The sequence below is a fragment of the Erpetoichthys calabaricus genome, chromosome 15 (genome assembly GCF_900747795.2).
Source record: "Erpetoichthys calabaricus chromosome 15, fErpCal1.3, whole genome shotgun sequence".
In the NCBI taxonomy this organism is placed as follows: Eukaryota; Metazoa; Chordata; class Cladistia; order Polypteriformes; family Polypteridae; genus Erpetoichthys; species Erpetoichthys calabaricus.
This window is the reverse complement of record NC_041408.2, coordinates 57,421,174-57,565,352: the sequence shown is the minus strand read 5'-3', so window position 1 is coordinate 57,565,352 and position 144,179 is coordinate 57,421,174. Positions and strand designations below refer to the sequence as shown.

Sequence of the window (144,179 nt, the reverse complement as noted above, 5' to 3'; positions counted from 1 at the left end):
ATCTTCTTCTTCTTTTGGCTGCTCTCGTTAGGGGTCGCCACAGTGGATCATCTTTTTCCATATCTTTCTGTCCTCTGCATCTTGTTCTGTTACACCCATCACCTGCATGTCCTCTCTCACCACATCCATAAACCTTTGCTTAGGCCTTCCTCTTTTCCTCTTCACTGGCAGCTCTATCCTTAGCATCCTTCTCCCAATATACCCAGCATCTCTCCTCTGCACATGTCCAAACCAACGCAATCCTGCCTCTCTGACTTTGTCTCCCAACCGTCAAACTTGAGCTGACCCTCTAATGTACTCATTTCTAATCCTATCCTTCCTCGTCACACCCAGTGCAAATCTTAGCATCTTTAACTGTGCTACCTCCAGCACTGTCTCCTGCTTTCTGGTAAGTGCCACCGTCTCCAACCCATATAACATAGCTGGTCTCATTACCTCCCTGTAGACCTTCAGGTCTAGTCCACGGGGACTCCTGTCTAATCTCGTCTGTCAACCTGTCCATCACCATTGCAAATAAGAAAGGGCTCAGAGCTGATCCCTGATGTAATCCCATCTTCAACTTGAATACATCTGTCACTCCTACCACATACCTTACCACTGTCACACTTCCCTCGTACATATCCTGTACAACTCTTACGTACTTCTCTGCCACTCCCGACTTCCTCATACAATACCACAGCTCCTCTCGAAACACCTTGTCATATGCTTTCTCCAGGTCCATAAAGACACAATGCAACTCCTTCTGGACTCCTCTAAACTTCTCCATCAACATCCTCAGAGCAAACATTGCATCTGTGGTGCTCTTTCTTGGCATGAAACCAAATTGCTGCTCACTAATTATCACCTCACTTCTTAACCGAGCTTCCACTACTCTTTCCCATAACTTCATGCTGTGGCTCATCAATTTTATTCCCCTGTAGTTACTGCAGTCCTGCACATCCCCCTTATTCTTAAATATCGGCACCAGTACACTTCTTCTCCACTCGTCAGGCATCCTCTCACTTTCCAAGATTCCAGTAAACAAACTGGTTAAAAACTCCATTGCCATCTCTCCTAAACACCTCCATGCTTTCATAGGTATGTCATCTGGACCAATGGCCTTTCCATTTTTCATCCTCTTCATAGCTGTCCTTACTTCCTCGTTGCTAATCCGTTGCACTTCCTGATTCACTATCTCCACATCATCCAACCTCTTCTCTCTTTCGTTCTCTTCATTCAAAGTACCCTTTCCATCTGCTCAGCACACTCTCCTCGCTTGTGAGTACGTTTCCATCTTTATCCTTTATCACCCTAACTGCTGAACATCTTTCCCAGCTCGGTCCCTCTGTCTAGCCAATCAGTACAGGTCCTTTTCTCCCTCCTTACTGTCCAACCTCTCATACAACTCATCATACACCTTTTCTTCAGCCTTCGCCACCTCTCTCTTCACCTTGCGCCTTATCTCCTTGTACTTTTGTCTACTTTCTGCATCTCTTTGACTATTCCAGTTCTTCTTTGCCATCATCTTCCTCTGTATACTTTCCTGTATTTCCTCATTCCACCACCAGGTTTCCTTTTCCTCCTTCCTCTTTCCAGATGTCACGCCAAGCACCCTTCTTGCTGTCACCCTTACTACATCTGCTGTAGTTGTCCAGCTATCTGGTAACTCTTCACTGCCACCCAGTGCCTGTCTCACGTCCTCCCTAAACACAACCTTGCAGTCTTCCTTTTTCAACTTCCACCATTTGATCCTTGGCTCTGCCCTCACTCTCTTCCTCTTCTTGATTTCCAACATCATCCTACGGACCACCATCCTATGCTGCTTAACTACACTTTCCCCTGTCATCACTTTGCAGTCTTCAATCTCCTTCAGATCAACTCTTCTGCATAGGATGTAATCTACCTGTGTGCATCTTCCTCCACTCTTGTATATAACCCTATGTTCCTCCCTCTTCTTAAAATACGTATTCACCACAGCCATGTCCATCCTTTTGGCAAAATCCACCATCCTCTGACCTTCTTCATTCCTCTCCTTGACACCATACCTGCCCATCACCTCCTTGTCTCCTCTGTTCCCTTCACCAACATGCCCATTGAAATCCGCTCCAATCACCACTTTCTGTCCCTTGGGTATACTGTTCATCACTTCATCCAACTCACTCCAAAAATCTTCTTTCTCACCCATTGCACACCCAACTTGCGGTGCATATGCACTAACAACATTCATCATCACACCTCCAATTTCCAGCTTCATAATCATTGCTCTGTCTGACACTCTTTTCATCTCCAAAACACTCTTGACCTACTGTTCCTTCAGAATAACTCCTACCCCATTTCTCCTCCCATCCACACCATGATAGAATAATTTGAATCCACCTCCAATCCACCTGGCCTTACTCCCCTTCCATTTAGTCTCTTGTACGCACAATATATCAACCTTCCTTCTCTCCATCATATCTGCTAACTCTCTCCCCTTACCAGTCATACTGCCAACATTCAAAGTTCCTACCCTCAGTTCCACTCTCTTTACTTTCCTCATCTCCTCCTGCCTCCAGACACGTCTCCCCACTCTTCTTCACCTTCTTCTTCTTCTTCGGCCAACAGTAGCACAATTTCCGCCAGCACCCTGTGGACTAACAGTACTGGTGGCGGTCGTTGTTAACCTGGGGCTCGACCGATCCGGTATGGAAATTTGAATTGTTGTCTGCATATTTATTTGGCAAAATTTTACACCGGATGCCCTTCCTGTCGTAACCCTCCCCATTTATCTGGGCTTGGGACCGGCCCAAAGAAACACACTGGTTTGTGCATCCCCTGTGGCTGGGTTATAATACAATACCATACAATAGAATAACTAAATATTGCATTTAATGCACATGTGAATTGAATGCAATAACAGAATTAGATAAATAATAATATAACTGGCAAAAAATGTATATATGGTGAAAATGAATTACACACACTCACTGAGGAAATTATTAGGAACACTACACTAATACTGAGCAGAGCCTTCTTTTGCACTCAGCACACAATCTTTGAGGCATGGATTCCACAAGATGTTGGAAACATTCCTTTGAAATTATGGTTCATGCTGACTTAATTGCATCATCAGCTTCACATTCAATCAACAAGATTTGCTCTGCCACATTCCAAAGTTGTTCTATTGGATTCAGATCTAGTGACTAGGCCACCAAAGAACATCAAGCTCATTGTCACGTTCATGACACCAGTTTGAGATGACCTTTGCTTTGTGACATGCTGGAAGCAGCCATTAGAAGATGGGTAGATAGTGGCCATAACGAATATACACGATCGGCAATGATACTCAAATAGTCCATGGCATTCAAGCAATGATTGATCAGTATTAATGGGCCCAAAGTGTGCTGAGAAAACATTCCCCACATATTACACCAACACCACCACCAGCCTGGATGTTTGACATAAAGCAGGTTGGGCACATGGATAAATGTTGTGGCAACCACATTCTGACCATATAATCTGTGCGCTTCAGCAGAAATTGGGATTCATCAGACAAAGCTACATTTTTCCAGTCTTTGTCTGTCCAGTTTTGATAAGCCTAGGCCAACTACAGCCTCAGCTTTCTCTTCATGGCTGTCAGGAATGAGACCTGATGTGGTCTTCTGCTGTTGTAGCCCATCCACCTCAAGGATCAATGTGTTGTGTATTCCAAGATGCTTTACTGTTCAGCACAGTCATACAGAGTGGCTATATGAGTTATCGTAGCCTTTCTGTCTGCTCAAACCATTCTGGCCAATCTCCTCTGATCTCTCACATCAATAAGACATTTCTGTCCTCAGGACTGCCACTCACTGAATGTTTTCTTGTTATTTGGCACCATTCTAAGTAAACACCAGAGACTGCAAATGACAGGAGATCAGCAGTGGCAGAAATACTTAAACTAGTCCATCTGGCACCAATAATCATGCTATGGTTGAAATCATCGAGGTCACATTTTTTCCCCATTCTGGTGTTTGTTGTGAACATTAACTGAAGCTCCTGACCAGTATCTGCATGATTGTATGCATTGTGCTGCTGCCACGTGATTGGCTGATTAGAAAATTGCAAAGATAAGCAGGCGTATAGGTGTTCTTAATAATTTATGCAGTAAGTGTATACAGTACATTAGGCAAGTCCTTTTCTTTCAGAGTTAAAAGTATTCAAACTTTATTGGTTTTATCTTACACAATAACACAAGAAAATGAATGAACTAGAAAATAAGAACATAACACGGGTTTTTAAGAATACATGACATCTGGTCTCTATACAAGATCACAACACAGTGAAATTCTTAATTTTTATTTTTGACCAAGCAGCATATAATTCTTTAGAAACAAATTAAGTCAAATGTTAAAATCTCATAAAGTAATACAATTTTCAAATTGTTACCAGAAACTGAAAATACAACTGAACAAGCATCCATGGTGTCATAATAAAAATTCTTGAAATTGTAGACCCATGCTTAGGTATGATGTTTTTGGATTTTGTAAAACGCTAAATGAGGCAACTAGCAGTCATTCAAGTAAACCAGTATTGTCTCTATTATTTTTTCAAAAATCTGTGAATGCTTATTATAGAAGCCTGCACTAGTAAACATCGATCACTAAAGAGTTTTCCCCAAAATCTCAAAAACAGGGCAGAAGCAAAAAAAAAAAAGCAATATTTGACACTTCTTTCTGCCTTGTGGAAATGGCTACTTTTTGTATAAAAATGTGCTATATAAATAAATGTTGTTGTTGTTGTTATCAGCAGTAGAGCCACACAGCACTGATGACAAAAACAGACACTTAAAACACTATTTAGATGGGGCTTTGCAAAGTGGCATTAAAGAATTAATATTTCATCTTAGAAGTTAGTTTTCTTTGTTTTCTAAATATATTTTAGATTTCTTGATCTCCAATATTAGTACAGGTTTAGACCGTGATTCATCATAGGCTGTGAGGTGACAGGAGACAACCTTAGACTGGAGAGAGACAGACAATTTGGAAAACATCTGCTGAAAAACACCCTACTTACACAAAAGACAATACTGTACTGTCAAATATACTGTATATCCTCTTTAATAAAATCCCTGTGTGTGTCCATGTGTCTGTGTCTTCTGGTTAAGTGCGCATGTGCGGGGCACTCTTTAATAAAGGACATCATTGCTGGGGAGAGTGCTGATTGGGTACTCGCGGCCGCGCGCATAAAATCCGTTGCTGGGGAGACGCCACACATACAATAATCAGCTGCACGCCAGCACAGATTAAAATACTTGCTGGGGAACTGCACAGTATTTGCTGGAGAGACGCCACAGCCATGATTATCAGCTAAACGCCACACATTACATCAGTTCCTGGGGAGACTCTGCTGATTGCCCACTGTTGTGACAGAAAATTAAACGCATATTACAGCCAAGGCGGAAGTACAGGGAAGGGCGGTAAGACCTCTCTCTAGTCTACCTTTGTTAACCAAATTATTGAAAAAGTGGATTTTCAGTGTATCTTCAAAAATTAAATGATTACTTGAATAACAATTATTTTCTTGAAAAGTACCAGTCATGTTTTAGATCTAATGATAGTGCAAAAACGGCTCTTAAAGTAGTTAATGATTTACAGATCAACGCTAATGTGAATAACATATCGGTCCTTGCACTCTTAGATTTGAGTGCTGCATTAGGTACTATACATCATGGAATTCTCATTAACCACCTTATTGAGTCTGTTGGACTCAAAAATAGCTTCAATCACACATTACTGGCAGAAACTATTTTGTACTGTATGTATTGGTGGCTGTGCAAGGGAAACACATTGATTACTGGTGTGACTCAGGGATCAATTGTAGTCTTTTTATTATTTTCACTTCACATGCTCCTGTTATGATCAGGTCATTTCTAAACATAAGGCAAATCATTGTAGTTATCCAGACAAAAAACATACAACTATACCTAAATAGAGTGCCAGGTGATCTCTGTGCTCTCACTCTGATTGAATGTCTTACTGGAATTAGGGAATGATAAGTAGACATTTCCTAAAACTAAGCAGGAAAATCAGAAACTTTAGTTAGAATCTTAAGAGAAAAGTTTGACCGTCTAGCTTTGTAAACCAATGCTGATGTAAAGAGTTAAGGAGTTATGGTAAATTTCAAATGATACTCATATTATCCATCCATCCATCCATCCATCCTCTTCCGCTTATCCGAGGTCGGGTCGCGGGGGCAGCAGCTTGAGCAGAGATGCCCAGACTTCCCTCTCCCCGGCCACTTCTTCTAGCTCTTCCGGGAGAATCCCAAGCCGTTCCGAGGCCAACCGGGAGACATAGTCCCTCCAGCGTGTCCTGGGTCTTCCCCGGGGCCTCCTCCCGGTTGGACGTGCCCAGAACATCTCACCAGGGAGGCGTCCAGGAGGCATCCTGATTAGATGCCCGAGCCACCTCATCTGACTCCTCTCGATGCGGAGGAGCAGCAGCTCTACTCTGAGCCCCTCCTGGATGACTGAGCTTCTCACCCTATCTTTAAGGGAGAGCCCAGACACCCTGCGGAGGAAACTCATTTCAGCCGCTTGTAATCGCAATCTCATTCTTTCGGTCACTACCCATAGCTCATGACCATAGGTGAGGGTAGGAACATAGATCAACTGGTAAATTGAGAGCTTTGCCTTACGGCTTAGCTCCTTTTTCACCACGACAGACCGATGCAGAGCCCGCATCACTACGGATGCCGCACCGATCCACCTGTCGATCTCCCGCTCCATTCTTTCCTCACTCGTGAACAAGACCCCAAGATACTTGAACTCCTCCACTTGAGGCAGGATCTCGCTCCCAACCCTGAGAGGGCACTCCACCCTTTTCCGGCTGAGGACCATGGTCTTGGATTTGGAGGTGCTGATTCCCATCCCAGCCGCTTCACACTCAGCTGCGAACCAATCCAGAGAGAGCTGAAGATCACGGCCTGATGAAGCAAACAGAACAACATCATCTGCAAAAAGCAGTGACCCAATCCTGAGATCCACCAAACCGGACCCCCTCAACACCCTGGCTGCGCCTAGAAATTCTGTCCATAAAAGTTATGAACAGAATCGGTGACAAAGGGCAGCCCTGGCGGAGTCCAACTCTCACTGGAAACGGGTTTGACTTACTGCCGGCAATGTGGACCAAGCTCTGACACTGGTTGTACAGGGACCGAACAGCCCTTATCAGGGGGTCCGGTACCCCATACTCCCGGAGCACCCCCCACAGGATTCCCCGAGGGACACGGTCGAACGCCTTTTCCAAGTCCACAAAACACATGTAGACTGGTTGGGCGAACTCCCATGCACCCTCCAGGACCCTGCTAAGGGTGTAGAGCTGGTCCACTGTTCCGCGACCAGGACGAAAACCACACTGTTCCTCCTGAATCCGAGGTTCGACTATCCGATGGACCCTCCTCTCCAGAACCCCCGAATAGACTTTTCCAGGGAGGCTGAGGAGTTTGATCCCTCTGTAGTTGGAACACACCCTCCGGTCCCCTTTCTTAAAGAGGGGGACCACCACCCTGGTCTGCTAATCCAGAGGCACTGTCCCTGATGTCCATGCGATGTTGCAGAGACGTGTCAACCAAGACAGCCCTACAACATCCAGAGCCTTGAGGAACTATATATTATTAAGACTATTATTTCTCATTTTAAGAAAAGGCAAGAGTTTGATTTTTATATGGTATGATGTTATTGCAAGATGCTGAAAAGTTAACTCATACTTTTGTTTTTAGTCAGCTAGATCTCGGAAATGCATTTTTTTTCTCGTCTGCCAAAGATATAAATTGGCTGCAGCCTAAAATGTAAAAATGCAGCAGCAAGAATTTTAATCAAAAAGAATGAGTTTCTCCAGTATTAGCATCATTACATTGGCTACTTATGTCTTTTAGGATTGATTTTAAAATACTCCTTGTTGAACAATCTAGCACCTTCTTTCTTTTTTTTTTTTTGGAATGCTAGTCCCTATAAATCCCTAATCATAATCTAAGAGTTTCATACATTTGCTTATTGAATGTTTCAAGCGTGATGATGGTTTTTACTTTTAGGCACCTAAAATGTGGAATAATTCACAGATAGAATTACATCAGGCTACTAACTTTGAACATTTCAAAGCACTGCTAAGACATACTTGGTGTGAACAGGCTGAACGCACCCCCAAGGAGACGTGGTCGCTCCTCCGAAACCCCCTCTTAAACGGTAATCCAATGGGAAACAAATACAGTTTTTCACCTCCTCTTTGCAGATCACGCGGCACGGCAACAGCAACAAGCCTGCAGCTGATCTAGCAAAGAGGAGGTAAAAAACTGTATTTGCTTCCCATTGGGGGTTTCGGAGGAGCGACCACGTCTGCTTCAGGGTGCGTTCAGCCTGTTCACACTACGTAATGTGGTCTTCTCATAATTTACTTATAGCACATTGATATTGAAAGACTAACCATACATCATTGCATTTTTTTAAGCTTTCCTTTTATTGATTATGGATGGCAAGGCTGTTTCGCACAGAGTTTAACCACAGGACAGTTCTAATGATTGACATTTTTAATTTTCACAGTCACTGGATTAATTTTTGTTTTCCCTTTCTGGCATACTAGGGTGCTGCTCTATCCCCCTGCTTTGATGTTTAAAGGCACATGAAGTCAACGGCTATTGTTGAAACCTGCCACAACAAATCTTCTAAAATGGCACATCATAACCCTAGTGAATAACTTTTCCTCATGTAAGAATGCCCAGGTGAGGCTGACCAGTCTGTCAGGCTTGGAAGGCCTAATTGCTGCCGGTCAGATTTGGTCCTTGGATCTTTTTAAAGTAGCCATCTCCATCAGTATCCAAAACATGTTACTTAAGTCTGCAATGAGTGTTAGTTTTCTCAAAGACCCACCTTTTAATGTGTGTTTTAAATACTTTAAATATATAGATTGCATCTGTTTGTAATTAAGCTGGATTGCATTTACACCAGGTATTAAAATGTGCCTCTAGTGTCCACTCACATTATCCATGTACCACAATGTATTGCACCTGCAGTTAGGGTTGCTCAAAGGGCAAGAACAAAGAAAAAATTAAAAGAAGATAACATACCTTTCCTAGTGTTTAACTTGATGCTAAGGATGTGACAGTCTGATGAAGGAGACGGAAGTGTGATGTCGTACACCTCTGCTGCCACTCTGCACAATTTTTAAAGCTGTACAAATGTCAGGCCTGGCCGCCTTTATGCAGCAAACCTGACTGCTGCCAGTGCCCTATATGATTCTTTTTGTTTTCCATTGACTTGACTTTGGTATGTGGATAGAAAACGTATTTGCACTTCCATTCATGTTAAATGTGAATGCTATCCATTTCTGGTCTATTCTGAATGTTGTTTGTGTGACCCATCACCAGCACATTTACCCCTGTGTTTTTTAATGTGCCCAGGTGCCATCACATCATGACACTTGTTAATGCAGACTTAAATGGATGTCAGTCAGTCAGTCATTATCCAACCTGCTATATCATGGGGGTCTGCTGGAGCCAATCCCAGCCAACACAGGGCGCAATGCAGGAACAAATCCGGGGCAGGGCGCTAGCCCACCACAGGGCACACACACCAGGCACACACTAGGGACAAATTAGAATCGCCAATATACCTAACCTGCATGTCTTTGGACTGTGGGAGGAAACCCACGCAAACACGGGGAGAACATACAAACTCCACGCAGGGAGGACTCAGGAAGCGAACCCGGGTCTCCTAACTGCGAGGCAGCAGTGCTACCATTGCACCACCTTGCCGCCCCTTAAATGGATGTGCTTTGATATAAGTACAAATCATCACATGTGTCCCGACTGCATGCTGCTCTCACTTGACTTTATGTATTTATTTTTTTCACTCAATGCTGATTGTGGCTACTGGTAGCGTTTCAAACCCCTACAATGTCCAAGAAAAGTTCATAAAGATTGGTCAAAAAGATGTCAAATCTGAGTAGAAGTTAACATTAATTTAATTTACACTTAATTTATGTTTAGTTTTGCCAAGAACTCTACCATTTACCATCTACGGAATTGTAATTTTTCTTTTATATTATGTAAAGCACTTTGCGCTACGCATTTTGTATCGAAAATGTGCTGTATAACTAAATGTTGTTGAATAAATATTTAGCACAGTTATGACATAAGTGGAAAGAAAGGTGGCCAGTGTGCAAATACGGAATGGTAGATTGTACTTCATGATGAAGTGTCCGTCTGTGCACATTCTTGTTGAAACCATAAATGATTCTATTCAGCAATACATTTGAATCAATATTTTCAAAAGCTGAATGATGTCACATACAAAGATGATATTTAAAATTACAGTTACAGTAGCATATCATAAGGTCTGTGGTGGGTTGGCGCCCTGCCCGGGATTTGTTCCTGCCTTGCGCCCTGTGTTGGCTGGGATTGGCTCCAGCAGACCCCCATGACCCTGTAGTTAGGATATAGCGGGCTGGATAATAGATGGATGGATGGATGGATATTATAAGGTGCAAACTGTAGCTGAAATGTAATGTTGAAATGCAAGTACAAGTAGCATTGATTCTTCACAGTATAACAGTTCTCTTGGGCAAAATGAAAAGAAACAAAAATGTATTTTTCTTGGTTTTCTATAGAACTGCGTGTGTTATTTTTGGATTGGCTATTTTTCTAATGCAGTACATAGACCGTGTTCAAAAACAAAGCAGGACTAGTTACAGGAAAATTACATGTACTCAGCATAGTAAGCAACTGGAAGAGCTAGGGCTTAATGTCGAGGGAAGTCATTGTTAACAAACAAAACCATCATTATGGGCTTGCCCGATTCAGAACAAGTAAAAACTCACAAGGAAGCCCTGAAAAGACCAAATAGAGCAGCAGCAAGTGGAGAAGCAGACTGGCCGAGAGGCACAGGTGAGTTTATGCTTAGGTGGAATGGGAGAGCTGTACAGAGAAATAGAAATGGAGGAGGCACAAAATGCTCAAGAGATTACCAAGGCTAAAGGCAGACAAGAAAAAAATAAAAGACAGGTGCCACCAAGGAGGGGGACTGGCAGACTGAGCAGAAGCACAGGACATTTCATTTGTGGATGGCTGTGGGCTACAGACTGTGGAGACAAGATGAACAAGTAGGAGCACGTAATCTGTTTTGTTCATTACATCTTCAGACAAACAAAGAACAAACAGTAGACCAGAAGCTTGGCAGAATGAGAAAAACAAAAGCCTGTTACTGCCTTGCAGCCAGACCAAAATAAAGAACCCTCAGAAAGCCACTAGGTGAGATCACAGAAATGCTGTTCAATTAGCTGGACAAAACAAAAAAACAAACAAAAATAATAATAAGTCTGATCTTTCAGTGCTAACAATAATAAAAGAAAGGCTCTTTTAACACCCCCCCCCCCCAAAAAAAATAAAAAAGTGAGCATTTTCTTTTTATGTGATATGTAATAAAACATTAGAGAAGGCACTGTGCCTTTAGTCTGAATTTATAGGGTGCCAATTATGACATCTCATGCATTTCAGTGTGCATGTGGTATAGCGGGTCTGCGGCTTCAAAAAAAAGAGCCAGGTTTTAAATCCGTATCGCCGTGTTGTTCCCCGTGGGCGCGATTTCACGACCGCGGGGAGTTAATGAGGTAGTTGGAGCGAGTCGCACCTACACGTGTGGGTGCGATTGTTCTCAATTGCTTCATTGGCTTCCTGCGGCGTGTGATTAAGGCGCTGCGCCCACGGAGGTGCCGGTGGATGTATATACACGGGTTGGCACCAGGAAATGAGGGATAGATGGATTGAGGAAAAGAGGAAGATAAAGGAGGTTAAAGGACAGGAAAGAGCAGTCTTAGCAGGAGGATCTGGCCACCTGGAAGGAGGAGCAGAATGAGCTGGGGCCCCGTGAAGGAGCGTTTGCTTGTGGCACTCTAGGGGCTAATCCACCCCACTAAATTTTCGGGTGAGTGGGGTGAACAAGGCAGATGGCCTCCCGAGGGATTGGAGGAGCGACTGCGTGAGCGCGAAGGAAGAAGGGAGGAGAGCCGACCTCGGAGGGTCTGGCAGTGATGTCCGTAAGGAAGCCAAGACGGTGGTCGGCCGAAAAGAGCTCATGGCTGTTGGGTCTCCGCCGGCTGTGGGGGCAATGGGTGAGCTGGGGAGAATGAGAGACGGAAGTGGGCTGTGATCGTAATAAGAGAGACTGCATTTTAACTTCTGATTTTAACCTCAGATTTTAAAGGACTTATTTATTGTTTTTATCCCCACTTTGCACTTGTTTTATGGAATATTTATTGAAACTACGATGCACTGCACTTTTTGTTTGAACACTGTTTGTTGTTGTGAAATAAAAGCACTTTGGCACTTTTGGAAATTATCCCCTGGCTTCATTTGAGAATTGTCCTCATATGTCAGCTCATCTCGGTGACATTACCGATGGTGTTGGATTCAGGGCTCCCAGAAGGACGATGGGAGCGTGGAGCGGACCAGCATCGTCGCAGTGCACACTTGTGTAGCAATGGCATGGCACTGTGATGCATATACATTGCATACGCAGATGATGTTATCATCACATAATTCTATACATGCCAAACCACACTCACAATCAAAGAAACCATTCAAAATCCTTCAATAAAAAAAATAAACTAAAAAGAATAGAAACCGCACAAACCAGAGACCCAGAAAATTTGCCATAAAGCACTAGATTTTGAGTTTGAATTTTGCTTGGAGTGTTTTCTTTACGACTTTAGTGTGTTCTTTCCATGTTTGTAAAGACGTTTCTCTCTTAATATTTATCACCCTTAATATTTGTATTTAGTATACTTACATTTATTACAAATGATCATAGTATTGAATGATGATAATCCAAGTAAATGTGGTAAATCTTTGTTTTTGTTTATTAATCTGTAGTAAGCACCTTGAGATGCATGTAAATGTAAGATAAGGTGCTATATAAATAAAGTTATTGTTATAATAATAATAACAATAATTGTTATAAGTAATTGTGTGATGCATGTCTCCTTGGCAGGTAGCATGAATATGGAATTGATCCATGGCATAGGCGATTTATGTCACTGCTTCAGGCACATTTCTTTAGCGGGGGTACATGAACACATTATTTACCATTTTGATGATGAATTGTTGAAAAGACACCCTTGCAACTGTCGGCCACCACCCAGAAATGCACTGGCAAGTGATTGCTTGTGCTGTGTGTCTGATGTAAGTCAATTCTGAGGACAAGCACCCCATCTAAAACCCATCTTGAAGTGTTAAGCCTGCATCACAAAGCATTCCATCTGAAAGATGAACTATTGCAAGAGTTGTGCCAAAACATTCTTGTCTGGAAGTAATACTTGTGATGCAGTACGTCTGTGTGCATTACTATACCTTGTAAAGGACTTACAGTACCTGTCATTTGATTTTTTTGTTGGTGATATAAGCTCAGACTCTTCAGTACTATGACCAGGAGAAATCTAGTAAAGAACATGGATGGATATTGAGAAAAATAAACTAACAATGATTTTGGTGAAACTCATCTATTCTTGTCTGTAACCGGAGAGCAGGCAGACATCTCTAATGACCTAGACTTAAGTTCTCTCCACCTCCGGATTGCTGACTCACATTGGCAGGAAGAGCATCATGATACAAGGATCAGATCAAGAGGATTATCATTATCATGATTATATAAAATAGCTTGCTAGAGATATTGGTGTGTAGTGTCCAGAAATAATTAATTTCTTGCATAAACTTGACATAGAGAAGCCTGTCAAATATACTTTAAAATCTTAAAGAAACCTCAAAGCTTGACCTTATTTACTTGGTTAGCATAGTACTTTATTATTTTGTAAGATGTAGTACTGTATATTCCCTTGCTTTCAAACAGACACAGGTTATCAGTTTTATAAGTGACATCTTTCACAATTTTGAAAAGATGCTGCTCCTAGGTCTTTTATCATTTAGGCATACTGTACATAAATTTCGAAGACACTTAATTCAAGTCAGGGTTGCTTGGGGCTAGAACCTCATCTATCAGCATATGTTGCAAAACAAGAATCAACCCTGAATGAGGTGCTAGTCCACCACAGATCATGGAGGCATCCACTGTCACACAGGACCCAGTTTAGAGTCATCGGTTACTCTAACATGTACTGTATGTCTTTGAGCATATCAGAGGAAAGCCTGTGTAGACATCGGGGGAAAACTACCAATCATGGGATTTCTAACCACTATTCCACCACTCCTCCATATCCTTTACCAACCCCTTAAAACTTAGATTCAAATGATGGCCTCCTCATGTAAGAAAAAAATATATTTCATATAAATCAAATTAAATGGCTGGTATTTCCATAAAGAAATTTCATTTTCCATACACAGGCACCTTACCATTTTTAGCAGTAGGTATGATTAATTGTTGAGTATTAGTATGTTAATTTGTTTTTGTTTCAGGTCTTAACAAATAAAACGTAAAACATTTTTTAATGCTTGTTAGACAAGTTTAAAATGTTCATTTAGAGTTTTATAGTTGTTATGGTGTATAAAATCTACAAATTATTCCCTATATTTTTATTATTATATTTTGCTCAATCCCAACAAGATGAATTCAGATGTAAGAGGCATTATAATAAAAAGGCATATCCTCTTCCCTTACACCTCACTTTTATAACAGTTGTTCACAGCATAGTGCTAAAATGGTATTACAGCCTGGGAAAGGAAGACTGAGCCATACCTCAGGATATTGATTACTTTATGGATGGACATCTGGGACAACAATTTGGTTTACAGTCTGGGAAAAGACAGATTAAAAAGTTTGAGCAAAATTCATCCATCATATTGATGGCCAGCCAATCAGGTGCATGCAACAATCAGATGTTGTGAAACCACAGCATGAAACTTTATAATAAATATGCCTCATTTGAAAGCAACGTCAGAAGAAGAGAAACAGCGACGATAGAAGAGCAACATCAGTGAAGAAAACAAAGACACGTGTGACCAGTTTTCATCCGATTGTCAGTTAACGGATTGTTAAATCAAATGCTGCCCTGCGACATTCATCCTTGTCATCTTTACTTTTTTTATAAGCTTTTTCTAAAGACTATATACAGTAATCCCTCCTCCATCGCGGGGGTTGCGTTCCAGAGCCACCCGTGAAATAAGAAAATCCGCGAAGTAGAAACCATATGTTTATATGGTTATTTTTATATTGTCATGCTTGGGTCACAGATTTGCGCAGAAACACAGGAGGTTGTAGAGAGATAGGAACGTTATTAAAACACTGCAAACAAACATTTGTCTCTTTTTCAAAAGTTTAAACTGTGCTCCATGACAAGACAGAGATGACAGTTCCGTCTCACAGTTAAAAGAATGCAAACATATCTTCCTCTTCAAAGGAGTGCGCGTCAGGAGCAAAGACTGTCAGAAAGAAAGAGGACAGCAAACAAATCAATAGGGCTGTTTGGCTTTTAAGTATGCGAAGCACTGCGGCACAAAGCTGTTGAAGGCAGCAGCTCACACCCCCTCCGTCAGGAGCAGAGAAAGAGAGAGAGAGAGACAGAGAAAAACAAACAGTCAAAAATCAATACGTGCCCTTCGAGCTTTTAAGTATGCGAAGCACCCTGAAGCATGTCGCTTCAGGAAGCAGCTGCACAGAAGGGAGCAACGTGAAGATAATCTTTCAGCATTTTTAGACAAGCGTCCGTATCGTCTAGGTATGCGAACAGCCCCCCTGCTCAATCCCCCTACGTCAGGATCACAGAAAGTCAGTGCAAGAGAGAGAGAAAAGTAAGTTGGGTTTCTTCTCAGCCATCTGCCAATAGCGTCCCTTGTATGAAATCAACTGGGCAAACCAACTGAGGAAGCATGTACCAGAAATTAAAAGACCCATTGTCCGCAGAAATCCGCGAACCAGCAAAAAATCCGCGATATATATTTAAATATGCTTACATATAAAATCCGCGATAGAGTGAAGCCGCGAAAGGCGAAGCGCGATATAGCGAGGGATCACTGTATATATGTCCAGACTTTTCTATCAGTCCTATTTTCTATTATTCTTTGTTCCAGTGGTATTATTATTATTCCTGTAATAAATGACATGTTGCTTTTAACTTTCTATGCTTTGTCTTAATGTCTAGAGTGATTGAAGTAATAAGTTAAATTTCTTTGAGCACCTTGTGCAGCCGGAGGTTTGCCATTACCTCTATGCTGCGAGGTTTATTAAGGGCTGAGGGTGAGAGCTCCACCCAATAGTAGGGAACAGTACATAAAGTAAGGCATTCTTGGCTGATAAATGGCCTATAGTCAAGGATGTTGAGCCTTAATATGTTTAAATGTATTTTTGTAGACCAAAAGTAATATTTAGGTCTGAGATATCATTAAAACATTGTATGTTGTTCGTGCCAATAATAAGGAAGTCTCTTGAAGTGCTGAGAGAGTGGCAGGCTGTGTTATTCCTAAGGCAATTGTGTGGTTTAAAGTGCTAGAGGTTAACTAGCTGTGTGTGTGTGTCATTCATGGGGCACTGTTGTGATTAGGGTCTGTGTGTCTGCATATAGCTATGTATATGTGTGCTCATCTTAAAGTGCAACAGTAGACCAACCCGGTAATGAACTTGATGAGTACGCTTACCCTTGGAGAAAACAGGTAAAGGGTAAGCAGAGGGAAAGACTATGATAATACAATAGTTAATTAGAATTGTGACAGCACATATCATAATAAGAACTAAAAAGGACAACAATAACATTAACTTTCAGAAGGCATTTTGAGTTTCAAGATGCATTTGGTAAGGTTCCACACGAGAGGCTGGGCATCAAACTAAAAGAAGTGGGATTTTAGGGTGTTGTTTGTAGATATTTGCAGAATTGGCTAGAACACCAGAAGCAGAGGGTTATGGTGAGAAGAACCTTATCAGAATTAGTTAATGTTAAGAGTGGTGTCCCTCGTCTCGTGGGTCAATGCACCAGCTGCTGCTATTTTTAATATATATATTGTGGCAGGCGGCTGGGGTCCATGACTGGCCGGGACGCCCCTTCATTATATGTTCAGGGGGAGCATCCATGTTCTTTGCAATACCTCCCCCTGGACGCTAGATGGCAACCCCCCTTGGTTTCCCGCAGGTCTCCATGGGAAATGAGTTGGGTCCCGCAGACACCACCAGGGGGTGCTACAGCTGGGACTCCTTAGCCCTTATGGGCAGCTTTTTCACCACCCCCGGAAATGCAGCCGGAACTCGGCAATCAACCACCTGGAGCACTTCCGGTTGGACTATTAAAGGGGCCAGCAGCCACCACTCCGAGAGCCCGAGTTGGGAGGAGGAGGACTATGCTTGCTGAGAGGAGTGGTGGTGCAAAGAGGAAGAGTGTTTGTGTTTTGGTGGTCTGCTTTGGAACTGTGTTGTGCCTGTGGGATACGGGGAAGATGTGCCCCACAGGTGAAGAAATTGAAATAAAACATTTATTTGCTTTTATCACTGTGATTCCTGTGTCTGTCTGTGTCGGGTCAGGCGCCAATATAGCGCCTTTTGTTACTATATATGTATATATAAATTATTTTTATAGGAATATAAATGACAAACTGGTTAAGTTTTCAGATGATACCACGGCAGGTGGATTAGCAGATGATCAAAAATCTGTTGACTCATTACAGTGGGACTTGTAGAACATGAAGGCTTGACAAATTTATGGCAAATGATATTTAATGTAAGTAAATGTAAGGTATTACACAAAGAAAGTAAAATGTCAGGTTTGAATACACAATAGAAGATCTAAAAATTGAAAGTACACCATATTAGAAGGATAAGGGAGTCGCAGTTGACTCTACACTATCAACTGGCAGACAGTGTTCAGAAGCCATTAAGAAGGCTAACAGAATGTCAGGTTATATAGCACCTTAATGTGTGGAGTTACAAGTCCAAAGAGGTTCTGCTCAACCTTTATAACACACTGGTGAGGCCTCATCTTGAGTACTGTGTGCAGTTTTGGTCTCCAGGCTACAAAAGGACATAGCAGCGCTAGAAAAAGTCCAGAGAAGAGCAACTAGGCTGATTCCAGGGCTACAGGGGAGGAATTATGAGGAAAGAATAAATGGGATGAGCCTTTCAGTTTAAACAAAAGAAGATTAAAAGGAGACATGATTGAAATGTTTAAAATTATGAAGGGAATTAGTGCAGTGGATTGAGACTGTTATTTTAAAATGAGTTTATCAAGAACATGGGGACAGAGTTGGAAACTTGTTAAGGGTAAATTTCACACAAACATTAGGAAGTTTTTCTTTAAAAAGAGAACCATAAACATATGAAATAAGCTACCAGTGTGGTAGACAGTAGGACTTTCAAAACATGACTTGATGTTATTTTGGAAGAATCAAGACGAATGGCCTGTTCTCATCGAGATTGTTGTAATGTTCTAATTTGTTGACTTTTGGAGAAGTTTAGAACTGTTTTTAAAATCCTCCTTTTGCATTTAAGTAAATCCTTTAAGGGCCTACGGTAGTCGTTACAAGCACTCCCTTTAGCTATAGGGCTTCCACACTGTTGCATGATTTACCTGCCTGTGGTCTTTGTATTTGAAGATGGTGGAACACTTATTTTTTTAGCATGCATATGTAGGTCACAACTAGCATTAGGGCTGCTGGAATTGCTTCTCAGTAACTGTAGCAGGTGCTTCTGTTTGTCAGCTAAGGTGTCTCCTATTTTCTTTCTCTTTTCAGCATCTAGTAGTGGCACATGGTGCGTACCTTAGAGTGAATGCATCATCACTAGTGATGGACTCATTATCAGAATATCTTGCTATTCTGTAGTAATTTTCTCTTCCGCCAGAGCCATGATTCATTGCAAAGAGCAATTTTCCTAGGAGGGTGTAATCTCAGATATTGCAGTATACAACCTGGAGATACGTGAGCTTGTGCAGTGGTGTGAGGATCATAATTTGATTTTAAATGTTAATAAAACTAAAGAAATAATCTTTGATCCAAAGTTCATTGGTGATCATATTTCAGTTTTTATTGATGGAGAAAAATAGATGAGCATGTAACAAAATACCAGTATTTGGGTCTTCACTTCAGCTGCATTGGGTCCATCATGTGGAGTATGTTTGTTCTAGGGTTGGACATGCTTGCACTTCTTGTGAAGTCTTAGGATCAATGGAATGGACAAAAATATTATGTTTTTATTTTATAAAGTAGCTACTGAATCACTTATTTGTTAAGATATTATAATATGGTTTGGTAATTTGACTGTGAAACTTGGATCACAACTCCAAAATTTGATCAGAAGAGCAGGTAAAATAATCGGCATACTGTCCCCATCCTCTCTCCAAGAGAGTTTTGAGGAGACAGGGCCTTAAAATAATTGGTGACCCAACTCATATTCTTTATAAGGAATATGAGCTAATGCCTTCAGGGAGGAGATACAGGTTACCATCTTGTATGTTGAACAGGTACAAATTTTCATTAGTTCCTCTATATATTAAGTTATTGAATAATAAGAATTTTTTTTAAGGCAAGTGTAATATTTTTAGTATAGGGTAGTTGTGTAATATTCTGTGAAATGTATTTAGTATAAGTGACTGGGACGCATGTGTTCTGTTGAACGTCCAAGACAAAATTTCTCTTAATTGAAACAATAAATGGTAACCTAACCTAATCTAAAAAAACTTTCAGTACCAAGGCATCTTAATTAGTTTTAATTAAAATCTATATATCATTTTGTCCTATTTCTTTCACAAAGTGGGTGTGACAGGCGTTAAGTGAAATTGAACTTAGTAAGAAAAACTGAATGGAGACTATACATTGCCTTGCAATTCAGTCCTTTTAAAAATTTCAGAATAATAAACTTACTTGGATTTCTCTATCAGCACATGATAGATTGTTTATTATTAAGTCCTCAAAATAGAAGGGTGCAAATTAAAAGAATAGGTGTGCTTATTGGTTTAGAATAAATGTAGATGTAATTCTCATTGTACTACATTTTGCACTTTTTCAGGGTTCTGCAAATCATCTGTAGAAAACAAGGAAAGCGTGGCCTTCTTGTAACATTTGTTTATTTCCTTTTTTATATAAAAAGAATACACAGGTAAACTGAAAAACTCTGCATATTTGAAATGAATGAGTGGGAATAACTTGTTATTCATGATGAGCAATCATCAAAATGTTTTGAAAGATCAGAGTTTTGAGCCTTTAGTGCCAATAGGCAATTATTTTAAGGTAAATGTAGAATGGAAGAAAAATGCTGTTCCTACGTCTAGCCAATATGATGAAATGCTGGGGGAAAAAAGTTCAAGAAGTTAAAACAAGACTGTAATTTTTAAGTGCATGTGCTAAAGCAGAAGATAAAATTGTTCCAAAGTTCAATATGCAGTTTAGTATGAAACCACAAATGAGCTATTTTACCTTCTGCCAGCTTTGCAGTTCCTATTTTTAAATTCAGCATGTAAACACATTGTAAAACAATACCCTGGGAATTAACACCCATGGGAAAGTGTGGAATTCCCGCCAGCAGTGAGACATTCTCCTGTAATGGGAAGAAACACAATGTCACTGCATTTAACTGGCTCAGATGTGCACTGATCATAATGAAACTAATGGAATAACCCCCTTTACATATCGGCAAAAATTCACAAAGGAATTTAAACAACCAAATCTCGTAATTAGACCTCAGAAATTACCAGGTACTTTTTGTCATATTACACTTAAAAGACAAGACCACACTTTAGTGAAGTTTGTTTTTAAATTTAAGTTTATTGTGGATAACATTTTTGAAAGCACTGGAATCAAATACAAAATCTGTGTGACATATAAATTGAAATAGTAATGCTAATAATTACAAATTAAAAGGAGTTGCTTAGAGCAAGAACTAATAAGATGGATATTATTTACCATCGTGAGACGGAAATGAGTGGGCACAAAGCAGTTTCTGGTTTAATGCACTGTATCTAGGCATAGTTGGTACTGTGATTAACCCTGCTGCCTAACTGCTCAAAGAAGCCAGGTTTGGTTCACAGGCCATGTGGCATTCTCTGCATATCAGTTGGGTTTACATATCCAGAGATGTCGATATGTTTGGTTTTCTTTAAGTCATGCTTTGTGACCTTCACCTGGTTTAAGTTTGAACTTTGACTTGAGTTTTTGTAAATTCTGTTTTTTTTTTCTTTTCAGCTATCTTATATTTCCGCCATTTTTTTGCTGTAACACTACTTCAACAGCAGCTCATCGGGGTGTTACATAACTTAACCATAACCTCCCTTGTACTCCACACATCGTGCTAAACAACCTAAAGTTCTGTTAGCCTTCTTACTTCTGTACACTGCTTGGATGTAAATAATGAAGAGTCCATTACAACTTGTAAGAACTCACAGGGTATATGTTCATGTTTTAAACTTCCAGTTATGGATTTAAATACATTAATTTGTTTATCCTTTAGATTTACTTACATTAAAGTTCATCTTCCCCAAGTCTGCACAATCCTATACAGTATTTTGCCCAGGTCACTCCATAATGATTTGGCCGATTCCACATTCATTCACTACACCTCGTAGTTTGGTCTCACCTGCAGACTTAACCATGTTGTTTTTTATATTCTTATCAAGATCATTAGATAGATAGATAGATAGATAGATAGATAGATAGATAGATAGATAGATAGATAGATAGATAGATAGATAGATAGATAGATAGATAGATAGATAGATAGATAGATAGATAGATAGATAGATAGATAGATAGATAGATAGATAGATAGATACTTTATCAATATGCTGCTGCTGGAGTATGTGAATTTCCCCTTGGGATTAATAAAGAACAATATTAAATTAAAGACTGATAACAATGCAGGTAAAACAGACAATAACTTTGTATAATGTTAACGTTTACCGTCCCGGGTGGAATTGAAGAGTCGCATAGTTTGGGGGAGGAACGATCTCCTCAGTCCGTCAGTGGAGCAGGACAGTGACAGCAGTCTGTCGCTGAAGCTGCTCTTCTGTCTAGAGATGACACTGTTTAGTGGATGCAGTGGATTCTCCTTAATTGATAGGAGCCTGCTCAGCGCCCGTTGCTCTGCCACAGATGGCATGGAGCTGGACAGCTTGACAACAACAGAGCCTGCCTTCCTCACCAGTTTGTCCAGGCGTGAGGTGTCCTTCTTCTTTATGCTGCCTCCCCAGCACACCACTGCGTAGAAGAGGGCGCTCGCCACAACCGTCTGATAGAACATCTGCAGCATCTAATTGCAGATGTTGAAGGACATCAGCCGTCTAAGGAAGTATAGTCGGCTCTGTCCTCTCTTGCACAGAGCATCAGTATTGGCAGTCCAGTCCAATTTATCATCCAGCTGCACTCCCAGGTATTTATGGGTCTGCACCCTCTGCACACAGTCACCTCTGATGATCACGGCATCCATGAGGGGCCTGGGTCTCCTAAAATCCACCACCAGCTCTTTGGTTTTGCTGGTGTTCAGGTGTGAGTGGTTTGAGTCGCACCTTTTAACAAAGTCCTTGATTAGGTTCCTATACTTCTCCTTCTGCCCACTCCTGATGCAGCCCACAATAGCAGTGTCGTCAGCGAACTTTTGCATGTGGCAGGACTCCGAGTTGTATTGGAAGTCCGATGTATATAGGCTGAACAGGACTGGAGAAAGTACAGTCCCCTGCGGCGCTCCTGTGTTGCTGACCATAATGTCAGACCTGCAGTTCCCGAGACGCACATACTGAGGTCTGTTTGTAAGACAGTCCACGATCCATGCTACCAGGTATGAATCTACTCTCATCTCTGTCAGCTTGTCCCTAAGGAGCAGAGGTTGGATGGTGTTGAAGGCGCTAGAGAAGTCCAGAAACATAATTCTTACTGCACCACTGCCTCTGTCCAAGTGGGAGTGGGATCAGTGTAACATATAGATGATGGCATCCTCTGCTCTCATCTTCTCCTGGTATGCAAACTGCAGAGGGTCGAGGGCACGTGGCGGACCTGTGGCCTCAGGTGGTGAAGCAGCAGCTGCTCCATGGTCTTCATCACATATGACATCAGAGCGACAGGCCGGAAGTCATTCAGCTCACTAGGACGTCATACCTTTGGGACTGGGATGATGCAAGATGTTTTCCAAAGCCTTGGGACTCTCCCCTGTTCCAGGCTCAGGTTGAAGATGCGCTGTAGAGGACTCCCCAGCTCCAACGCACAGGCCTTCAGCAGTCGTGGCGATACTCCATCTGGACCCACTGCTTTGCTGGCACAAAGTCTCCTCAGTTCTCTGCTTTCCTGGGCTGCTGTAATTGTCAGTGGGGGGAACCTCTCTCCTATGCTAGTATCAGCAGAAGGATGGGTGGAGGGTGCAGTACTCTGAGGTGCGAGGGTTAGGGTTGTCAAACCTGTTAAAGAAGTTGTTCATCTGGTTTGCTCTCTCCAAGTCTCTCTTGATGGTGGCACCCAGCTTCGAGCTGCAGCCAGTGATGATCTTCATCCTATCCCACACTTCCTTCATGCTGTTATTCTGCTCCAGCTTTCTCCTGTACTGCTCCTTCATCGCCCTGAGCTGGACTCAGAGTTCCTTCTGCACGCGCTTGAGCTCAAGCTGATCACCGCCTTTAAAAGCCCTTTTCTTCTGGTTCAAAAGGCCCTTGATGTCACTTGTAATCCATGGCTTGTTGTTAGCATAGCAGCGTACTGTTCTTACTGGAACTACAATGTCCATACAGAAGTTGATGTAGTCAGTAGTGCAGTCAACAACCTCCTCAATGTTCTGACTATATGATCCCTGCAGGATATCCCAGACTGTACTTCCAAAGCATTCTCTCAGAGCCTGCTCTGCCTCAGGGGACCACTTCCTGAATGATCGTGTGGTTGTAGGTAGGACCCTCACTTTTGGTTTGTAGTGAGGCTGAAGCAGAACCAGGTTATGATCTGCTTTCCCAAGCGCAGGCAGAGGGGTGGCGCTGTATGCGTCTTTAACGTTTGCATACAGTAGGTCAATAGTCCCGTTTCCCCGGGTATTACAAACCATTAATTTATACTTAAAAGACAAGTAGCCCAGAAAATGGATAGATAAACAAAAGACAGAGATAGGCACTTTACATTTCTTAATAATGAAAGCTCTAGAACATTCATGACTATTTCAGTCAGTCAGTCATTATCCAACCCGCTATATCATAACACAGGGTCATGGGGGTCTGCTGGAGCCAATCCCAACCAGCACTGGGCGCAAGGCAGGAACAAACCCCAGGCAGGGCACCAGCCCACCGCAGGGCACACACACACCCACACACCAAGCACACACTAGGGACAATTTAGGATCGCCAATGCACCTAACCTGCATGTCTTTGGACTGTAGGAGGAAACCCATGCAGACACGGGGAGAACATGCAAAGTCCACACAGGGAGGACCCGGGAAGCGAACCCAGGTCTCCTTACTGTGAGCCAGCAGCGCTACCACTGCGCCACCGTGCCACCCTTGACTATTTCAATGGCTGGAAAATAATTTCCCTATATGATCAGTACTATTATTTGCGGTTTTAAATAAAATACATAATACAAACGGAAACCTAATAATTTTCAGTGTCTGTTAATATGATTTTTATAAACTGAACATTTTATATTGCATAGATTCAGTAGTGTTATTAATAAAGATTAAAACAATTTGATTTCAGTCCTAAAACTGACTCTGCACATTCAGACATTAAATTATTTTCTGCATGTTTTCTCATTTTATGTCTGCTGAATTAATGCTTGACTACTAAATATTAGTTTTTTTTTCCAGTTTATGTTTTCACATTATTTTTTAATTTAATGACAGGGAATGAAAAAAACTGTTCACTATGAAAGGAAATTAGAATAAGCTATAAAAATAGTGAATTATGGTAAAATGTGCACCACACATTTTTAACAATCTCTTATATATATATATATATATATATATATATATATATATATATATATATATATATATATATATATATAAATATATATATATATATATATATATATATATATATAAATATATATATTTCTCTTCTGGTTCGTCCTACTTCCACTTCAAAACCGGTTCCGCCAACATGCAGCCGACACGGCATTTCTCGATTCCTATTCGTCCTCCTGCAAACCCTTCCCCACATTCTTCCAGTTCGATTCCTACAACAAAACTTTTCAAACGCGAACCTCACTTGCTAAACACAAGAAAAGGCATTCTTCCCAACAACTATATGATTGCCAGAAATGCAATAAGAAGTTCACTACACAGGATTGTCTGACTAAACACAACATAACTCATTCACAACTCTTGCAATGTGACATCTCCAAAGCAATGCTTCCAACCCAACTCAGTCTCAGCAGACATACACATAATCCTCTTCCCGTTACCACAGGTACTTCTTCACCTAATTCCTGTCTTCCGAACCAAGAGTACAACATTAGGACTCCAGACCAGCGGTGCGAACACTGTCATGCACTATACTGGCCGGCTGAGCATAATACATCCAACAAGTACTCGAGGTACTGACACGACGGTAAAATAGCTTTACAGTAATCCCTCACTACTTCGCGGTTCACTTTTCGCGGATTCACGGCTTCGTGGGTTTTTAAATATAGTAGTAGTATTTCCTAGTCTAAGAACAACAAAACAAGTTCGGTGACTAAGTGCGTTGTAACACAGGCTGTGATTTGTTACATGCGAGGGAGACGACAAATCACAGCTTCCCGCTTTGTAATAGGGCCTGTGATTGGTGCTTTGACTGATGCCTAGAGCCTACAGTATCTCCCCTTGTCATTTCGCTTCAAGCTTTCTCGCCGAGCGGTTTACTTTACACTGTGCTGTGTGTGATTTTTTTGTGGATTCTTTGTGTTGAACTTCGCTTCAATTTTCACCCCCTGCAATGGCTCCCAAACGTGCTCCTTCTTCCAAGGCTGGTGCTGAGCGTAAACGACAACGAAGAATGATGACGATTGCTGAGAAGGTGAAACTTCTGGATATGTTGAAGGAAGGGAGAACGTTCGCGGCTGTGGCCCGCCAATATGGCGTGAACGAATCCACCGTTCGCTACATCAAGAAGGAAGAGGCGAACATTAGGAAGACGGCTACCATCACCTTTTTCATCATCACCTTCATCGTCATCATTTTTACTGCGCAGCATATTCATCATCATCATCGCGTCATATATAGCTACGTGTACTTCGCTATACAGTAAGTGTAAACTTATCTAACGATTTCATATTGCTTAGCAGTTGTCCCTGTTATTAATAGAGTAAAAGGTGGGTTGTAAACAATACAGGGAGGGTTTAAAAACGTCCAAATACATGTTAAATAATTAAATAAATATGGAGTCCCTACTTCGCGGAAATTCAGTTATCGCGGTCGGCCTTGGAACCTATCTCCCGCGATAAGTGAGGGATTACTGTATCACCTTTGCAGGAGCCACCTGTGTCTTTACAACAGCTTCTTACACAGCAAACATCAGAAGCTAAAAATTATCATGAACATATTTGAGAATACAACTCTTCCCTAGCGTTTGCTTCCATGGGTGCACAGATAACTCAACCTCCTGGCCACGGACCATACTGTTTTAAAATACACAGGCAAATTTATCACTAAATCTCTTCACTACATGCTAACACTTCTACCTCTCCAGGATATGGACAGTTGTATATTTTTGACACAGCGCAACCTACTGAAGTACGCTTACAAAATAAAGCAAACTCTGCATGCAGTGAAAATTTACTTCTCCAGCTAGATTCCATGCTCAGAACCATCAAACCCCTTCGCTAAATCATACAAACACATGCATGAAATCGCTCAGTCCAATCCAACAGCATCTGTACAAATGGTTTTCAAGGAAAACCCTAGGCAGGATTTAAGATGATACAATGCCCTGACAGGTCACACCGATGTTGCAGCGATTTTCGTCGGAGAAGATGGCGAACCGCCTGCCGAAAGGGACATTTGCATCTATCCCATAGGAAACTCCTGTAAACAGATTTCCATGCTCAATATGAATTGCGATCCTATGGTTTACCCACTTTTATTCCCTTACGGAGACATTGGCTAGCACAAACATTTACAACATGTTCCCGATAAAAGAACCGCCAAGCGAATAAGGCTTACTCAATGCCAATTTTACGTGTACAGATTAGCAATGAGGAATACATTTAGTATTTTGCACTCCAGCAGCAAACTATTCCAACAGTACGTTGTAGATGCGTATGTTAAAACAGAGGGCGCGCGTCTCAAATATCTCAGATTACATCAACAAGATCTGTGCGTGGAACAATACAAAGGACTATGAGATACACTGCAAGCAAATGCTGAAAATAACAATGTACGTGTAGGCAAAATGATCATATTACCGTCCACATTTCCAGGAAGTTCAAGATACATGCAACAAAACTATCAGGATGCCATGGCCATAGTACGTAAATTCGGAAAGCCTGCTTTATTTATCACTTTCACATGTAGAGAAAAGCCAAGCAAAATGACACCTTTTATTGGCTAACTAGAAAGATTATAATATGCAAGCTTTCGAGGCAACTCAGGCCCTTTCTTCAGGCAAGATGTAATTCTGCTTGGACAGAAATCCTACATGCACTGTCGGATACTCAAAGACCAGAGCACAGACATGATATTGTAGTACGAGTAGATCTTTCGACTCATTATCTGTCGTCTCCACCAAAACACCTATTCACAATTGTGTCTTTCAAGAAGTATTTATTTCTTCTTTATTTCTGAATTCCTTTCTCACCGTTTTCCATTCCTATTCTTACACCGCCGTATGCTAGGGCGGGCTTCGGCTAGTATATTTGAAAGCAAAAGAGTATAACAAAGGATCAGTGGGTTAAATTATATTAGATGAAGTGCACCTGCACGAACAGCTAAAACAAAAAAAACCAGGAACAGTTCAAAATGTTTTTATAACCTGGCAGGAATTTACTAGTGTTGTCCTCAGTTATTAAGCATGCTAAGCGAGATGTATGAATGATATTTGAGTACCTGCAGTGGTAACATCATATTAAATCTTTCAGGAGGTGTCAAATCTGAATAGGATGTGGTAGTGTATGTCTTATTGATTTGTTGCTTATTCATCCATCCATCCATTATCCAACCCACTATATCCTAACTACAGGGTCACGGGGGTCTGCTGGAGCCAATCCCAGCCATCAAAATTAAATCTTTAAACAAAATAATTAATAAAATACATATAGTCAGGAAAACACTGAATCTCTGTTACAATATATTATTTTTATTTTATTTTGATAAGTGCTAGGAGAAAAAGAATTTATTTTAATATTAAATCTGAATATCAATGCATTTAAAACAAATCATTAAGATATAAAAATACAAATTTCATTACATGTGCACATTACATATATACATAAATACATACATATGTGTATACAGAATATATATAGGGAGATTCCCAAATAACAATAAGCTTGTAACATCTGTGTACAAAATATAAATAATGGTTTCTTTTACTTTACGGCTGAACATTGTCAATTATTTGTCAATCAATGTGATTTAGTATCAAAGTTTTAGAAAGATTCATTAAAAGCAGAAACAAGCAACAAATAAAAGTAGGCATCACCTATTTTTAATGTAACTGATTTTAATACCGTGAAAGTTAAATAAAAAAAACCTGCTTACTTCTCCATCATAAATGCTTCTGTTTCTGCTTCAGAATTTGCTGGTGAGTGTACTGCCAGATTAGCAGAGCTCCAGTAACATGTACGTTGAGCGAACGAGTGACTCCGAGCTGTGGAACTTCAATGCATGTGTCCAAATGCTGCAGCAGGTTGGCTGGAATACCTTCACGCTCATTGCTATGGGAAAACAAGATATAATTTTAACTTGGAAACGTTAAATGAAAAACTTCTCACTTCAGACTGGCAAATCAAATAAACATTGGATATTACTTAAGGACACCTGTAGGAATAATGGGACTTTACACTAGCAACCTATTCAGCACCACGTTTCAGAACATTATTTAAAGAAATTAGATTTACAGCTTTGATGAAACATAACTTTTCTGAATTAAGTTGCAATTAATTTACCCTTTAAAAACAGAAACTAAAAAGGGCTTCATGATTATACAATTTTATATAAAATAAAGTCAAATTTATCCAACCTAGTACAGCCATAATGCAAACCTTACAAACTTAAAAAAAATCTAAATATTAAGATAAAATGTTAAGGTGCAGTAAACTAGCAAGCTGACATTTATTTCCATGATCTAATTACAAAACAAAAAAACAAAAAAAAACAAAAACACCCTCAACAGAGCAAATGTTCAAGTTGTTACCACCAGAGATACATGAGACACTTTCAGTTATCTGTGTGCTTTCCTGCCTTAATAAGGCCTAGGAAGAAATGGCTGGATCTATTTGAACATTTCATGCCATAATCCCGACTGTTACAACAATAATAAACTCATCCCTTGACACTGGCTCTGTGCCGCTCACTTTTAAAACCGCTTCTGTAACCCCAGTGTTAAAAAAGTCTGGCCTTGATGTTGACAATCTTAACAATTTTCGGCCTATTTCCCACTTACCTTTTCTGTCAAAAGTTCTTGAGCGTGTTGTAGCCTCCCAACTCACCAGTTACTTAACTACTATAATTTGATGGAACCCTTTCAGTCTGGTTTCAGGGTGCAGCACAACTGTGAAACTGCTCTGCTACGGCTATCCAACGATCTGCTTATGGCAGCAGACTCTAGACAAACCAGCATATTAATTCTATTAGACCTCAGTGCAGCATTTGAAACTGTCAGACATGACATTCTACCTGTCCAGAATTGAGAACATGCTGGGTATCTCTGGCACTGCCCTCCAGTGGCTCAAGTCCTATCTGACTGATAGGCAAGAGTTTGTTAGTCTTGGCAACAGCAGATCCAGCTCAGCGCCAGTCACACAAGGAGTTCCTCAGGGCTCTGTCCTCTGCCCTCTTCTCTTCTGTATTTATATGCTTCCCCTTGGCCATATTATTCGTAGCTTTGGACTGGGTATCATTTTTATGCAGACGATACTCAACTTTATTTTAATGTTAAAAGTGGAACTTCATCAGAGCTCTCTCAGCTCACAACCTGCCTCAGTGAAATTAATACCTGGATGGAGCAGAACTCTTTAAAATTAAATTGCAACAAAACTGACCTCCTGCAAATTGGGACTAAAGTGCAACTTAATAAAATGAGCTCCTTCCCAGTCAATCTTGGCGGTGATCTCATCAGACCTGCCCTCTACTGCAAAGAATCTTGGTGTCATTTTTGATTCCTCCCTCTCTTATTCCACCCACATAAATCACATTAAGAAACTTTCTTACTTTCACCTCCGTAACATATCCCATGTTCGCTCCTTCCTCTCCTTTTCTAATGCTGAGAAACTTATCCATGCTTTTATCACATCCTGCATCAATTATTGTAACTCTGCTGGCAGGTGCCCCTTCTAATCTTATATCACAGCTCCAGCTTATTCAAAACTCGGCTGCAAGAGTCCTTACACGGACCAGCAGCAGTAAGCAAATAACACCCATCCTGCTCCACCTTCACTGTCTCCCTGTGTCTTCACAATCCGACTCTACCTACAAGTATAGTCTTAAAAAGAACCCCTGTACCACCTGCAATGGTCTAATAACAGTTAGCACTTTCAAAAATAAAAGAGCAATATGTTGTGTGACAATAGAGAAATATGTAGTGGCTGTTGACAATGAACATACGTTCATCTTTAACTCAGTTTTCTGTTACATTAATGGTGCAGTGCTTCTTGGCACACAACTCTACTTTTCTTGTTGTCCCTTATATATGGGCTTATAACATATGTGTATTTTACTACAGACAGAGCACGTGTTTAAAAAACAGTAGGTATTTATGGCAAGGCAGAGCCAAACTTATTCTGACAAAAGGGTGTATAAGACAGAACTAAACAGTTCAAACATTAGGGCACATTTAGCACATGCCCATACCGAGACAACCTGGAGTAGCCAATTAAGTGTTTCTTTGTAAGAGAAAAACCAGAATACATGGAGAAAGACTCACAGAAACACAGGGGGGAAATGCAGAGTCCATATAGATAATGGCCAGGTTGACATTTAAGCATTGTCAGATGGAGTTGTGTGACTGCAGTGTACCAGCTAGCCACCCAAATTCTTAATCTGGTTTAATCCAGTTTATGTACTCGTTATAAATGCAATATTAGTTTAATGATTCTAAAAGTGACTGACAAACATTTACATTGAGCAAAAAGACCCAGAAATTGAATTCAAGGAACTGTCTCCTTATCTTTTAAACATTATGACAAAATAAACTAAATCTAATAATGAATTAAACCCTTGTCTGATTCAACTTCTTTACTTAATTATTGAATATTTAACTAAAAGATACAAATGAGAAAGCTAAATGAATGTTAAATCTGTGGCATAACAATTCTGCAGTTACATTTTATTCATTCATTTTAGTTAGGCACAAGTGAAAGACCAGATGCATACAAAGATTTCCGTCCCTGGTTCCAAAAAGATAGTTAATCAGCTAAACTATAGTGAGTCTAAAGAGACCTGTGGCCATCCTTCCAACTTAATTGCAACATATGATAAGGATGAACTGATAGCGGATACACATTTTCAAGATAATTGTTCCATTCTGGCTGTGACAGTATATAACCTAGCTGAAATAATATTTGCTTTAAATTGTTCTGCAATCAAATGTGTCATTTATTCAATGCATTGTAGCAGGTAATTTGTACTTTATGCCATATGGCCCACTCCCATCATCTTCAGAAGTCACCTCTGCTTATTCATGCCTTAGTTGTTACCTTTTTTCATTTTACTGTATCTCACTGCTGTAATGAAAACCTGAGAAAAGTGACTAAGGCTGCCTATTCAAAAACTGGAGTTAAACGGGCATTTTAAAATGGACTGTACCTCAGGATACATGAAAAAATTAGAATTAAAATGATCCTAATAATTCTTGTTAAAAGTCACATTGTGACAGTGTCCATTATGTAGTTCACGAACCTTTGATCATTTTTATAATTTCCTCTCACTGTATTATTTAAAAAAAATTAAAGCTAAAGTTAAATGTAGTAAAGTCAAATATTTGAAAGTGGTAGTTTTGGCAGAGATAAGCTCAGGTCATATAACAATGCATTCATTTTTTCCATTTATTGCACAATCTAAAAATGTTATTGCCAAGCAAACTGTGTACTCTGGGGAAGCTTGGAATAGAACTGCTTATCTAGTTGACACTATATAAAACTTTTAAGCATTTCTATTTTTATGGTATGCATAATTTGTTTGCTTCTTTTAGTAGTTATATTTTCACAAAATATGGTGACATGCTATTATTTGGTTCTGTTTATTGACTGGTAGATTACTTCTTTCAATTTGATCAGTTTTTCCCATGACTCAAATCATAATAAGTCAGGTGAAAAACACTCCTACTCTACAAATTTATATATTACTTGAGCTTGTTCAGAGGATGTTACATTCTGTATGACCCAAACCGAGTACTATGACCTATCCATCACATAGTTACAATGGCTTACAGTTTTGAAAAAAAAAAAATGTATTGTTTATATATTTATGTGTGAACACCTTTTTTAATGCTAAACATTTTTAAACTAAAAATGAAAATGTATTATAAGCAACTTTAACAAATTGTTAAATGGGGACTTAAATACTTAATTTTTTAACCTTAATAAAGCTCAAAGGTTCGGTTAACTGAAGTCAGTGTCTTCTTATAAAGTACACTTCCACTGATATACCTTAGATTACCACACACAAAAGCCAAATATAGCACAGTCAAAATACAGCTCAGCGTTTAAAGCTGCAGCTTATAATTCAATAGTCCCTTTTACAAACCTACTATTTCCACCAAAGGTAAACCCCAGAGCATCAGGAACAGCATAGATGTTGATCCTGGACAAAACATCAGTCCATCACATGGACGTGCTTACACACCCCCAAACCACACACACACACACACACACGCACACACACACACACACACACACACACACACACACGCACACACGTCTGACTTACTAACAGCGGGAAACTGTGCAGCTCCCTCCTAACATACTGTAACATCTCAATGAAAACACACACAGGCATGGGGAAAAACATGCAAACCACAAATACAAAGACCAGCTCAGCCCTTCCAGACCATTAAATGGCCACAGTTCTGAAAGAATGCTGCTGAATTTTACAGATACAAAGATGACAAAATCACATCACATGGGCTCCCTTATAGCAGTGTGATTTTTACTTCAGCGGTATCTTTAGTATGGTTGCTTAGTTACTGAATTGAAAAGGAAAAACCTCAGTGCAATAAAAACAATAAAAACATAGCTTTAAAGGAAATAATTGTGTTGAAAGAAAAAAAAAAGATGAGAAAAGTAAAAGCTGGCACTTTAAGCTGTATATCCTTCAAAACAGATGAAACAAGTAAAAATGTAAACATATAAACTTAAACAATTGCATATTCAAAACAGGACACCGTAAAAGACATGTATTTTTGTAAATGAATACATACAGTACATTAAAAAAATCGAACATAACACCTAAAATTACAGACGTCTAAAAATTAAAAAAACTAAAAATTATTAAAGGACAGTGAGTACATGTGTAATATAGTGTACATATTTCTGTAAGTATCTTTTCCAATTAAAAGACATTTACGGTATAAGCACAAGGCGTGTGATAAACCGTAAACAAATTAGAAGGAGCACACATGTCTGGGCAGGCCTCTGAACACTAGCTGCTAAGTGGAAAATATTAAGCAATTAGCCTGATTAAATTAAAAATGGTAATCAATGCTCTAAAGACTGCTTCAACACATTAGCCACGTTTTTTTGTGTTTCAGTGTGTCAGGGACTCGGGTATACTACGTTACCTATACAGAAGGGTTCAGACTAAAACATTAAGAAAAAAAAAACCTTTGGCATATACCACTAATACAATGAGAATGTTTAAGAAAGTATGCAGTATTTTATCAACACTGTTCTCAGTAGACACACTGATGAAGACTGCATCATTTCTTTAATTATTTAATACAGTACCTAATGTCTTTCATCTATTCACTTTTTAATACTGATTTTAAAAGTACTGAATGCATCTAATCACTCTATGCTGTGTCATATCCCACAGGATGTGCGGAATGTGACAATCTTTAAAGAGAAGACCTTAGTTACAGAGTTTAACAGAAGGATTTGCTGTACAGGTGTGGCCTGGTTACACCAGTGTGCGCAGTATGCTTCATCTTTATCAAGTCAATCATCATCTGATGGCTGGTATATACCGTGCAAATCTCACCATGTATAACCGTCTCCAGATGGTAGGGTTATAACAATCAGTAGCTGAAGATAAACTTTGCCCCATATCACAATTATAATATGCATACAGTAAAGCACAGTGATTTTTCTAAGCAAAAACAACAAGAAACATCCATCCATTTTCCAACTCGCTGAATCCGAACACAGGGTCACAGGGGTCTGCTGGAGCCAATCCCAGCCAACACAGGGCACAAGGCAGGAACCAATCCTGGGCAGGGTGCCAACCCACTGCAGCAACAAAAAACACCAAACCCAAATTTAACATACATAGAATGAAGGAATATTGTGGACAAAATTAAACAATAATTAAACATAACTAAAAAAAAATAACTAAAAGTACTATAAAACTTGTTAATAAATAAGCAAACATATATTTCATGACACATGTAATTATTTTTTTAATGTGTTTACTTATTATTTCTTCATTAATTTCAGTGACATGATTGCAACTTGAAATAACAAGTGTCACTTTCACTCCTCAAAGTTGAGAGGGCTCGTTCCCTCAAGTACTGCTTTTTGATTGGTCAGTTGTGTGGATGAACAACCTTTGGCCATCAAAGGCCATACAGCACAGGTACTCTTCAGATGCAGACTCCGGAGGACGAATTCAGAGATTCTTCAATTAAAGTAGCTACTTCACACAGTAATTCTGGACAACTTTTTCTGCACTCGTATCAGATGCGCACAGCCACAACCACAGGATTCCCAAGTCAAGCAAAGCACAAGTTCACTCTGTCGACGATTCAGAAAGCAAAATACAGTACTTGCCAGAACCCAGCTTCCCAACTTTGGTGAGTATAAATGGCAGTTTCATTTCAGGGCTTGTTTCATGTTGCATGCAGTGTCAGAGAAATAAATAAATGAAATAATTTCATAAACACATAATGAACAAAATTATATTTTCTGACAAATTTAATTATGCTTACATTTCATATTGATATTATTAATTTATTTTCAGACTTCACAGTTCTTTTATTTATCTACAGGTTAATTTATTAACTTAATGTTGTCCAAAATATTCCTCCATCCATTGACTTGTACTTAATTTGCATATGTAAATACTTTTTCAATTGCAAATGCCTCAAAATTAACATGAACATCATTTTAGAAGAGGTGTAGTAGAATATTACCATTACCCTTGATACGATACTAACCCTAAGAGAAGCAAGGTCTTTTCTGGAAATGTGTAATCAGATAGACTCTGGCTGTTAACGGTCTGTTCAACACCAACCACAGTGTAGCCTTCGGCCTTTTTCTGGAGCAGGTAATTAATCAGCTGAGGTGGTTTTACCTAGGGGAATGACAAGAAGCAGTTTATTAACAAAATGCAAGAAAAGTTATTAAAAAAAACCATGGCATTATCAGGTTTCCGTTGTTTTAAGACAATGGTGTGGTTTGCATAATGTAAAGTATATAGTAAGTCTTCATATTAACAAGGGTGAACATTTGTTTTAGCTTACCATAGTAATATTTGAAGTAAACATTATAAAAAAAATCTAAAAATCAAAGTTCAAGCACTGTCAAGGCATAGACAAGAAATTTTCAAATGACATTCAAATATATTTAATATAGATAGAAAACACATACAGTACTGTGTGAAATGGTTAAGTGACCTAGATTATTTACATAAATGTTGTCTTACATATTCATATTTTGTCCTCTTCATTAATATGCGAGTATAAAAGTGCAAATTCCAAATTTCCAAGCACTCATTTTTTTTAACAAAATTTTAATGTTAAGTGTATTTTTTATATTGTTAAGGAAATTAAAATATTAACAGACCAAATTTCAGAACTTGATTCCACTATAGACATGTAACGCAGTGTATGATTAAATAAAGATAACAAACAAGTGCTAATGATCAATGACATAGTGAGTTGATTGAACCAAGCTGAAACAGAAATGGATGTAGAAGAAACCAAAATGGGTGAAGGACAGCCAAACTAAAAGATGAGGTGAAGGTTTGAGAGATGTATTAGGTAGTTTAGTATTTCTTACCAATATATTGATTTTTTTTCCATGTAATTTGCAAAGCATTTATTCCTTAATGACTGATGACAATCAATGTAATATTAAATTTCTCTTTGTCAAATTGTGAGAACCTATTATGCCACAATGTTCATTTGGGGATACAAATTCTTACTTGCTTGGTGGACTATGCAATATATCACTAATCCTAAGCCCCAGGATAAAAGGAATGTATATAATATGCATGTTCAGACATTTCAGAGCAATTTGCTCATCCAAACCTGATACCACTTTCCATTATCAAGATGTATAGTATGTTGCTGCAACCTATTCCAGCAGAAACAGATACATAGCATTAACCAGCCCCTAGGAAGGATGCCAGTTCATTACAGGGCACTCTTATGCATATAACCACAGTCAAACATACCATGATGCTTCACAGTTGGCAATTATACTCACATACATGTTCAACTGTCTGCACATTTACATTTTAGCAAAGCTGAATGTAAAGAAATGTGTGCCTTGTCAGTAACTGATGGCTATCAGAGGAGACTAGAATGCCCTGAGAAAACCCATCGAGACAAAGGAAAAATTTGCACACTCCATAACAACAGTATCGGTATTGAAATGAATCCTAGGGATGCTAAAATTCTTACCACTTCATTACTTGTTCACCAGTTATTTTAGTTATTTTTCATTGCTTAAAAAATTAGAGATTTGTCCATGTTTAATGAAATGTCTTGGAATACTTATCCATGGTCATCCTTGGTTGGAGTCACTGAAAAAAACATTTCCATTGCAGAAATAAAATACATTGCACATGTATACTCTGATTTTTCAAAATTTGTATTTATTTATTGGCTCCTTTATTTAGAATCTTGACGTCCTCTTTTGTTTTTTTTCAGTCATTGAAAGTCCCTGGCGTTTGTTGTCACCAGACATTTTATACACTCACACATATTCTTCTTTTTCTACATTGTTCCTGATAACTATGCAGCAACCATTTTTACAGTCTTCATAAAATCAATTACCATAGATATCTGTGATAAAGTTAACAACAGCTTTTCTTAATAAAAGTCAGTGGGATAACAGTGTATGTGGGGCATAATATTATTTGTTGATTGGAGGATTGGTGACAAAAAATGAAAACAACTATGACACTGCCAACAAATATCCAAAAAACATGTTTGTCTTTCTTTTAACGCTAGAATCCTTGAAGCCAACGAAAAAAGTTGTAATGCCAGGCCGCCTTAAATTCCTTCACACCTCTTCATCAGCGTCTTTATTTTGTAAATGTGTCACTAAGCACAAGCAGCCTGCTATCCCATCCTCCACCGACACAGCAGAAGCTCTCCCAGCTCAAGTCTGTTTATTTGGGTGTGAGGTGCCTGGAATTGTATAGGGTAAATAATATATCATTATTTGGAATACATACATTTCATTTGTATTCCGTGTCTACATGATCTGGACAAATGTAGGATGACAAGAAATGTTGAACACATAACTAAAACAGAAACTTTTTTCATGTTATAATAATGACAGAATGCTGACGTGAAGTGTATAATGTGTGAAGACTGAAGTCCAAATATCAAAGAAACACTTTCACAAAAGGTATAACAAAACAAGTGCGGCATTATTCAAGAATATAACCAAAGAAAAAGAAATTATTCAGTTTACATGTTGCAGTCAATATATAAAAACTGAAGCCCAAATATCAACTGCATGGCTGCTGTAGGGGTAAGAACGGCTGCTTCCAAATCAAGAGGTTGCAGGTTTGATCCCCGGTCTTCCTCGCATTTACCGTTATAAGTAGTGAGCTGCTGTTATTCTTACTATTATACAATAAAAACATACATTTGCTTTGGGTCTGTAACAGCTGATGGAAAGTTTTGCTGCTTGTAAAAGATATCACTGAAGGGATATAATCAGACACACAAACACTGGTGAATCATGTCTTCTTGGTATCTTGTTGTTACTTGTATTATTTTTTATTCAGTTTTGCTCTTGGATAAAAGCACACTTGTTTCGTTATGGATTTGCAAAAGTGTTTATTTTATATTCCAGTAACAACTTGAATGATATCAGATCTGTCTCTGTCTCTCTCATTCACGTACACACACATCCATGCATGAAAACGAAGTTATTTGACTACGTTATGGTGTATGGTACTGGGAATGCAGACAGACGACTTCTTTTTGGCCGCATACACTGTCAGCATGGCACTGCCATATCTAAATTGCTCACATCCTGAAGTGACTTTAAGCTGCAGGTGGAAGTCCCAGTTTATTTAAAGTGCCAAACAGAGTTGTGTTATGCAGCAGTCTATTAGCCAGCGAAGGCAAGATGAAGAAGTTGTTGTTATGTTGCAGCCTTTGTCCAGAAACATCTTTATGACCACAGTCTCAGAAAGTCTTTCTCCCGTGGGATGACTGGAATCTTTTCCTAAATAAGTAGTAGCATTGCACATACACATGCAAATCTGTTGTTTTTCACATGTTCTGCATGGGTGTCTTTGTTGTCAAAACGCAAATGCCACACGATAGTCTGATAGTGGTCATCGCATCTTTGCTTGCTGGTACAACAAATAGTTCTGATCAGGAATCAACCACAGCACCAACTGTGGTCATCGCTGCTCTTGTGAAAAGAATGAAGATAAACACCATCAACTCAGAGAGGGAGAGGCAAGTTCATTCACAGTACCATGTGAACATGACTGAGAGAATAAAACAATAAAAAAATACTAACTTTTACAAGTAGCAAATATTTACAATGGATGTTACAGATTCAAATCAAGTGTATGTTTTTATTATATAATAGTAATAATAATAGCAGCTCACTACACAAAACGGAAAATGTGGGGATGACCAGGGATCAGACCTGCAGCCTCTTGATTTAGAAGCAGCCGTTCTTACCTCTAAACAAGCCATGCAATTGATAAATGTGCTTCAGTTTTTATATATTGACAGCAACACGTAAATTGAATAATTTCTTTTTGTTTGATTATATTCTTAAATAAAGGCATACATATATGACATATATGTATTCCAAATAACGATGTATTATTTACCGTATACAACTCAAGGCACTTCACACCCAGATAAACAGACTTGAGCTTGGAGAATTTTGTGTTTCACTTCAGCTGTGAAGGAGGGAGATGGGATAGCAGGCTGCTTGCTGCTAGTGCTGAGTGACACATTTGCAAAACAAAGACAGTGATGAAGAGGTGCAAAGGAATTTAAGGTGGCCTGGCATTACAACTTTTTTCGTAGGGTTCAAGGATTCTAGTGTTAAAAGTGAAGTAAAAAAGGAACCTGTAAACTTTTATTTATTCATGCGTACACATTAACATGAAAAATTAATTAATTAATTACTATTAGAAATTGAGGTTAAAAGACATAGCAATGCATGTAAATTTCATTGGGTAAAAATTTGTGTCTTTGTTCTTGTACTGAAACATAGTATTATTACTGTCTTTTTCCGAAAATAAGACACTGTCTTACTTTCTTTTTTGGTCCAAAATACGCACTAGGGCTTATTTTCGGGGGAGGACAAAAATAAAAGTATATTTATATATTTTTATTTAATATTTATTTATTTTACACAGAATACAGAAATTAAAATTTATTCAATTACAGTCATGTCATCTTCTTCTGGAACATCGTCATAAATCAAATTCTGAATTCTGTTCTGATTTTCCTCCAAATCCATTTCCTGTTGAATCATTGGCCCGAATCTCTCATGTCTTGCAATATAGCTATCGTTAAATGAATACTTCTTGTCTAAGTAGCCTGTTCGTAGTGCATTGGAAACACAACTATCAGTTATTTTGTCCCATGAATTTTGTACGCAATTCACAACTTCCTGTAAGCCTGGTTTTACAAAAAAAATAAAATGACGTATGAGGAAATAATCAGACTTACAAGACTGAAATGAACAAACGTTGTATCTGCACTGTCGCTCAATGTAGACTGCTGCCTTAACGAACAATTATTTATAGTGTGCGCCAACGACGCGTTCCGTCGCATTCCGCATATGCATGCCCCCCTCCACCCCCCTCCCCACCTCATTCGACCATACTCTGCGATACGCGCGACGCAGTACAACACAGCAGAGCAGAGCGGACACAATATTTATGTATTCATGCTGCCTTATGTTGTATTTTTAAGATAAATTCCAAGAATTAATTTGAAACGAACTGTAGAGGTAAACAATGAATTTCTCGGAATATTTTATTTCAAACATTTCTCTGAAATACGAGTATTAGGGAAGCTAAACATACTTAATTCGTTAAAAAATGCTGTTGATGTATTCTTTTTTTCACATTATTTTAACTAGGGCTTATTTTCGGGGGAGGGCTTATATTACAAAAAGTTCCGAAAATCTCGATAGGGCTTATTTTCGGGGGATGTCTTATTTTCGGAAAAAGACGGTAGGTGTCTAATATTTATATAACAAAGTGACAGAGTCAAAGAGAGTTAAGGTACACAACTGTATGTTACATTAAATTAAAATTCAAACGTACCTAAAGTTTATTTTCTCATTTACATAATTTACTAATGTATGTGGAGTAACAACATCACTATATATTTTAAATTAAAAGTAGTAAAAAAAAATCAAACCATTATTCTGCTGAGCAGAATTTTGAGTTTCGCACAAACTTTTATAACAAAATGAGCTCACAAACACAGGTCAAAAGAGGCAAACCCTCTCATCACATGAACTTGAATATGAGAACATTCGCTTCATTTGCACAAGGAAAAGTCATTCCAGGTCAGGCACATTTTCCATTTGTGATTTACAGATAGAGTAGAATTATTTGCTTTCACTTTTTGAAGCCAAAACTAATTTTACACACAGCAGTAATATTTGTGATTACCTTTGATAGGGGTAGATCTGTTCTAAGAACTCAGAGAACCTTATTTTATTAGTCATCTTGTCGTAGCACCTTGTTTTTTGTATTTTTTCTACACACACTGTATAATTGCTTTTCAAAATGCCAATATTGTTGAATTCAATAGTTATTTTAAATTAATACATATCGTAAATACTTTTATTCAAAGTAATTAATAATTCACATGCAGGTGTGACCATAAAAGCACTAAGGTATAACTATGAACTGTGTTTAAGCAGAAGTTAACGGTAGCCATTAAAATGCATAGTAAAAGAAAAAAAGATTAGTGCCTAATGCAGAGGGGAAAAAAATGCACAAACTGACAGTCACATAGCAGAAGTGTGAGGGTTCACAAAGACAGAAAATCTAAAAAAGTGAATTTCAATATTTAGAAAGTACAGATGGAGTTGGCACTTGTACTCATGATATAAAAAACATTCTACCCATATTGAGAAGCAGCAAACAGCTGACTGACTGTAGATTCCTGGCTGGTTCAAATTATGAAACAATACTCTGTGGTCACACAAGTGAAGCTCTTCTGTCAGTTAGTAAGTCAGTACTAGGTTACTAAGAAGCGTACTGTATAATATGATGAAAGACACTATGTAATACACAGAATATGAAATGTTCAAGCCACATAGTTTTTTCAGCAAGGGTTATGTGTGGGTTATTGCAGTAATACAAATACCAAAATATCACAAATAACTAATTACAGTGGCAAAAACATTAATTTCTACTGTTACTTTTGATAGAGAACTATTCTGCATATTTTAATCCTTTAAATATCCAATGAAGACAGACAAAATACACAATCCAGGTAAGGATCAGAATTTTTTTTAAATAATTTTAAACAACCATCGTATCAGTTTGAAGTGATACAAATAACAGTACTCGAAGAAAGTGATTAAATATACTTTTTCCATTTAGTCAAATCAATTTTGTTCACTAAACCTATACATTCTCAGTCCTACATCCTTATTAAAATTAAATGCATAATTCTATTAAATATCCTGCTGAAACTGTTGCTTCATTTCTGTAAGCTCATCTCCTGCCATACTTAACTGAACTCCCTGGAGAACACCAAATTGTTTACAAGTTGAAGTTTGGTGTAACTACACTACTAATATATTATGCTATTTTTACTGATATCATAGTAATAGCATTAATTCAGTGTTCTGCTCTATATAAAAAATTAAGGATATTTGCAGGTTAATTCATTTAATAGGCAATTGTGACAAGGAGGTGGGGAGGCAAAATCTTGAAACTCACCTCTAAAAGAGGAAGCCAGTGTTCAGCGGAAACACTGAGAGCTTGGAACTGCTTATCAGTGACATAATGCATGCCACTAAGAACTAATGAAGAGGCAGCAAATATTTCACATGTCCTACACAAACCTGTGAAGAACAAAAAAGTTGGAATAATAGCAATGTGTTTGACAATGACAATTTAGAATATAAACATTTCTCACTCATTCTGGCCTGATACATGCTACTTTGTAGATATTATAGTGTATATTTAACTCTATTTAATGTATGCATCCATTTTCTGGAGTTATGTTTTCCTGGTTACTATCTCAAAGTGCTTGGGCCCACTAATGCAGAAATGTTCATAAGGCAATTTCCAAAACAGCAAATCCATGTCAAAATGCCAATGCAGAGACAAGCATGCTGCCAGAGAACAGTACACCCTGCAAATGCTTGTAGAGGGGCACTTAATGTAGGAAGCTGAATGTAAGAGATGTGGCATTCATATAAGTAGTAATATACCCAAAGAAAACCTTTAAAAGTTTAGAGTTGGAAGGTAAGTGTATGGGGGTCAAAGGCTCATTGGTATGAGAAAATGAGGCTCGAATTAAGACACAGAGTGGGCGGGTGAGAGAAGAAAGTGCTTTGTGGTACTCTGATGTAGGTTATTAGGTGAGCCCCCCTTGTTAGTTGTCAGGGACTGACATCAGTGAAAATAGGCTCAGAGAGGCTGCAGCGTTGTTGTTTTTGTATCCCATCGTTTTCTGCTTTTGTGTACTCATCACTTGTGCTTATTTACTTACCAAATTAACCATTTTTGTACATTTGGCATCATTAACAAAATTCTTATAAAGGACTATCACGAAGAGATAGATTCCTCTTCCTATTGTGTACTTTTTATTTTAGTCTTTTGATTTTATTTTTATTTAGTTTTTTTTTCTTCTTTATATCTATCTGCTTTAAAGAATATTAAACTGACTGTAGGCACTGTATGAGATAATTTATGAAGTTATGCTATATTGTCAATAACATAAACTTTAACATTTCGGTTGTAATGGCTTAAACAATTCCAAAAAAAAAAAAAATGACTATGTGGAGCAATAAAACAAAAATACAACATTAACGAATTAATAGCTGTCTTATACAAAAAAGTACAAAACTGATCTAAGGTAAAATTGAATAATTATCCAATTTATATTTATAGGTGAAAATGAAATCTTTCTATGAATATATAATATTGCTGGTTTAGTTTCTGAAAAATATACCACACCTATGTAGAAAGAAATCTAAGCATATGCAAAATCAGATTGTTGACAACATACAGTAAGTTAATTGAAGTGAGCATTTACAAACATAACAGATAACAAAATATTTTTTGCATCATAAAATTCTGTATAAAACAGTAATAACATAAAAATAAATTGTTGACAGGTGATAGTAAAACCACAGTACTTACTATCTTGCACTTCCAAATAACTACATGCAAGTACTTTTTATCTCGTATACTGAAAATGTTACAAATGATGATTTCCATTTATCATGGGTCTTCTGACATATTTTTTAGTTCATAATTTACTAGCCTTACTCAGATGGACATAAAGTTTCAGACATTACAAGAATATAAAACTGAAGGATTTCTGGGGTACTATAACATAATACTAATAATAAAATAAGAAAACAAACAAATAAACAAATAAGCTGGCATTATCAGTATACAGGTAAAATTCCGTTACAACGAACTTCCAGGGACCTAAAAAATATTTCGTTGTAATGAGATTCTGTATTTGTCACTATAGTGCTTTCTTTAACTTGCGTCCAGACGTCTGCAATCATTTCAATAGCTTCTTTTGCATTAATTTTAATCTCCTCCTGTCTACATGTTATGCTGATGAGAATTTTTCTCAGCATTTCCTTGCGATAATACACTTTCAGGGTGCGAATGATGCCCAAATCCAGTGGTTGAAGCACTGCCATGCAATTGGGGGTGGGAGGAATTCAACGGGGACATTATCTAAATGTGGAAGCATGTTGTGGGCAGCACAGTTATCAATCAGAAGCCGAATCATCCTTTTCTTCTTCTTCATATTGCGGTGCCGTGAGGCGCCACAGAAGTGAATACTAAAAGATCGGGGTCGCGCTATTAGTCACTGTCTTACACCCCAAAACACAAGGCTGAATCTCAGTAATTTAGCAAAACCAGCTTTATTCAGCTTGAAACAGGAACAGCAGGGTTATTTATTATAGTGGGGTCTGCCACTCTCCTATACACAGACACAGCAGTCAGGCAGAGTTGTGGCCAGGTTAGTGGCCAAGTAATCCTGTTACCTACATTTACATTGTTCCTTGCATCACCCATCGAGATCTTTTATGTTTACTTTGGTGGAGAGACGCAGCAGAGCTGTGAGCCTGCTGCTGCCCCGGCAACAGATAAACAGTCTTCCACAGACGCGGTGATCGCACTTCGGGACGCTCTTCGGCATGTTGTCCAGTTAGGGGAGGTTCCAAGAGAGTTTAGAAACCTCACATTTTCTTGAATGAGTGGCGCATTAATAGGAATGTTTCTTGAGCGAGCATCACTGAACCACATAAAAACAGCTTCTAGGTAGTGTGGTCTTGATCAGCAGCTAGTACGGTACTCTCTCAGGTGCTCTCCAACTAACCATTTTAGTTTCCTTTTTAACAGGTTTTTGATAATCTGCTATTATGCAGGTGGGTCAGTTCAGTGAAACCCATAAAAACTAGGGTTCCAAATTTTCAAACAAGCTGGTATTCACCTATCCTACTGTGAAGGTTCAAAGATTATTAGAATACCACAGGAGCTTCCACGGCCTTTTGCTTTCGTTTTAATGAGATCAACTAATGCCACAGGGACAAAGGTCTGGCTGCTGCTTACATTTAATATCAGTTTCAGCAAGAGTGAGGGATGGAGAAACCAAAATGTGGAAGTTAGATTGGTAGGTGCAGGTAGACAATACTGTTCATGGAGAACAAAAGAGACAAAAACAACACCTTATTTTTCAGTACTATTTGGGGATTGAAATACTTCATTTTATGATTAAGTGATTTTTAAAGCAAAGAGAAGACAGAAAATATACTCTTGCAAAAACACTATATTTCTAAAAAATTAGTATATAATGCTGTTTATACGTAGTAAATAGACTGACATCCAGTTTACATGTTTGCAGCCGCCAGCAAGAGTGTGAGATTTTTATTAAAATTCTACATTGATAGGCACACTCCAAAAATATGACTGCTAAGTAGCAACTGCACAAAGCAATACATTACAAAAGATTCTATGTGCACCCACTGTTCCCATTTTGGATTTGGAAATCAAAACAGACACCTTGGATGAATTACAACTCAAACTCATTATTACATTGCAGCAATGATTAATGGCAGGCTGGGCATTTCTGTGTTCATTACTTGAAGGCATGAAAAAAGAAGACAATTTTTAACAGGACTATACTGAATGCTGAAACACAAAGTATGAATGAAGGACTGGCCACATTGTTAATTGTTTTCTAGGACCATGCTTTATATAGGGGCTACTTATTATCAAATCACAAAGACTGGTTCAGTTCACACTGACTTTATTGCATTCCTATATATGCCTATGCATAAACCAAATCCTTTTTAAAGCACTTCCCATTCATACTCTCAAAACAAAGCATTGGTTTAGAAATTTGAATTCCATTATTTTATTTTATACAAATACTATTTTAACAACATTAAACAGAATCACCATGAAATTACCCTTCCACAAACAGTAGTTTACTAGTTTAATCCCTCGTGTACAGCACAATGTGATCAGAATTAAAATAACAATTATTAAAAATATCTGAATGCATAGTGGAAGAACAGACTTTGGTTATATGTATAGTATTTTATCTATCCATAATTTTTTATTTAAAAAGCATAGTTTGTTCTGCTCTTACCTCCCAGATTGGTTGGTTTGTCAATTAGAGAGGCCACCACAATGAGGGCACTGCTGGACTTTCCGAGCTTTGCTGCTCGTTCATGGTAGATCATTTCCAGGTCCTGCTCAGGAATGCTGTTTTTCCATGGGACCATTTTCTTTTGCAAATCTGTCCACTGACTGTCAGTGTCAGTTTCAACTACATCACCATACATTCAATAGAGAAAACAAAAAATTCTTAATGTTAAGAGTGCAATAATTATACATTGTATCATGGTGATGTTTGTTTCTTAGTTGCTTGTTTTACATCTGAATGATTTTTTACAGTACATTAGTTGATAATTTGCAACCAGTGGTATATTCAGCAATTCTGAATCAAGTCTATAATGAAGACCATTATAGAAAATAGATTAATATTAATTATTAACTGAAATTACTAAATATTTAGATTTATAAAAAAAGTTAACAAAATTAACTTTAATATACTGTAGTTTTTCCCGCCCTGGATATGCAAGTTAAGAACATGGATGGGTGGATGAATGGATGGAAAGTTTTTCCTCTGTTGAAAGACACAATTTGTTTTTTGCATATCCTTAAAAATATAAAGGTGACTGCAGCTGTATCTGTTGCTTTACAATTAATTCAACTAAATGGCTTACCAAATCCAGCACAGAAGAATCACCTAAGCACCTCTGCTCAGTAATGTGTAATGACTACAGCTACATCAAGTACTTGTTCAAACTTAACCTATGCTTGTTCCTACACACTAAATAAAACTACACTTGGCCTAAAGGAAGTGACAGATATTGCATGATATTTTGCGCAGATACTACACCTCATTAACTTGTAAGTTCAAAAGATAGGTCTACAAAGTTTAGCTTGTAATTGTAAAGCTAACATAAGGAATGAAAATTAGTGAGGAGAAAAAAAAAAGTCTTCTCCAGAAGGCGATAATTTTATAGTTCTGAAAGGGGTTCCACATTTATTTTTTATTTGTTATACATCCAGTTTTACCAATGGACAGATTGCAGAAGCCATGTAATCCACATTGGTATACACAAACACACTAAAAACAATAAAAACAAGCCAAAAACAAAATTGGCTTGCATTTCCAAATACATACGTAAAATACTTTGAACTCTCCCTTTCTATCTCATTCAGAATATGCTATCAGTTTAATCTAAGAACTGGACACTAAATAAGCCTTTTTATTGCTTTATGGCTACATAGCTGGCAGATTTTTTATTTTGCCAGTTTGTCCTTAAGGCTCCAATAACAAGGCCTTAGAATCACAAACTATCTCTTGATGTCTCTCTCTCTCTCCTTGTACCAGCCTGTCTTGATGTTAACCTCAGTTTAGTCGTGCTCCCTAATTCTATAGCCTTACAAAAACTGTTCTCAGACCTTAAGCAGTTTAAAATTAAGTTTTAATTTATAATAGACAATATCAATGATATTATTAAAAGTGGATAATCATCAGTGAATGAAATACATCACTAACACGACAAGAACAGATGTTAGGCTACAATGTTTATAATTAAATAATACATACCTTTGTCTTGCTGAATCCAATCCCCAGCAACTAGATTAGTGAAGTTGTCTTGAGGATTATTTAGGGATATATGAGTATCCACTGGAAAATCTGCATTTTCAAACTTCCACATTGGAATCCACTCATCATCTGCAAGATCTGACAGTCTTGGGAAAGTGTAAAATATAGTCTTAAGAAAAGAAAACAAACAAAAAAAATTAAAACAGTACATAAAGCAACAAATTATTCAATAGACTTTGGGGGTAGGGGGATGGAATCTATCAAATACATTTTCAGTATGTGGTCTATTCTGTACAGTACATACAAAGGTTATGTTTTACATATGCAGACAGACAGCCAGCCTCACACACACACACATATATCTTCTTATATAATACCCTACTGTGGCTGTCCGTTTGTCTATCCAGGATTTTAAATCACCTGTAGCTCACAAACCGTTTGACCTATTGACCTAAAATTTGGTACACATATACTACGTTATGTCTGGGTTTGGTTTACCGGATATACAATTTAAAGAGATTGTTATTTCATGGGAATTGTTACATATGCATTATTTTCACTTTTACTTTAAAACCTTTGTAAAAACAATACTTGTCCTTTATTTCTGGCCCCAGGGTGGTTAAATCTCTCTCTTGCAGGACGTATAACACTGCTCGTGTTGTGAAGGGGGGGCCGCTGAAGACACGGTAAGGAGATGCTGTCGGATCAGCTGCTGTCTTTCTGCTGCTGGCGAGCTGCGTGTTCTGTTTGTCGCGCTGCACGTCATTCAATTAAAAGCCTGTACAGCAGCTGTCCTTTTGGCACTTCGTGTCTCTGCTGCACGCGTTGTGGGGGGGTGGGGGGGCATTGAACGCACGCTAAGGAGAAGTGGTCAGAGCATCAGCTGGCATGCTGCTGCTGGAGAGCTGCGTGTTCTGCTTGTCGTTGTTTTGAGCTGGGAGCACATGAATTGTGTCTGCCAAAAGCATTCCAACAATTGCTACGTTAGATGTCCGTGAACTTGTTTTAAATGTTGTCTCACTGCCTTGTCTCGCGTGACATTAAAGTGTCTCTCATGGGACATCAAAAAGTCTTTCAAGAAGATCACGTCTCGTCTCCCTAGTCTCCCTCTCAAGATTTTTTTTTTATAATGGAGAGATAGTAGAATCAACTCTCAGCAGCGGCCAGCAGGGCGGCTGTGTGGCACATGCATACAGGCGCCATTCTCATCCCTACCACCCTCCCCTACCTCTTCATATCTTAAGTCTTCAATCTGCCTCAAGAATGATTTACTGTAAAATGTACTAAGAAATTGCAACACAAACGCTGACGTAATCAGTTTTAGAAGCAGCAAGCGCATTAACCTCTGAGCAAACAAATGCTAAATGTACAGAGAAAGAGGATGAAAACTATGAATGCTCAAGTTAAGTGTAAAACGTGCAGTGCGCAGTTACTGGTATATATATATACACATACATATATATATATATACACATACACACACACACACATACATACAGTATATACATATATACATATAAATATATGATATACAGCTGTGGACAAACTTATTGGTACCCTTGAGTGTATACCTGCATGTCTTTGATGTGTTATCGAGTAAAGTACAGAAACTGTGAAAAAAGATCAAGTATTACTTATTCTACAAAGATATTGTAAAATGGCCTGGACAAATTTGTTTGTACTCCTAGAAAATATCATAAATAATTGGATTAGAGTGATATTTCAAACTAGCTGTTTTCTTTAAGCAGTATCATACAAGCCTCCAACGGTATAATGAATCATTCAGTCTATTTAAATGGAGAAAAGTCATCACTCTGCTGTTTGGTATCATTATGGGACCCACAATGTACATGGACCACGGAAAGCAAAAGGAGAGAATTATTTGAGGGCATCAGAAAGAAAATTATAGACACGCATGTTAAAGGCAAAGGCTATAAGATCATTCCAAGCAACTTGATGTTCCTGTGACAACAGCTGCAAATATCATTAAGAACTTTAAGGTCCATTAGACTGCAGCCAACCTCCCTGAATGTGGGTGGCCGTAAGAGGAAAAGTGGCCCCAGAATGGGCAGAACAAATCTCAACTCAAAAAGGTCCAACAGTGTCTGACTGCACCATCCATTGCTTTTTAAATGACAGTGGGCTCAATGGAAGGTGACCTAGGAGGACTCCACTTTTGGACTCCAGGCTTTTGGCAAGTTACATTAGCTCTGTGTCCACATATTAAAACATTAAGCTTTCAAAGAAAACAACACAATACCTACTGTGAAACATGGAAGAGGCTTGTTATGTTTTGTGGCTGCTTTATTGTGTCTGTACAGAGAACAATTAAATCTCAAGACTATCAAGACATTCTAGAGTGAAACGTACTGTCCAGTGTCAGAAAGCTCTGTTTCAGTTGCAGGTCATGGGTCCTCCAACAGGAAATTGAGGCAAAACACACAGCTGAAAGCACCCAAGAATGGCTAAGAACAAAACATTGGACTAATCTGAAGTGGTCATCTATGGGCCCTAATTTGAATTCTATCGAACATCTACAGAAAGAACTGAACATGCAGCCTGGAGAACCTCACACATTTGGAGCACTTTGCTCTGGATGAGTGGGCTAAACTACCAGTGGACAGGTGAAGAAGTCTCATGAAGAGCTCCAGGAATCACTTGCTACACTAATTGCCTCTAAAGTTTGTCCAACAAAATATTAAGTTAAGGGTCCCATAATTTTTTTTCCATGCCATTTTTATTTGTGTTATTACTTGAAATATTCTGTTGAATCGAAACTCTAAAGCCAAGTCTGATTTTTGTTAAATACAGAGTAAACAATGATGGGCGCCAATTACTTCTGTCAGTTTTAAGTTATTTAAAGTTATTTTTGGATTATTCTTGTAGGGGTACCAACGAAGTTGTCCACATCTGTATTTTGGGAAAAAGAAAAGGTTACTCTCACAAGTAACAAAAAGAAAATAAAGTTAGTGGCATAATGCTTTGGCTATGTAACTTTCATCTGGTGTGTGATTGAAGAGGGGAAAGAACAGGTTACAAATATAGCAAAAAAAATGTTAAGAAAAAAAAAGAAAGCTTTTAGTGTTTTAGGGATGGAAGGATCTGTAGAAAAAGTAACTGAGTTAGCTGGTTTGTAAAAACTGAGGTTTTAATTATGGGAAAGCTGATAGAGAGATTGGCGTGAAGAAAAGGTGTGGTAGACATTTTGACTATGAACCCAAGATGGAGGGAAACCAATAAAATGGTTAATAAATTCCAGAAGCTGGTTTCTGAAGTAGGAGGCAGCACCATCCTAACCTTCAACATATCATTTGTACTGTTCAGGTGCAAGCCTAGGTAAGAAGAAAAGAAATGCCCCTTGGCCTAGCTGACAAAGATACTATCATAGTTTGGTCTCATCCTAGTACCCATTGCAACTCTGCTGATCTGGTGATCAAAACTACTATCAAAAGAGAAAACAAACAATGAGGTTAACAACCAGTTCAGCAAGTCTGTTTAAGGTGAGCATAGACCAGTCCCAAGCTGGACATAATGTAAAGGGCCTGTCTGAGGGCAATGAGGCCTTACATGCAGGAACAACAGACACATAGGATTGTCCAGTTTGAGAATTTTAGGAAGAAGAGAGGGCTGAGGAAAGTGTTTTTTTTTTTTTATATAAACGAGTCAGTTCTTTTTATGCTAATGACAATATAAACAGTACATGCAACCTACAGCAGGAAGCAAACTTTATAATGTCAGTGTGAATGCACATTTTTTTGTTCCTGTTCGGGTCATAAGGAGACTGGTCAGGATGCCAGCCCATCACATAACAAATTGGAGTTGTCAGTCAAGGTAAAGTGAATGTCTTTGGGATTTGAAATAATAACTGGAGGAAAAAATCACACATACTCACAGTGTATATATTTTATATGGTATTTATGTATATTTTGTTAATAAAGACTACCTCCTCTAGAAATGTCAAAGGAAAGCTACAGGAATTTGAAAACCTTTGGAACTGTGACATGCAAAATTTACCTCTATGCTGTAATCTTTAATTGGATGAAATATACCAAAAAAGAAATGTTCTTGAATTTTTTGCCAGTTCTTCATAGCATTCCTAAAATAATTATAACAAATTGATTAATATAAGCATGAAAAATTGTAAACAAAAAATTAAAAGATTAAAAAATTTGTCTTGAATTATTTAGAGACAGTATGCTTCCTTAAAGAAGCGGTCTTACTTAAAAATAATTTATACTTAACCCTGAGCCTTGCATGTATTCAACTTGTTGCAGACAGGACTCGATGAGCGGAGCCAGGAAAGAAAATCCCTCCTCTTCTGAGCAGCTGATTTTACATAAATTCCAAACCCTTTTCAAGGCCAAAAGGGCATAGAGTCGAACAGCAAAATTATGATTGAAACACCACAATAAAATCACATCAAGAGCCTTCTTCAAATGTTTACTCTGTAAAACATAAGTGAAACTGATTTACTGATGCAAATGTGGCAAATATAAATGATGCACAATCGTTACAATGTTTAAAAAGGTTACTTTAAAATTCTTACATTACAAGTTTTCTATCGGTCCTTCCAAATAAACAATAAAAAGTAATGTGAAAAAGGATGAAAATGAGAGTCGAAAAACATTTTGATTGTTGGTGCATCACTAATATTAACACTGCTTTGATGAATTCCATACCAAATGGCATACGACAGAGACATATGCATTGCATTTGTCATTCCAAATGATGCCACATCACAAGCAGTTGTAGTGATGCATTTTATTACTATTAAATGTTTTTGGAGAGCCATCTGTTGGAATGACAAATGCAATACACTTTACATGCACTATAAAATACACTCCAATAGATGGTGCACTGCCAATATTAACATTAAGGCCTAATTCTATGTTGTTAATTTTATCCGGCTAGGATAAGGTGACAGAGCTCAGTACACATGGTTTGAATTCCACCTTGTCACTGTGCGAGTTTGACGTAGTTTTCCCATGTTTCCATGCATTTTTCTCTGAATATTTTGGATTCCACCTTTATCTCACTGATGTGCTGGTCAGACTGACTGACCAAGTGTGTGCTCTGTCTTGTACCTAATGAGGCTGGGATATGCTCTGGCCTTTCAACTCCCTCAACTGGATAAGCAGGTTAAGACAGAATACTTTAAAACTCACAAATTTGACAGATTCTATGAGGCAAACAATGCTATAACTGTACAAATTCCTGAACATTGTATCCCTCAAGGGCTGGAGGCAGGTGGGGGATTTTGGACTTTGCTATCTCTCTCATTAGTCAGAAAGGTCAAATACCCATTGTCTCATTTCTTAGACTCTGGGGCTGTAATGAACTGGCCTCAGAGCTGAATTTTCCAAATGGAGAAAGCTGAGAATAACTGTAATTCTCCTTGGATAAAACAGCGGCAGTGATAACTGTAGAGTTTATAAACCTCTGATAGCAACAATTAAAACCACATTAAAAAAGGCAGCTGGAGGGGAATGTTGGTGGTCAAAAGACAGAAAAGTAGTTATTGTAATGCTCAAGGAAGCTAGGTGGTATATCAAGTATCTTCAAAAATCAAAATCATTGCATACTGCCAAAATTTTCAAAGACTGGTAGATAGAAAAAACTACAGTACTGTTATTTGGATTGACTCTGTTAACAAGAGGCCAGCTGGATTGACATGTGCTATACCAAAATGAATGTTACCAATTATAATAAAAAAGAAGGAAAAGCATTGGCAACAACAATAATGTATTTCTTGCAAAGCACAAAATTATATAAGGAATGCTTCAATGGGCTTTAATAGGCCCTGTTTTTTTGACAGCCCCCTAGCCTTAACTCCCTAACTTATAACATAAATGTATCTGTCCATCAGTTAATTGCAGAATCAGGGTCAGATTGTCGAAACGTAGTCAGACAAGCCAGACACTGTCGGAATCCCGGAGACCTCGTCCAACATGCCACCTCCCCTCTACTAACTCTTTTATAGCGGAGTCAGTGCTGGGCCAGCCAGTCTGATGAAAGGACCCTTCCACCTGATGATGCCATTGCTCCTTTATCTGAGAAGATTTTTCCATAGCATGGAAACAACTTGGAAGTAGAGCAGCGGCACCAAGTGCTACATGAGAATACTAGACCTGTACATGTGTGTTAGCAGACAGTCAACATAGGTGGATTTATGCTTCTCAAAAATATTGGAGTTTTAAGAGGAAACAACAAAAGCATTTGATTATTGTGTTGCAACACAGTGCATGTTATCTTCCCAAAAGCAATTGACATTTATCAACTATAGTCTCAGGGAACAGACTGCAGAAATGACTTAAGCAACAAATACAGCATTTTTTTTATTTAGGAATAGGTGGAGTTGCTTGTGGACTGAGCAGGATCTTTTGCTTTTTTTGAGCTTCTATACAACATGTGGACACAATGTACTGTAATTAATAAACTAGATCAATTTTCTAATGACATTACATTTTAATGATTTGCAAATTCTGAACATCCAACAAAAAAAAAAAAAAAACCTGGTCAAAATTCAGATATTTGACAGATATGTGTGGCAGAGATGTGGCAAATGGAGTTTGACACACATATATATATATACTGTATATAGATATACAGTGGAACCTCAGTTTGCGAGTAACTTGGTTTCCGAGTGTTTTGCAAGACGAGCAAAAATTTTTTTAATAAATTTTGACTTGACAAACGAGCGAGGTCTTGCAGTACGAGTAGTATGTATGTGCTTTGTCTGCCAAGCGTCATGTGATCACAACTGAACTGATGGTTCTTCTCTCTCTCTCGCTGCGGGATTGTGGGCAATTGTCTCCTATTCTCCGTCTGAGTCGGCATGCCTCACTCATATAGTCAATACAAGGGGGCTTCGCTCGCCTACCCCTGCCGTTTTGAACTCGTGCCCGCTGGGCAGCCACGTGTGAGGATGATGCACATTTAATACGGAGCGTTCGCCCGTGTCACTCTGGGGCCCCCCACTGTTAATACGGAGCTCCGTCCGTACTATTATGCGGTGCATTGTGGACTACTGCGGAACCCGTAGTGTTTCCCGTTTCAGTTTGTATCCAGGTCAGTCGAGCTTTTGTTTTTGAAGCTTTTGAATTCCGGTGATCATAATCTGTAACCTGCTGTCCATGTGTTTGGCTCCCTCGTTTAAGCTGTTTATGACGTTTTACTTTGCTTTCTACTCTGTCTTTCATTTCTGATCTCGCTTTATTCTGCTTTTGTTTCAATGACACCTGGGGCCTCATGTATAAACGGTGCGTACGCACAGAAATGTTGCGTACGAATGTTTCCACGCTCAAATCGCGATGTATAAAACCTAAACTTGGCGTAAAGCCACGCACATTTTCCACGGTAACTCATACCTTGGCCTACGCAATTTCTTCCGCTCGGTTTTGCAGACTGGCGGCACCCAGCAGTCAAAGCAGTGCTACTGTTCCTGTGTGATCACCCTTTCTTAGATCCACATCCACGGCGGCGGCTTTATCAAATACACTGAAATTAACCGCATATCGTTCATAAATTTAATGCATCTGATTGTAATTAACCTGTAACAATATAATGGTCCACAGAATGGTCAAACTACTGTTCCTGTGTGCTCATCCTTTCTTTCTTAGCTCCACATTCCTGACGCGGCTTTATAAATACACTGAAATTAACTGCATATTGTTTATTAGTGTAATGCATCTGATCGTAATTAACCTGTAGCAATATAATGGGCCAGGGAATAGCCATAGTATTCCAAATACCATAACTGCTTTAGCGTTGTTACGCTCACTGCATCTTGTTCTTCTTTTTGCTGCTCCCGTTAAGGGTTGCCACTGCGGATCATCTTTTTCCATATTACTCTCACTGCACCACTCGGAGTATTTATATCACTGTATCTGAGTGTGAATCACAGCAGCAGATGATCGGAAAGAGAATTATCGGTATACAGTTTCAAGTACACACTACCTCAACCACGGCAAAAAGCGTCAAAGCCTTTCCTGTACGGACCTCGCGTTTCAGAAACAGTTTCATCCCAAGAACTATAAACGCACTCAATCAGTCCATCAAGTGCTCCTTGTAGAACTGTTTGTACTTATAAGTACAATCACCTCACTGTAAACTTACAATACAGTTATAATATTGCACAACCTGCGCTACTTTATAAAGCGCGTATGATGACAATATCATTTTTAAGATGAAATGCAGCAAAATATGTTGCTTATAGTATACAGATAAAACTAACTTCATTTAAATAATCTGTATTGTTAATAATTAAACATGTGAGGACACGGTGCCGCAGCGTATAGCTAGTTCAAGGATAGCTCCTGCCTTGCGCTGTATACTTGCTGGTGCTGACGCGACACTGGAAGGATAGACGAATAGAATTAAACATGTACTACGAAGATATTTCAATGTTCCTTAAAAGTTTTGAAGAATCGGCGTTCTAAGCTTACAAATGGCTTAACGTCTATTACAGAGCTGATTGTGTGGCGATTGGAGAAAGAAAAGTATGGACAGGAATTGGAGGTTAGTACGTTTGAAAGAGACAGTACTTCTGTAATAAATTATTTCATCGAAGGTCGCACATGGCGCAGCAAGCCTCTTGTGTGAGATATGAACAATCACTGCGCCACCGTGTTCCCATGTTTAATAACATGCTTTCATTCCTATCATCATGAAAATGATATCACGTATACATCTCAGTATTTTAATTATTCAGAGAGCTGTAATATCTCGAATGTAATGCATTCTGTGTCCTGTCGGAGAAAGAGAAAGAACGGAAGCACGTAGTGATTCACACACAGAGCACATAGAAGATCAAACACAGAACAAAGCATTTAACATGCTACTTGAGAAACTAGTAAAATAAACGATTTTAAGATGAAGTTTATGATGTTCTACTTTAATGGCAAAATAAACTACGTGATTAAAGTGGAAATTTCGAGATTAAAGTTGACATTTCGTGCTTTTTTTCCCCACTGTGTGCCTATGTTTTTTGTTTGTACCCTAATACGCTTTCATATGACACTCAGACGGTGGGCTACGACTTGCCTTTTCACGGCGACTTTGATATGTGATTTCTTTTTTATTTCGGGCACTGTGCGACTTTGTGAATTTGATCTTTCGAGTTTTTCCGACACTCTGTCACTCGATCAACTTTCTTTTGTTGCTTATATCACTGTTTAAACCAACAAATAGTACATTTTTCCTTTGCCTCCACTTGGTATTCGCTGAAATTCTTATATTTTCCCCTGTGCTTTTCCCATTGTCTTTTCACAGAAGGCTATTTATATTGATTTGCATATTCAAAGAGGCGTAATTCTGGGAGTTGGGGCGGGACAGAAGGCGCGTGCACGTGCGTTACTTTTCATGCTGATCGGGATTTATGTAGTGGAAGAACGTGAAAGTATGCGTGCGCACAGATTCCTGCATCTGGATTTTTCTGTGCGTACGCACAATCCCGCTTTTGTGCTTACGCCATGTTATAGTGTGAGTTCTACGCACGGCGTTATACATGAGGCCCCTGGTCCGTGGTGAATATATTTTCCCTTTTTCGAGTAATAATTTTCATTTGTTTGCGATACTGTGATGTTTATCGTACTGTTAATAATGCATCACTGTAATGTGATTCACCTATGCTGTATAGTTTGGACGTGTGAGGATGACGTATGTTTAATACGGAGCGTTCGCCCGTGTCACTCTGGGTCTCCCCACTGTTAGTACGAAGCTCTTTCCGAACTATTATGCGGTGCATTGTGGAGCACTGCGGACTCTGTAGTGTTTCCCGTTTGACTCCGTATCTCGTCTAGTCGAGCTCTTTCTTTTTGGAGCAGTACCTGCCTGGTCTGCGGCATTTCAGACGCACGTTGTAGGCGCCTGCGTTCATTAATTATATCCAGGCAGGCGCGTGTTTGTATCTCGGTCACTCGAGCTGTGTCGTGTTGAATCCGTGCCTGCTTTGCGTATGCAGTTTGAGACGCGCGTTGTAGGCGTCCACGTTCATTAGATCTGTCCACGCGGGCTCGGTGTCGAAGCTGTGTTAGTTGTTGACCTGTTTGGTTTTGGAGCAAAGACAGTTTTGCTTCCGCGGTTTCAGACGCGTGTCCGTATCATCTTGGGTTTGATGTATGAACCTTTGTGGACTCTGTAGTGTGTCCCGTTTCACTCTGGGGCGGGGCGTTGACTCCTCTTGTTTTACTATGTCTCGTCCTGCGCCTTCACCACGCATTAGTGCCACTCACAATATGGCGGCGATGCTTGCGCCTTCCGTATTATGTCGGTTTTTACCATGCTGTATAGGCGCCTTCCGACGCACGATGTAGGTGCCTGCACCTTCCGGGTCCGCCTCCGCTGTGTGGTGTGGACGTTTAACTGTCGTTGTTTCTGCCTTTATATTCAGTATCTCGGTGTGCATGTGTTTCGTGCCTAGGTTTTTTTTGAAGGTGTTGCATTCCAGTTTTCATCATCTGTAACCCGCTCTCCATGTGTTCGTCCCCGTTCTTTAATCTATTTATAAAGTTTTACTTTGTTTCCTACTCTGTGTTTTATTTCTGACCTCGCTTTATCCTGCTTGCGGCATGTCAGACGGTTCGTAGTCTCTCCCGTTTTGCTCTGGTGCGGGGAGGGGGGGTGGGGGCCTTTGTGTGGCACATGCGCACTATGTCTTTTGCGTCCACGGGCAGGTCCCTGCGTCCATATCCGGTTTACCATTCTCGTTTAGTAATATGGATCTGTACGAGCGTATACGGTTTATTACAGCATTAGCATTGTGACTGTGTGTGCGCGCGTGTGTGTGTGTGTGTGCTCGCTCGCTCGTGTGTGTGTGTGCTGTGACGTGCGAGTCCCCGTCTTGCACCCTAAAACACGAAGCTGAGTCTCAGTACTTTAGCAACACCAGCTTTATTCAGCTTGAAACAGCAACAGCGCGGTTATTTATACACAGACACAGCAGTCAGGCAGGGCCCTGCATATTTATAATGTTCCTTGTTTCCCCCATCAACGACAGGCGCTTATAGCATGTCCGCAATCTTTTCTGATTCGCTTTTACGGCGAACTGCTACAGCGCTGGGAGACTGTGATTGCTTTGGGATGCTCTTCCATTTGTCGTCCCGTTGGGTGGAATCCCACAAGAGTTTAGAAACTCACTCACACCAGCCATGATTCTTTTCAAAGGTAAAGTGTAGGTTAATTTGTTTTATGTATTTTTACTTAATATTTTGTATTAATCATTTTTATATAAATAGTTTTGGGTTGGGGCGGCACGGTGGCGCAGTGGATAGCGCTGCTGCCTCGCAGTTGGGAGATCTGGGGACCTGGGTTCGCTTCCCGGGTCCTCCCTGCGTGGAGTTTGCATGTTCTCCCTGTGTCTGCGTGGGTTTCCTCCGGGTGCTCCGGTTTCCTCCCACAGTCCAAAGACATGCAGGTTAGGTGGATTGGCGATTCTAAATTGGCCCTAGTGTGTGCTTGGTGTGTGGGTGTGTTTGTGTGTGTCCTGCAGTGGGTTGGCACCCTGCCCAGGATTGTTTCCTGCCTTGTGCCCTGTGTTGGCTGGGATTGGCTCCAGCAGACCCCTGTGACCCTGTGTTCGGATTCAGCGGGTTGGAAAATGGATGGATGGATGGATAGTTTTGGGTTGTGGAACAAATCATCTGAGTTTCCATTATTTATTATGGGGAAATTCACTTTGATATACGAGTGCTTTGGACTACGAGCACGTTTCCGGAACGAATTATGCTCGCAAACCGAGGTTCCGATGTGTGTGTGTGTGTGTGTATATATGTGTATATATATATATATATATATATATATATATATATATATATATATATATATATATATATATATATATTGTAACAGATTGAGGCTTTGTCCACCTCTTGAACCCTCAGGTACCACTCTGATGACACCACTCTCATATAAACCACAATTCTCTTCCAATAAACCAATACCTCCTCACCCAGACACTTCGCCCTCCTACCTCCCAGCTCAGCTCAGTGTCTGGGCTTTCCCATAGTCCTTTTATATCCCCTGACCCGGAAGTGGTTCCTGGCAAAACCCACAAGTCCATTTCCTTCCGGGTCAGGGTAAACAGTCCTCTTCTTCACCCCGGGAGCACGTCGTTCCTTCCGGTCATGTGATGCTGACGCACTCCCGGGTTATAGGGCACGCAAGAGCCCACTAGACCCCTACAGCGACTCCCGGTGGCCTCCAAGGTATCCAGCAGGGCTGTGTGTATAAACTACAAAGTCCATGAGGCCCTGCTGGAACTCGGGGCACCATCATGCTGTCCGGAGGGCTCCTCCTAGCGGCCTGGGGGTGGCGACCGAAGTCTGTAGCCGGTCGTCCATCACAATATATATATATGTATATATATATGTATATATATATATATATATATATATATATATATATATATATATATATATATATAGAGAGAGAGAGAGAGAGAGAGAGAGAGAGAGAGAGAGAGAGAGAGAGAGAGAGAGAGAGAGAGAGAGAGAGAGAGAGAGAGAGACAGAGACAGAGACAGAGACAGAGACAGAGACAGAGACAGAGACAGAGACAGAGACAGAGACAGAGACAGACAGACAGACAGATTGATATAAACACATATATGTGTGGAAGTGTGTGTGTCTGTCTGGCCCAGAAGTGACAGGTGGAGTCAGGGTGAGGGTTCCACCTCAGAGGAAACAGAAACTTGCTTAGCTGCTAACACAAGCAAGGCCAGCACACCAGCAAAATTAAACCTCAGAAGAAAGACAATGTCGCTTAGCTGCTAACATCAACAAAATACTATCTCTTTTACTTTTCCTCCCGCCACTAATGCACAAGCGATGCAAGCATGTTGGCAAAACGCATCCTCCTAGGAGAGAGATGCCCAGAGTAGTTCCTTTCAATTACCTGACATCTCTACGTTCCAGTTTAATTTCTGACGATTTCAATAATTTCCAGGACCCCGGGCTTTTTACAGCATGGGCTTACACAGCTATTATATATATATATATATATATATATATATATATATATATATATATATATATATATATAAATATTATATATATATAAATATTATATATATATATATATATATATATATATATATAAATAAATATTATATATATATATAAATAAATATTATATATATATAAATATTATATATATATATATATATATATATAAATAAATATTATATATATATAAATAAATATTATATATATATATATATATATATATAAATGTAAAATCCAGAAGTAAAAATGTATAAATAGCAGGTGGTTACATGCTAGAAAGTCCACCCTAAAAGAGAGTCTTGGGAGTGTTAGTGGAGTTATGAGTGCCCTTAACCATGCAGTGTACAAAAGAAATTAAAAGGGCTAGCAGGATGTTGAGTTCTATAGCATGCCATTTACAGTTGCAACAGGTCATTTGAAACCTGTACAACACGTGTCTGAGGGCACATCTGGAATGCCGGTCTTCAGATGACAAGCAGGACAAGAACAACATAGAGAAAAAGGGCAGACAAGAGCTAAGAGACTTATTGTCATGACTGCATAATATGAACTATAAGTAAAAACGGATTCCAATCATTCATAGGTGACATGACAAAAAAGTGTTAAGAATTATAAATAAGCAAGGTAGAATCTGTTACTTTAAAATACTTTCTTCATCAAGAACATGAGCAAACAGATGATATTCTATTACAGGTAGAGTTAGAATACGATTCTTCATAGAACTTCAGGCATATAAAACCCAAACCCAAACAGTGTAATTGAAAGCTTTACCCTGAAACCTTCTAACCTTGTCTTGACAATATTTTAGAAACACTAGGTGTTATGGTGTGAAATTTTGCACAAAAGTTGATAAATATTTTGTATGTCTTTATTTGTATGGTTAAGTATCCCCACTCCCTTTTAGGACCGAGTCTCTTTGTAATTTTATGACAGGGTTGGGGGAAGTGCCTCAAAAAAGTTTGGCAAGTGATTTTGTGAAGGACTCTCTCAGTCAACCCCCACAGGAAAGCCAGACTGCCTAGCTGGCAAACATCAGCTCAACAAATGGTTTTGGGGGCAGGTGTGAAAATTATTGTGTGCCCCATTGGTCTAAAGTTGCCTGAAGCCATTAAGTACCGTGACGCCCTATTGGCTGTAGGGTTTGGACAGAGAATATATAAATTTGCTTGCTCTACCCCTCCCTCTCTCTCTTAATTCTTACCAACTGATGAAGGAGCATCTCACACACCATGAACTGAAAAATACAACACAATGAAGAGCACAGCTCAACAGCCATATTAAGACAGGGATGTGGCCTGTTCTGAAGAAAGCTGACCACAAAATGATGACTTAACTAGAGACATTTAAAGTAACTACAAGTCTGTGTGCCGCCTGAAACTACACATCAGCATTTATCAGGTTATATGGTTGCCAATATTCAAATGCACTTTGCATATTGTTATTATTTACGAATATTATCAATAACACATTATTTAAAGTGCAACTTAACTCCTGCTTGTCTTTTACTACATCTAATTGCCTGAGGTTATAAATGTAGAAGGTGGGGAGAAGTAATATGGTATAAAACCTTATAAACTGTGGTAAATCTGTGAGATTTAAGGCATTCTGACAAAGGCTACATATTAATAATACAAAATGGGAAAGCAGAGCAATATATTACTCTACCAAGACAAAACACTACGTCAATAGAAAAAAATGGCAGTTTAAAAGGCCTATGCTTGTCAAAACTCTTTTTAGGAACTTGCTTTCTCAGAAGGAAATACCCTTTTAAAAACTTTCTCCTCTTTTTCTTTCTAGGAAAAAGGCACAACGTTTTCTATGAAGTTACAAAGAATCTTAAAACAACAACTAGTAATCTGTCTGTCTCTGTTATCTCAGTTAACATCGGTGTTCATGATCCAGCTATTAAAAATCCACAAAACTGGATCCACTGCAGAATGGCAGGTTGTACATGTTGTTCACTTTGCTTATCAAAATGTTCCTGAATAATACTTAATACTATGGCGGACGGCCAGGGCCCTTACCTGGTGTGGACACCTATTTCATGAAAAAACCTGGGGAGAGGACATGCACAGGACATTATCTCCCATGGAGCGCTGGAAGGCAGCCCACATGGTTTGCAGCGGTGCCTTGGAAGAGTTTCCCACTGCTCAATAAACCCTGTATTGTGCTTGTGGAACCTGTGTCTGCATCTGTCTGTGCCGGGATTGGGAAGCTGGTGTGCCCCCTCCAGGCCACAACACTAATGGAACAATGTCCTATAGACTTATTACTCAAAAGTGAAACTTTCTAGTAAACATGTGCCTTTTTTATGGTAAAATCTAATGATACAATTTGCAAACAATCTAGTGGAACTGTCTTTGTTAGAATCTGATTGCATGCATCAAACACTCAGGCAACTTGCCTTTAGTTACAGAAATATGAATTGTGATCCTTATCCATGGATCCATTAATTAGCACAAGTTTAAACATATCTGGGTTGTGTAGCAAGCCAATGACACAAAATACTCCATCTTCATCAGAAAGGGTGAAAGAAATGAGATTTAAACCTTTGTAACAGATTGGCTGAAGTTTGCATCCATGTCACAGTAAGATGCTGTGCCAGGGACTGAAATAAGCGATTCATGTTTGAAAACCCACAAGTATCACAAAGTCAAAACCTATTCAGGCAAGGAGTCTGACATATTACTCCCAAGAGTATGGAGAGACTGGTGTGAAATGTCTGGGTGAAGGTATTGTTGAAGATCACATAACCAGATACGAAGTCCAAAGAGAAATTTGCTTTTTGATTTGATATACTTTAGTAAACTCCAACTAGAAATTGCCTATTTTTCATGATCTTGAGGGGTTTGGGCACAGGGTCAGCTGTTTTACAATATACTTGGAGCAATTTTCAGGGTAAGGGCCTTGATTAAGGGCCCAACGGAGTAGGATCTCATCTGACAGTAATGGGATTTGACCCACCAACATTTCTAGATACCAGCACAGACCCTTAGCCACAGACCCACCATTCCTTTATGTATTCACATAAAAAAAACTGTTTTTTTTTTTTTGTTTTTTTTTTAATTTGTGATGTTTACTTATAAATTTCTTTAAAAAATAAAACAGGAATCAAATTTTTGTTTTGTTTGCTTATTCAGGGATACTTTTATATGTTGTTGAAGACCTGATAATGTTTACTTTGTAAAGTATACAATAATGTAGAAAACCGGAATGGATGGACTATTGTGTATTCTAAATTTTTTCTTATAGTGAATACAACCATCCATTCAAATACTCATTTTACACCACCTATTCAGTTCAAGGTCACATGAAGACTAATAACTTAAAAATATATAATAGATGTACAACATACCTTGTCAGAGGATTTCAGCAAAACGACATCACAATGTGATAAAACAGAAAGAAACGTACATATGCTAGTTTTTGACTTTACTTGGTCCTGTATTGGAAGAAAAAAATAAAAACAACATTAAAAACTTCCAAAACTGAAAATAAATTTTAAAGCAAAGTTCTTTAATTACTTTTTAAATGTGAGAAAAGATTTAAATAAAACTACTCATTATTACCCTACATTTCTCACATTATATGCACATAAGGCATTAGGCATGTGACCAGGGAGAGAGAGGGGTGTTAGACTTGGGTCAGGTGACGGTTAACACAGGATAAATGCCAAGTCTTTTCGCCAGAGAAGGAGTTCAGTTCAGATCAGGAGAAGGTCAGTACGCAAAGAATTAATTCAGCTGCAGGGTAAGTTACAGGCAGGGGAATAGACCGTTATTCCAATATGCCTGGGCAAGCCAGCTTTCCCTCTGTGTATGTTTTTTTTTTTTTTTTTTTTTTTTTTTACATAAGGAGAGTGAAAGTACAATAAACATTCTTTTTACTTCAGGGCCCCTCCTCGAACCGCCACCTTATCGTGGTGGAGGGGTTTGCATGTCCCAATGATCCTAGGAGCTCTGTTGTCCGGGGCTTTATGCCCCTGGTAGGGGCACCCAAGGCAAACTGGTCCTAGGTGAGGGATGAGACAAAGAGCGGTTCATCAAAACCTCCATGATGAATACAAAATCTGGACAGCATTTTCCCTCGCCCGGACGCGGGTCTCTGGGGCCCCCCTCTGGAGCCAGGCCAGGAGGTGGGGCTCGATGGCTTGCACCCATGGGGCTCGGCCGGGCACAGCCCGAAGAGGCAACGTGGGTCCCCCTTCCCATGGGCTCACCACCTATGGGAGGGGCCAAGGAGGTCGGGTGCAGTATGAGTTGGGTAGTGGCCGAAGGCGGGGACCTTGGCAGTCCGATCCTCGGCTACAGAAGCTGGCTCTTGGGACATGGAATGTCACCTCTCTGAAGGGGAAGGAGCCTGAGCTTGTGCGCGAGGTCCTGGCTAGATATAGTCGGGCTCACCTCGACGCACAGCTTGGACTCTGGAACCAATCTCCTTGAGAGGGGCTGGACTTTCTACCACTCTGGAGTTGCCCCTGGTGAGAGGCGCCAAGCGGGTTTGGACATACTTATTGCCCCCCGACTTGGAGCCTGTACATTGGGGTTTACCCCGGTGGACGAGAGGGTAGCCTCCCTCCACCTTCGGGTGGGGAGACGGGTCCTAACTGTTGTTGTGCGTATGCACCGAACAGCAGTTTAGAGTACCCACCCTTTTTGGAGTCCCTGGAGGGCACACCTTCTGGGGACTCCCTCGTTCTGCTGGGAGACTTCAATGCTCACGTGGGCAGTGACGGTGAGACCTGGAAGGGCGTGATTGGGAGGAATGGCCCCCCCCGATCTGAACCCGAGTGGTGTTTTGTTATTGGACTTCTGTGCTCGTCACGGATTGTCCATAACGAATACCATGATCAAGCATAGGGGTGTTCATATGTGCACTTGGCACCAGGACACCCTAGGCCTCAGTTCGATGATCGACTTTGTGGTCGTGTCGTCAGACTTGCGGCCACATGTCTTGGACACTCGGGTGAAGAGAGGGGCGGAGCTGTCAACTGATCACCACCTGCTGGTGAGTTGGCTCCGATGGTGGGGGAGGATGCCGGTCAGGCCTGGTAGGCCCAAACATGTTGTGAGGGTCTGCTGGGAACGTGTGGCAGAGCCCCCTGTCAGAAGTAGCTTCAACTCCCACCTCCGGCAGAACTTCGACCATGTCCCGAGGGAGGTGGGGGACATTGAGTCCGAATGGGCCATTTTCCGTGCCTCTATTGTTGAGGCGGCTGACCGGAGCTGTGGCCGTAAGGTAGTCGGTGCCTGTCGTGGCGGCAATCCCCGAACCCGTTGGTGGACACCAGCGGTGAAGGATGCCGTCAAGCTGAAGAAGGAGTCCTACCAGTCCCTTTTATCCTGTGGAACTCTGGAGGCAGCTGATAGGTACCGGCAGGCCAAGCGGAATGCGGCTTCGGTGGTTGCTGAGGCAAAAACTCGGGCATGGGAGGAGTTTGGGGAGGCCATGGAGAACGACTTTCGGACGGCTTCGAGGAGATTCTGGTCCACCGTCTGGCGTCTCAGGAGGGTGAAGCAGTGCAGTGTCAACACTGTGTATGGTGGGGATGGTGCGCTGCCGACCTCGACTCGGGATGTTGTGGGTCGGTGGGGGGAGTACTTCGAAGACCTCCTCAATCCCACTAACATGCCTTCCAATGAGGAAGCAGAGCCTGGGGACTCGGAGGTGGGCTCCCCCATCTCTGGGACTGAGGTCACCGAGGTGGTCAAAAAAACTCCTTGGTGGCAGGACCCCGGGGGTGGATGAGATACGCCCGGAGTTCCTCAAGGCTCTGGATGTTGTAGGGCTGTCTTGGTTGACACGTCTCTGCAACATTGCATGGACATCAGGGACAGTGCCTCTGGATTGGCAGACTGGGGTGGTGGTCCCCCTCTTTAAGAAGGGGGACCAGAGGGTGTGTTCCAACTACAGAGGGCTCACACTCCTCAGCCTCCCTGGAAAAGTCTATTCGGGGGTTCTGGAGAGGAGGGTCCGTCGGATAGTCGAACCTCGGATTCAGGAGGAACAGTGTGGTTTTCGTCCTGGTCGCGGAACAATGGACCAGCTCTACACCCTTAGCAGGGTCCTGGAGGGTGCATGGGAGTTCGCCCAACCAGTCTACATGTGTTTTGTGGACTTGGAAAAGGCATTAGACCGTGTCCCTCGGGGAATCCTGTGGGGGGTGCTCCGAGAGTATGGGGTATCGGACCCCCTGATAAGAGCTGTTCGGTCCCTGTACGATCGGTGTCAGAGCTTGGTCCGCATTGCCGGCAATAAGTCAAACCCGTTTCCAGTGAGAGTTGGACTCCGCCAGGGCTGCCCTTTGTCACCGATTCTGTTCATAACTTTTATGGACAGAATTTCTAGGCGCAGCCAGGGTGTTGAGGGGGTCCGGCTTGGTGGACTCAGGATTGGGTCACTGCTTTTTGCAGATGATGTTGTCCTGTTTGCTTCATCAGGCCGTGATCTTCAGCTCTCTCTGGATCGGTTCGCAGCTGAGTGTGAAGCGGCTGGGATGGGAATCAGCACCTCCAAATCCGAGACCATGGTCCTCAGCCGGAAAAGGGTGGAGTGCCCTCTCAGGGTTGGGAGCGAGATCCTGCCCCAAGTGGAGGAGTTCAAGTATCTTGGGGTCTTGTTCACGAATGAGGGAAGAATGGAGCGTGAGATCGACAGGCGGATCGGTGCGGCGTCCGCAGTGATGCGGGCTCTGCATCGGTCTGTCGTGGTGAAAAAGGAGCTGAGCCATAAGGCAAAGCTCTCAATTTACCAGTCGATCTATGTTCCTACCCTCACCTATGGTCATGAGCTATGGGTAGTGACCGAAAGAACGAGATCGCGAATACAAGCGGCTGAAATTAGTTTTCTCCGCAGGGTGTCTGGGCTCTCCCTTAAAGATAGGGTGAGAAGCTCAGTCATCCAGGAGGGGCTCAAAGTAGAGCCGCTGCTCCTACGCATCGAGAGGAGTCAGATGAGGTGGCTCGGGCATCTGATCAGGATGCCTCCTGGACGCCTCCCTGGTGAGGTGTTCCGGGCATGTCCAACCGGGAGGAGGCCCCGGGGAAGACCCAGGACACGCTGGAGGGACTATGTCTCTCGGCTGGCCTGGGAACACCTTGGGATTCCCCCGGAAGAGCTAGAAGAAGTAGCCGGGGAGAGGTAAGTCTGGGCATCTCTGCTCAAGCTGCTGTCCCCGCGACCTGACCTCGGATAAGCGGAAGAGGATGGATGGATTTACTTCAGGGCTAATTAATTGGAGCTCATTAAAAAGGGATTGATTTATTTCTTTTTTTTGTTTGGAAGATTTCTTTTATTTCAAAAGTGTGTGCCATGTGGTGAATGAAATTTTTTTTAAACAATGCTTGTTTTGTTTGATCTTCATCTTAATTATTGCAGTGTTTGTGTGCATTTTTTATTTTATCTCTAAATCACATTTTCCTTTTTTCTTGCAATAAATACACATTTTTACTTGCAATAAATAAACCTGTTTACTTGTTATATCAACTGTTGTCCCACTGACTCTTTGTCCTGATACTTTATGTCCCCAAATTTCTGCTAGAGCCTAAGTTAGGGGCACTGGAGTATGATAGTCTCAATTTGTATACACAACTAAAATCATAGTCAGAAAATACAAAAATTTCACAAAAACAAAATTACAATTGTTCATACAAAAACATAACATAAGTTCACCCTTTTCACATATAGTATGGGCTCTTTTGTAACACCTAGGGCCACTGTCACAAAATCTAGATCAGTTGTTTTATCTGTTCCTTGTAGAAAAAGATATATTTATAAGATACTCTAAACTAATCCAACACCAAAATCCATCTTAAATAAAGTATTTTATAAACAGACTTTGGCTACAACTGTCATTCATTCTATTATGTCAGTATTATAAATTCACTGTTATTTTCTGTTTTTGACATTTTCAAATGTGGGAAATGATATCTCAAAATATAAACTTCCACAGTTGGTGAACTACCTGGAAATCGTGCAACAGAAGATACCAGTTCATCCTGCTCCCTGAGAATACTGCTAATCACCGGGTACACAGCATAGATCAGTAAATACATTTTAAAAAATCAAAGCAATACTACTAAAATATTGTGGTGTATTGGCACAGTCCAAGGTTATTATAGTTACCGAAAACTAAAATCAAAACTGTAACTATTATTAAAAAAACATTTTCGTGAACTGAAATAAAATAATTAACAAAACCAAAACAAAAAACTAAAACTAAACTATTACAGTATTTGGAAAGACTAACTGAAATAAAATAATAATTTACTAAAAATATGTTTAGTTTTCGTTTTCGTTTTTACCCTTAGTCATTAATATTTATAACTTTTAACTTTAAAACAGAAAGTCATCCACCACAAGCTGCCTGCATATGTTCATCCAGTGAACGGCGGCTGGTGACGGAGAGTGGCTATTCACACAGCATTTGCTGTGACAGAGCGAGTTGAGTGCGGGCGTATAAAGAGTGTGAAATAGAAAGTGATTTATGTGACACCTTTCTTTGTGCTTGTTGTATATCAAGATGTAAATCGAACGCCTTAAATCGGAATGTGCTGGTCAACAAAACCCTTACCATATAGACAGAAAAATCATGAGTGAATAACATTACAGTTTATTTCTCAGGTGCCTGCTTTTCGTCGACAGTAATTCACCTGCCACTTTGCACAGAAGAAATTGTTTTCACTTTCTCATATACGAAGTATAGAGAAAGTATAGTAATCATGAAAAAATTCAACCTCGAGATTTTGATGAATCTCGAAGTTTTAGACCTCCCTAAGTCCAAAAATACAGTTTTTTGGAATTATGTCTGTGTGTGTGTAAACACGATAACTCAAAAAAGCAACAAGATAAATGGATGAAATTTGCCATGTGGTTGTTATACCAAAATTGTAGATTTGTATTAACTTTTGGGCCAAATCCATCAACCGGAAGTGGTATTTTACCTGAACACATTCTCGATTTTTTTTTTTTTTTTTTTATTCATGCAGCTGAAAAGTCCGATTTATTCAACTTTACTTTTATAATAATTGTTCAATATATTATTAATTTGATTTGATTTGTTGTTGATGGTTCTGTAAATGTACATAATATAAAAAATAACCATTGTCTTGTGGTTTACTTCTCAAATATCCATCCCCATATCTGAGTACATGAGAAAGTTTAGGGGAGACCACTCCCAATTTTTGAAAATAAAACAACACTGATCGCGAGACTGACTAGTATTCATGATACACGATCAGCATATTGTTACTGACCAATCACTTTTGCAAACTATATAGTGTAGTAAGCTTCCACTAACATTAAACTCATATCCAAATCCGTTAAATGGACAGTTCTGTCTGATCGTGACACAAAACAAACTTCGTTGGAGCTCCATGCCATAATTACTAAAACTGAAAATAACTGATATAAAAATAAAATAGAAATGTCTTTTTGTGAAATAAAAACTAAATTAAAACTAAAAATACACGATGAAGGAAAACTAAAACTAAACTGAATTTCCAAGTAAGGTCAGAAAAAATATAGAAATAAAAAAACTAAAATAACCTTGGCACAGTCCATATAAGTTTAATCTTCACAAAATGGGTCAACATCTTCTTTAATAAGTAATAAAATATTAAATTAAAAAGAAAATTAGTTTTTATAAAGGAGGCACATCTAAACTTTCACCTTTAAAAACATAAGCCTGTACTATTAGTTTAACTTAATTCCATGACTTCACTTTTGCATACTGTTAATTTTACTTACATAACTGAAACAGTCCCAGAAACTATGAAGGTGTTTAGGGTAGTAATGCAGAGTTAAAATGATGAACCACTCAATAAGGTACTTCACAGATGGTTGATTATTACGAAATCCAGCCTTGTAAACTTTGTCCAGGATTTGAGTCAGAAATACCTAGCACAAAATAACACAACATTACATTTTTAGTGGATGGGCAAAAGTTTGATCATAAAGGTTGTATAACACTGGACAACACACTTTTTAAATTTGTTTTACATCCTGAAAATGTTTTGAGGATTATTATAGACAGCTTCAAGCTGAACATAACTATAATTTCAGATTGATTGTATAACATAGGAATATGAAGAAACATAAAATTAACTTTTGTTGAATTTAGAGTGTTAAATCGCTTAATGATGCTGACACACTGCATTTGTCCAAAAATGTTTTGCTGTTCACTTTCATTTGTACTCAGCTTCTGATGCTTTTCGTTTCAGACTCCCACAATATCTGGCCAGTATTGATGGATTCCACTTGCCCTGATACCACTTTTCCATCATTGCAATGTTCTGGTGAAACCTTTCACAATATTAGTCACTGACTGCATCAAGAGTAGCAAGAAAGAAGTGTGAAAGGAGAAAATACATCTTTAAAAACATGTTGCACTTTAGGGTTTTATATGTGTGAAGCATGTTGTCAACCAGCTAGATGTAGTCTGGTGCTCTGAATTTGCCAAGAAAATTCTCAACAACATTCTTGAATGCCTTCCATGTGATTTCCTCAGGTCATACTAGCAGATATTCAAACCACTTGTTATTAATGATGTGTCAAATTTGGGAATGCCTTCAAAAGAAAAATGCCTTCCTTAATCTTGGCATCAGATGATAATGTCTTAAATATCGAAATCCATCACATACCGTGTTTCTTGTTTTCAAGAACTTTTTCATCAGTCCAAGTTTTATGTGAAGAGGAGGAAAAAATATCTTTGTTGGGTCAATAACTAATTTATGTGCCACACTTGTGTGTTATCGAACCAAATTCTCATGGAGACCCTTTTAGTGTAACAAGACTCTTTAGCACAGTACTTCTTCCTTCTCTTTCTCAAATTATTTTCTTTGCTTGCTTTACAACAAAAATAACAATCACCACTTCTTAACCGGAGCAAGACATAATGACGTAATTAGAATTCATTTCTAGTTTACCAGAATACTCTCCTAAAAACTAACATGCACACATTCTCATCCATTAAACTCCAAGATGTTTTACTAGCAACTCCAAGTTGGTACTTTGCTCTATCACTATTCACCCTCTGCGGTGGGCTGGCACCCTGCCCAGGGTTGGTTCCTGCCTTGCGCCCTGTGCTGGCTGGGATTGGCTCCAGCAGACCCCCGTGACCCTGTGTTAGGATATAGCGGGTTGGATAATGACTGACTGACTATTCACCCTAAACACTTCTGGCAGTGAAGTCAAATTTAAGTTATGCTCAGATTATGTGTGAGCAACAAATGGTTCATTATTCATTGACAATACTGTATGTAGGTACGCTGTTCCTTTTTAAATTATATACAGTATGTGCTTTGTGTGAAAGATGATGAAATATGACCTCATCAAAGTCCAGATTTCCATTTGCTTTTAATGCTGTTGTAATTTTATTTTGAACTGTTCAAATTACAGTATTACTGTGACACAAAGTGCAATCTGATTGAACTTCATTTTCTTATTTTTTTACTGTCTATTTCAGCTTCAATCCAGAAATGGAGTTGTATTTTTTTACATAAATATCAGCCTGTTACATTTTAAGTAATCACTTAAAACATAACAGGATGTAATGTCTCATATAGAATTTTTCCTTGTAAAACCAGACACCAATAAACATTCTAGATCCTGGGGTCTTTCAATCAGTATCTACATATCTATCAGTGTAAATCTACACTGTAGCATACACTTTCTGTGGTGTAGAGTGTAGATAGAGTGTCCTGTTAAAGGTCTGGAGGTGCAAGAGAGAGAAAAGGAGTACCAGAGAAGTATGTGAGGATTGTCTAGGATATGTATGAGAGAGTGAGGACTTGGGTTAAAAGCAGTGTTGGAGTAACAGACAAGATCCCAGTTAGCGTAGTTGTACACCAGGGATCTTCTTTAAGTCCTTACCTCTTTGATCTGGTTATGGATGTATTGACTTGTGGGATAAAAGACCAATCCCACTGGAACAGGCCTTTTGCAGAGGACATTGTGCTGTGTAGCACCTGAAAAGAAGAAGTGGAGAGGAAGGTGGAATAAGGAAGAAGGGCTTTGGAAGATAAGGATTGAAGATAAATAGGAAGAAGACAGATTACCTAAAGTTTAATGATGATCAAATATCGAGGATCAATGGTAGCCCAAGATGGAAAATGGAACAACTGGAAGAAGGTATCAGGAGTATTGTATGAGTGAAGAACTAAGGTGAAGATTAAAGGAAAGGTCTTTAAAACAGTCATAAGACCAGCAATTATGTATTGAGCTGAGGCATGGGCAGTAAAGGGAATGCAGGAGAAGATTTAAATGCTGACGTTAAGAACTTCTCCATTGCTCCCCACCTTTCTTCTGTCAGTGAATTAGTCGATTACTACAACAATGGGCTCCACAACATCCTTGAGACCCATGCCCCAGTTAAATCACGAGTGGTCTCTTTTGTAAAATCTGCCCTGTGGTTTACAAGTGAGCTTCGACAGATGAAAACAGCTGGGCGAAGCCCTTGAGCGGCATTTTGTTGCAACCAGTTCAACGGTCCACAAATGAGATTATCGGGACCACCAAAAAAACTACTCCAGGGCACCATCTGTCATTTGATACACATATCCATCACCTTTGTAAAATTGCATTCCTTAATCTACGAAACATAGCCAAACTCCGTCCCTACCTCTCCCTCTGTGATGCTGAAAAGCTGGTTTATGCCTTTGTCTCATCCAGACTGGACTACTGTAATGCACTCCTCATCGGGATACCCAACAAGAGCTTTCAAAAGCTACAATAAATTCAAAATAGTGCTGCAAGAATCCTGATGAGGGTGCGGAAATATGAACACATTTCACAAATCCTTCGATCACTTCACTGGCTCTCTATCCATCTCCGTATCGAATACAAACTCTGTTTCTTTACTCACCAGTGTATCCATGAAAATGCTCCACAATATCTTAAAGAACTCCATCCATCCATTTTTTCAACCCGCTGAATCCGAACACAGGGTCACGGGGGTCTGCTGGAGCCAATCCCAGCCAACACAGGGCACAAGGCAGGAACCAATCCCGGGCAGGGTGCCAACCAACCACAGGACACACACAAACACACCCACACACCAAGCACACACTAGGGCCAATTTAGAATCGCCAATCCACCTAACCTGCATGTCTTTGGACTGTGGGAGGAAACTGGAGCGCCCGGAGGAAACCCACGCAGACACGGACAGAACATGCAAACTCCATGCAGGGAGGACCCGGGAAGCGAACCCGGGTCTCCTAACTGCGAGGCAGCAGCGCTACCACTGCGCCACCATGCCGCCCATCTTAAAGAACTCCTTATACTAAAATCCACTACAAGAAACCTCTGTTTTACAAATACCTACCACCTACACCCCCCGTGACCAAACTTTATACAATGGGAGACCGAGCCTTTGCAGCCGCTGCTCCACGGCTCTGGAATGCCCTACCAGAGAGCCTAAGAACACAGCAGGTTGTGGGTTGTTTTAAAAAACAGCTAAATACTTTTCTATTTAGGAAAGCTTATTAACAAGAATGCTACTAATTACTGTTGTTAGATCTCTGTTTTTATCTTGCTTTGCCTTTGTTTAAACTTTATATGTTGCACTTTGAGATTTACTGCTAATGTTACGTGCCCCTACACATAAAATGCATTACAGTCATCCCTCACCTATCGCGGGGGTTACGTTCCGCGATAGGTGAAAATCCGCGAAGTAGCGACCTATATTTATTTTATTATTTATACATATTTTAAGGCTTTATAAACCCTTCCCACACTCTTATAAACCTTTCTCACTCTCTTGTTAACCTTTCCCACGCTCTTATAAACACTTCCTATGCTCTTAAACACTTTCTACATTCTTAAACACCGCAGACCAACACTGCACACAGCGATCAGACGTCGATGTGTCTGTACTCGCTTTGTGAAGGGGGGCAGCTGAACTCACGCTGAGCAGAAATGAACTTCGTGTTGCTTCTGCCAAAATGCCTGCTTGTCGCTCTGCGCGTTCGGAAGGAGGAGGAGGAGTGGGGGTGTGTGAGGGCTGAACGCACGTTCGCTCAAACCCCCCTCCCCGGAGGCGCAGTATGCTCCTGCCACTTCGCATTGTCAAGGGAGTGGGGAGCTGAATGAACGCTAAGGAGAAGTGGACTTTGTGCTGGCTTTGTGCTGCTTGTCGCTCTGCGTGTGAATAATTTAAAAGCCTGTACAGCACCTATTTTCCTGTCTCAATGTCTTGTCTTGCGTGAAGTTAAAATGTTTTATAATAGTGAGATGTTACTCATATCCTTAGCCCGACATCCACATATCATATGTGTTAACAAAGTGTGTTTTATAAGTTTACATGTGTTTAAACCATGTGGGATAGGTATTTTAAGGCTTAAACTATAAACATGTTTATTTATATGGTCTTTCTATATCGCGGATTTTCTCCTGTTGCTGATGGGTCTGGAACATAACTTCCGCGATAGGCGGGCAATCACTTGTATTTAAAAACCCGCAAAGTCGTGAATCCGCGAAAAGTGTGCCGCAAAGTAGCGAGGGATTACTGTATTATTTTTAAGATGTGGCAAAAATAAGAATGTTGAGATGGATGTGTGGAGTTACAAAAAAGGACAAGAAGAAATGTGATTATCAGAGGAACAACAAAAGTGGGAGAGATATCTAAGAAAGTACAGGAAGGTAGATTGAAGTGGTATAGACATGTAATGATGAGACAATGAATATTTTCTCATCATTACAAAAGATGCCAAAACCATGATCATTGATATCTGGGCAAAAGAGTGATGGAAATCGAAATACAGGGGAAGTGAAAGTGAGGGAGGCCAAACCAGAGGTGGATGAATAAAGCAAAAGAAGGAGGAGGAAAACATGTTTGACTAAAGAGGAGGTGCAAGATTGAGCTGTACGGAGAAGGTTGTTCAAGCACATTGACTCCACATAGAAGTGGGAAAAGAAGAGGAAGAGCAAACCTACACTACAGTATATGGCTGAAAAATTTTGGACACCTAACTACCATGCCTCTTTGAGGTTGTTGGACATCCAATGCCAAAACCATGATCATTAATATGGAGTTGCCACCCAATCTGCGGTTCTAACAGCTTCACAATCTTCCACAAGAATTTGCATGTGTCTGTGGGAATTTGCATCCATTCAGCCAAAATATCAATTGTGAGGTCAGGTACTAATGTTGGATGAGGAGACCTGACTTACAATCAGAAGTCCATTTCATCCCAAAGGTGTTCAATACGGTTGAGATCAGGGCTTTGTGCAGGCCACTCGAGTTCCTCCACACAAAACTTGTCAAACCCATGTTATGAAGCTCCAGATGCATAGTTCTTGTGCTGATGTTGCTTCAAGAGGCAGTTTGGAGCTCTGTTCTGTGAGATTCCACAGAAGATAGGTGAATTTTACAGCATTCAACAGCCGTGCTCAGTGAGTTTACGTGGTCTACCAATTTGTGGCTAAGCTCCAACACATTTCTGCTTCACAATATCACAGTATCTTCACAGATCTAGCAGAGCAGACATTTCATGTATTGATTTGTGACAAAGGTGGCATCCTATGACAGTACCAGTTTTAAAGTCACCGAGCTCTTCAGTATAACCCATTTTACTGCAAAACGTATGTCAGTGGAGAATGCATGATTATATGTTTGGCTTTATACACCTGTTATGACTGAAATACCTGAACTTAAGAATAAGGAGAGGGTGTCCACATACTTTTGGTTATTTTGTGTATTTCTTAACTTTATTGTTTCCCCAAAATGTTTTGTTGCTATAGGTATTATTACTAAAATTGTGCTTTGGGCCTTCAATAGTTTTTTACTTTTGTGCTATAATAAGACAAAGTAAAATTACCTACTTTTATAGATACTGTATAGACATTATCAGTGCTGTGCAGCCCACAGGTCACAGATAGTGAATTGTTCATGATAGCGTCAGAAGTTAAAACACAACACCCAGTATAGTAAAATAGTCTGTTTAAAATGTGATGGGAATAAAATCTACAAATAAGCCCCTACACTCAACAAAATGGCCACAGACTTACTTTAAAATAAATTAATTTACTTTAGATACTGAGGTGTTTAAAGTTTCTTACTTCATCAAGTTTTGGAAGAACAAGAAGTAGTATTTGCCACAGCCTGTTTTTGATTCTGTGCTGCAGGGAATTCCCATAATATCGGTTTTTTAGAATTTGAAACTATTTCATCCTGTAAGGAAATATAGAAGACAATAAATAAAAGTTAGGTTTTTTATTAGAATATAATACATTTCTAAAAGAATGAATTCCAAAATACATTGTATATGCACAAAAAGAACATTTAAAATACACTACTACTGGTTTAATTTGAAAAAGATTTGCATTTAAAAATCTTAAAAAAGTCTGATTGTAATACATATATTACTTATTTAATTCCAGTGAGACTTTCAAACTAACCTTGTTTAGCAAATGAAGAACAAGATCTTCAATAAACATTTTATGCAGTTCATCACGTTGGTTTAACTTACACAGGAAAATAACTGCATAAACTCGTGGTAGCTGGTCATTTCTATTTTCTCTGCAGAAAAGATTAATTAGGAAAGTTTAAATATAAACAATAAACTTATGTTATATCAAGCAATTAAGAATTAGGATATTTACAGTTATACCATTCTTGGTTGCCGATATAGTCGACAATAAAATAATACAAACAAACAAACAAACACACAGCTAAAAAGTATTTGGATTTTTGAATGGTCAGTGTTTCTGGCATCTTATTACGGTACAATGAGGCGCTTTTCCATTACTAAGTAAACTACACTGCAAAGTTCTTCTAAGAAACAAAGCACAGAATAGCTTCAAAGAACTAATAACAACATTAAACATAATATATTTATTTATATAATTAAAAATTACAACCATTTAAAAGATTTCGAAAATCTTGTTTGGCCAAATACTGGCTTACAGTTGATGCAAGGTATTGATGCTGCATCATAAGTATTATTTAAATAAACTGGTTTTTCCATTATTTTAGTACTTCAGAAACTAGCACAAAATAAAAATATTGTAAATAAATGAAATGAAATTCCAAGTTAAACAAATAGGCCTAAGACTTTCTGATGAAAATGTAAAGCGATGAGTGCTTTTAGCAGTAAAAAAAAGTTAACACATATTGTAAGCCAAAAAAATGTCATATTTTAATTTGAATATTTTTAATAGTCTGGAGTTTGTCTTCTTGTACACCTGAGACATGGAGTTGGCAGTCTTTGACCCACAGCCTCCAAGTGTGTTGGAAAGTTACAACTAATACTGAAGACATTTACAGTATGTCAGCAAGGCTTTAACAGATACAGGATATATTATACAAGTTAGTATAGGAACTCTCAACAATAATGAAGCATAATTATAACAGGACACCAAACAGAAGAGCACATAAAAATTAGCTTAATCTATAAATCTGAGTAAAATTATAGAAAAACTGAAAGTTTTAACAATTCAAATATTATTTCCATGTTACAAACTTTAGGTGATGGCCTCACGGTAGCTATGAAGCTATAGCAAGAACAGATCACAAGACAGAATAAAAAGACGGAGTTAAAATATGCAAGCGATACAAAAATATAATATCATTCTGCAAGTTTGACATGACTGGACTGATGTGGTCTAAAATAATTTAACTCAGCTGGGCAAGGACAATCAGTCCTTAAAGCCCATTTGTTTAGTTTGGCATTTTCAAAATTCCATTTTATCTTTGCACTTATTCTAATAGACTGTAGTATGTGTTCCAATATCATATACTTAAAAGATCTGCAGTTGTTACTAATGCTATTATCTTGTCCATTTTCTTATTTTGCTGGTTGGCATCTTGCTCCACTGCCATCTGATTAAAGCACCTATGTTGACAGAAGGAATGTGGACATTACAGCTTTTGATGAGACCCAATGTACCTACTCTTCTAGAATGATATGTCATATTAATAATAACTATTTCAGCACATTTATGCTTGGTATAATATCCACGAGAGGCCAGGCGATCTTTTGGCCTTGAAAACCCTGCAGTTGTTTTTTACCCAGCATTTCACCAGTTGGGCGGCACGGTGGTGCAGTAGGTAGCGCTGCTGCCTTGCAGTTGGAAGACCTGGGGACTTGGGTTAACTTCCCGGGTCCCCCCTGCGTGGAGTTTGCTTGTTCTCCCTGTGTCTGCGTGGGGTTTCCTCCGGGCGCTCCGGTTTCCTCCCACAGTCCAAAGACATGCAGGTTAGGTGGATTGGCGATTCTAAATTGGCCCTAGTGTGTGCTTGGTGTGTGGGTGTGTTTGTGTGTGTCCTGCGGTGGGTTGGCACCCTGCCCGGGATTGGTTCCTGCCTTGTGCCCTGTGTTGGCTGGGATTGGCTCCAGCAGACCCCTGTGACCCTGTGTTCGGATTCAGCGGGTTGGAAAATGGATGGATGGATGGATTTCACCAGTTGGATTTTGTTTTTTATTTTCCACTCCACCCAATGGCCTTTGAAAACAGCATCAGAATTACTGCTATAACCATCCAATCATGAATCACCCCAGGAACTGATCCACCACACTTACCACGCCCCCCTCTCTAAGCCCCAACTGCAGCGATTATTTAAAATTGTCCCTTTTGACATGAGCTGTGGACCCGCTATACCACATTCCACCCCCCATAAGCCTCCAGCTGCACAGGAAGGCTTCATGTCACTGCCAACCCTGTGCAACTGGTGGTCCAGGTCCACAGCTCGGCCACACTACCACTACACTGCAGTAAAGCAATGAATAATAAAAGCACTAAAAACAACCCCACAATAAAACCAACACAAGCCCCCCTTGTAAAAACAGGACATAAAAGAATAAGAACTTTTAAATGACAATAAAAACAATCAATAAATAAATGTCCATTAAAAAATTCTGTCCTTTAAAATGTCCTCCTCCGGCTTGGGTCCGTGGGTTTTTATCAAAAAAGTCTGGCACCAATCCCGCTTGCTGCTCTGTCTTCTTTTCTTCAGTCCCCACTGCCAGCTCATCTCACCGCTGTCACCAAATGTGATGATGCGGGTTCTCTCCACGCTCCCATCGTCTTTCTGGGAGCCCTTGAACCCAACACCGTCGATAATGTAACCGATTAGCTCGGCAGTGAGGCACAACAAATGGAGCAAAACTGTCAGTCATCAAATAAATAATCCATAAAAACAAGTGAAAAAGTGGAGGTTAAAAACACCATAGAAAAATCCTTTAAAAACAACGAGGTTAAAACAATGGCTGGAAGCTGTCCTTTAAAAATAAAGCCGAGTGCATTCCTACTGTTGACTGGCAACTCCCCTGTTTCTCCCTTCCTGGCAATACACCAGGGGAGTCACCCTAGCTGCAGCTGACCTGCTCTGCCTTCTTCTGTTTGTCGGTTCTCCTCACCGATCCCTGGTTCTGGTAGGCTCCACCAAACAGCGACTTGGGATCCCCAATGACCAGGGCGCTCACGCTGGGGAATCCATGTCCCAAGTCCTAACTCCCGCTGCCTTCTCGGCCTTATGCAGCCAGCCGTCCTTCTTCCGGTCACTTCTGCTCTTCACTAAATGTGCAACAATCAACTGCTCCTCGAGTGCCGGCCAAACACCCAGGCTCCCTGCTCAGCTGCACGCAAGCCTGCGCTCGCTCACTCTACTGCACCGGCTTTCTCCTCCTGCTTCCTGCCTTCTCCTGCAACCTCCCGTTATTTCCTGTTCTCTCTCTTCTTTTTCTTTACCCTGCTAGCCGCCTTGCGCTTCTATTTAATATTACGGGGACGTGGATCAGCTGTGGCAAATTGCGGATAGCGGACGACTCCTCACCTGTGCACTTAAGCAAGGACCACCCGCATCACGAACTCCCCCGGTAACCACTTCCACCACACTACCACGCCCCCTTACTAAGCTGCAAGTGCAGCGATTATTTATTTAAAAAGTGGCCTTTGACATGAGCTGTGGACCCGCTATACCACAAATGGTCCACCAGCCTGACACAAGGATTGCATACTCATATGTGTATAACCATGCATAAACAGCTGATTTACCAGCCTACCAAGTAAACACACTGAAATATGAAAAGAAAGTGCAGCATATGGGAAAAAACACTACAGAGACAGAGCCCAAACTTGAATTTGATCCCAGGACAGTGCAGCTCAGAGCAGAACTGCTAATTAGTGTAACACTATGTCACCCGTTATATAATCATGATTAATAAAAACAAGAGAAAGTACAGTGGGTGAACATTTATTCATTTAACAATTGACCATCTTACAATAATATGTGATTAGATGTAATCAGTGTGATGGGCCGGTGCCCTGTCTGCGGATTGTTCCAGCTTTATGTATGATGTTTTGATGGAAAACTTTTGGAACTGAACGTGAACACCATGCATCTACAGGAGTTAAAGCAAATGAGTTAAAGCAAATCATTGTTTGTTTCTGCCAATGTAAGCATTCATTTAAAAGTAAATGCATTTTTATAGCATACAACTAATGTATTACAAGGATTTTACTTTGTTACATATTTTTTAGACATCTTGACAGAGCCTGAGACAACAATAAAGGTGGTAAATGTCAGCCTTCCAGTTTAGATGGATATGTGAGAGTGTACTGTCTGAAGCGGTTATAAGATTTCTGCATAATTTAGAACAAATTCTCATTCATTTCAGATACTTGTTTAAAAATACGCTTACACATAATTACTGCACAATTTGTAATAAGGAGTAAATCAGATATATTCAGATCTAACCTTTCTACTACTGAGAATAAACTCAACAGCTGAAATATTATGTTTCTAATTTTCTCATATTTTTAATTTTAAAAAACTTCGACATTTTTCTCTATAATCACCCTTGTAGTTTTAACTCTTTGAGGGCTGAATATTTTTTCCAGAAAACTCAGTTTTCTGAAAAGCACACAACGCACTGGTTTCACACATAAATCAACATAAAATGTCTGTTGCTACGTGCTGTGGCTGCTGTTGGTGCATGTTTGGCATCGCTGGTGGCAGTGGCTGTGCAGGGGCACCTCGATATTCCAGTAGGAATGCATGGTAGGGCAGTGGTACGTAGCAGTCACAGTGTGACACAATATGGTTTGTACCTCTTGTCGTCATAAGTGGTGGTCCTCCCTGGCGTATTGCCTATACAAACGTGTTCAGTGCCACGGTCAACTGGGGACTGATCAGCTGATACTGGTACCTCACTTTCATTTTCAACATCCATCTCCTGATTACTTGCATCAAACTCCGAGTCTGATTTAGTGATAATACGTAAAACATCCATGGAGTATTTAGTCTCTTGCCAGATGTCGATGCCATTTTAGAGGTTGTTTGCTCTTTGCTACTCACACAGAGAATCGAGGTTAAATCAACAAAGCTACTTAACTTTCCTTCTAGCAAAGAGAGTCAAACTAAAATGTAAGTGCAAGTTTTATTGCAGTTTACAGTCGATTATAGTCCTCTACCCCTGATTTTTGACAAAAGTCGACATCAGCCCTGAAAGAGTTAAAGGAACACTTCTTCCAAAAAATGCAATTTTTCATATGTTACTTACCCAAAGTGTTTTGTAGAGATGACCAAGAAAATGTTTTAATTGAAGAGGGAATCCTTGACTAATAAATGAGGGGGAGAGGAAAATCTTCAATTCAAAAACTCCAAAGAATTGTGCTTCCTTTTTATAATGTGCATTCATTTCTCCAGAAGCATTTATTTAATAATATTTTAGCACAAAAACGCATGTCATGCATGCTGTGAGCAAACAACTGAATAACGGAGATGAGGATTATGCAACATTAGTAACATGAATTTTTTTTTCCCCTCATTGATGTTTTATTATTTGCTGTATGGCATTGATCACCATTAGCTTGTATTATACCAAACTTTTTCATCTTTGTACTTCAAGAAACCAAGAGATTAAAAAAATGTTCTCTATCATTACAACAAAATATATAGAGTACATAACAAAAATATCATTTTTGAGTGGATTATTCCTTTAAGTTTCCTTTATTCCTTTAATTCCACACACATTTTTAAAATTATATTTATTCCTTGTTCTAAATTTATAAAGTTCTTATCATTTTATTCTCAATGACGAGAATGAAGTGGCAACCTTGTATACTATATTGATGAAACAGTAACCACTTGCACATTTAGGTCAATGTGCACATAAAAAAGCAGCAATACAAAATCCTAATCAAAAGAGAGTTAAAGGGGAACCTCCTTATCCTGTCATACTGCCTCTCCAAATGTCATTCCACCAGCAGGTCATACAATATTAACAATAATACATAAAGATATATGGTGAAATTGATTTTCAAATTGTTTCTGTTTCTTAACCGAAATAAAAGACTTGGTTGAAATGCCAAGTTGCCCTAACGTTTAAGCATCTGGTCTACACTGCTCACATAAATGAATTTCAGGCTGAATAAAATTAACTTTTTTTAACCTGTATTTGCAAATATTAACACGACTATCACAATAATAGGGATATTAGTGATAATGTCCAACATGTGGACAACAATACAAATTTCCATACTGGATCAGTCGAGCCCCGGGATAACAACGACCGCCATCAGTATTGATAGCCAACAGTGTACTGGCAGATATTGAGCTACTGTTGGCCGAAGAAGGAGAACTTTGGGGGGGGGGGGGGGGGGGGGGGGGGGGGTTTGGTTGTTGGCGGGGAGGGAGACGTGTCCGGAGGCAGGAGGAGAGGAGGAAGGTAAAGAGAGTGGAACTGAGGGTAGGAACTTTGAATGTTGGCAGTATGACTGGTAAGGGGTGAGAGTTAGCAGATATGATGGAGAGAAGGAAGGCTGATATATTGTGCATGCAAGAGACTAAATTGAAGGGGAGTAAGGCCAGATGGATCAGAGGTGGATTCAAATTGTTCTATCTATTCTATGATATTCTATCATGGTGTGGATAGGAGGAGAAATGGAGTAGGGGTTATTCTGAAGGAACAGTATGTCAAGAGTGTTCTGGAGGTGAAAAGAGTGTCAGACAGAGTAATGATTATGAAGCTGGAAATTGGAGGTGTGACGATGAATGTTGTTAGTGCATATGCCCCACAAGTTGGGTGTGCAATGGATGAGAAAGAAGATTTTTGGAGTGAGTTGGATGAAGTGAACAGTGTACCCAAGGGACAGAGAGTGGCGATTGGAGCGGATTTCAATGGACATGTTGGTGAAGGGAACAGAGGAGACGAGGAGGTAATGGGTAGGTATGGTGTCAAGGAGAGGAATGAAGAAGGTCAGAGCATGGTGGATTTTGCCAAAGGGATGGCCATGGCTGTGGTGAATACATATTTTAAGAAGAGGGAGGAACATAGGGTTAAGTACAAGAGTGGAGGAAGATGCACACAGGTAGATTACATCTTATGCAGAAGAGTCAATCTGAAGGAGATTGAAGACTGCAAAGTGGTGGCAGGGGAAAGTGTAGTTAAGCAGCATAGGATGGTGGTCTGTAGGATGACGTTGGAGATCAAGAAGAGGAAGAGAGTGAGGGCAGAGCCAAGGATCAAATGGTGGAAGTTGAAAAAGAAAGACTACAAGGTTGAATATAGGGAGAAGGAGAGACAGGCACTGGGCGGTAGTGAAGAATTACCAGACAGTTGGGAAACTGCAGCAGATGTAGCATGGGTGACAGCAAGAAGGATGCTTGACGTGACATCTGGACAGAGGAAGGAGGAAAAGGAAACCTGGTGGTGGAATTGGGAAGTACAGGAGAGTATACAGAGGAAGAGGATGGCAAAGAAGAAGTGGGATAGACAGAGAGATGCAGAAAGTAGACAAGAGTACCAGGAGATAAGGCGCAAGGTGAAGAGAGAGGTGACGAAGGCTAAAGAAAAGGCGTATGATGAGTTGTATGAGAGGTTGGACACTAAGGAGGGAGGAAAGGACCTATACCAATTGGCTAAACAGAGGGACCGAGATGAGAAAGATGTGCAGCAGATTAGGGTAATAAAGGATAACGATGGAAACGTACTCACAAGCAAGGAGAGTCTGTTGAGTAGATGGAAAGGGTACTTTGAGAGGCTGATGAATGAAGAGAATGTGAGAGAGAAAAGGTTGGACGATGTGGAGATAGTGAATCAGGAAGTGCAACGGATTAGCAAGGAGGAAGTAAGGACAGCTATGAAGAGGATGAAGAGTGGAAAAGCTGTTGGTCCAGATAACATACCTGTAGAAGCATGGAGGTGTTTAGGAGAGATGGCATTGGAGTTTTTAACCAGATTGTTTAATGGAATCTTGGAAAGTGAGAGGATGCCTGAGGAGTGGAGAAGAAGTGTACTTGTGACAATATTTAAGAATAAGGGGGATGTGCAGGACTGCAGTAACTACAGGGGAATAAAATTGACGAGCCACAGCATGAAGTTATGAGAAAGAGTAGTGGAAGCTAGGTTAAGAAGTGAGGTGATGATTAGTGAGCAGCAGTATGGTTTCATGCCAAGAAAGAGTACCACAGATGCGATGTTTGCTCTGAGGGTGTTGATGGAGAAGTATAGAGAAGGCCAAAAGGTGCTGCTTTACATTTTTGTGGACCTGGAGAAAGCATATGACAGGGTGCCTCGAGTGGAGTTGTGGTATTGTATGAGGAAGTCAGGAGTGGCAGAGAAGTATATAAGAGTTGTACAGGATATGTACGAGGGAAGTGTGACCATGGTGAGGTCTGCGTTAGGAGTGACGGATGTCTTCAAGGTGGAGGTGGGATTATTTCAGGGATTGGCTCTGAGCCCTTTCTTATTTGCAATGGTGATGGACATGTTGACAGACGAGATTAGACAGGAGTTCCCATGGACTATGATGTTTGCTGATGACATTGTGATCTGTAGTGAGAGTAGGGAGCAGGTCGAGGAGACCCTGGACAGGTGTAGATATGCTCTAGAGAGGAGAGGAATGAAGGTCAGTAGGAACAAGACAGAATACATGTGTGTAAATGTGAGGGAGGTCAGTGGAATGGTGAGGATGCAAGGAGTAGAGTTGCCGAAGATGGATCAGTTTAAATACTTGGGATCAACAGTACAGAGTAATGGGGATTGTGGAAGAGAGGTGAAAAAGAGAGTGTAGGCAGGGTGGAATGGGTGGAGAAGAGTGTCAGGTGTAATTTGTGACAGACAGATATCAGCAAGAGTAAAAGGGAAGGTCTACAGGACAGTACTGAGACCAGCTTTGTTATATGGGTAGGAGACGGTGGCACTGACCAGAAAGCAGGAGACAGAGCTGGAGGTAGCAGAGTTAAAGATGGTAAGATTTGCATTGGGTGTGACAAAGATGGATAGGATTAGAAATGAGTATATTAGAAGGTCAGCTCAAGTTGAACGGTTGGGAGACAGAGAGGTGAGATTGCACTGGTTTGGACATGTGCAGAGGAGAGATGCTGGGTATATTGGGAGAAGGATGCTAAGGATAGAGCTGCCAGGCAAGAGAAAAAGAGGAAGGCCTAAGAGAAGGTTTATGAATGTGGTGAGAGAGGACAGAACAAGATGCAGAAGAATGAAAGCTATGGAAGAAGATGATCTGCTGTGGCGACCCCTAACAGGAGGAGGAGGAGAAGGAGAAGGAGAAGAAGAATGTATAAGGCGACCAATGTGCAACAGTGACTTTTTGGTAGCAGCCCCTTGAAAGGACTTGCCTCTTTTAGGCAATGAAACACTTTGCTGCAACCCATCTCATCATGTCAGTCTCCAAACCGTCTGGTACTCTACCACAACCACTGAACTGGATCTCTGCAGGATACACTAAAAAACTTAACATGATTTAAACTATCCTTACAGAAACATCAGTGATCCTGAAGTTGTAATAATTCAGATTAATAACAATATTGCATGATTATCTGCTGCAATGGACCTAAACGTGACATTTCATAAACAATCCGTTCAAATTGGTTGCATATGGCAGAATTATATATGTAGGAAATAGTGCATTATGACCACACTGTTGCTCTGAAATAAGTTAGCAGCTAAGAAAAAACTGAATTGAAATAATAAAGTATTAAAATATGAAACAAACCAACTTTATGTAAAAATTAACATTTACAATTCTGATGGGAAAGAAACTAACCTTGTAATAGCCACGTTTGCAGCACAATCTTCTCCAAGCTGTTCTACATAACTGTTTACATCTTGCATCAATCTGAACATAAAAATAAAAGCAAATTATTACATTGCACAAGTAAATGTCAAACATACACTTTCAAGATTTACTAAAAATCAACCCAACAAAAGAATCACTATACAAAAAAGACATTTAGCAAAGTGGACTGTACAATACATCATACCTCTGATCTCTCCTGAAAACAGGCCCAAAAATACAGGCTTCAACAAAGATTTGAATATGGTTCAATGCACTTCCGAATGGATTTTGTACACTTTCAGAAGGTAATGCCATCCATATTTGACTACAGTGTTTTATCAATACATTGAAGACTCCTGTTTTTGTTTGTGACATATCAGTTAACTGGAAAGCAATCTGAAATAAACAAGTAAAAGACACATTTTCACAGCAAATGGAAGGTTTTGCTAAGACATCTGGTAACAACTTTGCTCAGTAATTGATTATGCTTAGTTCTTTCACTGGTGTAAAAGACAAAAAGGAGACAACCTTTAAAATCCTCTTAGCCTGGTCAAGAAGTTTTCCACTTATTCTGCAGACATTAGGTTTAAAAAAAATCCCTCAAAGGCAAAATAATACATTTTTACAAAGAGGAAATAAACTGTTGTAATCACATTATCTTTCAATGTTACTATTTAGCTTAAGCATATGCACCCTTGTAGCACACACAATAATTGCAAAATAAATATAAAAGTGGCCTCTGTAAAACTGCTTGACTGCTCTTACACCTTGTCACATAGAATGCTGCCAAAGCTGCCAGGAATCCGTGAAGCCACAGAAGACCAGTGCAGCGGATGGGAGTGGCTGATGAAGGCAGTAGCCGGACCAGTCTTTGAAGAAACCAACGATCCTTTTCTGGCTTAACAACCAACCACCTCCATTCCTTTATCTCTTACAGTGAATTGTAAAAGAAATTCACACGTTATAAAAGATGGGGTTAGGGATTGGACTCCCAAGAAAGCATTTAGCATGGCTGCCTGTAATAAATGATGTGTGTGCTTCTGATTCATCAATGCATTTTCACTTCGTATGCATTTGTTACATGCATTTCAATAACCTGATTATTCACAGAAACCTAATTTCTAAAATCCCATGGTAACCTTATTCTGATTAGAGAAATCGGGTTATTGGCCTCTGAGAAACCTGACTGATAGTGGTAGATTTCCCCGCACATAATTTGAATATATTGCCCTGTAAACCTTTAATTGGGTTACTGCTAAGGATTTTGCAGTCTGTGCATATCCATTGCACTTTGCTCATATATACATATAAATGTATTTGCTTTGCACACGCTTTTTGCAGCCACAGGTAGAAGGCCCCACTAAATACATTTCTGGGTGCAAATGTTCAGCAATCACATTATTTTTTCTCCTGGCTGAAATAATCTATCTCAATATTATTATTATTATTATTCCAGCAGCACAGGGTGTAAGGTAAGACGCAAACGTACTGGGATGGTCCTTTGCAGGGATCACTGGCACAGCCAAGTATGCATTCCATGCAACATAAACCTATACATATAGTGTTGATTTGACTATAGATTTATAAAACACAAGAAAATTACAACAGTCATCATGCTCATTTTCAGATTCACAGTGACCATTGATGATGCTTGTAACTCTTTTTTTGTGCAGTTTAATGATGTGAGAATGTTTTGACAAAAGACAATTCCAAAAGATTACTTGTGCGTGTTATAAGCATGTGCATATAAACGCATTGAGTGTATCTGTTGATTATAGCACTCATTTGACATTGAGAGCAGTTTATACTAAATGGAAAGAAGTAATCGCCACTTTTCATGATTAGTATGTTGCAGCAGCTGTAATAGTAAATGCAACTAATATACAACAAATTGCACAGGCCACTCTGTAACCCTCTGCTTTAATACACAGATATACAGTTTCACAGGACAATAAGGACACCTTAATACCACAATTGCAGAATCCACATTACTAACCGAGAATGGTAAACCGGATGGACGCAGGGACATCCGGCAATGGGCCGTGGCCGCAAAAGACGTACTGCGCAGGCGCCCCACAAATCCCCCCCCGCAAGCAACGGGAACCGGATGGAATGCAACGTAAAATAAGAAATGAGGCATCGCGCACACAAAAAAGGAGTCAGACCACAGAAAAAAGGAGTCAGACGCCGTTGCACACGAAACGGGACACACAAAGAGGAGGATTCAACAAGCCCCTAGCACACAAAAAAAAAGAAGCCACGAGCACCACACAAAGCCCATTGGACATGAAACGGGATAGACTACGGCCATAGCACACGAAACGTACACAAAAACAACGATTCAGACCCTCGACCACAGTAACATAAATAACAAATGACACACAAAGCCCCATTTCTAAATGAACCATCCGTATTAAACATACGTCATCTCAACACGTTCACACTATGCAGCATAGGTGGATCTCATTACAATAAGGCACTATTAACCGTTCAACTGCAGAAAAAGCTCCATATTAACAGTGAGTGCGATCCTCCTTATTACTTATCCATATTTATCACGCTCAAGAACAAACAAGTCATAAATTCACGATCATGGGTACAAAACGATACGGCTCGGATAACGGGACCAAACACAATTCACACTATGCAGCATAGGTGGATCTCATTACAATGAGGCACTATTAACCGTTCAACCGCAGAAAAGGCTCCATATTAACAGTGAGTGCGATCCTCCTTATTACTTATCCATATTTCTAACGCTGAAGAACAAACAATTCATGAATTCACGATCACGGGTACAAAACGATACGGCTCGAGTAACGGGACCAAACACACGAACCCGCATGAAAAAAAACAATACACGTCGGCTCCAACTCGCTTCTGAAACTCTGGAAGAAAAAATGTCTCGGCTCCAAAAACGCAAAGCTCAACTAACACAGTTACAGAAACGAACCCAAATGGACAGACACACTGAACGTGGAGGCATGCAGCGCGCGTCTCACAGTACTGCATCAAAACAGGCACGGGTTCAAAACGAAACACCTCCCGTCTCAGACATACAGAAACGGCAGCGAAGGGACAAAATAAATAAACGCAGACGTCTACACCGCGCATCTGGACTGCCGGAAAACAAGCACGCAAGGCTCCAAAAAGAGAAAGCTCAACTGACCGACATACAAAAACGGGCAAGGCTCAATACAAACAATGCACGCCGTAAACTACAACGGGCTTTTCACACAGCACAGGCAAATCAATTACACCTCCAAAACAACACGTCCCAAATAATGGACATACAACGACGCGACTCTCAAACGGCACAAGCAAAAGATACACGTCACAGACATCAACGACAGACACCTGCTAAACGCTTGCGCCAGTTAGCTGACAACGCGTTCAATAATGAGTCCACTATTCAGGAAAATTCATTGGGATTAATGAATGTCATTTGCAATCATTGTCATTCACTTAACTTCCCTGAAGAAACAACTGGCAATACAAGTAATGAATTTACACGTTGTTATCAAAAGGGTCAAATTAGACTGCCTCCTTTACATTCATATCCTGAATATCTACAGAAGCTTCTAACTAACGATGTACCTGAAAGTCAAATCTTTATGAACTGCATTAGATCCTACAAATCGGTATCCACTATGAACATTAACAGTGGCACTGCACATGACATCCGTCTTGCAAAACTGTTAATTATTGATGAATGTACAATGGCATCCACTCACTTACTCAACACCATTCATAAACTTCTACAAACATTTATGAATAATAATATTCCCTTTGGAGGAAAGGTACTTTTATTAGGAGGAGATTTTAGACAGTGCTTAGCTATTGTTCCACATTCCATGCGCTCAGCTATTGTTCAGTGCACCTTAAAATACGCAGACAATTGGCATTGCTTTCAAAAGATACAGTTAGTACAAAACATGCGATGTCCAGATCCAGATCATAACAATTAGTTATTACAACTGGGAGATGGTACACTCACCAATACAGATGGACTTCACCCAGATATTATTACAATTCCTCAAGCCTTTATCTGCGACGACTTAGTTACAGACAGATTTGGAACAGCAATCTCATTAGACCAAATGCCCCTTTTAACACAATGCACTATATTATGTCCAAAAAATATTAATGTGGAAAACATAAATACCCAAGTCATTGCATTACTTCCTGGAGAGACACAACTCTTTCTAAGCTCTGACAAACTTGACTCTGATCGCGACAATAACCATCTTCATTGACCTTACAAGTTCTGACCTGGAATTACCTTTTACACTTAAACGGCATGTACAAAGAAATTTTCCAATAAACCTTTACACTGTGCCACACACTTTATTGTTTGCTTTCTATTTGCATCATCTACACCTTCACACTATTCTATATCTCATTCATACATCACGCTCTTTGTCATTCCCAACACCAGGGGTTGGCGAGCGAAGCGAGCAGGGGGCGGAGCCCCCTAGTTTAATAGAATTATGTTTCCTTTAATTTTTATTGTCCATCCATCCATCATCCAACCTGCTATATCCTAACACAGGGCCACAGGGGTCTGCTGGAGCCAATCCTAACCAGCACAGGGCGCAAGGCAGGAACAAACTCCAGGCAGGGCGCCAGCCCACCGCAGGGCACACCCACACACCAAGCACACACTAGGGACAATTTAGGATCGCCAATGCACCTAACCTGCATGTCTTTGGACCGGAGCACCCGTAGGAAACCCACGCAGACACGGGGAGAACATGCAAACTCCACACAGGGAGGACCTGGGAAGCGAACCCGGGTCTCCTAACTGCGAGGCAGCAGCGCTACCCACTGCGCCACCGTGCCGCCCTAATTTTTATTGGAACAGATTAATATTTTTACTTTGCCTTACACACGTGTCTTACAGTTGATCTAATAAAATGTCTCTCAAAATCACAGGCAAAACATTCACATGACAAATCAATCCGGTGATGCTCAAATTGCATTTGATATATTCACATTTTTACTTGAAAACTGAAGCTGGCAGGGTGGAACCAAAAGATCATGCACTTTCACAAAGAGCTCTGCCAGGCAGTCAGTTCCTTTCACTAAAGCTCTCTCCTCACAACAGTAAGTGAGCCAATCCATTAATGTTCAGTAATAGGCAACCCACTCAAAGCCTAATTTGTTCATGGCAATAATTATCAGTTACTAAAGCAAAATAAATACTGGGTAAAAAAAAAAAAACAGAAAAGAAGTGCTACGGTGTTCTTAGCAGAATGATATGACAGTCTAGGTTAAAACAGCATATGCAATGTTGGCACTGCATACTTAAAAGTAAAGCTAAGCAATGATTTCCAGCCTGTTAAAGTCAGGCATATTGACATATCACAGGTGTAAAAGTAGTTGATCAGAATTAGCAATTAATTAAACACAAGATGTCAAACATATCACATGGTCTTTTACAATGAACAATTTTATAGTGCTCAAGCAATTGGCACATGAATTATGACAGCACTCTTGCACACATAATGCTTGTAAGCCCCAGAAAGTCACCCTGTTGCTGTGATTTATGGATAGCCACAAATTAGTCGATTTTCTAAACTTCCCTTTTCAAACATCATAGAAGCTGCAGCTTTACCCTGGCAGCACTAAGTACAGGCTAGAAAATGAACTTCCCATCCAAGAATACATGTTAACAAACATCCACACTTGCTCATGCCAGAAAAATGTCATAGTCACCAGAGAGCCTAAATGTTTCCTTTAGACTGAGAACAAAAACTAAGCACCTAAAAATAACTTCATCATTTTATTTCTTTTATGAGAAAACTGCACAGTGGGCCTATCACAATGTGAACACCTGGTCCCTTTAATGCTAGCAGAAAGTCAACAAAACTTTATTTCACCCAACACCTTACAAAACAGCAAACTATTGTAGGACACTTTCCACAGCATGCCAGGATACAGTTCTAAGGTTCTGAAAACAAATTAAAAAAAATAGACCAGCAACAATACCAGGCATATACAAAAATATCAAGGGTACACATGTTATTAGAAACAGTGTACCCCTAGCAACTGCCCCTGCTTATATAGTCAAAATAAAACAAAAAAGCTTGTTTTCAGTGAATATGCTTCCATATCAAAAGTAATTCAAAGTTATGGCTATGTTAGAATAAACTGATGATATTATCTTTTATTTGATAGCATGCAGTTTTTGTAAAGAAGCATATTAATATGATTTGGAGGAAGCAAACAAAAACGATTGTCTTACTTCCCCAGTTTTGTTTATAAAGCTGACTAAATAAATTCATACAGTATGCATCAGTAAAAGCCACAGTCGTCTTCTGAAAAAAAATCATTTAATTATTCTTCTTTATTAACCAAAATTTTTCTGATTTTTTTCAAAGTCCAACAAGTATCCCCAATTCAAGTGTACTTTCCTGAATGTCAGCGAATCTATGATTTTTAATATATAAATAAACACCTGACAACTTTGTATTAGTTCTGCTCAACTTCAAATTAACAAGTAATATGATAGTGGTTAGGTTTACAATAATTCCATCTCACTGTATAGTAGAATTTATAGTATTTCCAGTCAGCTTACATACTTTTGGATCACAACTCAGGTAATAACTTAATCTCAAAAGATCACAATGCCTAAACAAACTTATCAGAAAAGCCTGCTCCATCACAGGGCAAACCCTGGAAACATTGGAAGCTGTTGTGGAAAAGGGGATGATGGCAAAATTAGATTGCATCACGAAAAATCACCCCCTAGCACCCCCATCCCCTCCAGGAGGTGCTGTCTTGGATAACTCTTAGCCACAGGCTCACTGCACCCTGGTGTGCTAAGAAGTGTCTCGGGGGTCTTTTCTGCCCACTGCTATCCGGCAAATCAATGCTTCCACCCAACGTACTGTTTAAGTTCATTTTGAAATATTTGCACAATTTACATTTATTTATTTACCAATTGATTGATATGGCTGTATTGCCCTTTTACTGCATATCTTTGTTTTTATGTTACTGCTGCTGTATGAATCTGAATTTTCCCTTGGGATTAACGGATTATCTAATCTAATTTGCAGTGTTTTTGCTACTAACTATTCTTCTGCTCCAGATTTGGCCATGATTGTTCCATAGATGCCACTTTCTGTTCAAGTGGGTCCTGTTCAAATATTATCTTTCTATTTCAGAGGAACCTGTTCCTGTTTTTAGTTGCTCTGGTGTCATATGCCTATTGTTCAAAGCACATATCTGCAATACCTGTCCCAATAGCGAGGAGCCTTATTTAGGTTCATTTTGTATGTCCTTTCATGAGAAGAGAAGTGGAAATCAAAGGAAATCTCTCAGCAATAACATTGTGTAATCTTACATTTGTGAAAGCTACTAGGTCCAGTGTTTTGCTTTGATCTTACACTTTTGTGTTTATGAACTCTTGTCTGGCTCTTGGGATTCTACTTCATGTTTAGCGATTTATATATTCTGCTTTGCTTGCATTACTGTCCCCTTATCACTGGCTTGTTTACCTGGAGTTCTTTTTGGACCTGTGTTCTTATAGTTTCATACATATATTATGTATATATTTTAACTAGGCCCACTTATGGGTATTCTAGATGCACTGTTTATTGTGGTTTAAATTCCCTCTAAGCCTAGCACTGGTGAAGCCACTATCAGAAGATGGAACTTAGCAAATGATAGCATCTGAAGGTGTAGTCAATATGGCAGCATCAAAAACAATGTTTCTCAGCCTTAAAACTGTAACAGGAAAAAATTACAAATATTGGTATCAAAATATTCAAATAGCTAACCCTAATCATGACCTTATTTTGGATGCATTCACCTTGGAAATAATAACGTCTTCCTCACTAGAATGCTGCACATCTGACTACATACTACAGGAAAACAAATGAAAGGAACATCAGAATTTGTTGCCTCTATGACTCTCTTATATATACCAGTACTATATACAAAATATGTCCAACTTTACTGTGAAAAATTTGCAATCCAGGGGGGTAAATACTTTTTTATGGCACAATATTTATCATCAATATATGTCTGAGAAAACATAATTAATCAGGACTTTTTAATTGCTAGGTTTGGCTGCTATAATACAACACCATTTATTGATTTACTTGCATTATATGCTACGGTCATTCTTTATTTGACACTTACAATATTGTCAGTCTATTAAAATGTGTTTTTTCACAGGCTTAGTGTTATTCATTTTTTTTAAAGAAGCAGTCCCCAAGACAACAAGATTTATGGTATAGAGAAAAAGACCACAAGCAAGTGCAATGAATGTGAACAATATAAAATTTAATTACTTTTTTACTGGTGTCAAACTCAAACAAATGGATAAGGAGACCAGAAGAAAGTAGTAGCTATTAACCTGTCTTCAGGTAGACAACAAACAATTTCTTCAAAATATGCTGAATATATTTTTTGTTATTAACATCTTCCAGAAGAAAATAATAATTTTGTTATTCAACAAGTGCTACACATATCTTGCCAATACAACATTTACAATGTGTGCAAGGTGCATAGTCCTGGATATCTACAGAAGCCCACCTGAAGTATTAACAACTAAGAATAAAGCAATGCTTTGTTGTTAATAAGACATATAAAACACCAACGTAAAATACAATACTGTTATTTTAAAGCATCTTTATTTTTTCTTACTTGACAGTGAAATACTTTGCAAATTTTAAATGATCACTTAAAAATTGTTATCTTACCTGCTTAATTTTATTACAAATAATATTTTCATTCTTAAATGGAATACAAAGCAGATGGACATCAAACACAAACTGAATAAAGGCTTCTAGGGCTGGCCAAAAATCATGAGGATTGCTGTTAAGGTCCTGGATGACTTTCCAAGCAAGGTTCATAGATTTAGTACACAGTAAGGCATCTGTAGCCAAGATCTAAATGTAATATTTAATTGAGAAGAAAACTGTTAGCAACAATTATTTTGCACTTTTCATGCCTTTTAATTAAACATTTCTAAAATCTTACCTTGGGAGCAAGGACCTTCATACAAGCAAGTACAGGCAGAACCTGATCTGAGGGCAAAATACTTAAAGCATCGATAGCCAAGAGCATGGTGGCTGAAGGTCTATCTAAAACAGACATGAAAGGACCCACTGTTTCCTTTGGCTCACTGGTTTTACAGTATGCATCTAATACAAAATGCAAGCAGGCCCACTGATCATGAATGTATCGTGCTGCTGCTCTGCCCCACCCTTGGAATCTTCTACTTTCAGCAGAACTGCAATTAAATGAAAAAAAATAAATGTCCCCATTAGATTCAGAAAAAGAATAGACTTCATCTGCTTATTTCTCCACAGTTAATCACTTCTAATGTAACTTCTATATATTAATTATCCTACCTTTGATTTTCATCACAGTCAGTAGGTTTTAATAATGTTGTGTTCAACTCCATGGAGGAAATGTAAGTTGCAATTTCATTCACACTGTCATTGAGATCAGTCTGCAAATCCAAATTCTGATGGAGCAACTCACACACTAAAGATAGAGAAGACATACTGACCATCTTTTGTATTTGTGCTGACAGCTGTGATTCCTGAAGAGAAAAATAATGAACGATTATAATGTAAGGGGAAAGAAAATAACACAGCTCCTTCAATCAAGCATAATGTGTAGACCTCTATGCCATTTAAACACAGTGTGAGGAAAGATCAGAACAGTTGTAAATATGAAACCAGTATAAACAGTTCTAAATGTAATATTATCTATTTACTGAGCTAAGCTATACAAATAACTTAATATTAATAAAGATTAAACTGAGCTTACAAATTAGTGTGGAACTATGCAACCCTTAGATATGCTTTTGACTAGGATAATAAATTAATGAAGCTCTCAAAAGCTGTATGACTCAGTTAAACCTGCTTAAAAATTTCTAGCTTGGGCTCTATTTCTGTATGTTCTAACAAAATTTGAAAACTGTACACATGTCTATTTATTACAGAGGAAACATTTATTCAAACTAGTTTCTTTACCAAGACTGATCTTTGTCTTGCTCTTACTGCTGCCACTGAGTAGGATAAATAAATAACACATACGTTTCTTATGAGCAGTCTCTTTTAAAGTAATCCTAATAAAATGGTAGTACTGTATAATAGTTTAGCAAAAGTAGTCTAAACAGGCTTTAAATGAAATGAAGAAATATAAATGGATAACTGCTCACGTTTCTCTTGCTCCATATCTAAATATCTAACATTATCACGTTCAGAAACAGAAAAAAGAAAACAAAAATCACAAATGTGCAGCAATATATGTTTTGTCACTTATACAAAGGCGCAATCCCAGCATCGCAGTTTAACAACTGCTTATTGTGTACAAATAATAACATGGAATATTTTAAGCAAGAATTAATCTTGTTTAAATCAGTTGGTAGGTGAAGTCTAATTCAGGATTTGATAGTGGCAGTCACTAAATATGGATTTTCCCACAACATACTAAGTGCGTTTTGTTTCTCAGAGTTAAAATAATAGAATTTTTATTGGTTTTGTAAAGCAGAGAATTGCATGTAATAAGTACATTATGAGATCAATAAAGGATGACATTTATATGCTAAAACATCCTAACTGTTGTCACAATACCAGTTTCTCCATGTTACGTAAGGGATCCACGGCAGCTCTAAATACCAGTCATGTGATGTGTATATTTGATTGGCTGAAACACCAGAATTTAACGCACACTGTAAAATCTTCAGTAAAGGATCAGCTTAGCCTAGTTATGGCTCTTTAAGCAAAAACTAAATAAAACATAAGATCTACAATGTTAACTCTTAATATGAAATTTAAATGCATTAAAAATAAAAAAAAAAATCGGTTGAGGATAAGGAAACAAACTTATTAATTAAACAAAGCAGAAAATACTCTATAATTATAAATAAATTGCCCACCTGCTTGTGATCACTTGCCAGTAGGTTCTGAACTGAGATTTTTGTTAAAGCAACAAAGAAACTCAAGGCGTGAGACTTCCTGTGCCCATGGCTCGTCATGCAGAGATTTACAAGCGCCCTTGCTGTAGAAATGTACAGCGTGCAACGTGGTAAATCTGAAAGCTTAAAAATGCACATTCATACCTCTGTCATCAGTAAATAAACACCAAAAACTGTAATTCGTAACACTCAATTTAGTTCTAATTGTATGAAACATCTGTTTATGAAAAAGAACTAATCAAAAATCCTCTGAATAACCCATTATAACTAAATCAACTGCTGAAAGAAATGTATGAATCTCCTAATCAGATTTATAAAACTGAAAGTATGGTATCTAAAAAAGATGAATTATAAACTGTAATTAATTAGCAACCTGGGAACAATGTTTCTGAATACAAATCTGAGTAAACGTTAATTAAAAAATATATGTACAGAAAAATGACCCCAGTAATGCCATTTTTACCAGAAGATAGCATCTTAACTGCTTGATACAAAAAAGTTCAATTTCAAAAGATCGGAGCAGCAAGACATAGAACTTATAGTGCTATGTCCTACATTTCCACATGGTTGATTGACCTCTTAGATTGCTGTAATCTCTAAAAGGTGTTATTACCAATATTTTTTTAAATATCTGACTGGAGAGCGATCATGTACTTGTGCACTCCCAAGCCAACTATGCTACTTGAGTGCAACCCAACCACAGTATCAGAATATTCACATTCAAAGTATAAACAGAACACAATAAACCCTTTGTTTAAAGTTATAGCAGAGGAAAAGGACTATCTGTTAAATCAAAATGGTATATACTAGTCTGATAAAGAATTAACATACTGCTTGTAATGAAAATTTGTAAAGTCAACTTTGATGTGAATAAATGCACAGTGGGAAGGATCTGCTTTTCGCCACTCCCTTTCCAAGCACTCACTCGATTGTCTAAAGTATTACTTTTTAAATTAAGCATAATGCGATTAAGTATTTTTTAAAATGCATAATTAATCCTTACAGACATTTTTATAGCTTAATTACAAATGCTTCTTCATTATCCTCTGGATTCAGTACTGACTCATTTCCATCAGTGACTGATACTTTTCACACAAGTGGAAATGCAACAGCAAAGACAAAAGCATTATGTAGGGTGGTAACAGCAGTCAAGTAAACTGCAGAAGGAGTTTCAGTCCCGATACCAGTGCAGCTTTAAAAAGTAACTGCAGTGACAGCAGCTAGGCTTTCAAATTTAGCTATCAGTTGTTTCATCAAACTCTTGCATATTTGACATCAACCTTAAAACAATGAAGTTGTTTAAGGCAGTGTGGTATGTCACCTTCTTTTCACTTTTTCTTTTTGGGTCATAACGAACATCCCATTCCCAATCTAACTATGGTTTAATAGGTAAAGTACACTGTGTTGCGCAAATAAATGCAAGCAACTACTAAAATCTTGAACTGCTGTGCGTTCGCAGGGAGTCCATCCGATCTCTGTCTAGACACTGAACGTACATTTTAATGCCAGGTGCAAATGTAATACAGTTAAATAATATAAGGATATAACCTATATATGAAACACACTTTATTGGGGGTCATTTTTATAAGTTTGGCATCCCTGTATTTTTGGTTGTCTTACATCTTCCTTGGTATTTTGCTTTGGCCCCCTAATGGGCTGCAGACCCCCAGGTGGAAAACTACTATTGTACAACATCTAGGTAGTGCTGAGCAGACTTTAGGACTTGAAACCTCAAGATGTTTGTTTTCTCCAACTTCTAGCACCAGCTGGTGTTTTTGTTTTACTCTCCTTACTGGCTATGTCATCACAGAATATGTTATCAAATCCAGAGGTGGGTAGTAACGAATTACATTTACTTGAGTAACTTTTTAAAAAAATTGTACTTCTAAGAGTAGTTTTACTGCACCATACTTTTTACTTTTACTTGAGTACATTTATGAAGAAGAAACGCTACTCTTACTCCGTTACATTGGGCAATACTCGAATCGTTACTTTTTTTTCCATTAACCTGCCCGGCCGCCACGTATTCTTTAGCTATAACTCCCAAAACCGTTTCCCATTCATTATCTGTGGTAGTGCACTACCGATGTGGTCTATTTTCTGCCACTTCCGTTTTGGGGGGCGCTGTTCTGCGCTTTTCGCCACTCTGCCTGCCTGCAAGCGTATGCTTTCATGGATGTGCTGGGTCGTTTTCCTTTTTTTTTTTTTTTTCTTAAGTAAATTGTGAAGTTTAAAATGTCAATCGCGGTTATTTCTGTTGATGAATTCATGCTTTCATTGATTACAGCTAATACTGTTATCATGTGGTCGCTATTTTGCCTGTTGTATACAGTCTATCTAGCGTCTTTCACATCTATCTCCACTTTCACTGCCCGCATGCAGCGTGTGTCGATTGATATATGACTTAATATATTTCTTTTTGACAAGTCTCCAAGTTGTAAAATACATATACATTATATATAAAATGAAACTACTATATAGCTAATACTGTTATGTATCTGTCTAGTGCCTTCTCTGTCTGCCTATTGTATAAGTGCCTTCCCTATCTATCCATTTATCTACTGCCTTTCACATGTGAATGTACTCTCACTGCTTGCTTGCTTTTCTGCAGCACCTGTCATAAAGTGCCTTTCACATCTATCTATCGATCGCTAGCTGTTTTTTTCTCCTGACAGTTTTATATCTTCAATTATACAGTGCCTTCCCGGTTTATCTATCTAGTAACTTCTCTGTTTGTGCATTATTCAGTGATCTGTCTGACAGTGTATGTCTTACAGAACTTAAAAATAAGAAGTTATAAGGACACTTGTTCATGTTAATTTAAGTCTCAATTTTAATTTTTTTTAAAAAAGAGCATCCCACATCTATTATACAGTGACTTTCCTATTTATCTGTCTATCTAGTGCCTTTCAGATCTATATGTACTCTAACGGCCTTCTTGCTTTCCTGCAGCATGTGTTGAATAATAAACAGACTGAATCATTTTTTATTTATTTTGTTGACATAAATCTCAGATACACACACACATTCATACATATATTATTTATGTTTGGGTGTACAGTTTATTTATTATGAACATGTTCTTCTTAAGTTTGCATATGCTGGATTTATGTCCAAGTGTCTGTTGATGGCGTTCTCATTTGATAGCCAAGATTCGGCCAGCTCTCTGGCACTTTTAGTACTGGCCTTAAATTCTACTTGTACATTGTCCCAGTTAAATGTATGTCCTGTTGATTTAGTATGCGTGTAGATCAATGAAAGTGAGTCTTTTCTTCTGATGGCGTTGCGATGTTCCTGTATACGTGTTGCGATTCTTTTTGAAGTTTGTCCTATGTATACCTGGCAGGGGTTGAAAACTCAGGAATAAAAACTACTTTATGATATGAGATTCATTTTTTCTCCCTTTGTGGATCTCCAGCTGCTAATATGCAAACCGTATCATAGACCTTCTCTTCCATATTATATATATATATATATATATATATATATATATATATATATACACACAAATATAAAATATATATAATAAAACTAATATACTGTATTGCTAATGCTGAGATCTATCTGTCTAGTGAGTTCTCTGTCTGTTTTCTTATATAGTGCCTTCGCTGTCTGCCTATTATACAGTGAATTCCCTGTCTGTCTTTGTAGTAATAATAGTATTATTACTTTTTGGTTTCCCTTTCTGCCTAGCATATAGTGTCTTTCTATTATTTGTCTTATATAATGGCTTTCATGTCTGTTTATTTATCTACCTATCTAGTGGCTTCTCTGCCTGTATATTATTTACTGTATACCCTGTTTTTTTCTCACAGTTTTGTATCTGTTATACAGTGCCTTCCATATCTATCTGTCTGTCTAGTGAGTTTCACATCTACATGTACTCTCACTAACTGCTTGCCTTCCTAAAGTATCTGTTGATTAATAAAAAGGCTGTACCATTTTTCATTTAGTAGTGCTTTCTCTGTCTGTCTTTTATACAGTGAACTCCCTGTCTATCTATATAGTAATAACAATAATTTTATTATTATATAGCAGCTTCCCTGTCTGCCTATCATATAGTGCATTTCCTTCCTATCTATCTATATATCTATTCCCTTAGCTGTTTTTTTATATATCTATTATACAGTGCCTTCCCTGTTTATTTATATATCTAGTGACTTCTCTGCCTGTATGTCTCTCTTATTACACAGTGCTCTGTCTGTGTGTGTGTGTGTTATGGATCTTAAAAATAACAGTTATAAGGACACTCGTTCATGTTAATTGCAGTCTCAATTGTTAAAAAATATTTTAAAAGGAGCATCCCACATGAAAATATAATGATCTCATTAACTGACAGTACATACCAATTTATAAATTTTATGTCCGTTTGAGGTTAAAAAGAAAAAAAAATCACTTTCTCTCTAGCGGGGAATTGAACTCGGGTCTCTGAGGCACGGCAGGCCTGCTGCGCTCTGATTGGCTGAGCAGTCTGTGTCAACTATCTGCGAAGTTGTCAAGGTAAAGTGAGACTTGTTGTACGTGCACAAGCTGCCTTGTTCTAATGTTATTTTCCATCAGCTGTGCTATTTGGAGGGCAAGTGAATATGCAATATTATACGTCAGTGTACAGTATATCTTGTCACTGTAAGTCGTTTGCACTGTTCAAACGTACATGTTACCTACTGTAGGTATTGGCTTCAAAAGCTTTGTTGAGAAAAACTGAGATTTGGAACTTTGTGTTATTTGTGCATCTTTATTTTGTAACGGTGTTATTTATTTTTACTCATTTTTTATTTTATTATTATTCTGAAATATCACAATTTGCACATTATTTTATATTTTTGTCTGTCTTATTACAACATTTCTAAAAAATAAATCATTTATATTACGTTCAAACAGTTACTCAGTACTTGAGTAGTCTTTTCACCAAGTACTTTTTTACTCTTACTTGTGTAATTTTTTGGATGACTACTTTTTACTTCTACTTGAGTAATATTATTTTGAAGTAGCGCTACTCTTACTTGAGTACAATTTTTGGCTACTCTACCCACTTCTGATCAAATCAGATACTGACCTTTACCATAATAACAACTGGAAACTTGCAAACTACTTGCTATCAATTGTAATTTACAATAGGTTACATTTATCTCTGTTAGGAATTCTTCCATTTCTTCCTTTTATTTCATTGTAATTTTTCGTTTTATTACTTAAAGTCACTTTGAGGTCCACTTTTGCAGGAAAATTCACCCATCCTTAAATTAAATGTTTTCTGTGTTAGCATCCATGAGCATTTACAATTATGTAAGTTAAAAATGCATTAAATATTGTTAGAGTTAAAATAAAATACTGTAGTATACAAAATCCATCCATCTATTTTCTTAACCTATTTATCTAGGGCAGGGTCATAGGAAAGATGGATCCTATCCCAGCAAGTATAGGATGTAAGGTAAGAACAATTCCTGGAGTAGGCGGGAGACCATCACAGCAGTATATAAAGTGTTATTCAAATTTTGACATAAACTATTCAAATAGTGCTAAACTGTTTGTAATACAAAAATGCCTCCTAAATTATAAAACTTACCAAACAGAGCTCACCAGACAGCCTTCGTAAAAGGAAGTGAAATATTTCTTCTGAACTGAAAAGCAGACGTTCATGCAGAATTTGCAACACGTCATCTAGGAAAAAGTAAAAAGGAAAATAAAAGAATTATTAAGGTTAACTGTGCTGAAACTAAAACCAAATGCATTTATTAACAAAATATTTTTATTTTAAATTCCTGTTACATTGGTAAAGTACTGTATGTGTATTCCAAATGAGAAAAACAGCTACAAAATATATCACTTAAAACAAAAGCTGTTCCTTAGCCCTGCAATGGGAAACGAGTGTATTTTCTAATGATAGCTTTGCTTCCTATGTAAAAATAAATATTGCCAGCATTTACACGTCACCTACAATCATATTAACATCCTTATTTCCATATAAACACCACTTTTGTTTTATTACAGTCACTTATGTGGTCTGGAGATCAATTGAACATTGGTATCTGTCTGGGGTACAAACGCAATAAAATCCATATTACTAAACGAGAATGGTAAACCGGATATGGACGCAGGGAGCTGCCCGTGGACGCAAAAGACATACTGCGCAAGTGCCACACAAAGCCCTCCCCCCCCCCCCCCCCCCAGAGTGAAACGGGAGAGACTACGCACGTGCGCAGCCGCAACACAAAGCCCCCCCCCAGAGCAAAACGGGAGAGACTACGAACCGTCAGAGTAGGAAACAAAGAAAACGTCATAAAGAGGTTAAAGAACAGGGACAAACACATGCAGAGCAGGTTACAGAACAAAGCCACCCTGCCCAGAGTAAAACGAGAAAGACTACGAACCGTCTGACATGCCGCAAGCAGGATAAAGCGAGGTCAGAAATAAAACACAGAGTAGGAAACAACACACACACACACACACACACACACACACACACACCCCCCCCCCCCGACCCCCAAGAGCAAAACGGGACAGACTACGAACCGTCAGAGTAGGAAACAAAGTAAAACGTCATAAAGAGGTTAAAGAACAGGGGAAAAACACATGCAGAGCAGGTTACAGAACAAAGCCCCCCTGCCCAGAGTAAAACGAGAGAGACTACGAACCGTCTGACATGCCGCAAGCAGAATAAAGCGAGGTCAGAAATAAAACACAGAGTAGGAAACAGAGTCAAACTTTATAAAGGGATTAAAGAACGGGGACGAACACATGGAGAGCGGGTTACAGATGATGAAAACTAGAATGCAACAGCTTCAAAAAAAACTAGGCACGAAACAGATGCACACCGAGATACAGAATATAAAAGGCAGAAACAACAACAGTTAAACGTCCACACCACACAGCGGGGGCGGACCCGCACGTGCGTCATCCTCACACGTGGCTGCCCAGCGGGCACGGGTTCAAAACGCCGGGGGTAGGCGAGCGAAGCGAGCAGGGGTCAGAGCCCCCTTGTTATTGTCTATTCAGTCTCTGTTCTGGCATATTAGGAGCATGAAACCTTCTTATTTCACCAGAAACAGAGACTCAAGTTTTATGTCAAAGCACATGAGAATCTTACAGAAGTGGTAACTGAAAATTATTTTTCTGCAAATGTACCAATTGGCATGCATGCCAAACTTATTAAAAAAAAAAAAAAAAACTCTTGAAGCCCACTTCATTCATTTTAAAAACATGTTGCAAATCTCCTATAATGACTTAGTATTTTCCTAGATTTTTAAGTTTTTCTGTATGAGGTTTTTTGTCATTTTTCTAATAGAATATATTTCAATAGAATTAATGTTAGTCTAGGATAACTGCTTTAAAACTTGTATTATATCCAAAATGATCGCTCTCTCTTCATGTTTCATAATATTTATTTTTCAGTGTATTTTAATTTCAGTAAGACCCAGAAATAAGCTAGTTATCCAAAATGAATGACACAATAGCTACACCAGAGCCTTTGCATTTTACAATCAAAACCAAGAATTCCTATCCTCAGGTGTATTTTACAAACTAGTTCCTCTATCACGCTTCGTCCTGAACAGTGATAAAATGTACTGTATATTACAAGCTAAAAATAAATAAAAAGCATTTGTGACACTTATGACCTCCTTATCATTACGGGAGGACATGTATTTGTTAAGCATTATTTAGCAACTAGTTCTTCTAAGCTTATTATGTTCTTGAAAAATTTTACTATGAAATTAGGTGTAATATTTAGAGAAATAAAAGTCATTTTGCAACAAAGAACAATCCATAGAACAGTAACATTAATTATCTCAGTAGTTCAGTAATAATATTAAGCCAATATTCAGCACGTAGAGCACCACACTCATAATGTACAACTCGATTGCTGAGGGATAAATGAGGGTCAGTGGCTCACACTCCCCCTCCTTCTCCCCCTCCCAGAGCAGCACTCCTGGCACATCCCTACGAATTGTCCACATTGTCTCATTCCAACCATCTCAAAAGACTTTTATTACTTTAGCTCAAGCACAGATCTCATGACAAATTGATTATTTATTGCCCTAGACAACAATTGAATAAGAATCTTTTTGTCCATCCTAAAATGAGCATTCAAAAAAGAGGGAACAGATTTTTGATATGATCAACTGTTAATGAGTTATTGAGGGCCAAACATAAAAATCTTGTTGTTTTTCAAAATACTTAAATATTTAAAAGATTTCAATAATTATTGTGGCCATCACAAACACCTGAAATTGGTATTGTTTTGTTATGCAATCATTTCTAATTATTCTGAAGTAAAAAATATACCATGTTGCATTTTGGAGATACTGAGATAAAAAGGCACAAAAGGTGCAAAAAATATGGCAACTTCTAATAAGGATGTCTCAGTTTTAATTTTTTTCAAGATATTTATATGTACAAAATCTAAAATTTTATTAACCTTTATTCTAAGGTAGCCTATACAGTAACTAACTACAAAGCTTTTTAGAAACTGGTGCCGTTGTTTTTGCATGATACTCAAAGAGCCAGACAGAAATAAATATATACTGTATACAGTATAGTCACGAGGCAAGCACTACTACCTTGGGACACCAGGGGGCACAATCACTAACCTTCTTGTCTACTTTTACACCAACAGCTCGGAGAAGACACCCAATGAGGGTAACTGACCCCACCCCTTCTGGTCCAGGAGCTATAAAGACACAGCACTCCTAGAAGGAGGTGTCTCATATGGAAGACAAGCAACTTGCAAAACAGAGTTCCAAACCAAATACCTAACCACTGCATATGGCAACTCTACATTATCCAATGGCTATTTATATTCCGTTTATCCATCAAGTGCTTGTTATATCTGTTATCTGGTCCTGGAGGGCCAATGTGGCTACAGGTTTTCCTTCCAACTACTATCCTGATTAGAAGACAGTCTCTACTGATAATTAAACTTGGTGTTTAACAATATTGCTTGTTAGTGCTTTCAATTGCATTGTTCAAATGTGCAAAATTGACAGAGAGAGACTCAGTACTTTCATGGCAGTTGAAAGTACATATACTAAACGCAAAGACTCAAAGTGGGTGAACACATACAAGATCCATACTTTTTTTGTTTGATATTTGTAACTAATTTAGACCACTTTGTAGGGATCTGTTTTCACATTGACATTCAACAGCTTTTTTCTGTTGACCCGAGTCAAAAAAGCCTCATTAAATAAACTGTGATTCAATGTTACATAATAACAAAATGTGAAAACTTCCAATGAAACGAATACATTTTAGAGGCACTGTACATAATTAGTAAACAGAGAGGTTGGTAAGTGGCGTTATAAAATCTGGATGACTTAAAAAGCATCTATTTCAATTCCTGACCTTTCTGTTGGAAAAGGTTCCTTGTGTGTGAGACAGATAATAGTTTAAGAAGCAGCTGCAGACTCTTGTCACTTTTCTGGATAGGCAAATATAAACTGGTACCAAGTCTCTGGAGACATTCAATTAGAGGTTGTAGAAGATGGTCAAGTGTTTTTTCCAGTGGTTTTTCTCCATAACTGAAAGATAAGTAATTATATGAATGATGTGGCCATAGAATTATTCAGCTCACTGCTATAGCAAAATTTAGGTGGAGTGAATTTATGTCAGTAACCAGGGAATACAGATAAAGACCTTATTTACTGTATACAACAATTCATCATAAACAATTGCATTACACTATAAAAATATTTCAAACTGTGACTACGACTCCAAAAAAACTTTTAAGAATAAAAATGTATTTTAATGAATAATTGAAAATATTGTTTAATCCGTGAAATTTTTTTCTGATAACAGCTTCTTAATCCTTCATAAATTTCACTGTGAATAAACTCTTAATAAAGCAGCATCAAGCTAAACAAAACTTCCTTAGTTTCCTGTACAATACCACTAAAATGAATTTTATAAACATATAAAAGCATTAAAAGATCCTCACAAATAAAATATTTTAAATTTGTAAGGATAACTGAAAAGTAACAGATATTCACTGTTCCAGATTATTGTGGTTAACATATTTTTATTACATTGCATTGCGTAACATTTTTATATATTGCAATATGCTGCACATAAACTGTGACAAAGAACATGTCAAACAATAGCAAATTCTGCACAGTGTTAAGTCTAAGAATGTAAACACATTCTGCTAAACCTAAGCCTATTTAAATGATCACAGAAACAACTCTGTTTCCATTACTTTAGTCTCTAAAATGCAGCATAAAAGATATAAAAATATATTTTTATTGCAATGACGGATGTCTATTGTAATTTGTCTCTCAACTGCAGGCAAATACCTTTCCAGTTTCCATTTTTCTTCTACATCTACAGCCAAAATAACCATTTTAGCAATACGTTCTGCTTCAAACAAATCTGGAAGAAAGATCTGGTTTCCTAAAATAGACAATAATAAATATAAAACACAAAACCTTAACATTTATCAGTTATGTCATAAAATAAGGCAATAGTTCAAGGGAAACCATTTTATCATAATTAACATTCAAACAGCATACATATTTCTGAATGTAATTTTTATTCTTAGGGGAAAATCTCATCAGACATGGGGAAAAATGTGTAAATACTTCACATATACTGAACAGTTAAGAGAATGAATCCCAGTTCCCTTAATTTGTAGAAAAGCAATGCTATCCATTGCTCCAAAGAGCTGATATGGGTGTATGGGTATAGTTTTGTCTTTATATTTTTATTTTTCATGTAATAATCTGATGCAATCACAAGACAATTTCAAGCATGACTATATCAACTAATACATACCACCAATTTAAGAGGTTACAGTGAAAACCAGATTCGTTTTCATCGTAATTCCATAATTACATTTACAGGCTAAACTTTATTCAGGATTTTTTGCAGTAACTGGTTCATAACAAGCTATTTTAGTTATCTAATTCTCTTTGTTAGTGCAGTATCAGCAGTTGCAAAACGTAAACAGAACATACATCACTGTGAAAAACTGACTGAGCAAAATCTACAGTTACTAACTAAAAAATACTGTGAACAGTCATAAAACCTTTAAATTCTCAGAAAAAATGTGTATCCTCACTATGCATATTTCAATATACGGGACATGTCTATTATTGTATACTTCACCTACCATCTCCTAGAGGAACTCTCATATACATTTCCACTGCATATTTTGCATACAGGCTTAGTGCAGGCATTTGTGAATTCCCACTTTCAATGCATTCCACGGGCTTTAGCTGTGCACCATGAACAGCTAGCCAATCACATAGCTAAATTAGAGAAAAAAAAATATAAATGATTGATTCAATGAATTTCAACACAAGAAATTAAATAAGTTAAAAATTTATACAGCTTTAATGTATGCTAAGAAATCCTAATATTAATGTCATAGATACATTTGACCTATTTCCATTCATCCTGTAAAAAGTTACTGTATATGAATCAGTCATATGCAAACTATCACATTTCTGACAAATTTATCAACTTGTTTAACCCACCTTTTCCTATTCATCATTGCAGAAAATAACCAGATTTTTATGATATTGAAAAACTAAAAACAAAACTAAAAAATGTCATGGGAAAATATTGGCAATCTTTTGATATTACTTTATTTTCTTCAAAAAACCTAATGTAAACTTTACATATTTTTCAAAACAAAGTTATAAACAGGAATTCTCCCATGATTAGCATGGGCTTAAAAAAATTTGTTTTACAGATCTCAGTTGGAATAAAGCTTGGCTGCAAGATAGGTGCAGAATATACATTTATAAACTTCAACTTATATATTTCTGCTACGAAATTCCAAAATAGTGGTATATGAAGTTATTAAATTATGTCAACACTTTGATATCTTATATGGAAAGATTATAACAACACATTTATACCTAACATAATTAACATTCACAATGACAAATTGCAAAAAAAAAAAATGTTTTAGGCTACAGTATAAGTTAAAATACAATAATAATATTGTTAGATTGTGCAGGGCGGCACGGTGGCGCAGTGGTAGCGCTGCTGCCTCGCAGTTAGGAGACCCGGGTTCGCTTCCCGGGTCCACCCTGCGTGGAGTTTGCATGTTCTCCCCGTGTCTGCGTGGGTTTCCTCCGGGCACTCCGGTTTCCTCCCACAGTCCAAAGACATGCAGGTTAGGTGGATTGGCAATCCTAAATTGGCCCTAGTGCGTGCTTGGTGTGTGGGTGTGTTTGTGTGTGTGTCCTGCGGTGGGTTGGCACCCTGCCCGGGATTGGTTCCTTGCCTTGTGCCCTGTGTTGGCTGGGATTGGCTCCAGCAGACCCCCGTGACCCTGTGTTCAGATTCAGCGGGTTGGAAAATGGATGGATGGATGGATAGATTGTGCATCTTTGTCTTCTAATGAAATAAAATATTATTTTTAACATAGCACTTTCTTTTGGGCAGCACAGTGGCACTGGCAATGCCTTTGGAGTAAGGAGACCAGGGTTGTCCTCCCTGTGTTTCTATGGGCTTTCCCCTGGTGCTCCAGTTTCCTCCCACTGTCCAAAGACAGCTACACTAAACTGGCACTAGTGTGTATTTGGTGTGTGGATGTTTATGTTTGCCCTGTGATTGACTGGCACCCAGTCCAGGGTTTGTTCCTGCACTGTGCCCTGTGCCAGCTGGGATAGGCTCCAGCCTGAACCCAAACAACAACCCCCCTGATCCTGGTCTGGATTAAGTGGGTTGGAAAATGACATAATACATTTAAAAGCAGTCATTAATATTTGAACAGTACAGTCTAAAAAGCACAAAGAAAAACTTGCAGGATAGTTTATTTTTCTTTCATAGACTGAGTAAAATGTGTTATGCACTTTTGTAATCCTGAAAGAAAACAAATGTTAATAGCAATACAGTGTTGTTGCATTTGTCCCCACTAACACTGTGAACCTGGACAAGGTAAAAGCTTTGTATCAGATGATTTCAAATTAACCATTAACAAAAAATCTCAATGCAGTATTACTTGTTCATTGAATTCACCAAAAGTAAGCAACAGCTATTTTTATACTTATATACAATGAAAATATAAAGGAAATCATGTTACTATTTGTAAATATTTTACTGCAGTTTTCATACTTTTCCTTTTTTTCTTTTTATAGCCAATGTGTTACACACACTACAAAAATGTATTATGTACCAACATTTCCAAGTTGTTCTGAACATTTTAATTGGCTTGCACTGCAATAAGTATTTTCATTCATCTATGGTCTGCACTTCTGACTCCACTTTGCCAAAAACAAAACTTATCAGAAAAACTGAATGTTTGAAAATGACTGCCAGAGCAACAAAGCTTTGGCTACAGCTTTGTTGTTAGCATGACTAAGTTGACTGAACTCGACCAGCAAATGCAACATAACCACAGCCTTGATGAGGTCACTTTCATCAGGGTGTGTTCCATATACAGAGCAAGAAAGTGAGACGCTTAAGTTCACAGACAGATCCACGAACCTTCAGTTGAAATATCACAGAAACTAGAAATTATGGTTACGAAAAAACAAAGAGCATAGTAACATTTATGGCAAAGAAAAAAACATGCAGTACCTCAGCTATGTTTATTAGTCTCCTGCATACCTGACTTTCTGTTCAATTGACTGATGCTTCTTTGTGCATGTGGAAAAAGAAAAAGACTATTGTCACTATTTATGTAGCCCTATCCATGGCTCTTTCCTGTCTTGCTTCTGGGTTAGACTAAAGCTCCACATGGACTTGTACCGGAATATAAAGGTTCAGAAAATGTGTGAATTAACACTAGACTGACCAAGGCTTACGAAAAAACTCATAAATCCGGCCCACCTTAAATCTGCTCGCACCTCTGCATTCAGCGTCTTTTGTCTTGTAAATGTGTCGATAAGCCATCCCCCCCACTGCCGCTGAAAGTGCAAAAACCTCTATAACGACTATAAATAATAAATTAATGAATATTCAAACTCCACACAAAGAAATGATATAGTAACACTACTAGAAACTTACCTGATTCCATAACAAAGTTCCTCTCAGTAAAGATTCCTCTGTTCTAAAATGCATTATAAAGTTTGCCACATCATCAAGAGAAATCAGAGTCTGTGCAGAAGAAAATTATAAAGATTTCCCCTTCAATATTGCCTTAGTAAGTGGCCATAAACAGAATAATATGTTGTAGCTTATAAAATAAAACTGGTGTCAGATTTACACACACAAAATTATCTACTTTGCAACATTTTTTGAGGGTTCAAAACATACATGTACAAATAAGTAAAGTTAGATAATTCACTACCATTAGCATAATATTAAATTTAAAGTAAAGCAGGGAACTGACAAAGAAACCACATTCACAATTAAAACAGAGCAAGTATCTTAAATTACCGCTGACTCTTTAGACAACATTTCTTAAAAATTTAGGTAGGACACCTCATGCATCAAAACCAGTGTATACATCTTAATAGATACATGTTTACCAATAAATATATGTCAACCACTGTATATAAGCTCATGCAGTAAATATCAAGAGCAATATATCTCTCTATTACAAAAAAAAATTTTGGAACGTGATTTTCTCAAAGACACTTTCACGTTCTGCGAGAGGAGTCTTTGTGTCAAGAGATTTAACCACGTCTGGGGCTGGAAATAAAACAAAGAGTAGATGACAAAGTAGAATGTCATAAAGAATTCAAAAACGTTTGTAGAGCATCTAATTCGTGTTGCCATCAGGGCATCAGCGAAGCAAGCAGGGGGCGAAGTATAGTGATGGTTTTGGGAAACTCATGGGAGAAGAACACATACAAGCAAAAGTTTACAATAACATATTTATTATGAGACAAATGATTTTAGGTATGAATATGCAGATGGCTAAATTCAAAATACAAATAGCCAAACTTAAAATAATAAAACTTCTGGACCTGACTAATAGGTCTTGGATACCTTTTCGTCTAATGGAATGGTTTTTCTACCTGCACGCCACAGCACGCCACAAAACAATCCATTTACCGCTCGCCTTTCTCTCGCTCTCTCTCTCTGTTTGCTTTCTTTTCACCATCTAAGCGTTTGCCCCACAGTCCTCCCAAATGCATCTCACCACTGACACTTTAGAAAATTGAAATTTAAAGACCTATACCTAATGCTGTAAATTTGGCACTTATTTTGGAAATTTTTGCAAATAAAGCTACAGTGCCAAAAAATATGTCATTTTTATGACACCAGCTCATAAAGCCTGTAAACCTGCGGCAATAAACCAATTCTTCGATATAGTATAATGCATACAGGTGATATAAACACAATAATCTGTGATACAAATGGTGCACTATTACTATATATGGTATTTCAAGCCAAAATGTTTATATAATATGTTCTTATATAAAGAAATTATAAATCAAAATTACTTTCACAAGTTTTAAGATAAATAAACTTCTCATAAGCTATCATACATCCTTCAATTTTTAAGTATGCTGGCATCAAAATTTCCAATAATAACATTACTGAGCAACTACAGAACTTGACTTAATTTACAGTGCTGTCAAATAGCTTTTTTTTCCTTAATAAATAAAACCATCACTTAAAAATAGCATTTTGTGTTTACTTAGGTTATCTTTGTCTAATATTTAAATTTGTTTGATGATCTGAAACATTTAAGTGTGACAAACATGCAAAAAATAAGAAATCAGGAAGGGGGCAAATACTTTTTCACAGCACTGTATATTAGGGCTGTCAGGGTTGGTACAATCCTGGCAACATCACGAGTATAATCCTAAATGGCACACCTGTGCTTGAGTATGCTAAACATAAATATTTAAAAAAAAATAAATAGTTTATTTTAATTCCTATTAATGCCACACTTAATATAGAAAACATCCAACATATCTTGTAAAACAAACTCAACTAGTATTACCCTAAAGGCAAATATATTGTCTACAACTCATTAAAAGCAATAAAAAAAGAAGGCTGTGTTTTTTTTTTTCGCAATATCCACCAGATGGTGCCTTTGAGCACAAGAAGAAAACAACAGGCATAAATCATCCATCCATCCATCCATTTTCCAACCCGCTCAAAAGCATTAAAAAGGACACTATACATAAGAAATGTGTAATTTGAAACGTGTATTTTACAAGAAAAGAAATCTAATTATTATACTGAATCCCAGTAGAATATACTTATAAATGTGAGTAAACCTAAATGCCTTTAAATGCAAAGCACCACAATTACCTGTATATTAACCATTGTATCAACATGTCTTTAACCAAAAGCCTTTGGTGTAACTGTTATGCTAATACAATCAGCTAACAAGAACAGTCTAAAATGGAATACTACTGGTGATGTAGTGGTAAAGCCCTTAGTTTATATCCATATCATTCATCAGTTCTCAGTGCAAGGATTTGGTTGGTGTCTCACAGTGTATGCACCCCAACTTGACTCAAATAACTTCTACCCCAGCTACTGGAAAGCATTATTTTTCCTTATAATAATAGATTGTAGTGTGTAATGTCATTATCATCGAAATTTGAGTGCATCAACGTATGTCGCTAAGCTTGGGTGTGTACAGTTTTTCCAAGACAGAGCAAACTAAGCACATTTAGAGCTATATCACACAAAACTGAGCAAAAATCATTTCATTTTTTTTTTATTAAAAATTTCATTTAAGATCGTACTCTTTCTGTCTAGTTGACATGCTGTTATCTGCCTATTTACCTTGGATTTATTTGGTTTCAGGTCTGGGAAGAATTTTTTATTAAGAGTGAGGTGTTGCTATGTTAGGTACTGTATGTTATTCCTATGCCAATTCACAGTTGGTTATCTAGTTGGCAAATTAAATGCAGTACATATATGGATTTCCAAGTACTGTTTTTCTTTTCTTTTTTACCTGGTAATCAAAAGTGAATGTGTGACAACACATGCATAGTTAAGCTGAAGATGCTGTTTTATAAATACATTTGGAGTACTGTACTAGATTTTGGAAAATTGAAAGATCTTGTCTGACCACTGCTTTAATGTTTTCTTCTTTGCTGTGAGTAGCTGCTGCATTTATTTAATTTTCTTCAGGGCATTCATTTGATTATTTGAACATCAACATGTTCTTTGTATGGCAACCACAAATGTGCTGCACTACAAATGCTCACAAAGACTTGGATGTTAATTTAGACATAAATATATCAGAAGTTAGTGAAAAAACAAATAGTTCAGCTAAATTAGTTTCTTCCATGGTGTCCAGTTTGCTATAAACATTCAATACAATAAATAAAAAAGAGCTTCAGAGAGGAGCTGCATCATAATCATTATGAGGTTGCATCATAATAGTTCATGATTTTCAAGATATTAAATTAAATCTACAAAATTAAGAAAAAACGTTCAGTACCTCATCTGTCAAATTTAAAGCAGTTTGTAGGAGATAACACTGAGCTGCGCCTCGAATTAAGACTTGATGTGTAATCATAGTGCCACGAAGAACTTCTCTGCAAGAAAGAAAAATAAGTATAAACTGTAAGCATGCACAAAAAACAACATAAATCTATAAATACTGTAAAGTATTACAAAAGCAACAGGGGGGAAATAAAAACAGGTGACACTTAATAAGACAAGACTAATATTTAGTGTACACTTAATGGTTACACTATGCAGAGGACAGTACATGTTAGATTGCCTATTACCATTTAGGGGACGTTGGTAAAAGTGAATTTCTAAATGGTTTGTGAAGAAAAAACTTATTATAGACAAAAAAGTAACCAAATCATATAATATAGTAGAAATAAACAATCATGCAAAGAAATGTTTAGTGAGATTACCTGAATGCATGTAAACCTTCCACCCCATGGACTCTACAGTCTTTTACTTGTGCCAGTGCTTGCAAAATGAATAAAATGGGCACAGCACACCAGTTCCGACTAGACAGATTGTGGACAATCTTCAGCAAATATTCACCTGCAAATAGATATTAATATTATTACAGTTAACAGTACAAGTGAAAAATACCCCATGGCAAAGTTTTAAAATGCTGGTGAATAGCAAAAGCAATCATTTATGGTTCTTATTACTGATGTTCTTTTTTTTTTCTTCATCAAGAAAAATCCTGCCAAGGTCTATGGCACAACTTCTCATATCAATAATGGGTTACTAGTCTTGACTTAACTATTACAAATGATACCTCTAACTCTTTTAACTCAAGACTAGTAAAAGCGTAAGCTGTTTCACTTGCAGGTTTGATGATGGTAAAGGTCATTGAATTATTACACCAACTACTATGCTATAAAAAATGACTTTTTTTATAAAATCCCCTAAAACACTTAATAAACATAACATGATAGAGATATTTCACAGACCTTTTCAGTATCCATCTGATATATGCTCTACTGTATGAAGTTGAAATATTCTGTGTATTCTCTTAAAGGCTCCCCCGGAAACTATGTGATTATCTGTTTAAAGGTAACTCTCAACCATACACCTGGAAAGTACGTGAGCAACTAATTTGATGTACTGGTGCCACAACTAGTTGATGTTGTTTTAAGTACTCTGCTCCTCCAAATCCCCCCAATACAATATGTGTGTTGTGATGGACTGTAGTTCTGTCTTGAAAGACTATCACTAAACAAATTGGCAGAGTTTCTTGTAAAGGTAAATTGGACCAGAAGGATTAAATAAAAGGCAGCAACAGAACAGCATACCCTGCAATTTCTTTCATCGTTACTCTCAAAGAAGAGATTCAGATAGTAAATATCAGAATAAATAGCATTTGAAAGAAAAGTGTACTACATTTAGCTTTATATTAATTTTCATTTCTGTTACATTATTTAGCAGTCAAAACCACAATGTGGTGGGTTCATACTTCACACACTACCACTTGCCCAGACCAAGTCAATAAACCTTTATTCTATTTAACTGTATGAATATGACTCTATAAATGTGCACCATAATTCTGCTATATGGCCAGTTTTGTGCAAAAGAATCCAACAGTCTCTAATAAAATTGGAAAAAAACTTCCATTACAATTATTTAAATCTTAATGTACCAAGGTAAAACATGCTCAGATATTTTTAAAACAAGGAAATTGAGACCAATAGAGAAGAATTTCTGAATGATTTCATCAATGTCAGTGGAGTAAAAAGAACACTTGCCATTTAGCTACTATAGTGTTATGCCAAGACATACAAGTTTCTGCATTCTTGTGTATAAAGGCTTAAGCAAGTGCAGACACCCTAACAATTTTAAGACTGTGCAAGCTGAACCATTTATTAAGATATTGAAGAAAGAAACCCCTATGTATCTCCTTCCATGAAAGGCATCAGACGAACCTTGCATAGTAGCTTTGTGAGAATTAATACCTAAGTAAGTTGCCAACATCTGTCCCGCTGCTAAATCTTCCCAATACAATTCACGGATCACAGGGACCCAAAGCCTATTCTGGAAGCATTAGACCCTGGTGAGGAACCAATCCATGAAAGGCTGACACTTGATTACTGGACACACCAATGCATATATTCAAGGTAAGTCATGATCAAGTCATGGGGGGTAAACAGATTCAGGACACAGAGAGAGGGAGAAGGTAGACTGAGAGAGTAGAATTGAGTTCCTGCAACAGTCACACAAGATTGTTAACTATTGCACCAATTTGGAATCTACGATACATCTTACTTCTTAAAGGATTAAACTTCAAATACCCACAGCTAAATGAACAAAACACAAAGCATACAAGAGATGCCAACAACATGGTAATTTGTAAAGATAGGGAAACCTTTACACAGATACTTAAAGGCAAACAAACAGTATTAGCCTGTCTTACCTTTCCTGTCCTCCGGCAAACTTGAAAAGAGTCTTACAAAAAACTTATTTAACTTTACACCAATTTCAGGGCAGCATCCAATCATTTGTTCAGAAGACCTAAATGATAATGAATTTGTGTGAATTATTCCTGTAATAGAATCAGGATATTCATTTTTTTTAAAAAACATTAAAATACTGAAACATGTGTAGTATTTACACAAAAATCAAACCACAGTTTAATGTATACTACACACACACACACACACAGGGGTGGGCTAAACGTAGTAAGATTGTAAAACATCTATCTTTCAGATTATTTGGGCACTGTGCCCTTGTGACATTCTTTTGAGCTAATAAAGCTATGGAAATAATCTAAACCTGCAAGTCTTTTCCATACGAACAACTGTAAACCTGTACTGAGAAAAGCGCTATATAAATGTAATGAATTATTATTACTATTATATTGTATATATATATATTTAAACTGTACTGTATACTGTATATATACACACCCACACTAACACATACAGTCATATGAAAAAGTTTTGGAACCCTTCTCAGCCTGCATAATCATTTACTCTACTTTCAACAAAAAAAGATAACAGTGGTATGTCTTTCATTTCCTAGGAACATCCGAGCACTAGGGTGTTTTCCAAACAAAGATTTTTAGTGAAGCAGTATTTAGTTGTATGAAATTAAATCAAATGTGAAAAACTGGCTGTGCAAAAATTTGGGCACCCTTGTAATTTTACTGATTTGAGTGCATGTAACTGCTCAATACTGATTACGTGTGACACCAAATTGGTTGGATTAGCTCGTTAAGCCTTGAACTTCATAGACAGGTGTGTCCAATCATGAGAAAAGGTATTTAAGGTGGTCAATTGCAAGTTGTGCTTCCCTTTGACCCTCCTCTGAAGAGTGACAGCATGGGATCCTCAAAGCAACTCTCAAAAGATATGAAAACAAAGATTGTTCAGTCTCATGGTTTAGGGGAAGGCTACAAACAGCTATCTCAGAGGTTTAAACTGTCAGTTTCAACTGTAAGCAATGTAATCAGTAAATGGGAGGCCACAGGCACAGTTGCTGTTAAATCCAGCGGTCTGGCAGGCCAAAAAAAATACAGGAGCGGCATATGCACAGGATTGTGAGAATGGTTACAGACAACCCACAGATCACCTCTAAAGACCTGCAAAAACATCTTGCTGCAGATGGTGAATCTGCACATCGTTTTATAATTCAGCACAACTTGCACAAAGAACATCTATATGGCAGGGTGATGAGAAAGAAGCCCTTTCTGCACTCATGCCACAAACAGAGTTGCTTGTTGTATGCAAATGCTCATTTAGACAAGCCAGATTCATTTTGGAAGAAAGTGCTTTGGACTGATGATACAAAAATTGAGTTATTTGGTCATAACAAAAAGCGCTTTGCATGGCGGAAGAAGAACACCACATTCCAAGAAAAACACCTGCTACCTACTGTCAAATTTGGTGAAGGTTCCATCATGCTGTGGGGCTGTGTGGCTAGTTCAGGAACTGGGGACCTTGTTAAAGTCGAGGGTCGGATCAATTCAACCCAATATCAACAAATTCTTCAGGATAATGTTCAAGCATCAGTCACAAAGTTGAAGTTACGCAGGGGTTAAATATTCCAACAAGACAATGACCCAAAACACATTTCGTAATCTACAACGGCATTCATGCAGAGGGAGAAGTACAATGTTCAGGAATGGCCGTCACAGTCCCCTGACTTGAATATCATCAAAAATCTATGGGATGATTTGAAGCAGGCTGTCCAAGCTCGGCAGCCATCAAATTTAACTGAACTGGAGAGATTTTATATGGAAGAATGGTCAAAGATACTTCTATCCAGAATCCAGACACTCATCAAAGACTATAGGAGTTATATTTGCAAAAGGAGGCTCAACTAAGTATTGATGTAAAATCTTTGTTGGGGTGCCCAAATTTATGCATCGGTCTAATTTTGTTATGATGCATATTGCATATTTTCTGTTAATCCAATAAACTTAATGTCACTGCTGAAATACTACTGTTTCCATAAGGCATGTCATATATAAAAGGAAGTTGCTACTTTGAAAGCTCAGCCAACGATAAACAAAAATCCAAAGAATTAAGAGGGGTTCCCAAACTTTTTCATATGACTGTACATACATTCATACATACTGTATGCATACATTTACCAACACTTAAATTCAAAGTTGAAGGAGACCTGAGCCTAACCTGGCCACACTAGACACAGCGTTAGAAACAGCATCAGAAAACTTATTTGTGCACTGTATGGTTTTCACATCCAACCGCCCACACTCACTCATATGGGTTCAGTTTAGTATTAACAGTTAACATTGCCTGTACATCTTTGAAATGTGGGAGAAAATTGGAGTAATCAAAAAAAAATATGCAAACAGAAGAAGAATTTGCAGTCACCACATAGAGCAACTAGCTGTGGAATTCAAAGCCAGAATGCTCAATCCGTGCGGATTTAATTATTACTTATGAAAAAACAACACACAAAAGTTGTTCTAATACATGAGGAGGGTTATATTGGAAAGGGCATCTGGTGTAAAATTTTGCCAGATCAAAACAAGGACAACAATACAGATTTCCATACTGGACTGGTTGAGGCCCTGGTTAACAACAGCTGCCACCATTACTATTAGCCAAAACAGTGCTGGTGGAAATTGGGCTCCTGTTGGCCAAAGAAGGAAAAGAAGAGGGGGGAGACATGTCTGGAGGCAGGTGAAGAGAGTGGAACTGAGGGTAGGAACTTTGAATGTTGGCAGTATGACTGGTAAGGGGAGAGAGTTAGCAGATATGATGGAGAGAAGGAAGGTTGATATATTGTGCGTGCAAGAGACTAAATGGAAGGGGAGTAAGACCAGGTGGATCGGAGGTGGATTCAAATTGTTCTATCATGGCGTGGATGGAAAAAAGAAATGGGGTAGGAGTTATTCTGAAGGAACAGTATGTCAAGAGTGTTTTGAAGGTGAAAAGAGTGTCAGACGGAGAGATGATTATGAAGCAGGATTTTTTTTTTTTAATTTATAATTTTATTGTAATAATTTATACAAATCAAATCGATTTTTTTACAAATAATAGGATTGAAAAAAAAAAAAAAGAAAACAAGTTGACCCCCACCCCAGAGAGAGAGACAGCATGGCCAACAGAGTAAAACTTAAGGCTTGTAGACATACCTAAATTGATGAGTTTAATAGGCCAGTAGAGATGAATGGAGAGGAAAAAGAGATGTGGAGATAATTACTTCCTCGGTGCTTTAAGAGCTTATTCTAAAATTTTATTGATTATATCCTGCCAGGTTTTAAAAAAATTCTGTACAGAACCTCTAACTGTATATTTGATTTCTTCCAATTTCAAATAGAATAAAACATTGGTTACCCACTGACTTAAAAGAGAAGCGTTAGGATTCTTCCAGTTCAGCAAAATAAGTCTGCGTGCCAAATGTGTAGTGAATGCAATCACAGTTTGAAGCAGGAAATTGAAGATGTGATGACAAATGTTGTTAGTGCATATGCCCTTCATTCTGGGTGTGCGATGGATGAGAAAGAAGATTTCTGGAGGGAGTTGGATGAATTGATTGACAGTGTACCCAAGGGACAGACAGTGGCGATTGGAATGGATTCCAATGAACATGTTGGTGAAGGGAACAGAAGAGGTGATGGGTAAGTATGGTGTCAAGAAGAGGAATGAAGAAGGTCAGATGATAGTGGATTTTGCAAAAAGGACTGACATGGCTGTGGTGAATACGTATTTTAAGAAGTGGGAGGAACATAGGGTTACGTACAAGAGTGGAGGAAGATGCACACAAGTAGATTACATCCTATGCAGGAGGGCCAATCTGAAGGAGACTAAAGACTGCAAAGTGGTGGAAAGGAAAAGTGTAGTTAGGCAGCAGAGGATGGTGGTCTGTAGGATGACGTTGGAGATACAGAAGAGGAGGAGAGTGAGGGCAGAGCCAAGGATCAAATGGTGGAAGATGAAATAGGATGACTGCAAGGTTGAGTTCAGAGAGGAGGTAAGACAGGCTCTGGGTGGCAGTGAAGAGTTAACAGACAGCTGGGCAACTACAGCAGAAGTAGTAATGGTGAAAGCAAGAAGAGTGGTTGGTGTGACATTTGGACAGAGGATGGAGGATAAGGAAACCGGACGGTGGAATTTGGGAAGTACAGGAAAGTATACAGAGGAAGAGGTTGACGAAGAAGAAGTGGGATAATCAGACAGTTGCAGAAAATAATCAAGAGTACAAGGAGTAAAGGCGTAAGGTGAAGAGAGAGGTGGTGAAGGCTAAAGAAAAGGTGCATGATGAGTTACAGGAGATGATGGACACTAAGGAGTGAGAAAAGGACCTGTACTAATTCGCTAGACAGAGGGACAGAGCTGGGAAAGATTTGCAATAGGTTAGGGTGATAAAGGATAAAAATGAAAATGTACTCATAAGTGAGGAGAGTGTGTTGAGCAGATGGACAGAGTACTTTGAGAGGCTGATGAATGAAGAGTATGAGAGAGAGAGAAGGTTGGATGAGGTAGCGAAATGAATCAGAAAGTGCAACGGATTAGCAAGGAGGAAGTAAGGACAGCTATGAAGAGGATGAAGAATGGAAAGGCCGTTGGTCCAGATGACAACCCTGTGGAAGCATGGAGGTGTTTGGGAGAGAGGGCAGTAGAGTTTTTAACCAGATTATTTAATGGAATCTTGGAAAGTGAGAGGATGCCGGAGGAGTGGAGAAGAAGCGTACTGGTACCGAAGTTTAAGAATAAGGGGGATGTGCAGAGCTGTAGTAACTAAAGGGGGATAAAATCGATAAGCCACAGCATAAAGTTATGTGAAAGAGTAGTGGAAGCTAGGTCAAGGAGGATGAGGATTAGTGAGTAGCAGTACGGTTTCATGCCAGGAAAGAGCACCACAGATGCGATGTTTACTCTGAGTGTGTTGATGGAGAAGTATAGAAAAGGCCAGAATGAGTTGCATTGCGTTTTCGTGGACCTGGAGAAAGCATATGACAGGGTGTCTCGAGAGGAGTTGTGGTATTATATGAGGAAGTCGAGAGTGGCAGAGAAGTATGTAAGAGTTGTACAGGATATGTACGAGGGAAGTGTGACCGTGGTGAGGTCTGCGGTAGAAGTGATGGATGCATTCAAGGTGGAGGTGGGATTACATCAGGGATCGGCTCAGAGCCTTTCTTGTTTGCAATGGTGAAGGACAGGTTGACAGACGACATTAGACAGGAGCCCCCGTGGACTATGATGTTTGCTGATGACAATGTGATCTATAGTGAGAGTAGGGAGCAAGTTGAGGAGACCTTGGAGAAGTGGAGATATGTTCTAGAGAGGAGAGGAAAGAAGGTCAGTAGGAACAAGACAGAATATATGTGTGTAAACAAACAAGAGGTCAGTGGAATGGTAACGATGCAGGGAGTAGAGTTGGTGAGGGTGGATGAATTTACATACTTGGGATCAACAGTACAGAACACAGGGATTGTGGAAGAGAGGTGAAAAAGAGAGTGCAGGGAGGGTGTAATGGGTAGAGAAGAGTGTCAGGTGTAATTTGTGACAGACGAATACCAGCAAGAGTGGAAGGGAAGGTCTACAGGACAGTAGTGAAACCAACTATGTTATATGGGTTGGAGACAGTGGCACTGACCAAAAAAAACATGAGACAGAGATGGAGGTAGCAGAGTTAAAGATGAGTGTGAAAGGGTGTTACAAACATGGATAGGATTAGGAACAAGTACATTAGAGAGTCAGCTCAGGTTGGACGATTTGGAGACAAAGTCAGAGAGGAGAGATTGCATTGGTGTGGACATGCTGGGTATATTGGGAAAAGAATGGTAAGGATAGAGCTGCCAGGCAAGAGGAAGGCCTAAGAGAAGGTTTATGGATGTGGCGGGAGAGGACATGCAGGTAATGGGTGTTATACAGCAAGATGCAGAGGACAGGAAAATATGGAAAAAGATAATCAGCTGTGGCAACCCCTAATGGGAGTAGCTGAAAGAAAAATATTTTATGATTCACATAACGGCATACAGGCAGTTATCACTACCAAATTTATGAGACATGCCTGTTAATTATACATTTAGGCATCAAATTATTATTTTAGAATTTGTTGGTATGTACCCTTAGGAGAATGAAATATTCTTGGAAGTCACTTCAATTTTGTTTTGATTTTCCAGCCCACCAGAATGGATGCATTATCTTAATAGAGCAATTTCAAGCCCTATTTTGTCAGTGATCTGCTTCACTTTTATTTTTATTATAAATAAATGGAAAGATTTAATTTAATGTCATACTATAATCACAGGAACCTGACTGAAGCATGCAATATGCTGCAATTAGCAAGAAGCAGACAACTGGTGGTGACTGACACATTGCCCTTGTATACTATTGTATCAGAGGAAGAGAAGCACACAGTGAACTGTGGTTGCTGATCAGTTTCAAAAATATTTGGGTATGAGGTGTACAAGAATGCAGATGTTTCACAAAAGGATGTTTGGTGCTTATATTTAACCTGTTTGGTATTCACATTTACTTGCACGGATTTGTTGGATCACCAATTAATGTAATGCTCTCCACAGACCTTCTAGTCTGGTTTCCTTTTAACTACAGGGAACTATGCCTCTGTAAAAATAAAGTATACAGCATGTCATGTGACGTGAAAAAGACAGCTTTTAATTACTGGCTGCAGCAAAAGGTTCCAGCTGCAGACAGATACAGTACTTCAAGATCCTGAAAACTCTCAGGAGGCATTTTATAGTGGAATCATTAATTAAGGAGCAAGAAAAGCTTTGTAGACTAGTTTATCATTTGTGATGGACAGCACCCATGGGCTGGCACACCATTTAGGATGGATGCTGGTCCATTACCTGGCTGAGAGGTCAGGACAAAGGGAAAAGATGTTCTCTCCAGGAAGTTGTCAGAAGATGGCAATGATATAAAGCATATGTTTTGCATCCCGGCTGGGATGGAGCTGGGTCATTTATCAGCCGAGAGATCAGTATAATGGAAGGACTGGAGGAAACATTGAAACAGAGATATGGTCTCCCCCTATACACTAGACGGTAGCATCACCAGGTTAGAATTCCCACACTGACAACTGCAGTGCATGCTGGAACATGTAGTCCCATGGGGGCAGTTGTGTTGGGTTCCATAGGGGCTGCCAGGAGGAACTAACAGGATTCACAACCCCTACTTTCGGGGACTTCTGTACCAAGCCCCAGCACCATAAGTACTCCCGAGTCTGAGATAAAAGGAGTCACTCCGCTACACTTAGGCAAGTTGGATTTGGGTGGAAAACAAAAACAAAGCTCACCTGGGAGGAGTGGAGGAGAAGACAGACAGAGAAAAGGTAGAAAAATTGTTTGGTGCTTTTGTGCAACAATATAAAGAAGCCTTTGCTGAGATACTGGTGCTTAATAAACCTTTTATTGAACCGGGAGTTGTATCTGTGGTATGGGGAGTTGTTATATGCCCTAGTGGAAACACATTGCTTAAGCGATTGCATGCCTCCGTCCTAGTCGGATTTTTGCACATGACAGTTGCAGCTGGTTGAGTGCCCCTAAATTGCAAACTTATTAAAAGGAACCCGTTTCCAGTAGAATCTTACAATTAATAAAAAATCATAAAAATACTAGGAAATACTTGATGTTGATGAAGGTTAATACAAAAGAAAAATATTTTCAGTTAACTAAATATCTTACCTTTGAAACAATGTAGTTTCTGAAAGAACTACCAAGAATGGACCAACAATAAACTGAAATAATAAATAGTAAAAATGATTTTAGTAGTTCCAAGGTATTTTTCAGAAATGTAACAAACTTCCTGTCTGTGTGACTTATGTATTCTGTTAGAATTACTGATTAGTTATATTACAGGTTTTAATTTAAAATATATATAATGAGCAGGGAACATATGTTGCCTCAAAACAAAGAGACTTGCACTGCATAGACTGGAAAATTTGTTATCACCAAAAACTAGAAAGCTCAATGTGAACCCCCATCTATTATCTATGTTTTAGCATGGTTATCAAACTCAGCAGGCACTGCAAAAAATCATCTTGTTCAGCATGAAATCAGTAACTCCAGAGTAATAACATCGAAAATCAAACTAGCATCATGCTATATTTATTCTAATAAACACCTAGGTGACTGCTGACGAGTTATTTTTTAATACATGTACCCTTCCTTATACACAGCAAAAAAAAAAAGCAGCAGCGTAAAACATGTAAGTAACTATGTGGATTAGTGTGATGGCTTAATTCAAATATGTTCATTATCCACAAAACTTCTTGTATTTCACACATGCAGTATATAAAATTAAAGATAATTATTCCCACCCTACAGGGCAGTTCTCAATAAATGTATTTTTCCCAAACTGGTACCATAAAAACTTAATACTTATGAAAAAACTGTAAATTGAATATAATCATCATGACCTGCAGTCTCACCAATGTTAACAATGTGCAATAATGCATAATTGTGTGGGCTTGCACAATCAAATAAACAAAACAGAAAAAAAAAATTCTCTTCAGCATTCATTAGTTCTCATTTAGAACAGGCTTACTTATATTAACACTAGACGTCAACCGCGTCTCCGCCCACGTAGTAGTGAAACAGGATGGTGAGGAGAGTCCTGTCCAGGTCCCTACTCCTGACATCACACTTCTCCCTCCCATCGTCCGCAGCCTCTGTCTCAGATTAGCATGAATATATCGCTCCTGCAAGCGAACTATGATTCTTAGCATGATGAGAGAAGTCGCAAAATCAACTGGAATGTTCAAGCAAATTATAGGGGAAAAAAAAAAATCTAAAACCGTTAAGTAGTTCTCTCGTTCGTTAGCTAAGTGGAGTTAAGGAATACCCCAAGGCTGGCACGTGAGTGAGGAGGGCCGCGCCCCCCCTCCCCACTGCCCAACACCCACTGTGTGTCTCTCGGATTCACGCAAATAAATCGCTCCTGCAAGCGAACTATGATACATAGCACAATGAGAGATGTTGCAAAATCAACCACAACGTTCAAGCAAATTACAGAAAAAAAAAAACCCGATCTAAATCTGTTGAGTAGTTCTCTCAGACAGACATAGGATTTTATATATTATATATATGTAAAGAAAACACTGAGATTTTGCTTTCATCTCCATAGCTATTTTCTTTGTTCTTAATATTAGTTGTAACCATTTCTCCGATTTCGCACTGAAATAACAATTAAGGATATCTAAAAACATGTGTGATGATATGTTAAAAATATTTTCAGATATCTGAAATGTATTTCAACATATCTTAAAATGCCATTATGGTGACATAAACTGTAGAATTACATTAGAGATATAAAATATACATTTTTAGATGTCTCTAATTTTCTTAAAAATGTATTAGAAAATGTTTCTAATTTAATTTCAACAATGAATCTGACTTAACTCAGAATCACAAAGAAATGCACAGAAAGGTACTTTGAGATAATCTATCTATCTATATCTATATATATTACAAGGGGCCGTTCAGGAAATAAAGATTGGTTCGTAAATATATAAATTGGTTCAGATATATATATATTGGTTGATATACATTGGTTAGGATATATATATATATATATATATATATATATATATACATACTGTATATCTAAACCATTGCTTCAGATACATCCGTTCAGATATATATATTGGTTGAGATAGATCCGTTTGGATATATAGGTCGGTTCAGATATACGGTATACATTGGTTGGAATTTACGGGCAGGCACAGCGCACGGCCACCTAAGTTTAGCATTTCTCCTTCGCTTCATCATTGCTTCAATATTGTTGTCATTATTGCATGTATTTTATACAAGTAGCATATGCCTGTCTGACACATTTTGTTTCGTACGCTATCTTGGTTAGGGGTCCTCGATTTCAAAGCACTTTTTTTCCTTTCATTATTTAAAACACTCACACAGAAACCCACCTCCTTGCCCCGCTCCGTCCCACCCCGGCTCATTGTATCCACCTCATTCACTCCCTCTTGTCCCTCCCATGATAGATTCTTCTCAAAAGCCGAGATACCGGAAAGCATTGATCTCAACCGCAGTATGCCCCATTTTTCCACCTCATGATACGCTGGTTTATCATTGACCGAAAGCTGCCCGGTGATTTCTGTTATTCCGTATTGGAAGCATTTCATTATAGAGCGATCTGCTTTAGCAAGGAACCTAGTTCTATTTGCTGAAAGGATGTTATGGAAGAAAACACTGGAGTTGGGCTGTTTCTTTTAAATGTTGATCAGGGATCAGAATATTCCTGCTTCACAAATAACTGATGCCTAACTGTTTTTATAGTAAAACTGACAAAATTACACGCACGTACATGCACACAACACACACACACACTCAAACTCACAAATCGTGGGTCGCACACACTACTGATTAAATGTATCTGTAAGGGGCGATCATTTTTTTATTAACTTGTGGATTTGCCTGCGAGTATTTGGCGGCAGCGTCATAAAGTTGTTTCCGTCTAGCTGCATCAGAAAATGTACCACGACGTCTGACACGCCTCCTTTTTACTGTTTTCTCACAGCTTGGATTGCTGCTGTCATAATCAGTTTCAGTTTCATGGTTTGTTTCAATTATGTTAGTATTTGCAGGACTTGTGTTGAAGTGACATTCGGCATCTGTCAAGCGTTGTAAGCATACAACCGGTTTCATCGATAACTTCGCATCCAGCTTTTGAGAGTTGAAACATTCATAAACATCAAAGTGTCCACTACTCAAATCGTTACCTGTGAATCTAAGATGTTTAACACTAGAATTACCAGAGTCTACAAAAAAACTCGTAGATCCGGCCCACCTTAAAACCGTTCTCACCTCTCTTTTGTCTTCTAAATGTGCCAATTAAGACAAGCCAGCAAGCAGCCGGCTATTCCATCCCAGACCATCGCAGAACGTCATAAGTGAACTGTTGAGCTTCCTCTGTTTGATCGTCAAGGGCATGCTCACAAATTACACGTGTAATGCCACGAAAAATACCTGCTGACACTTTAGTATGCGATCAATGGTACGAGAATGCAGTTAGACTTTTTTTGGGCACATACACCACGCTATTGTTTAGATCTGGACTTTGTAGCATTGGCAAGCTCTGTAAGCCATGCTGTTTCTTTGAAGGACAGGTGATTGGCAGGATGACGCCGGACTTTTGCCTTTACGCCTGGTGTAGCTGCGTTGTTCTTTTATGTGAGTCGACATTTCTTGCGGGGAGGGCTTCTGTTTTCTCCGATCGGAGTTCACGTCTGTTATTGCGCGTCTTTATTTCAAAACAGCATTGTCAGATCGGGGCGAGCGTGAACGCTAACTTTGACAAGCACTATAAATTTACAGCGGTTGTTATAGATGTAAATCAAATGTATGTTTTTATTGTATAATATTAACAATAACAGCAGCTCTCTACTCAAAACGGTAAACTTGAGAAGCTGCTAGCATCGAACCCAGAAGCTCTTGATTGGGATCTTGCCAATCACCTGTCCTTCAAAGAAACAGCACGGCTTACAGAGCTCGCCAACGCAACACCGTCCAGATCTAAACACTAGCGTGGTGTATGTGCCCAAAAATAGTCTAACTGCATTCTCATACCATTGCTCGCGTACTAAAGTGTCAGCAGGTATTTTTCGTGGCATTACACACGTAATTTGTGAGCATGCCCTTGATGATCAAACAGAGGAAGCTCTGCAGTATACTTGTGACTTTATACTGTAGGAAGATAAGTAAATAAAGTAAAACTAGTAAAACTAAAAAAAAAAAGACGCTAACTTTGACAAGTACTATACATTTACAGCGGCTGTTACAGTCGCAAATCAAATGTATGCTTTTATTGTATAATATTAACAATAAGAACAGCTTACTACTCAAAACGTTTATTTTGGAAGACGTTAAGACTCAAACCCAGAACCTTATGAGTTGGAGTCGGCAGCTCTAACCAGTATACTACCCAAGAAGGCAGGACAGCAAGCAGCACTAACCTGGTTTCTTTTTCTTCGGTTATAGCCTTAGAAAAAAGCGCATTTGTTCTGTTATATTTTTACCTTTTGTGAAAGTGTATAAAGATATTTAGAATTCAGGCTTCACACATTATACACTTCATGCCTACATTTTGTCAATTATTATTAAAACATGAAAAACATTTCTTTTTTAACAATGTGTTTACTGTGCATAGATCGTTGTAGACACGGAACACACATAAAATGCAAGTGTTCCAAATAACGATATAGTATTTATAAAAGGTGTCATTTTGCATGGCATCTCACTCTATACAGCTCTAAGCAACTGACAAGTAGGTAAGCAGACTTGAGCTGAGAAAACTGTGATAGCAGACTGCTTGCTGTTTGCTGCTTATCAACACATTTAAAAGGACAAAAGACGCTGACAGAGAAGTGCGAAGCATTTTAAGGTGGGACGGATCTACGAGTTTTTTCGTAGGCTCTGGTAATTCTAGTGTTAAGAGGCATTGGCGGTTCTCCAAAGGTGTAAAAATATTTGGCCATTTCGGTACACTTGAAAGCGACAACCGAACAACTCAGCGGCAGCCATTAACTCACATGCAGAACTATAGGTGAAGGGCTTAAGCATTTCACTCATAGTGTTCCTGTGTAGTATAATTCTCTCCTTTACCGTCATCAGTCCACACCTTGAACCTGTCCCAATCATTCAATACATAAGACACAATGTTCCTCCGGATATCAAGAGTGAGCCTGATATGGCCGTGCAATATGTAACACAGAGAATGGAAAAGGCAGGCGCCATCTCCGGGCATGGAAACCACTCGGTAAGTGACAGTTTTTTGATCGATGGTGATCACCTCGATAGACATGTTAATGGGGTTACGGTTGGAACGATAAAGAAAATGGGTACCTGAACAATGTAAACCAGTGTTTCCCAAACTCTGTCCTAGTGAACCCCTGTGGCTGCAGGTTTTTGTTCCAACCAGCTTCTGTTTTTAATTGAACTCCTGGGCTAATTAAGTGAACTGATATTTCCCAAGTTCTGTGTTTAGGGAACAATATAGAAATTAAAAAACTAAGTTTGCTAAAAAAAATATATATATATATTAAAATGTACCAAGCAGTTATATAGGAATAATGTATTTTTTTCTCTTTTTAACATTATTTTCATCTTGATTTTCATTCTACTTTTCTAGGTCTTCTAATTGTTTAATTAGTGTATTATTTAGCTAAAGTACTTGCAGCAGTTGATTATTCAGGGTTGTTTGTCAGCGTGTCTGTTCTGCTCGTTTTAAATTGTCATTATTAAGATAGCACAAAGGGGGAAAAACTGCACAGAGAAAGGGCAAAGTATAATGAAATCAACAAAAGAGGGTTTTCAGTGTTGTTTGCCAGCGTGTCTGCTCTGCTCGTTTAAGCATTTAAATCTATATAAGGCAGGCTGCCAATTACGTGGGAGGCGTGGGGATGGGGGACGCAATATAGGCAGACAGCCAACTACATGGGAGGCCGGAGGACGCAACCCCGCCTCACACGGCGACCGAGCTGCAGGCTATGGACGTATATATGTAAGTAAGTAGGATTCAGTTATGACCGTTACGCGTAGAATTTCGAAATGAAACCTGCTTAACTTTTGTAAGAAAGCTGTAAGGAATGAGCCTGCCAAATTTCAGCCTTCTACCTACACGGGAAGTTGGAGAATTAGTGATGAGTGAGTCAGTGAGTGAGGGCTTTGCCTTTTATTAGTACATATATATATATCTATAAAATCAAACGTCTGTCTGTCCACTTTTCACAAGAAAACTACAGTCATATGAAAAAGTTTGGGAACCTCCTCTTAGCCTGCATAATCATTTACTCTACTTTCAACAAAAAAGATAACAGTGGTATGTCTTTCATTTCCTAGGAACATCTGAGTACTAGGGTGTTTTCCGAACAAAGATTTGTAGTGAAGCAGTATTTAGTTGTATGAAATTAAATCAAATGTGAAAAACTGGCTGTGCAAAAATTTGTGTACCCTTGAAATTTTGCTGATCTGAATGCATGTCACTGCTCAATACTGATTACTTGCAACACCAAATTGGTTGGATTAGCTCGTTAAGCCTTGAACTTCATAGACAGGTATGTCCAATCATGAGAAAAGGTTTTTAAAAGTGGTCAATTGCAAGTTGTGCTTCCCTTTGACTCTTCTCTGAAGATTGACACCATGGGATCCTCAAAGCAATTCTCAAAAGATCTTAAAACAAAGATTGTTCAGTATCAAGGTTTAGGGGAAGGCTACAAAAAGCTACCTCAGAAGTTTAAACTGTCAGTTTCAACTGTAAGGAAGGTAATCACACGGTGGTGCAGTGGGTAGCGCTGCTGCCTCGCAGTTGGGAGACCTGGGGACCTGGGTTCGCTTCCCGGGTCCTCCCTGCGTGGAGTTTGCATGTTCTCCCCGTGTCTGCGTGGGTTTCCTCCGGGCAATCCGGTTTCCTCCCACAGTCCAAAGACATGCAGGCTAGGTGGATTGGCGATTCTAAATTGGCCTTAGTGTGTGCTTGGTGTGTGGGTGTGTTTGTGTGTGTCCTGCGGTGGGTTGGCACCCTGCCTGGGATTGGTCCTGCCTTGTGCCCTGTGTTGGCTGGGATTGGCTCCAGCAGACCCCCGTGACCCTGTGCTCGGATTCAGCGGGTTGGAAAATGGATGGATGGAAAGTAATCAGGAAATGAAATGCCACAGGTACAGTTGCTGTTAAACCCAGGTCTGGCAGGCCAAGAAAAACACAGGAGCGGCATATGCGCAGGATTGTGAAAATGGTTACAGACAACCCACAGATCACCTCCAAAGACCTGCAAGAACATCTTGCTGCAGATGGTGTATCTGTACATCGTTCTACAATTCAGTTCAATTTGCAAAAAGAACATCTGTATGGTAGGGTGATGATAAAGAAGCCCTTTCTGCACTCACGCCACAAACAGAGTCGCTTGTTGTATGCAAATGCTCATTTAGATAAGCCAGATTCATTTTGGAACAAAGTGCTTTGGACTGATGAGACAAAAATTGAGTTATTTGGTCATAACAAAAAGCGCTTTCCATGGCGGAAGAAGAACACCGCATTCTAAGAAAAACACCTGCTACCTACTGTCAAATTTGGTGGAGGTTCCATCATGCTGTGGGGCTGTGTGGCTAGTTCAGGGACTGGGGACCTTGTTAAAGTCGAGGGTCGGATAAATTCAACCCAATATCAACAAATTCTTCAGGATAATGTTCAAGCATCAGTCACAAAGTTGAAGTTACGCAGGGGTTGGATATTCCAACAAGACAATGACTCAAAACACAGTTCGAAATCTACAAAGGCATTCATGCAGGGGGAGAAGTACAATGTTCTGGAGCGGCCGTCACAGTCCCCTGACTTGAATATCATCAAAAATCTATCAGATGATTTGAAGCAGGCTGTCCATGCTCGGCAGCCATCAAATTTAACTGAACTGGAGAGATTTTGTATGGAAGAATGGTAAAAAATACAATTTTTTTACCACACCGGTCTAATTTTGTTATGATGCATATTGCATATTTAATGTTAATCCAATAAACTTAATGTCACTGCTGAAATACTACTGTTTCCATAAGGCATGTCATATATTAAAAGGAAGTTGCTACTTTGAAAGTTCAGCCAATGATAAACAAAAATCCAAAGAATTAAGAGGAGATCCCAAACTTTTTCATATGACTGTACTTAGCAGATTTAGTTCGGGTTTTTCTCTATAATTTGCTTGAACATTCTGCTTGATTTTGCGACTTCTCTCATCACGCTAGGTATCATAGTTCGCTTGCGGTAGTGGTTTATTCGCTCGAATTCAAGAGAGAGGCTGCAGACCAAGGGGAGGGGGAAGCGGGACCTCAGGAGTGGGAAGGCGGGCCAGGCCCACCTCACTCACACGTCAGCCTCTGTTCAAGTTGGTCTATCTCTCACCACATGTTTGAGCGTACCTTGCAATACATGTTTGTTCAGCAGATATTATACGGCCACGTGCTTTTCTCCCCACAGGGGGATGCTCTCCCATCAGAGCTGAACACGATCAGATACAGTGCCAACATTTAATGTTGGAGCATAGCTACCTTCCGCTTGGCCAGAATTACATTTTTTTTTTTTTTTTATTGATTTTTAAAGTTTGTCCTGTTTCACTACTATGTGGACGGAGCCACGGGGGACAGCTAGTAGAAAATATATCTTAGATATCTTGAATCGCAATAGAAGTATCTTAAAATATATTAGAACACTAGAAAGTTTTAGATGAAAACAAGCCATTCAGCCTACAAAAGCTTGCCACTCCTATCCTCCTAAATTCCTCCAAAATAACATCAAGTCTCGTTTTCAAGGTCCCTAAAGTCTTACTGTCTTCCACACTATTTGGTAACTTATTCACACTGAGAATCATCGACACATAGAATAATAACTTCCTAAATGTTTGTGTAACATTTACATTTACCATATTTCCAACTGTGTCTCTATGTTTTTGATGAACTCATTTTAAAGTAACAGTCTTGAACCTTTGTAATCCCATCTTAAAATACAGAGGCGCTTACTTCTAGACACTATTTTAAATGAGTTTCATATCTATCTATATCTATATATATATCTATATATATATATCTATATCTATATATATATCTATATATATATATATATATATATATATATATATATAGAGAGAGAGAGAGATATAGATATAGATATATACACATATATACAGTACTGTGCAAAAGTTTTAGGCAGGTGTGAAAAAATGCTATAAACAAAGAATGCTTTCAAAAATGGAAGTGTTAATCATTTATTTTCATCAATCAACAAAATGCAGTGAATGAACAAAAGAGAAATCTAAATCAAATCAATATTTGGTGTGACCACCCTTTGCCTTCAAAACAGCATCAATTCTTCTAGGTACACTTGCACACAGTTTTTGAAGGAACTCGGCTGGTAGGTTGTTCCAAACATCTTGGAGAATTAACCACAGATCTTCTGTGGATGTAGGCTTCCTTACATCCTTCTGTCTCTTCATGTAATCCCAGACACACTCGATGATGTTGAGATCAGGGCTCTGTGGGGGCCATACCATCACTTCCAGGACTTCTTGTTCTTCTTTACGCTGAAGATAGTTCTTAATGACTTTGGCTGTATGTTTGGGGTCGTTGTCCTACTGCAGAATAAATTTGGGGCCAATCATATGCCTCCCTGATGGTCTTGCATGATGGATAAGTATCTGCCTGTATTTCTCAGCATTGAGAACACCATTAATCCTGACCAAATCTCCAACTCCATTTGCAGAAATGCAGCCCCAAACGTTCAAGGAACAACCACCATGCTTCACTGTTGCCTGCAGACACTCATTATTGTACCACTCTCCAGCCCTTCGACGAACAAACTGCCTTCTGCTACAGCCAGATATTTCAAATTTTGACTCATCAGTCCACAGCACCTGCTGCCATTTTTGTTCACCCCAGTTCCTATGTTTTCGTGCATACTTGAGTCGCTTGGCCTTGTTTCCACGTCGGAGGTATGGCTTTTTGGACATCTTCCGATTTCGAAGGGTAATAAGCTTGATGTGTCTTTCATCTGCTGCACTAAGTTTCCTTGGCCGACCACTGCATCTACGATCCTCAACGCTGCCCGTTTCTTTGTGCTTCTTCAAAAGAGCTTGAACAGCATATCTTGAAACCCCAGTCTGCTTTGAAATCTTTGTCTGGGAGAGACCTTGCTGATGCAGTATAACTACCTTGTGTCTTGTTGCTGTGCTCAATCTTGCCATGACATGAAACTGTCTTCCACAACCTCACCTTGGTAGCAGAGTTTGGCTGTTCCTCACCCAGTTTTAAGCCTACTACACAGCTGTTTCTGTTTCAGTTAATGACTGTGTTTCAACCTACGTGTTACATTGATGATCATTAGCACCTGTTTGATATAATTGGTTGTTCATACACCTGACTATAATCCTACAAAATCCCTGACTTTGTGCAAGTGTACCTATAAGAATTGATGCTGGTTTGAAGGCAAAAGGTAGTAACACCAAATATTGATTTGATTTAGATTTTTCTTTTGTTCGCTCACTTTGCATTATCATTATATATATATACAAATCATTATTTATATTTCTGAAAGCATTCTTTGTTTACAGCATTTTTTCACACCTGCCTAAAACTTTTGCACAGTACTATATATATATAAAATTATTAACTGGATTTTAAGACAACGGAAATTCTTTTAGTGATAACTCTAAAGGTCAGTTTAGATATCCATTCTTTTGTTTTAAATTTAAGCAGAGTCTTTATTCAACTTTGTAATCAAAAATGGTTAAGTTATAGCTATTTATTTCATGATCAAATTTATCTGAGTAAAAAATGTACATAGAATTGTTTCTTTCTCTCTCTATTTTAGTTAATATTTTATTTGTTACAAATGTATACATTACGAAAGACGTGTTATAAAATGAAAATCAAATATAAGTTTTAGTGAAACAAAAACTACACGGGGTGAGGGCAGCATTAAAAGTCTATGAAAAAAATCTCAATTTACTTCTTCACATGTTAGTTATCTAGATGTGAGCCCCCACTGAAGCACTTTCAATTATAAAATGTGTAGAATTTATAAAACATAAGGTAAGTAACAAAAAAAAATATTTTTGGCTGAAGAATTCCTTTAATGTAACCAAAACAAACAATAGTATAAATCCACTACTCACATCAGCCAGCCCGTGGGAAAACTGTGGATTTCGCACGGCATCAAGATTTAGAAGATGGGAGACACCTTCTTTCATCACAGCTTTGTTTTCACTGTCAAACATTCGTGCATAAATGCATATAAGCCAGGAAATGTGTAAGTTCAGGCCATCTGATTTAAATGAGAAACACAATTTATTTCATGAAAATATTTATACTGAAAACATAAGAAATGAAAAAAGTTTGCAAGAAAATTACCTTTGTTCTCAGCATTTATTGCATCAACAACTTGGTCTATCTTCTGTAAAACCGGCTTTACAACATGAATCTAAAATTAACCAATAGAAAGGGAATTAAATAGAATGATTTGCACTGACAAACTCTATATTGTGCTTAATTATGGCAAACTGAGTAGCATCACTTGATGTTCAGGAGTCTCTATTCTGATTTCACATTGAAGTGTGTTTAAAAGATTTTGCAATTTCTCCCTGTGACGGTGGGAGCTTTCTCTAACAATGGGGGTTACCCAGATGTACTGTTATGCTAGCTTATGTCTCTAACTTATCTAAGAGTTGTGTTTACTCAACAGACTACAACCCTATTAAAGGCTTTGTCCCTGCCTGCTGCCAACTGTAATCAAAACAAGCTCTTTATTTCTTACTTACGTTATATGCATTTCTAATTTATTGTTTTTCAAAATAGTCTCTGTGCTTCTTAGACCAGCAGATTACAAGTTTCTGATTGCCTTAAAAATAGTTAAAGTTTTTTTGGCTGTGTGCAAAGTCAGTTGTGCAACATTTCTTTTCCTTGACTATCACCTACATATTAACAAGTATCACATTTTTAATATCATATCCTCTGTCCTTATTCCTCTCTACAGTGATTGATGTTGACAGCTGCCCCAAGTACTCTGCAATTATCACATCTGTCACACTATTTTTGTACATCTCTATGAACTTGAATACAGTGGAACCTCGGTTCACAAACGTCTCGGAACACATACAAAATGGGTTTACAAACAAAAAGTTCGCCAAACTTTTGCATCTGTTCACGACCACACACTCGGTATACGAACAAGCCAGTTTCCCTTTCGGTTTGTATGTGTTCAGTCTCTCCCTGAGCATTTCCTGTGCAGCGAGCAAGAGAGAGAGAGAGCGAGACAGCGCGACACACACACGAGAGAGACATACACACACACACAGGCAGCGCAAGAGAGAGAGCTGGACGCATAAGGTAGAGATGGCAGTTAAAGAATTCACTGGGCTTGATTTTGTTTTCACTTCTGTTTACAGCGATCGGTTCGTAGCGTGCATTGTTGCAATGTTACTTTTCTTGGTGGTTTAATAAATTACAGATTTTTTCAAATGTTCATTTTTTTCCCTGTGCTTAAAACTCATTAAAAAAAAGTGTTTTTAACCAGCGGTTGGTATCGCTATAGTGCGAACTATTGCAGTGTTAGTTTTCTCTGTTGTTCAAGGTTTTCTCAGTGTTATTCAATGTTTTTACATTTAGTTTACTATTACGCTGTGCATTCTATGGTTTAATTAACTATATTTGTGCTTAAAAACTTTAAAAAAATATATATTTACATGCAGTTCATGTGGTCTGGTATGGATTAATTGTATTTACATACAATCCTATGGGGGAAATTACTTTGGTTCACAACCAAATCGGATTACGACCAGAGTTTTGGAACGAATTATGGTCGTGAACCGAGGTTCCACTGTACATTTCATCAAGGTAAAGTACTGACCCCATACTTGGTGCATAAAAGGGTGAATTTCACCTCCTTGAACACCATATGCCCACATATTGCATTTGTCGTTCTTCCTTGGTGCAGTCTAACAGATGCAACATCATGTCCACATCTCAATAACAACCTACACTGATGGCAGCTGCAGGGTACAATACCCCCAGATGGTGGATTAGCATGCTGCAAAGTCTCTGCACACTGTCTTAAGAAAAATGGCTAGGAAAAAAAATAAAGTAGAAACTTTTTAAATAAAATTCATTATGATATTGAAAATGAATAGCTTGTAGCATTATATATTCAGTTTAATGATAAAAATGCAAGGACTTTCTTGAAAAGTATTTAAATTGCTGCAGTTGTAAGAAGCAATTTCAATTAATAGGGCATTGAAAAAAGTTGTATTTGATAAATTCAAAGGCACATTACCTGGTTTTCATCCAGTGTTTCCAAGATTAAAATATAATCTTCCCAAAACTGCAAAAGCACCTTATTTTTTTCAAGAGACCACCAAAAGAGGTTAATCCCTAAAAGGAAGACATATTACATCAAAGAAAAGGTAGACGTTTAGTTGAACTGCAGAAGAAGTGTGTAACAGTAAGAAATATTCACATAAAACATTAATGTAATACAGTACAATCTATTCCCAAGAAAACAGCAAAGACCTGTAATTTTACTTATTTTAAAAGACAACGCCGATTCCTAGTTAATGTACACTTTACTTATTTATTTAAAGAATCATTTCTCACTTAAAAGACAGGATTCCACTAGTAATCCTTCCAGGCTCATAATTTGAGCAAAGCCCATTTCAGGATTATTCCTGCAGTTCTAGTAAATGTCATGTTTCTTATGCTGATGGGAAGGCTCCATAGACACCACCCAATACACCCCATTCCAACTGGAAACCTAAATTGAAGAATGTTGTGTTATTGCAAAAAGTGTACTTTTTAGATTAATATGAGATTAAAGCCATTACAATACAATCAAGTACAAATATGTGCTGAAGAATCAAAACATTTAATTTGAACTGCAAAATTTACCGAAGTATAACTATTAAAAATAAATATCTCATGTAGTCATTATTGTTGAACTTCTTATTTATTCATGGAATTCAGATTTTATTAGAAACTTAACAAATCATTAGCGTGATTTTAACTCTCCAAACCAAAATTCTTTAGGGCATGCGTTCTCCTAGGTGCCACAGGAATGTTGGATGGGTCACAATTAATTGTGTTCCATAGTTTTTGAAAGGTGGAGAATCCACCTTGAGAACAGTTCATATCAAATATGTTATTCTGACTTGCTTTACATTTTGGTGAGTGTTCATATCAGTGTGGTAAAGCCAATTTTATTTTATTTTGGAACCACTCACTGATGATCAAAGCCTGTTTATAGACAGGTAAATAAGAACACAAATGAAAAACCAGCAACATTCTCATATTTATTTCATTTTATATATTGTATTCCATAGTACCGTTAGTAGGATGTAAAAACATCTTTTGCTCTAATTTAAGAACTACTTTGATTTTAAACATCAGATTAAGAAAAATTTAAAATATGTTAAAAATCTAGGACATAAACTGTAACATTTAATACATTCCATCATTTTCTGTTTACAAAAACAAGATATAGGTTATCTAAGCAAAAATGGCTAAGCCCATAATAATACTGGTATGTGGGCCTTTTCAAAAAGAAAGCATACATCTAATGAAGGCAACTAGCTGTCTGAAATGTATTTTTGCCTATGGGAATGCAAAAATATAACACCATAAGATAACATTCTCAAACCCACATAATTCAGTTAAGTGTTTTCAAGGGGCCAAGGCCTACCCAGACAGCCATGGGAGCAAGGCTGGAAATACCCCAAGAAATTATGTAAAAAGTTAAAAGGCAGGTTAACTGCCTTCATAGTGAAAATTATTAGCAGTTTATTCACCTCTTTATATCTCCAGTTTGTATCTGTAGGATGGACAAAGCTTTGGAGGTAGCAGAGAGGAAGAAACTTAATTCGTGGGAGGATGGATTTTGGTCTGAGAAACTGTGGTGTTTTGTCACAGGTGGCAGGGAGTCTAAACTGGACATACATGCTGACATGCTATAGTAATAATAATAATAATAATAATAGTCAAATTAGGGAAACTGACAGATGTTAAAAGATAGTAATGGAGGCATCAAAGCACCATCACCAATTTGTACGGTACACCTGGTATAAGGGGCTCATCTGGTGCCATATTGATGCTACTATTTGCACAGACACGGTAAAAATGTTGTTGATATAATTAAGTAAATTTTTCCCATCAGTTGTTAGAACCATACCCACGACTTCCAGAATTATAAAACAGAAGAGTAACATGAGTATCATAAGTTGGAAACTGACATAATGACAAGACACATTCTGAAATGAGCTAATTTTATTCTTTTACTGTACTTTTTTTTTTTAAGAGATTGTGCAACATCTGCCAGCCTGGGCTTTACACCATAGCACTTCAAAATCAACATAATGGTCTCCTACCACAGAATTGTCACTGGCTGGATTTTCTTTGTGTAATACCCCATTTTCCTATAACATCAGCATAGTACTTTATATATAAATACTCAAGTAAAGTGACCAAAAATAAAGTGATTTCGCTGGCATATTTCACCCCACTCATTATTCCATGTTCAAAACCTCTGAAGTTGTGCTTGGCCATGCACCTGGTAAAGGGCACTTAGTATGCCATGTCACAAGACATTACCATTTACAGTATGGGTCTAATGCATGAACGTGACAAGTCAGTCACCATTCATGAAAATATTCAGCACCTACAGATATTTGTCTCTTTTCTTATGCAGTATACATTTTTAAAGTGTCCAAAATAATATAACGTGTAACATCTACCATCTGAGAATACTACTACTGTATTCCATTCTTGGTGAAAACGGTGTCCAGTTACAGTACTTTGAACATGTTACAACCTTGTTTTAAAAACTGAATTCCGCTCACACATTTTCAACTTTATTCACAAATTGATTTCTGAGATTTTTTCGATTTAAGTATATTGTTTACTCCTTTACGGTGTGCATGTATTTTTAAAGGATGTGTACATACTGTATTTCAGCAAGTAAATCACAGTGAGAGGCGCCAATTGCATTAAATCGTCGTATTTCTTTCATTATACTCTTCAGAAACAAACGATATGTGCAAGCACTCTTACCTTTGCTTTCTGCCTGGACGACTTGGCAGGTGCTCTTCCATTCAGCCGAGAGGGCCACCGATTTTTTTAGCAAATATAAGGCTCTTTTGCGGGATACGCAGTCAGGGTGCATGACACCCGCTTGAATAACCTCCCAGAATCTCTCAGACATTCTTAAATCCACGGATAAACTCCGCAGTTCGCTGCAGCTTGGGAGAAGGTAATCCGAAAGCGCGGTCAGGATCAGCAGTAGCCTTGAGATGACCAACGAGCAGTCATCTATTGCTTGCCAGGTTTCCAGGCCACTCCAGAGCTGACCAAGCACCTCTGACCGATAAAGCTCGCCGTTGTTTAATAAGGGAAAGAGAATCTTGACCACAACTCTGCTGAAATCCGCCTCACCGCATGTTTTGATGCACGCAATCGTTGCCCTCTTGATATCGCGAACGTAGCTATCCTGCTGTGCGCTTAGCAGTGGTATCGTGCTAGCCAGAATGTCCACAGCACTATCAAAATCAAAGCCAGCACTAGGGTTAGGACTCGACTCCACACTCTGGTCTTCAGCACAGAGAAGTAACGAGGAGACACTGGCGGACAGAAGGGCTTCTGTCAACTGCCGGCTACAAATCTCAGCGCAGCCGGCTATCAGCTCGCAAATACTGCGTCTCAAGGAGGAACTGTCCCGCGCAGCTGAACTCTTATCAGCACTCAGCTTTTTCAATGTGGGCAGACATCTGCTATTCACGACATCTTCTAGTTTAGTCTGAAGGGTCGTCTTGCATACCAAACCAGCCTGGGTACTCTTCTCTGCTAGATCGCACCTTATTCTTCTGATCACATGAGTTAAAACTTCCACGTTCTCCTTCTCCGGTACGGAGTTTCCCTGTGTTTCCCAGCATAATTTCTCAATTAGGTCACAAACGTCGCCACTTTGGGATAACAAAGTGTCTATTAAAAATGCACTCATGTTGTATTCTATCCTCAGACTTCAAAAGCGCTAACGGTTACCACGCGTTGCTGTCAGCAAAACGCATGCGCGATGTTGTCGAGTGACGTTTCAAGGGCGGACCCTTTAAACTTTAAGTGCATGTCGCTACCCAAAATCGTTGCCTACCCGATTTGCGCGCGCATGCGCAAAGCTTTACTATTACGACCCTACCCGATCTGCGTTTTTTTACTTTGCGACACGAATCCCTGTCGCTACCCGATCTGCGTACCTACCCGATTTGCGCGCGCAGGCGTATTGAAAGCCTAGCATGCCGTAAAGTGTTCACGCATGCGTTAAACAGATTGGGCAGCACCGTAAAGTGAGCGATGACGTTTTCGTTCAATACGTATGCAATAACACACTCCGCATGCGCAGATTGGGCAGCACCGTAAAGTGAGCGATGACGTTTTCGTTCAATACGTATGCAATAACACACTCCGCATGCGCTTAATAATAAAAAAAATATACAGTATACTAAACCTTTCGCTTTACGGCACGGATCGCTCTCAACTGCGCATGTCGATACACAACGGGCAGTACAGTATTTTCGTTTAAATGCCGTAGTAGTTGACCATAACGATAATATTATTAAATATTCATTGTACGTTCTGTTTTCAGGGCTGAATTAAGCTTGTCGTACTCCTCCTTATAAACGTTAATTCTTTATTACTGAGATCGCTTCGTTTAGTTTACATAGCACTTCATTTTTCAGTTCCCATTGTACAAAGAAGTATTTAACCATTGCATATGTTATTATAGTCTACATATAAAAAATAAATGACAGTTTTAAAAATAGATGTATTCAAGTACTTTATTGTCATTGAGTAACGCAACGAAATTACTCGTGTCAACTTCATGTTGCATTTAAATTCCATTTTTCCCTACTAGGTTTTTTTGGGAGTTTTTCCTTGTCTTCTTAGAGAGTCAAGGCTGGGGGGCTGTCAAGAGGCAGGGCCTGTTAAAGCCCATTGAGGCACTTCCTGTGTGATTTTGGGCTATACAAAAATAAACTGTATTGTATTATATTGTAAATAGTTCAGATATACAACTATGCAATAAATAAAGCATGAACTAAAAACTGAGTAATCATACAAAATATGTTCAAAATATTGGCAAGATGCCATATAAAATGTTAAAAGTAACCAGGATGGATTATTATTGCATAAATGCACAGCAGTATAGATTACCTACACTACATTAATTGTACATGATCAATGAAAACGATTTCAGATTGAGGAGATATACGAGTTCAATAAGTTTATAGCAGTTGGAAAAAAGTTTTTTTTTTGTGTGTTTGTAGCATACAGATTGATAATAATATAAATTCTTTGCATTTATATATCTGAAATGCCTGCCAGATGGGAGAAGCTCAGACAAGTTCTGTCCAAGATGAGTGTTCTCCTTGATGATGTTTTTAGCCCTTCTTACACTGGGAATCTTGTATCGATGATCAAGTGATGGCAGTTCAGTTCCATTGTACGTCTTGTGATGTTTTTATGATCCACTACTGGGCTTTTTTGGCAGGTTTGGTGCAGCTGTTGTACCAGGCTTTCATGCAGTTAGTCAAAATAAGTGTGTATATATGTAAAAATTAACTGTTGATGCACTTTTCATCCCTGGAAAAACTCTTTAAAAATAACTTTACATATTATTATTAATGAAATACACGTCATAGGGCATCAAAACTTTATTGTGGTGATACTAGTGGATTGCATAAACGGTCTTTTTCAAGAAAAAGAAATCTTCATTTCATGTCTAACCCACATAAAGCACAACCCCAGCACCATCTTTTGTGATACTATTGCTCGTCTTGTACTCAAATTTAAATGGCTTTTATTCACCCATATAGTGTCTTAAATGTGAGTTAATAACTGAATAATGAAAAAGGAAATACTTTTCATGCAAATTTTATTGAATAAATGTTATGAGAACAACAAAAGTGAACAATGTGACAACAATGCACCTAAAAAAACCATGTCAAATGTACAAAAAAAAAAAAAAGTAAAAAATCACCACATAGCTTTAACATATTTTACCCAGAGCACAGAAAATTTAAAGTTACATTGTTTTGCTATTTTGATCATTAAAATTATTCCACAAATAATTTCTCTAACATA

The 144,179-nt window shown here is 38.7% G+C and overlaps 1 protein-coding gene across 1 annotated transcript; it reads right to left on the bottom strand.

Annotated features, from left to right (window-relative positions):
- Positions 1 to 28,258: 28,258 nt before the first annotated feature.
- Positions 28,259 to 142,108, bottom strand: tarbp1 (TAR (HIV-1) RNA binding protein 1). Its single transcript, XM_028820197.2, is given in 31 exon segments — positions 28,259 to 28,731; positions 35,385 to 35,521; positions 42,359 to 42,483; positions 46,269 to 46,448; positions 47,802 to 47,970; positions 51,816 to 51,897; positions 52,044 to 52,246; positions 64,158 to 64,244; positions 70,550 to 70,699; positions 76,859 to 76,942; positions 76,944 to 76,970; positions 77,198 to 77,318; positions 86,810 to 86,881; positions 87,027 to 87,217; positions 95,533 to 95,721; positions 95,813 to 96,065; positions 96,187 to 96,380; positions 97,725 to 97,886; positions 103,327 to 103,421; positions 107,100 to 107,275; positions 108,047 to 108,143; positions 108,862 to 109,000; positions 111,714 to 111,803; positions 115,066 to 115,162; positions 115,493 to 115,628; positions 117,484 to 117,581; positions 125,194 to 125,246; positions 136,178 to 136,326; positions 136,413 to 136,482; positions 138,331 to 138,428; positions 141,096 to 142,108. Coding segments are annotated over 31 exon segments (4,839 nt in total). The 5' UTR covers positions 142,042 to 142,108; the 3' UTR covers positions 28,259 to 28,562.
- Positions 142,109 to 144,179: the final 2,071 nt, after the last annotated feature.